Raw genomic sequence first — 144,179 nt, 5'->3', positions numbered from 1 at the left:
TTGCTCTCCCGTTGTATGTACCACGGGTCACTTTTACCCTCCCACTGTCCGTACGGGGGTTCTGTAACCTTCCCACTGTCAGTACGAGGAGACTGTTACCCTCCCACTGTCCGTACGGGGTCTCTGTTACCCTCCCACTGTCAGTACTCTGAATCTGTTACCCTCCCACTGTCCTTACGGGGAATCTGTTACCCTCCCACTGTCCGCAGAGGGACAATGTTACTATCCCACTGTCCGTACGGGGACTCTGTTACCCTCCCACTGTCCGTACAGGGATACTGTTACCCGCCCACTGTTTGTAAGGGGTCTCTGTTACCCTCCCACTGTCCGTACGGGGACTGTTGCCCTCCCACTGTCCGTACAGGGAGTCTGTTACCCTCCCACTGTCTGTACGAGGACTCTGTTACCCTCCCTCCGTCCTTACGGGTTCTCTGTAACCCTCCCACTCTCCGTTCGGGGAAGCTGTTGCCCTCCCACTGTCCGTTCGGGGAATCTGTTACCTTCCCCCTGTCCTTACAGGGACTCTGTTACCCTCCCACTGTCCGTACGGGGAGTCTGTTACACTCCCACTTTCGGTATGGGGACCCTGTTACCCTCATACTCTCCGTACAGGGACTCTGTTACCCTCCTACTGTCCGTATGGGGACCCTGTTACCCTCATACTCTCCGTACAGAGACTCTGTTACCCTCCCACTGTCCGTACGGGGTCTCTGTTACCCGCCCACTGTCCGTATGAGGACTCTGTTACCCTCCCACTGTCCTGTACAGGACTCTGTTACCCTCACACTGTCTGTACGAGGACTCTGTTACCCGCCCACTGTCCGTATGAGGACTCTGTTACCCTCCCACTGTCTCTACGGGGTCTCTGTAGCCCTCCCACTGTCCGTAAGGGGTCTCTGTTACCCTCCCACTGTCTGTACAGGGACACTGTTACCCTCCCACTGTATGTACGGGGTCTCTGTAACCCTCCCCACTGTCCGTACGGGGTCTCTGTTACCCGCCCACTGTCTGTACGGGGAATCTGTTACCCTCCCTCTGTCTGTACAGGGACACTGTTACTCTCCCACTGTCCGTAAGGGGGTCTCTGTTACCCTCCCACTGTCCGTACGGGGACTCTGTTACCCTCCCACTGTCTGTACAGGGACACTGTTACCATCCCACTGTCCGTACAGGGATACAGTTACCCTCCCCACTGTCAGTACGGGGAATCTGTTACCCTCCCACTGTCCGTACGAGGACTCTGATACCCTCCCACTGTCCGTACGGGGTCTCTGTTCCCTCCCACTGTCAGTACCGGGAATTTGTTACCCTCCCTCTGTCTTTACAGGGACACTGTTACTCTCCCACTGTCCGTAAGGGGTCTCTGTTACCCTCGCACTGTCAGTACAGGGACTCTGTTACCCTCACACTGTCCGTAAGGGGTCTCTGTTACCCTCGCACTGTCTGTAACAGGGACACTGTTATCTTCCCACTGTCCGTAAAGTGTCTCTGTTGCCCTCCCACTGTACGTACGGGGACTCTTTTACCCTACCACTCTCCATACGGGGGCTATGTTACCCTCCCACAGTCCGTACAGAGACTCTGTTACCCTCCCACTGTCCGTACGGGGGTCTCTGATACCCGCCCACTGTCCGTATGAGGACTCTGTTACCCTCCCACTGTCTGTACGAGGACTCTGTTACCCTCACACTGTCTGTACGAGGACTGTGTTACCATCCCACTGTCCGTACGAGGACTCTGTTACCCTCCCTCTGTATGTACGGGGTCTCTGTAACCCTCCCACTGTCCGTACGGGGTCTCTGTTGCCCTCCCACTGTCCGTAAAGGGTGTCTGTTGCTCTCCCGTTGTATGTACCGGGTCACTTTTACCCTCCCACTGTCCGTACGGGGGTTCTGTAACCTTCCCACTGTCAGTACGAGGAGACTGTTACCCTCCCACTGTCCGTACGGGGTCTCTGTTACCCTCCCACTGTCAGTACTCTGAATCTGTTACCCTCCCACTGTCCTTACGGGGAATCTGTTACCCTCCCACTGTCCGCAGAGGGACAATGTTACTATCCCCACTGTCCGTACGGGGACTCTGTTACCCTCCCACTGTCCGTACAGGGATACTGTTACCCGCCCACTGTTTGTAAGGGGTCTCTGTTACCCTCCCACTGTCCGTACGGGGTCTCTGTTACCCTCCCACTGTCCGTACGGGGACACTGTTACCCTCCCACTGTCCGTACGTGGTCTCTGTTGCCCTCCCACTGTCCGTACCGGGAATCTGTTACCCTCCCACTGTCCTTACAGGGAATCTGTTACCCTCCCACTGTCCTTACAGGGAATTTGTTACCATCCCACTGTCCGTACAGGGATACAGTTACCTTCCCAATGTCCGTAAGGGGTCTCTGTTGCCCTCCCACTGTCTGAACAGGGACACTGTTACCCTCCCACTGTCCATAAGGGGTCTCTGTTACCCTCCCACTGTCTGTACAGGGACACTGCTACCCTCCCACTGTCCGTACGGGGAATCTGTTACACTCCCACTGTCCATACGGGGAATCTGTTACCCTCCCACTGTCCGTACGAGGACTCTGATACCCTCCCACTGTCCGTACGGGGTCTCTGTTCCCTCCCACTGTCAGTACCGGGAATTTGTTACCATCCCTCTGTCTTTACAGGGACACTGTTACTCTCCCACTGTCCGTAAGGGGTCTCTGTTACCCTCGAACTGTCAGTACGGGGACTCTGTTACCCTCACACTGTCCGTAAGGGGTCTCTGTTACCCTCCCACTGTCTGTACAGGGACACTGTTATCTTCCCACTGTCCGTAAAGGGTCTCTGTTGCCCTCCCACTGTACGTACGGGGACTCTTTTACCCTACCACTCTCCATACGGGGGCTATGTTACCCTCCCACAGTCCGTACAGTGACTCTGTTACCCGCCAACTGTCCGTACGGGGTCTCTGTTACCCGCCCACTGTCCGTATGAGGACTCTGTTACCCTCCCACTGTCTGTACGGGGTCTCTGTAGCCCTCCCACTGTCCGTAAGGGGTCTCTGTTACCCTCCCACTGTCTGTACAGGGACACTGTTACACTCCCACTGTATGTACGGGGTCTCTGTAACCCTCCCACTGTCCGTACAGGGTCTCTGTTGCCCTCCCACTGTCCGTAAAGGGTGTCTGTTGCTTTCCCGCTGTATGTACCGGGACACTTTTACCCTCCCACTGTCCGTACGGGGGTTCTGTAACCTTCCCACTGTCAGTACGAGGAGACTGTTACCCTTCTACTGTCCGTACGGGGTCTCTGTTGCCCTCCCACTGTCCGTACAGGGATACTGTTACCCGCCCACTGTTTGTAAGGGGTCTCTGTTACCCTCCCACTGTCCGTACGGGGTCTCTGTTACCCTCCCACTGTCCGTACGGGGACACTGTTACCCTCCCACTGTCCGTACGTGGTCTCTGTTGCCCTCCCACTGTCCGTACCGGGAATCTGTTACCCTCCCACTGTCCTTACAGGGAATCTGTTACCCTCCCACTGTCCTTACAGGGAATTTGTTACCATCCCACTGTCCGTACAGGGATACAGTTACCTTCCCAATGTCCGTAAGGGGTCTCTGTTGCCCTCCCACCGTCTGAACAGGGACACTGTTACCCTCCCACTGTCCATAAGGGGTCTCTGTTACCCTCCCACTGTCTGTACAGGGACACTGCTACCCTCCCACTGTCCGTACGGGGAATCTGTTACACTCCCACTGTCCATACGGGGAATCTGTTACCCTCCCACTGTCCGTACGAGGACTCTGATACCCTCCCACTGTCCGTACGGGGTCTCTGTTCCCTCCCACTGTCAGTACCGGGAATTTGTTACCATCCCTCTGTCTTTACAGGGACACTGTTACTCTCCCACTGTCCGTAAGGGGTCTCTGTTACCCTCGAACTGTCAGTACGGGGACTCTGTTACCCTCACACTGTCCGTAAGGGGTCTCTGTTACCCTCCCACTGTCTGTACAGGGACACTGTTATCTTCCCACTGTCCGTAAAGGGTCTCTGTTGCCCTCCCACTGTACGTACGGGGACTCTTTTACCCTACCACTCTCCATACGGGGGCTATGTTACCCTCCCACAGTCCGTACAGAGACTCTGTTACCCTCCCACTGTCCGTACGGGGTCTCTGTTACCCGCCCACTGTCCGTATGAGGACTCTGTTACCCTCCCACTGTCTGTACAAGGACTCTGTTACCCTCACACTGTCTGTACGAGGACTCTGTTACCCGCCCACTGTCCGTATGAGGACTCTGTTACCCTCCCACTGTCTCTACGGGGTCTCTGTAGCCCTCCCACTGTCCGTAAGGGGTCTCTGTTACCCTCCCACTGTCTGTACAGGGACACTGTTACCCTCCCACTGTATGTACGGGGTCGCTGTAACCCTCCCACTGTCCGTACGGGGTCTCTGTTACCCGCCCACTGTCTGTACGGGGAATCTGTTACCCTCCCTCTGTCTGTACAGGGACATGTTACTCTCCCACTGTCCGTAAGGGGTCTCTGTTACCCTCCCACTGTCCGTACGGGGACTCTGTTACCCTCCCACTGTCCGTACCGGGAATCTGTTACCCTCCCACTGCCCTTACAGGGAATCTGTTACCCTCCCACTGTCTGTACAGGGACACTGTTACCCTCCCACTGTCCGTACCGGGAATCTGTTACCCTCCCACTGTCCTTACAGGGAATTTGTTACCCTCCCACTGTCCGCACAGGGACACTGTTACCATCCCACTGTCCGTACAGGGATACAGTTACCCTCCCACTGTCCGTAAGGGGTCTCTGTTGCCCTCCCACTGTCTGAACAGGGACACTGTTACCCTCCCACTGTCCATAAGGGGTCTCTGTTACCCTCCCACTGTCTGTACAGGGACACTGCTACCCTCCCACTGTCCGTACGGGGAATCTGTTACACTCCCACTGTCCGTACGGGGAATCTGTTACCCTCCCACTGTCCGTACGAGGACTCTGATACCCTCCCACTGTCCGTACGGGGTCTCTGTTCCCTCCCACTGTCAGTACCGGGAATTTGTTACCCTCCCTCTGTCTTTACAGGGACACTGTTACTCTCCCACTGTCCGTAAGGGGTCTCTGTTACCCTCGAACTGTCAGTACGGGGACTCTGTTACCCTCACACTGTCCGTAAGGGGTCTCTGTTACCCTCCCACTGTCTGTACAGGGACACTGTTATCTTCCCACTGTCCGTAAAGGGTCTCTGTTGCCCTCCCACTGTACGTACGGGGACTCTTTTACCCTACCACTCTCCATACGGGGGCTATGTTACCCTCCCACAGTCCGTACAGTGACTCTGTTACCCTCCAACTGTCCGTACGGGGTCTCTGTTACCCGCCCACTGTCCGTATGAGGACTCTGTTACCCTCCCACTGTCTGTACGGGGTCTCTGTAGCCCTCCCACTGTCCGTAAGGGGTCTCTGTTACCCTCCCACTGTCTGTACAGGGACACTGTTACCCTCCCACTGTATGTACGGGGTCTCTGTAACCCTCCCACTGTCCGTACGGGGTCTCTGTTGCCCTCCCACTGTCCGTAAAGGGTGTCTGTTGCTCTCCCGCTGTATGTACCGGGACACTTTTACCCTCCCACTGTCCGTACGGGGGTTCTGTAACCTTCCCACTGTCAGTACGAGGAGACTGTTACCCTCCCACTGTCCGTACGGGGTCTCTGTTGCCCTCCCACTGTCCGTACGCGGACGCTGTTACCCTCCCACTGTCCGTACAGGGTCTCTGTTGCCCTCCCACTGTCCGTACCGGGAATCTGTTACCCTCCCACTGCCCTTACGGGGAATCTGTTACCCTCCCACTGTCTGTACAGGGACACTGTTACCCTCCCACTGTCCGTAAGGGGTCTCTGTTACCCTCCCACTGTCCGTACGGGGTCTCTGTTACCCTCCCAATGTTTGTAAGGGGTCTCTGTTACCCGCCCACTGTCTGTACGGGGAATCTGTTACCCTCCCTCTGTCTGTACAGGGACACTGTTACTCTCCCACTGTCCGTAAGGGGTCTCTGTTACCCTCCCACTGTCCGTACGGGGACTCTGTTGCCCTCCCACTGTCCGTACAGGGAGTCTGTTACCCTCCCACTGTCTGTACGAGGACTCTGTTACCCTCCCTCCGTCCTTACGGGTTCTCTGTAACCCTCCCACTCTCCGTTCGGGGAAGCTGTTGCCCTCCCACTGTCCGTTCGGGGAATCTGTTACCTTCCCCCTGTCCTTACAGGGACTCTGTTACCCTCCCACTGTCCGTACGGGGAGTCTGTTACACTCCCACTTTCGGTATGGGGACCCTGTTACCCTCATACTCTCCGTACAGGGACTCTGTTACCCTCCTACTGTCCGTATGGGGACCCTGTTACCCTCATACTCTCCGTACAGAGACTCTGTTACCCTCCCACTGTCCGTACGGGGTCTCTGTTACCCGCCCACTGTCCGTATGAGGACTCTGTTACCCTCCCACTGTCTGTACAAGGACTCTGTTACCCTCACACTGTCTGTACGAGGACTCTGTTACCCGCCCACTGTCCGTATGAGGACTCTGTTACCCTCCCACTGTCTCTACGGGGTCTCTGTAGCCCTCCCACTGTCCGTAAGGGGTCTCTGTTACCCTCCCACTGTCTGTACAGGGACACTGTTACCCTCCCACTGTATGTACGGGGTCTCTGTAACCCTCCCACTGTCCGTACGGGGTCTCTGTTACCCGCCCACTGTCTGTACGGGGAATCTGTTACCCTCCCTCTGTCTGTACAGGGACACTGTTACTCTCCCACTGTCCGTAAGGGGTCTCTGTTACCCTCCCACTGTCCGTACGGGGACTCTGTTACCCTCCCACTGTCTGTACAGGGACACTGTTACCATCCCACTGTCCGTACAGGGATACAGTTACCCTCCCACTGTCTGTACAGGGACACTGTTACCCTCCCACTGTCCGTACCGGGAATCTGTTACCCTCCCACTGTCCTTACAGGGAATTTGTTACCCTCCCACTGTCCGCACAGGGACACTGTTACCATCCCACTGTCCGTACAGGGATACAGTTACCCTCCCACTGTCCGTAAGGGGTCTCTGTTGCCCTCCCACTGTCTGAACAGGGACACTGTTACCCTCCCACTGTCCATAAGGGGTCTCTGTTACCCTCCCACTGTCTGTACAGGGACACTGCTACCCTCCCACTGTCCGTACGGGGAATCTGTTACACTCCCACTGTCCGTACGGGGAATCTGTTACCCTCCCACTGTCCGTACGAGGACTCTGATACCCTCCCACTGTCCGTACGGGGTCTCTGTTCCCTCCCACTGTCAGTACCGGGAATTTGTTACCCTCCCTCTGTCTTTACAGGGACACTGTTACTCTCCCACTGTCCGTAAGGGGTCTCTGTTACCCTCGAACTGTCAGTACGGGGACTCTGTTACCCTCACACTGTCCGTAAGGGGTCTCTGTTACCCTCCCACTGTCTGTACAGGGACACTGTTATCTTCCCACTGTCCGTAAAGGGTCTCTGTTGCCCTCCCACTGTACGTACGGGGACTCTTTTACCCTACCACTCTCCATACGGGGGCTATGTTACCCTCCCACAGTCCGTACAGTGACTCTGTTACCCTCCAACTGTCCGTACGGGGTCTCTGTTACCCGCCCACTGTCCGTATGAGGACTCTGTTACCCTCCCACTGTCTGTACGGGGTCTCTGTAGCCCTCCCACTGTCCGTAAGGGGTCTCTGTTACCCTCCCACTGTCTGTACAGGGACACTGTTACCCTCCCACTGTATGTACGGGGTCTCTGTAACCCTCCCACTGTCCGTACGGGGTCTCTGTTGCCCTCCCACTGTCCGTAAAGGGTGTCTGTTGCTCTCCCGCTGTATGTACCGGGACACTTTTACCCTCCCACTGTCCGTACGGGGGTTCTGTAACCTTCCCACTGTCAGTACGAGGAGACTGTTACCCTCCCACTGTCCGTACGGGGTCTCTGTTGCCCTCCCACTGTCCGTACGCGGACGCTGTTACCCTCCCACTGTCCGTACAGGGTCTCTGTTGCCCTCCCACTGTCCGTACCGGGAATCTGTTACCCTCCCACTGCCCTTACGGGGAATCTGTTACCCTCCCACTGTCTGTACAGGGACACTGTTACCCTCCCACTGTCCGTAAGGGGTCTCTGTTACCCTCCCACTGTCCGTACGGGGTCTCTGTTACCCTCCCAATGTTTGTAAGGGGTCTCTGTTACCCGCCCACTGTCTGTACGGGGAATCTGTTACCCTCCCTCTGTCTGTACAGGGACACTGTTACTCTCCCACTGTCCGTAAGGGGTCTCTGTTACCCTCCCACTGTCCGTACGGGGACTCTGTTGCCCTCCCACTGTCCGTACAGGGAGTCTGTTACCCTCCCACTGTCTGTACGAGGACTCTGTTACCCTCCCTCCGTCCTTACGGGTTCTCTGTAACCCTCCCACTCTCCGTTCGGGGAAGCTGTTGCCCTCCCACTGTCCGTTCGGGGAATCTGTTACCTTCCCCCTGTCCTTACAGGGACTCTGTTACCCTCCCACTGTCCGTACGGGGAGTCTGTTACACTCCCACTTTCGGTATGGGGACCCTGTTACCCTCATACTCTCCGTACAGGGACTCTGTTACCCTCCTACTGTCCGTATGGGGACCCTGTTACCCTCATACTCTCCGTACAGGGTCTCTGTTACCCTCCTACTGTCCGTATGGGGTCTCTGTTACCCTCCCACTTTCCGTATGAGGACTCTGTTACCCTCCCACTGTCCGTACGAGGACTCTGTTACCATCCTACTGTCCGTATGAGGACTCTGTTACTCTTCCTCTGTCTGTACGGGGTCTCTGTTACCCTCCCACTGTCCGTATGGGGTCTCTGTTACCCAGCCACTGTCATTACGAGGTCTCTGTTACCCTCCCACTGTCTGTACGAGGGCTCTGTTACCCTCCCACTGTCCGTACGGTGTCTCTGTTGCCCTCCCACTGTCCGTACAGGGAGTCTGTTACCCTCCCACTGTCCGTACGGGGAGTCTGTTACCCTCCCACTCTCCGTACGGTGTCTCTGTTGCCCTCCCACTGTCCGTACGTGGACTCTGCTACCCTCTCACTCTCCGTACGGTGTCTCTGTTGCCCTCCCACTGTCCGTACGGGGAGTCTGTTACCCTCCCATTCTCCGTACGGTGTCTCTGTTGCCTTCCCACTGTCCGTACAGTCTACTCTGTTACCCTCCCACTGTCTGTACGGGTTCTCTGTTACCTTCCGACTGTCCGTACCGGGACTTTGTTACCCTCCCACTGTCTGTACGAGGACTCTGTTACCCTCCCACTGTCCGTACGAGGACTCTGTTACCCTCCCACTGTCCTTACTGGGACTCTGTTATGCTCCCACTGTCCGTACGTGGACTCTGCTACCCTCGCACTGTCCGTACGGGGACTCTGTTACCCTCCCACTGTCTGTACAGGGACTCTGTTTCCCTCCCACTGTCCGTACAGGGACTCTGTTACCTTCCCCCTGTCCGTACCGGGACTTTGTTACCCTCCCACTGTCCGTACGAGGACTCTGTTACCCTCCCACTGTCCTTACTGGGACTCTGTTATGCTCCCACTGTCCGTACGTGGACTCTGCTACCCTCGCACTGTCCGTACGGGGACTCTGTTACCCTCCCACTGTCTGTACAGGGACTCTGTTTCCCTCCCACTGTCCGTACAGGGACTCTGTTACTTTCCCCCTGTCCTTACTGGGACTCTGTTACCCTCCCACTGTCCGTACGGTGTCTCTGTTGCCCTCCCACTGTCCGTACAGGGACTCTGTTACCCTCCCACTGTCCGTACGGTGTCTCTGTTGCCCACCCACTGTCCGTACAAGGACTCTGTTACCCTCCCAATGTCCGTACAGTGTCTCTGTTACCCTCCCAATGTCCGTACGGTGTCTCTGTTGCCCTCCCACTGTCCGTACAGGGAGTCTGTTACCCTCCCACTGTCTGTACGAGGGCTCTGTTACCCTCCACTGTCCGTACGGTGTCTCTGTTGCCTTCCCACTGTCCGTACAGGGACTCTGTTACCCTCCCAATATCCGTATGGTGTCTCTGTTGCCCTCCCACTGTCCGTATAGGGAGTCTGTTACCCTCCCACTGTCCGTACGGGGAGTCTGTTACACTCCCACTTTCGGTATGGGGACCCTGTTACCCTCATACTCTCCGTACAGGGACTCTGTTACCCTCCCACTGTCCGTACGGGGTCTCTGTTACCCTCCCACTTTCCGTATGAGGACTCTGTTATTCTCCCACTGTCCTTACTGGGACTCTGTTATGCTCCCACTGTCCGTACGTGGACTCTGCTACCCTCTCACTCTCCGTACGGTGTCTCTGTTGCCCTCCCACTGTCCGTACGGGGAGTCTGTTACCCTCCCATTCTCCGTACGGGTCTCTGTTGCCTTCCCACTGTCCGTACAGTCTACTCTGTTACCCTCCCACTGTCTGTACGGGTTCTCTGTTACCTTCCGACTGTCCGTACCGGGACTTTGTTACCCTCCCACTGTCTGTACGAGGACTCTGTTACCCTCCCACTGTCCGTACGAGGACTCTGTTACCCTCCCACTGTCCTTACTGGGACTCTGTTATGCTCCCACTGTCCGTACGTGGACTCTGCTACCCTCGCACTGTCCGTACGGGGACTCTGTTACCCTCCCACTGTCTGTACAGGGACTCTGTTTCCCTCCCACTGTCCGTACAGGGACTCTGTTACCTTCCCCCTGTCCGTACCGGGACTTTGTTACCCTCCCACTGTCCGTACGAGGACTCTGTTACCCTCCCACTGTCCTTACTGGGACTCTGTTATGCTCCCACTGTCCGTACGTGGACTCTGCTACCCTCTCACTGTCCGTACGGGGACTCTGTTACCCTCCCACTGTCAGTACGGGGACTCTGCTACCCTCGCACTGTCCGTACGGGGACTCTGTTACCCTCCCACTGTCTGTACAGGGACTCTGTTTCCCTCCCACTGTCCGTACAGGGACTCTGTTACCTTCCCCCTGTCCTTACTGGGACTCTGTTACCCTCCCACTGTCCGTACGGTGTCTCTGTTGCCCTCCCACTGTCCGTACAGGGACTCTGTTACCCTCCCACTGTCCGTACGGTGTCTCTGTTGCCCACCCACTGTCCGTACAAGGACTCTGTTACCCTCCCAATGTCCGTACAGTGTCTCTGTTACCCTCCCAATGTCCGTACGGTGTCTCTGTTGCCCTCCCACTGTCCGTACAGGGAGTCTGTTACCCTCCCACTGTCTGTACGAGGGCTCTGTTACCCTCCACTGTCCGTACGGTGTCTCTGTTGCCTTCCCACTGTCCGTACAGGGACTCTGTTACCCTCCCAATATCCGTATGGTGTCTCTGTTGCCCTCCCACTGTCCGTATAGGGAGTCTGTTACCCTCCCACTGTCCGTACGGGGAGTCTGTTACACTCCCACTTTCGGTATGGGGACCCTGTTACCCTCATACTCTCCGTACAGGGACTCTGTTACCCTCCCACTGTCCGTACGGGGTCTCTGTTACCCTCCCACTTTCCGTATGAGGACTCTGTTATTCTCCCACTGTCCTTACTGGGACTCTGTTATGCTCCCACTGTCCGTACGTGGACTCTGCTACCCTCTCACTCTCCGTACGGTGTCTCTGTTGCCCTCCCACTGTCCGTACGGGGAGTCTGTTACCCTCCCATTCTCCGTACGGGTCTCTGTTGCCTTCCCACTGTCCGTACAGTCTACTCTGTTACCCTCCCACTGTCTGTACGGGTTCTCTGTTACCTTCCGACTGTCCGTACCGGGACTTTGTTACCCTCCCACTGTCTGTACGAGGACTCTGTTACCCTCCCACTGTCCGTACGAGGACTCTGTTACCCTCCCACTGTCCTTACTGGGACTCTGTTATGCTCCCACTGTCCGTACGTGGACTCTGCTACCCTCGCACTGTCCGTACGGGGACTCTGTTACCCTCCCACTGTCTGTACAGGGACTCTGTTTCCCTCCCACTGTCCGTACAGGGACTCTGTTACCTTCCCCCTGTCCGTACCGGGACTTTGTTACCCTCCCACTGTCCGTACGAGGACTCTGTTACCCTCCCACTGTCCTTACTGGGACTCTGTTATGCTCCCACTGTCCGTACGTGGACTCTGCTACCCTCTCACTGTCCGTACGGGGACTCTGTTACCCTCCCACTGTCAGTACGGGGACTCTGCTACCCTCGCACTGTCCGTACGGGGACTCTGTTACCCTCCCACTGTCTGTACAGGGACTCTGTTTCCCTCCCACTGTCCGTACAGGGACTCTGTTACCTTCCCCCTGTCCTTACTGGGACTCTGTTACCCTCCCACTGTCCGTACGGTGTCTCTGTTGCCCTCCCACTGTCCGTACAGGGACTCTGTTACCCTCCCACTGTCCGTACGGTGTCTCTGTTGCCCACCCACTGTCCGTACAAGGACTCTGTTACCCTCCCAATGTCCGTACAGTGTCTCTGTTACCCTCCCAATGTCCGTACGGTGTCTCTGTTGCCCTCCCACTGTCCGTACAGGGAGTCTGTTACCCTCCCACTGTCTGTACGAGGGCTCTGTTACCCTCCACTGTCCGTACGGTGTCTCTGTTGCCTTCCCACTGTCCGTACAGGGACTCTGTTACCCTCCCAATATCCGTATGGTGTCTCTGTTGCCCTCCCACTGTCCGTATAGGGAGTCTGTTACCCTCCCACTGTCCGTACGGGGAGTCTGTTACACTCCCACTTTCGGTATGGGGACCCTGTTACCCTCATACTCTCCGTACAGGGACTCTGTTACCCTCCCACTGTCCGTACGGGGTCTCTGTTACCCTCCCACTTTCCGTATGAGGACTCTGTTATTCTCCCACTGTCCTTACTGGGACTCTGTTATGCTCCCACTGTCCGTACGTGGACTCTGCTACCCTCTCACTGTCCGTACGGGGACTCTGTTACCCTCCCACTGTCCGTACAGGGACTCTGTTACCCTACCACTGTCCGTTCGGGGAATCTGTTACCCTCCCACTGTCCGTACGAGGACTCTGTTAACTTCCCCCTGTCCTTACTGGGACTCTGTTACCCTCCCACTGTCCGTACGGTGTCTCTGTTGCCCTCCCACTGTCCGTACAGGGAGTCTGTTACCCTCCCACTGTCTGTACGAGGACTCTGTTACCCTCCCTCTGTCCTTACGGGTTCTCTGTAACCCTCCCACTCTCCGTTCGGGGAAGCTGTTGCCCTCCCACTGTCCGTTCGGGGAATCTGTTACCTTCCCCCTGTCCTTACAGGGACTCTGTTACCCTCCCACTGTCCGTACGGGGAGTCTGTTACACTCCCACTTTCGGTATGGGGACCCTGTTACCCTCATACTCTCCGTACAGGGACTCTGTTACCCTCCCACTGTCCGTTCGGGGAATCTGTTACCCTCCCACTGTCCGTACGAGGACTCTGTTAACTTCCCCCTGTCCTTACTGGGACTCTGTTACCCTCCCACTGTCCGTACGGTGTCTCTGTTGCCCTCCCACTGTCCGTACGAGGACTCTGTTAACTTCCCCCTGTCCTTACTGGGACTCTGTTACCCTCCCACTGTCTGTACGAGGACTCTGTTACCCTCCCTCTGTCCTTACGGGTTCTCTGTAACCCTCCCACTCTCCGTTCGGGGAAGCTGTTGCCCTTCCTCTGTCCGTTCGGGGAATCTGTTACCTTCCCCCTGTCCTTACAGGGACTCTGTTACCCTCCCACTGTCCGTACGGGGAGTCTGTTACACTCCCACTTTCGGTATGGGGACCCTGTTACCCTCATACTCTCCGTACAGGGACTCTGTTACCCTCCTACTGTCCGTATGAGGACTCTGTTACCCTCACACTGTCTGTACGAGGACTCTGTTACCATCCTACTGTCCGTATGAGGACTCTGTTACTCTTCCTCTGTCTGTACGGGGTCTCTGTTACCCTCCCACTGTCCGTACAGGGACTCTGTTACCCTCCCAATGTCCGTACGGTGTCTCTGTTGCTTTCCCACTGTCCGTACAGGGAGTCTGTTACCCTCCCACTGTCTGTACGAGGGCTCTGTTACCCTCCACTGTCCGTATGGTGTCTCTGTTGCCCTCCCACTGTCCGTATAGGGAGTCTGTTACCCTCCCACTGTCCGTACGGGGAGTCTGTTACACTCCCACTTTCGGTATGGGGACCCTGTTACCCTCATACTCTCCGTACAGGGACTCTGTTACCCTCCCACTGTCCGTACGGGGTCTCTGTTACCCTCCCACTTTCCGTATGAGGACTCTGTTATTCTCCCACTGTCCTTACTGGGACTCTGCTACCCTCGCACTGTCCGTACGGGGACTCTGTTACCCTCCCACTGTCCGTACAGGGACTCTGTTACCCTCCCACTGTCCGTTCGGGGAATCTGTTACCCTCCCACTGTCCGTACGAGGACTCTGTTAACTTCCCCCTGTCCTTACTGGGACTCTGTTACCCTCCCACTGTCCGTACGGTGTCTCTGTTGCCCTCCCACTGTCCGTACAGGGAGTCTGTTACCCTCCCACTGTCTGTACGAGGACTCTGTTACCCTCCCTCCGTCCTTACGGGTTCTCTGTAACCCTCCCACTCTCCGTTCGGGGAAGCTGTTGCCCTCCCACTGTCCGTTCGGGGAATCTGTTACCTTCCCCCTGTCCTTACAGGGACTCTGTTACCCTCCCACTGTCCGTACGGGGAGTCTGTTACACTCCCACTTTCGGTATGGGGACCCTGTTACCCTCATACTCTCCGTACAGGGACTCTGTTACCCTCCTACTGTCCGTATGGGGACCCTGTTACCCTCATACTCTCCGTACAGGGTCTCTGTTACCCTCCTACTGTCCGTATGGGGTCTCTGTTACCCTCCCACTTTCCGTACGAGGACTCTGTTACCATCCTACTGTCCGTATGAGGACTCTGTTACTCTTCCTCTGTCTGTACGGGGTCTCTGTTACCCTCCCACTGTCCGTATGGGGTCTCTGTTACCCAGCCACTGTCATTACGAGGTCTCTGTTACGCTCCCACTGTCTGTACGAGGGCTCTGTTACCCTCCCACTGTCCGTACGGTGTCTCTGTTGCCCTCCCACTGTCCGTACAGGGAGTCTGTTACCCTCCCACTGTCCGTACGGGGAGTCTGTTACCCTCCCACTCTCCGTACGGTGTCTCTGTTGCCCTCCCACTGTCCGTACGGGGAGTCTGTTACCCTCCCACTCTCCGTATGGTGTCTCTGTTGCCCTCCCACTGTCCGTACGGGGAGTCTGTTACCCTCCCATTCTCCGTACGGTGTCTCTGTTGCCCTCCCACTGTCCGTACAGTCTACTCTGTTACCCTCCCACTGTCTGTACGGGTTCTCTGTTACCTTCCGACTGTCCGTACCGGGACTTTGTTACCCTCCCACTGTCTGTACGAGGACTCTGTTACCCTCCCACTGTCCGTACGAGGACTCTGTTACCCTCCCACTGTCCTTACTGGGACTCTGTTATGCTCCCACTGTCCGTACGTGGACTCTGCTACCCTCGCACTGTCCGTACGGGGACTCTGTTACCCTCCCACTGTCTGTACAGGGACTCTGTTTCCCTCCCACTGTCCGTACAGGGACTCTGTTACCTTCCCCCTGTCCGTACCGGGACTTTGTTACCCTCCCACTGTCCGTACGAGGACTCTGTTACCCTCCCACTGTCCTTACTGGGACTCTGTTATGCTCCCACTGTCCGTACGTGGACTCTGCTACCCTCGCACTGTCCGTACGGGGACTCTGTTACCCTCCCACTGTCTGTACAGGGACTCTGTTTCCCTCCCACTGTCCGTACAGGGACTCTGTTACCTTCCCCCTGTCCTTACTGGGACTCTGTTACCCTCCCACTGTCCGTACGGTGTCTCTGTTGCCCTCCCACTGTCCGTACAGGGACTCTGTTACCCTCCCACTGTCCGTACGGTGTCTCTGTTGCCCACCCACTGTCCGTACAAGGACTCTGTTACCCTCCCAATGTCCGTACAGTGTCTCTGTTACCCTCCCAATGTCCGTACGGTGTCTCTGTTGCCCTCCCACTGTCCGTACAGGGAGTCTGTTACCCTCCCACTGTCTGTACGAGGGCTCTGTTACCCTCCACTGTCCGTACGGTGTCTCTGTTGCCTTCCCACTGTCCGTACAGGGACTCTGTTACCCTCCCAATATCCGTATGGTGTCTCTGTTGCCCTCCCACTGTCCGTATAGGGAGTCTGTTACCCTCCCACTGTCCGTACGGGGAGTCTGTTACACTCCCACTTTCGGTATGGGGACCCTGTTACCCTCATACTCTCCGTACAGGGACTCTGTTACCCTCCCACTGTCCGTACGGGGTCTCTGTTACCCTCCCACTTTCCGTATGAGGACTCTGTTATTCTCCCACTGTCCTTACTGGGACTCTGTTATGCTCCCACTGTCCGTACGTGGACTCTGCTACCCTCTCACTGTCCGTACGGGGACTCTGTTACCTTCCCACTGTCCGTACAGGGACTCTGTTACCCTACCACTGTCCGTTCGGGGAATCTGTTACCCTCCCACTGTCCGTACGAGGACTCTGTTAACTTCCCCCTGTCCTTACTGGGACTCTGTTACCCTCCCACTGTCCGTACGGTGTCTCTGTTGCCCTCCCACTGTCCGTACAGGGAGTCTGTTACCCTCCCACTGTCTGTACGAGGACTCTGTTACCCTCCCTCTGTCCTTACGGGTTCTCTGTAACCCTCCCACTCTCCGTTCGGGGAAGCTGTTGCCCTCCCACTGTCCGTTCGGGGAATCTGTTACCTTCCCCCTGTCCTTACAGGGACTCTGTTACCCTCCCACTGTCCGTACGGGGAGTCTGTTACACTCCCACTTTCGGTATGGGGACCCTGTTACCCTCATACTCTCCGTACAGGGACTCTGTTACCCTCCCACTGTCCGTACGGGGTCTCTGTTACCCTCCCACTTTCCGTATGAGGACTCTGTTATTCTCCCACTGTCCTTACTGGGACTCTGTTATGCTCCCACTGTCCGTACGTGGACTCTGCTACCCTCTCACTGTCCGTACGGGGACTCTGTTACCTTCCCACTGTCCGTACAGGGACTCTGTTACCCTACCACTGTCCGTTCGGGGAATCTGTTACCCTCCCACTGTCCGTACGAGGACTCTGTTAACTTCCCCCTGTCCTTACTGGGACTCTGTTACCCTCCCACTGTCCGTACGGTGTCTCTGTTGCCCTCCCACTGTCCGTACAGGGAGTCTGTTACCCTCCCACTGTCTGTACGAGGACTCTGTTACCCTCCCTCTGTCCTTACGGGTTCTCTGTAACCCTCCCACTCTCCGTTCGGGGAAGCTGTTGCCCTCCCACTGTCCGTTCGGGGAATCTGTTACCTTCCCCCTGTCCTTACAGGGACTCTGTTACCCTCCCAATATCCGTATGGTGTCTCTGTTGCCCTCCCACTGTCCGTATAGGGAGTCTGTTACCCTCCCACTGTCCGTACGGGGAGTCTGTTACACTCCCACTTTCGGTATGGGGACCCTGTTACCCTCATACTCTCCGTACAGGGACTCTGTTACCCTCCTACTGTCCGTATGGGGACCCTGTTACCCTCATACTCTCCGTACAGGGTCTCTGTTACCCTCCTACTGTCCGTATGGGGTCTCTGTTACCCTCCCACTTTCCGTACGAGGACTCTGTTACCATCCTACTGTCCGTATGAGGACTCTGTTACTCTTCCTCTGTCTGTACGGGGTCTCTGTTACCCTCCCACTGTCCGTATGGGGTCTCTGTTACCCAGCCACTGTCATTACGAGGTCTCTGTTACGCTCCCACTGTCTGTACGAGGGCTCTGTTACCCTCCCACTGTCCGTACGGTGTCTCTGTTGCCCTCCCACTGTCCGTACAGGGAGTCTGTTACCCTCCCACTGTCCGTACGGGGAGTCTGTTACCCTCCCACTCTCCGTACGGTGTCTCTGTTGCCCTCCCACTGTCCGTACGGGGAGTCTGTTACCCTCCCACTCTCCGTATGGTGTCTCTGTTGCCCTCCCACTGTCCGTACGGGGAGTCTGTTACCCTCCCATTCTCCGTACGGTGTCTCTGTTGCCCTCCCACTGTCCGTACAGTCTACTCTGTTACCCTCCCACTGTCTGTACGGGTTCTCTGTTACCTTCCGACTGTCCGTACCGGGACTTTGTTACCCTCCCACTGTCTGTACGAGGACTCTGTTACCCTCCCACTGTCCGTACGAGGACTCTGTTACCCTCCCACTGTCCTTACTGGGACTCTGTTATGCTCCCACTGTCCGTACGTGGACTCTGCTACCCTCGCACTGTCCGTACGGGGACTCTGTTACCCTCCCACTGTCTGTACAGGGACTCTGTTTCCCTCCCACTGTCCGTACAGGGACTCTGTTACCTTCCCCACTGTCCGTACGGGGTCTCTGTTACCCTCCCACTTTCCGTATGAGGACTCTGTTATTCTCCCACTGTCCTTACTGGGACTCTGTTATGCTCCCACTGTCCGTACGTGGACTCTGCTACCCTCTCACTGTCCGTACGGGGACTCTGTTACCCTCCCACTGTCCGTACAGGGACTCTGTTACCCTACCACTGTCCGTTCGGGGAATCTGTTACCCTCCCACTGTCCGTACGAGGACTCTGTTAACTTCCCCCTGTCCTTACTGGGACTCTGTTACCCTCCCACTGTCCGTACGGTGTCTCTGTTGCCCTCCCACTGTCCGTACAGGGAGTCTGTTACCCTCCCACTGTCTGTACGAGGACTCTGTTACCCTCCCTCTGTCCTTACGGGTTCTCTGTAACCCTCCCACTCTCCGTTCGGGGAAGCTGTTGCCCTCCCACTGTCCGTTCGGGGAATCTGTTACCTTCCCCCTGTCCTTACAGGGACTCTGTTACCCTCCCACTGTCCGTACGGGGAGTCTGTTACACTCCCACTTTCGGTATGGGGACCCTGTTACCCTCATACTCTCCGTACAGGGACTCTGTTACCCTCCCACTGTCCGTTCGGGGAATCTGTTACCCTCCCACTGTCCGTACGAGGACTCTGTTAACTTCCCCCTGTCCTTACTGGGACTCTGTTACCCTCCCACTGTCCGTACGGTGTCTCTGTTGCCCTCCCACTGTCCGTACGAGGACTCTGTTAACTTCCCCCTGTCCTTACTGGGACTCTGTTACCCTCCCACTGTCTGTACGAGGACTCTGTTACCCTCCCTCTGTCCTTACGGGTTCTCTGTAACCCTCCCACTCTCCGTTCGGGGAAGCTGTTGCCCTTCCTCTGTCCGTTCGGGGAATCTGTTACCTTCCCCCTGTCCTTACAGGGACTCTGTTACCCTCCCACTGTCCGTACGGGGAGTCTGTTACACTCCCACTTTCGGTATGGGGACCCTGTTACCCTCATACTCTCCGTACAGGGACTCTGTTACCCTCCTACTGTCCGTATGAGGACTCTGTTACCCTCACACTGTCTGTACGAGGACTCTGTTACCATCCTACTGTCCGTATGAGGACTCTGTTACTCTTCCTCTGTCTGTACGGGGTCTCTGTTACCCTCCCACTGTCCGTACAGGGACTCTGTTACCCTCCCAATGTCCGTACGGTGTCTCTGTTGCTTTCCCACTGTCCGTACAGGGAGTCTGTTACCCTCCCACTGTCTGTACGAGGGCTCTGTTACCCTCCACTGTCCGTATGGTGTCTCTGTTGCCCTCCCACTGTCCGTATAGGGAGTCTGTTACCCTCCCACTGTCCGTACGGGGAGTCTGTTACACTCCCACTTTCGGTATGGGGACCCTGTTACCCTCATACTCTCCGTACAGGGACTCTGTTACCCTCCCACTGTCCGTACGGGGTCTCTGTTACCCTCCCACTTTCCGTATGAGGACTCTGTTATTCTCCCACTGTCCTTACTGGGACTCTGCTACCCTCGCACTGTCCGTACGGGGACTCTGTTACCCTCCCACTGTCCGTACAGGGACTCTGTTACCCTCCCACTGTCCGTTCGGGGAATCTGTTACCCTCCCACTGTCCGTACGAGGACTCTGTTAACTTCCCCCTGTCCTTACTGGGACTCTGTTACCCTCCCACTGTCCGTACGGTGTCTCTGTTGCCCTCCCACTGTCCGTACAGGGAGTCTGTTACCCTCCCACTGTCTGTACGAGGACTCTGTTACCCTCCCTCCGTCCTTACGGGTTCTCTGTAACCCTCCCACTCTCCGTTCGGGGAAGCTGTTGCCCTCCCACTGTCCGTTCGGGGAATCTGTTACCTTCCCCCTGTCCTTACAGGGACTCTGTTACCCTCCCACTGTCCGTACGGGGAGTCTGTTACACTCCCACTTTCGGTATGGGGACCCTGTTACCCTCATACTCTCCGTACAGGGACTCTGTTACCCTCCTACTGTCCGTATGGGGACCCTGTTACCCTCATACTCTCCGTACAGGGTCTCTGTTACCCTCCTACTGTCCGTATGGGGTCTCTGTTACCCTCCCACTTTCCGTACGAGGACTCTGTTACCATCCTACTGTCCGTATGAGGACTCTGTTACTCTTCCTCTGTCTGTACGGGGTCTCTGTTACCCTCCCACTGTCCGTATGGGGTCTCTGTTACCCAGCCACTGTCATTACGAGGTCTCTGTTACGCTCCCACTGTCTGTACGAGGGCTCTGTTACCCTCCCACTGTCCGTACGGTGTCTCTGTTGCCCTCCCACTGTCCGTACAGGGAGTCTGTTACCCTCCCACTGTCCGTACGGGGAGTCTGTTACCCTCCCACTCTCCGTACGGTGTCTCTGTTGCCCTCCCACTGTCCGTACGGGGAGTCTGTTACCCTCCCACTCTCCGTATGGTGTCTCTGTTGCCCTCCCACTGTCCGTACGGGGAGTCTGTTACCCTCCCATTCTCCGTACGGTGTCTCTGTTGCCCTCCCACTGTCCGTACAGTCTACTCTGTTACCCTCCCACTGTCTGTACGGGTTCTCTGTTACCTTCCGACTGTCCGTACCGGGACTTTGTTACCCTCCCACTGTCTGTACGAGGACTCTGTTACCCTCCCACTGTCCGTACGAGGACTCTGTTACCCTCCCACTGTCCTTACTGGGACTCTGTTATGCTCCCACTGTCCGTACGTGGACTCTGCTACCCTCGCACTGTCCGTACGGGGACTCTGTTACCCTCCCACTGTCTGTACAGGGACTCTGTTTCCCTCCCACTGTCCGTACAGGGACTCTGTTACCTTCCCCCTGTCCGTACCGGGACTTTGTTACCCTCCCACTGTCCGTACGAGGACTCTGTTACCCTCCCACTGTCCTTACTGGGACTCTGTTATGCTCCCACTGTCCGTACGTGGACTCTGCTACCCTCGCACTGTCCGTACGGGGACTCTGTTACCCTCCCACTGTCTGTACAGGGACTCTGTTTCCCTCCCACTGTCCGTACAGGGACTCTGTTACCTTCCCCCTGTCCTTACTGGGACTCTGTTACCCTCCCACTGTCCGTACGGTGTCTCTGTTGCCCTCCCACTGTCCGTACAGGGACTCTGTTACCCTCCCACTGTCCGTACGGTGTCTCTGTTGCCCACCCACTGTCCGTACAAGGACTCTGTTACCCTCCCAATGTCCGTACAGTGTCTCTGTTACCCTCCCAATGTCCGTACGGTGTCTCTGTTGCCCTCCCACTGTCCGTACAGGGAGTCTGTTACCCTCCCACTGTCTGTACGAGGGCTCTGTTACCCTCCACTGTCCGTACGGTGTCTCTGTTGCCTTCCCACTGTCCGTACAGGGACTCTGTTACCCTCCCAATATCCGTATGGTGTCTCTGTTGCCCTCCCACTGTCCGTATAGGGAGTCTGTTACCCTCCCACTGTCCGTACGGGGAGTCTGTTACACTCCCACTTTCGGTATGGGGACCCTGTTACCCTCATACTCTCCGTACAGGGACTCTGTTACCCTCCCACTGTCCGTACGGGGTCTCTGTTACCCTCCCACTTTCCGTATGAGGACTCTGTTATTCTCCCACTGTCCTTACTGGGACTCTGTTATGCTCCCACTGTCCGTACGTGGACTCTGCTACCCTCTCACTGTCCGTACGGGGACTCTGTTACCTTCCCACTGTCCGTACAGGGACTCTGTTACCCTACCACTGTCCGTTCGGGGAATCTGTTACCCTCCCACTGTCCGTACGAGGACTCTGTTAACTTCCCCCTGTCCTTACTGGGACTCTGTTACCCTCCCACTGTCCGTACGGTGTCTCTGTTGCCCTCCCACTGTCCGTACAGGGAGTCTGTTACCCTCCCACTGTCTGTACGAGGACTCTGTTACCCTCCCTCTGTCCTTACGGGTTCTCTGTAACCCTCCCACTCTCCGTTCGGGGAAGCTGTTGCCCTCCCACTGTCCGTTCGGGGAATCTGTTACCTTCCCCCTGTCCTTACAGGGACTCTGTTACCCTCCCACTGTCCGTACGGGGAGTCTGTTACACTCCCACTTTCGGTATGGGGACCCTGTTACCCTCATACTCTCCGTACAGGGACTCTGTTACCCTCCTACTGTCCGTATGGGGACCCTGTTACCCTCATACTCTCCGTACAGGGACTCTGTTACCCTCCTACTGTCCGTATGGGGTCTCTGTTACCCTCCCACTTTCCGTATGAGGACTCTGTTACCCTCCCACTGTCCGTACGAGGACTCTGTTACCATCCTACTGTCCGTATGAGGACTCTGTTACTCTTCCTCTGTCTGTACGGGGTCTCTGTTACCCTCCCACTGTCCGTATGGGGTCTCTGTTACCCAGCCACTGTCATTACGAGGTCTCTGTTACCCTCCCACTGTCTGTACGAGGGCTCTGTTACCCTCCCACTGTCCGTACGGTGTCTCTGTTGCCCTCCCACTGTCCGTACAGGGAGTCTGTTACCCTCCCACTGTCCGTACGGGGAGTCTGTTACCCTCCCACTCTCCGTACGGTGTCTCTGTTGCCCTCCCACTGTCCGTACGGGGAGTCTGTTACCCTCCCACTCTCCGTACGGTGTCTCTGTTGCCCTCCCACTGTCCGTACGGGGAGTCTGTTACCCTCCCATTCTCCGTACGGTGTCTCTGTTGCCCTCCCACTGTCCGTACAGTCTACTCTGTTACCCTCCCACTGTCTGTACGGGTTCTCTGTTACCTTCCGACTGTCCGTACCGGGACTTTGTTACCCTCCCACTGTCTGTACGAGGACTCTGTTACCCTCCCACTGTCCGTACGAGGACTCTGTTACCCTCCCACTGTCCTTACTGGGACTCTGTTATGCTCCCACTGTCCGTACGTGGACTCTGCTACCCTCGCACTGTCCGTACGGGGACTCTGTTACCCTCCCACTGTCTGTACAGGGACTCTGTTTCCCTCCCACTGTCCGTACAGGGACTCTGTTACCTTCCCCCTGTCCTTACTGGGACTCTGTTACCCTCCCACTGTCCGTACGGTGTCTCTGTTGCCCTCCCACTGTCCGTACAGGGACTCTGTTACCCTCCCACTGTCCGTACGGTGTCTCTGTTGCCCTCCCACTGTCCGTACAGGGACTCTGTTACCCTCCCAATGTCCGTACAGTGTCTCTGTTGCCCTCCCACTGTCCGTACAGGGAGTCTTTTACCCTCCCACTGTCCATACGAGGACTCTGTTACCCTCCCTCTGTCCGTACGGGGTGTCTGTTACCCTCCCACTGTCCGTACGGGGTCTCTGTTACCCTCCCACTTTCAGTACGTGATGTCTGTTACCGTCCCACTGTCCGCATATGCTCTCTGTTGCCCTCCCGGTGTCCATATGGGGACTCTGTAACCCTCCCACTGTCCGTATGGGACCCCGTTTCCCTCCCACTGTCTGTGTGGGGACCCTGTTACCCTCTCACTGTCCGTACGGCGTCTCTGTAACCCTCTCACTGTCTGTACGGGGTCTCTGTTACCTTCCCACTGTCCGCACAAGGAGTCTGTTACCCTCCCACTCTCCGTACGGGGTCTCTGTTACCCTCCCACTCTCCGTACAGGGTCTCTGTTACCCTCTCACTGTCCGTACTGGGTCTCTGTTACCCTGTCACTGTCTGTACGGGGTCTCTGTTACCTTCCCACTGTCCGCACAAGGAGTCTGTTACCCTCCCACTCTCCCTACGGGGTCTCTGTTACCCTCTCACTGACCGTACGAGGACTCTGTTACCCTCCTACTGTCCGTACGAGGACTCTGTTACCCTCCCTCTGTCCGTACGGGGAGTCTGTTACCCTCCCACTGTCCGTACGTGGACTCTGTTACCCTCCCACTCTCTATAGGTGTCTCTGTTACCCTCCTACCCTATGTATGGTTCTCTGTTCCCCTCGTACTGTATGTTCAGGGAGTCTGTTAACCGAGCATAGGTTTCGCTGTCAGCTAGTTGTAACTGTACATCACATGAGCCCTCATAAAGCGGAAATATAGGCAAGTGAAAGACTTATGGAATGCCCTGGTTAATATTTGTACTGTTTTCTTGTGTGTTATTCTATTTCAGCAGATAACTGTGGTAGTGGTCTGTCCTGCTGGTAGACTCTTTTGGTTTAGGGTCTGTCTAAGGAGCCATGTGCTTCAACTTAGGAGCATTGTGTCAGCTAATGAGGATGGTGGGGTGAAGAGAAGGTTTTAGAGAGAGGATTCTGATTGACTGTCGTCGGGTTCCTGATGCAGACGGGAGCAGATCAGCAAAGATGCCTGGAAGATCCGATTCGAAGGGGAGGCTCTCATGCAAGGAGTGCTTCCTGAGACGTGGGAGTGCGTGAAGGGCAAGTTCAACCTGTAACTTGTCAGGAGAGTCAGTGCCGTGAGAAAAGTGGTTCAGTGACCACCGCAGAAATGCGCTCCAATGTTTATGTGCATATTTACACTAGTTTAATTGGATTGGGGCCTTTTATTTATTTTTCTCTTTCTTTTCCTATTAACTGTTCTATAAAGCTGAAATTGGCAAATAAACGTTCTTTATAATTTTATCATGCAGTACGATCTGTTATGTCTTGGCGAGCGATAACTGTGTATGGGCAGTATTTACTCACCATTCCCTCAAATCCAGGTTCCTTTAATCGGATTGCCAGTGTTCCTGTTTGGTTGAACCCCAGATCATACTGACCCTAGACATATATTACTTAGAAACGTGGCCTGCTATTCTCTGAGCCACGTGGTTGTTAGCAGAGTTAGCTGAAGAGCCAAGCTGGCAAACGAGTTCAGGTGAGGGGGTTACACTTACACACACACACACACACACACACACACACACACACACACACACACACACACACACACACACACACACACACACACACACACACACACACACACACACACTCCTGCTACTATGACTGGGTGTTGTTTGATTGAGTCGGTTGTTGTGCAGGCAGGGTTGCCTATTGTCCAGTATACTTGCCAGTTGGGATAGGGAATTTCCATAGTCTATGTCTGAGTGTGTCCTTGTCTCCTACAACAGTCCAGGACAGCAGCATCCAATGATCTTTATGAGAAGAGGCACTGGATGTCACCGAGGAGCGTGAAGCATGTCATTGTACTCACCTTCGCGTGCAAAACCTTACCACAAAGGTTCATCACCTCAAATTATTTTGGATGCAGAGTCCTGGGATTAAGCCACTACATCAAGGCAAATTCACATTACCTGGGTAGGGTGTTCTCACACACAGACTACAGAGACATCAGGACAGGTATCTCACTGAGTATGGATTTCTCAGAAGAGGAAAAAACTGTACATTTTTATTACTCATCATTTTAGAAGCTCATGCAACCTCTTCACATTTCAGAGGTAGTCAATTTCCATTGCAAATTATGAATCATACAGAATAATTTAATGTCATTTCTAAAATTGCAAATATCTAATTTGCATATTGGCTTTTCTAAGCTATCTTTTATCATGTTGCCTCTGAGCTCACCTTTTCCATGGGAGCCATTAGCTGCTCTCATGTACTTCCAATCTTACTTAACACGTAAGAGGAAGCCATTCAGCCCATCATAATGCTGCAGAACAATCCTATTCTCCCACTGATTTTCCCTGTGATCTATTAGCTCCACTCTCTTCCAATTTCTTTTAAAACCACACATTAACTGAGACTGCAGTTGGTTAATATTAATATAAGCCTTTTCCTTGCTTCAGAGTGTGGTGCCCAGTGTGAAACAATAAAGAGAACACCTTCAATTTCCGTTTAGAAATGGAGGAAGATTTGGAGGGAATTGTTTTGATGGAATCTGTTCCTGCTGCAGCCAGTGTGGAGGGTTCATAAAAGAACACCTTCTGACCCAGGGTTCACCCTGTGGAGCAGGATGAGAGCCACTCACATTACTTCTTTCAAAAGTTTCACTTGGGGAGCTCCATGATCCATATCAGTCAGGAGGAGAACATCTCATAGCAGATCTGCAAATCCTTTAATGCCAGACCATACAACAGAAAGACCACAGACAGCAAGACCTCCTGGAATTCCCTGCCCTCTAGGTTGAAAATTTTACAATACAACTAGCGAGGAAGTTTGGACTAGCCAACGTTCATGGGGGAGTTGACAAGTTCCAGACCCTCCAGTGAGATGGCTTACTGGCCAAGCTGTAGGTGGCTAGACTCAGGTCAGACCTACTATAAATGTACAAGCTCGTGCTTTTACCTGGTGATGTCAGAATCTATGAGTGACAGCATCATTGCCCTCATTGTTAAGCAGGATGGGGAGGGGAGAGGGTATCAGAAGTTGGCAACTCAACTCACTGTTGAACGTACATTGCAAGACTCTGTCCAAGGTGAGATAGCTGCCAGCTGGGTCAAGTCTGTTCTGGGAAAGATGATCTACCAATGTGCCCACGTTCTTCATCAACTGGCCTGGTCAATCACTTGTTACCTTCATCATCAGAAGTTACTACCTGAAGATGCTGCCGACCTGGTTCGGATGTGACATGAAGGAGCTAAAGCAGATAGTCAAGGTGATAAGATGAAGGTCATTTTAATATACGTATTTATGATAGACATTTCAAATGCACAGGAGCATAGGAAGCTGCAGAGAGTGATGGATTCAGCCCAATATATCACAGGAATTCCCCTCTACACGATTGGTAGTAGCTATCTCAAGAAGACAACATCCATCATCAAAGATTTCCACTATCCAGCCCATACCATCTTCTTGCAGTTAATGCTGGGCAGAAGGCATAGAAACCTGAAGTCCTACACCACCAGATTTAACAACAGCTTCTTCCCTTTAGCCATTCACTGCTTCAACCAACTTGCAAAACACTGCCTTAGTACAGCAGCATTTTGAACATTCAGCACCACAGTGGACTTTGTTTCTGTTCTGATTGTGCTCTTTCTTGTAAAATTAATGTTAATGTTCTTCTTCTGTCTCTAATGCTACAGCGAATAGGTTTCACATTGCACCTGAGCATACATATACACGTGCGCATTGCAGTTCTGCAATGGAAGCTGGGACTGTGGCAGCAAGAAGGTAGTTAGCAGGTGCAAGGTGCTATCAGTGTTGCTATGAATGGCACAGATATGGCCTGCACCCTGCCCTCTGGCTGCCTCCTGAGCCATCTTCTGTTTTACCTGGAGATCCAAGGGTGGGTTGCATCTATTGGAATGTGATACATTGTTCTCTAGAGAAAGAGGGAAGAAATGTACCCAATATAGCCCTTATCTTGATAGCCACTTTTGGGTGTGGCTGCATCAGGCTGTGCTTAGAGCTGGAGTATGCAAAGACAAATTTTCACTCTATGCTGAACTTCTACCTATCCCCGCGTTGCCTCTCCTCAATGATTCCATTGACCCTTGCTGTCCTGCATGCAAAACGGCACCTTTTTCTCCATTGTCAGCACGGACTGTCCTGGAAGCTCTGAGGAAGAAGGAAATGGTGGATCTTATGGAATGGTTCCCCAAGAATAATCATTTGTGAGAATGACTCATCACCAGGATGTGAACTCTTTGGCTGTTGGTGAGAAGGGCCCTTTCCTGTCAAAGGCTTCATGTAGAGGTGTTGTGTCCGTCCCATTGTACACTGCCATCAAAGTCAGCATAGTGAAAGTTCATCCAAAGGAGTAGAGTTTGAGACATGATGCTGTGCTCTATGGGCTGCTCCCGTGAATCCTGACTCAGGCAGACATTGGCCTCTAGTGAAGTGGTCTGCTATGCAATTGGTCGTCTTTGGAGTAGTCCACAATAACACTCCCAACTGGTCTGAAAGAAAGAGAGCAGTCAAGCAAGTTCGAGGGAGGTCTCATTGGGATTTGCACTGGTCCACTTTTGGAGAACAGTCTTTTCCACTTGATCAAAAAGCGTTGCGCTCTTCACAGTGTGTGAGAGCAAGCTAAGTGCAAACTGCCAACTATACACGTAGATTTCAGCACTGAAGCAGTGATTACACTTGAGAAACGGTTATGAAGGGAGCTGGACCATCGTGAAAGCCACTATATAAATTGAAGTTTGGTCATTACTCTCTTCAGCTACTGGATTGTAAATTCCGGGGATCACACTTTTGAGGGAGTGGCTGGGTAGATAAGAGGGCTGAGGGGTAGAGTTGAGGGAACACAAACCCACAAAGAGGCCGTTGTAAGAGAGGCGTGACAGTGCTGAGGGAGCTGTTGCTCTAATTGGGATAAATGGTATATTTTATTAAGCAGCTCCTGCCAACTCCAGCTTGTGCTGGATAAACAATCTTATGCCACGTACAGGTTGTCAACTGAACAAAAGTAATCATAATTCAATTTACTAGCTATGTATTTAATAAAACCTGCCACGTACCAGTTACTGAGCCAGTTGGCATGGCTCTTGAAATATTAATGGAACATCTTCCTTTCTCACTTATCTCTCTGTCTGTAGGTTGCAAGGCTGTTTGTTTGTTGTATGTACCATTATTTCATGTATAAACAATGCTGCATTACACTTTTAATCCTGTTTAATGTATGTGCCTCCCAATAAGCAAAGCAAAGTTTCAGAAAAGTTTGTATTTTAATTAAAGTACCGTCCCTTTAAACAAACCTTCATAAGCTTTACGAGCTTCACAGCACGGACACTGGCACAGTCGTAAGGCAACGCCATGCTCCCCCGTTTTTCCAAAATTTAGTCGGAAAATTTAATTATGCTTTCAGAAGAAAATTAAAGCAGCTTTTAAACTTCTAAAAGTGGTTCAGAGAAAGGTTTGCCTATGTGATAAATTGATAATAAATGGTTCTTACCCAATTCAGAAGAGAGTGATTGGCCATGACTGTTCATAGCATGACCGGTTGTGACTGTAGCCTGCGTTACCAGGGACAGTTAAATGAGCAGACTACACCTGAAGAATCCGAGGCGCTTTTGTGTGACTTGCCCCAGTACAATGTATTCCAGGGCCACTCAGTATCAAGTCTACACTGGATTTCATTGCTAGGTTCCAACACCACATACTCATTTTGCAGCAATGAGTAATGTTTAGTAGAAGGAAGCCTGGATGGCAGTCATTTGGCAGGTTACTACTGTTGGTCATTGGCTGGTTAACTGGGAGTTATCTGGGAGTACAGTTAGACGAGAAGCTAGACTGGACTGCCAACACAGATGCCTTGTGCAGGAAGGCACAGAGTCGACTGTACTTCCTAAGAAGGTTGGCGTCATTCAATGTCTGTAGTGAGATGCTGAAGATGTTCTATAGGTCAGTTGTGGAGAGCGCCCTCTTCTTTGTGGTGGCGTGTTGGGGAGGAAGCATTAAGAAGAGGGACGCCTCACATCTTAATAGGCTGGTAAGGATGGCGGGCTCTGTCGTGGGCAAAGTACTGGAGAGTTTAACATCGGTAGCTGAGCGAAGGGCGCTGAGTAGGCTACGGTCAATTATGGAAAACTCTGAACATCCTCTACATAGCACCATCCAGAGACAGAGAAGCAGTTTCAGCGACAGGTTACTATCGATGCAATGCTCCTCAGACAGGATGAAGAGGTCAATACTCCCCAATGCCATTAGGCTTTACAACTCTACCGCCAGGACTTAAGAACTTTTTAAAAGCTATTATTAATGCTTTTTGAGATAGTGATTTAGATGTATATCATATTTTTTACTGAGTTAAGTATTGTATGTAATTAGTTTTGCTACAACAAGTGTATGAGACATTGGAAAAAAGTTGAATTTCCCCATGGGGATGAATAAAGTATCTATCTATCTATCTATCTATCTATCTATCTATCTATCTATCTATCTATCTAACTGGTTGATGAGTGGGAACCTTCCTTGACTGAAGGGAGAAATCCTTTGTGCTGCATGACAGGGGCAAGAGGAGGCCTGCGTCAATCTGAGAGTGAAGCAGAGACATGGAGGAGAGTTATACCCACTGTAATCTAATCATTCTAATGATAACAACGTCAGCAAACTTTAATGAAAATATTTCCATCGTTACTCAATGGAGCAGAGGTGCGTTGGAGGGAAGATTTACCGGACTTACAGTATGTCTGCTAGAACATGCCCACAGCTTACAAGCCTGGGGAATTGCATTTCTTACAAGTTTTTCTCACACAATAGCAAGTTCACTGCCCACATGGGAAAACTGATTGTTGTAGACATCATTCTAGCTCAGAATGCCTCAGTAAGATGCCCAGTCAGGGAATCTACCACGGCTGAGTACAGTCCTCTCCTGAAGGAATTTTACACACATTCCAACGTACAGTACATTGGAAAGGTCAGACACTTACAATCTTAACCAAATACATCATCAGAAAACTTGAAAATCATGCATTCTTTATGCAGGGGTTGGTGGGAGCAGTTTGGAATATTAAATTTCCAAAGAGCCCAGCTAATTGTCAATGGGTTTCATTGAAACTTATTAAATGAATGTGATGGGGAAGGCATTTGGAATATTGGGAGTTTACAGCAATTCCAAACACATTGGGCAGGAAAAGGTTACATGGTCTTTCTATGTCTTCATATACAGAACAGTGAAGAGCAAATCTAATCCAAAATCAAAAAAATGGAGCAGTTTTATCATTGCATGCTTATGGTGAATGTAGCTGGCTTATAAGGCACTAGGGTGGTCCCACTCCTCTTTTGCAGTATAATCTGGACCACAGCCAGTAACCAGCGGACACGAATGCAATGAATTGTCACTGACCATATATGTTTGCGACTTACCCCAGTGTAAAACTAAATTGCCTGGCACTTGTCCAATTTCTTCTCTTCCATGATTTCTTCTCATGATCCCTGCTCCATCACAAGGCATTAACAAGGAAAGAGATCAAACTGATCCCTAGGAACAACTACTGCTCAGTCTTTTCCCAATTGATCATCTGGTAGAAGGCTAAGTACAATGGCTGTAGTTGTACTGGAAAGAGTAGATGGTCTTTTGAGATAAGATTGGGCAGGCTAGACTTATATCCACCGGAGTTCAGAAGACAGACAGACATACTTTATTGATCCCGAAGGAAATTGGGTTTCGTTACAGCCGCACCAACCAAGAATAGTGTAGAAATATTGCAATATAAAACCATAAATGATTAAATAATAATAAGTAAATAATGCCAAGTGGAAGAAAGAGAAATGGATGGTAACATATATGATTCTAAGGGGTCTTAACTGGATGGATGTGACCAGTATGTTTCACCTTATCGTAGAATCAAGAGCTGTAATTATTGTTTAAAACTCATTTAAGATTGAATTGAATTTTTTTTCTCTAGGAGATTCACGATTCTTTGATACTGCATCATTGGAATCCTTGAATATTTTTAAGAAAGATGCAGGCAGATAAGCAAGATCAGCAAGAGGTGAAAGGTTACCAAGGTAAGCAGGAACCTAGAGTTAAGATACATTCAGGTCAAAGATCAAAGTTCAAAGTCCATTTATTATCAAAGTATGTATACATTATACAACCTTGAGATTCCTCTCCTTACAGGCAGCCACAAAACAAAGAAACGCAAAATAACCCATTTTTAAAAAGACTGTCAAACACCCAGTGTGCAGAGAGAGAAAAATCTAACTTTGCAAACAATAAACACAAGCAAATAGCATTCTGAACTGAAATCCAAAAAGAGGATCCATCCACAGACCCTCAGTTCAGGCACATTTTCAATCTCGTCCGGTACCTAAATCATCATCTGAACATTAGGTTCAGTTGCTTCAATACGCTCTGGGGACTGGACCCCACCACCTCGATTCAGTCTGTACTCGAACTTTCCAATTCGGGCCGGCGCTTAAAACGATAGAACCTCGGGTCTGTTGCCTCGCCTCACCTTGGTTCTGCTGCATTGAATACGTGCTGTTGTTTGCGATGATTGTTTAGCAGCAAAAGTGTGATTAATGAAGTGTTTAGTTGTTTTCTTTGTTTCAGTGGCCACCTGCCAGAAGTCACTGAGATTTGCCTCGTCTCAAACCCCAGCTACGATGTTGTTGAATGATGGAGCAGGTTTGTGGGGCTTTCTGCAGTTCCTGTTTGTCTGCATGAGAAACCCCGATGTATTTTCTATAGACATGGACAAGTAAAAGAGTGTTGCTGCATTTAAACAGCTCTCTATGTCACTTTTGTCTCATTACCACTGCTCTGAGATGAACATAATTAACACAAATTACAGTGATACCTCATTAGTTTAAAAATATATGAAATATGGTCTTAGCTACTCCCATTGTAGAAAATTTATACATTTACAAGGATTATGCAGAATAAAATAATCTTTAACCATTTCCATTTGTCATGAAACGTTGAGATCAGATCTTTCTATGTTGTTTATATAAAGTTTAGCCCTTGGGTTACCACGGTAACGATTTACCATTCCTGAAGCATGTTTTACCTGAGCTTAAAACGGAGGAATTTGCTTATACTGTGTCAGCTATGGTGGTAATTAACCCACAGCAAGAATGCTGGCCCATCTCCCCAAAGTGTGCTTTACAGATGGAATGAGCTTAGCTGCATGTAGAATCGGTTCTTGAGTTGTGTATCCTGGTTCCCCTCATCACAGATCAACTGACCAGACCTCGAGCTCTGGAATCCCTCCATTTTGCTTTATCTCTTTCTGCTCCTCTGAGGCACTTCTTTAAACATTAAGCCAGCAGTTTACTCACAGGCCAGGATCTCTCCTTTGCAGCTGGGATTTGTAAATCTGGCTGCAGCCCAGAGTAAACCCTTGTTTGCTTTATCATAATGAAGGCACTGCATAAATTCATTTTTTAGCGGTGACTGAAATGACAAACATTCTCCACGGTCAAATTATTGTTTTATTTTTGGAGAATGTTTAATCTGCTCCTACTTCCTAGCTGGTGAGCATGTGTGTGTCCCGGCTAACATTTGTCTAGATACAGTCCTAGTAATGTCCTGCAGTCACTGGGTGCCAGAGTTTCCATTGGTTGAAATCGGAAAACTCATTCTCCCTTCCCACCCCACACTTCCACTGCTCTCTTATCTATACAGCAAGGTCTGGAGAGGCAGGTTGTAGACAAATGGAAAGGATTAAAGACCAGCTTCATCATTTTTCTATACACATAAATAACAGTAACTATTTCTGGTGTCACTTTTCATAAGGTGGAAGTCACTCCAACAGTAGCCTCCAGGAATTCCAACTATCGATCGCAGTCCCTCCAACCACAAGCGTTCTTTCCAAACTTATAGACCAGTCTGCGGCCATCCACCCTCTCCAAGATCTCGCGTTTGTAATAATATCTGTCAATATAAAGAAATCCCATCAGTGGTTGCATGTGGCTCTATATCTGTCTCAGTTTAAGGAGAGAATGGACATGGTATCTTGTGGCAGCTGTGGCAAGGCTAGGGTTAACATAATGCTCAGGCAAGGATAGACTGCAGACAGCCCAAGCAAGAAAGGTCGTTAAAAAGCAAAGATTCCCTTTCACTTGTGGGAGATGAGATAAGAATATAAGGAAAGGATTTGAAACACACACACCAACTAAGGGACAATTACTTTACAAAGTATCATCGGATTTTAGCTTTTGTTCCTGTTGACTTTTAACACCTCTATTGTGATTAGCGATTGATCCTACAAATAAGGAACTCAAACATATGCGGTTTACCAAATCATCAATATCCATAACTGCCAGTCAACTGTACATAAAAATAACATTTTTTTGTTCTGACTTTTAAACCATGTGGTGACTGGGGCCATGCTGTTCTCCTTGTGCATATGTAAATTAAAATATGATTGACGAATGAGTGTGGGTTTTCAGAGTGCAGTTAATCAGCAATGACAATGTCACGTCGATAAAGATGGGATGCACACTCCCCACCTCCTTCACCTAAGACATGGTTGCAGCTTTACTGCTATTTAACACCTTTACAACATCAGCCAAGTATATTCACCGTGAGTAAGTAGTGAAGAAGGCAAATGCAATGTTAGTATTCATTTCTAGAGGACTAGAATATAAAAGCAAGGATGTGATGGGACGCGTCCACAGGTGGTTCACGAGAATGATCACTGGAATGAAAGGGTTAACATATGAGAAGTGTTTGATGATTCTGGGTCTGTACTTCCTGGAGTTTAGAAGAATTGGGGAAAGTTGGGGGGGGGGGGGGTGGGATTTCATTGAAACCTACGAAATATTGAAAAGCCCAGATAGTGTGGATGAGGAGGGGATGTTTCCAATTGTGGGAAAGTTTAGGACTAGAGGGCACAGCCTCAAAATAGAGGGAAATCCTTTAGAACAGAGATAAGGAGGAATTTCTTTAGCCAGAGGTTGGCAGATCTATGAAATTCATTGCCACAGGCAACAGTGGAGGCCAAGTCATTGGGTATATTTAAAGCATATTATTGATAGGTTCTTGATTAGTACCTATTAGTACCAGAAGACAGGTGAATAGGATTGAGTGTGATAACAAATCAGCCACGATCACATAGCAGCCTGAACTTGCTGGGCCAAATGGCTCCTGTGTTTTACGGTACAATCAATGTTCCCTCTAAGCTGTCCACTTATGTGTGCACACATAAGTGTTAATCGTGCACAAAGGAATTTAAACTGCGCACAAAATGTCGCCACCCTCTACCCCGTCGGCATGTTCAGTATATTTCACGATTGTACACAATCACATTTCCTTTTCTGGTTTCTGATGCATCCGGCATTGACAATGTGGAGTTTGTGATGATTTGTCTACAGATGTTAGAACTGGCTTATTTATTCTGCTTTTATTGAAGAAATTATTGATTCACTATGTCGAATTCCAAAGAAGCAAAGAGCAAGAAGCACAAGAGAACTGTGAGTTCCTTGAAAGCGGAAAGGCTGCATGAAACAGTGGAAACTGCTAAACTGAAAGCTCGTGAGAGGAGGAACATGCAGCTATGCGAAATATTCAGTTAGCATAAATATTTTCATTATCTTGTTCAACATTTCGTCTCTTATGTAATAAAGCCACAAAATTTGTGCTGTATGCAATGATTTCCAAATAAAATATCTATCTGGATATTTTGTCAACTAGCTTTGTAATTTTATAAGCTTTGATTGACCATTTCAAACATCTTTAATAACAGGTGAAAAGATTGATATTATTACACACTGTCATGTAGTAAATGAGAACTAAGACTCATTGATGGGTATTATTTTATTTATTTTAAACAGTGAACAATAAACTGGACTTGGTAGTTTATTATTCTTAGAATAGCTTCAGGTTTACTTCCACTTAAAAATTCAGGGCGCTCATATTGTTGTCACTGGGAAAAAATTTGCACAGCACAAAATGTTTGTGCACACTACAAATTAGAGGGAACACAGGGAAATCTGTTATCATACAGTGCAAAAACTAGCCCTTCTGTCTACTGAGTTTCCACTGACCATCAGCCACCCGGTTACACTATTCACACTTTATTCCAACCACAATTCCCCCAACACCTTCACACTTGGGATAAATTAGCCTTCACCCCTTTAAAATGTGGGAGGAAACCCAGGTGATCACTGGGAGATCATGCAAACTCCACGCAGACAGTGCCAGTGTTCAGAATTGAACTCAGGTCGCTGGAGCTGTGAGAGGGCAACGCCACAGTGCTGCCTCACTCAACTTTCACGTTGTAATTGAATAGATTTGGTATTGAGTACACAGCTGATTAGCTCGCCTGTCCCAATACTGCAGTCCTGTGCCACAGAATACTCTGAAATGTTGGAGGAAACTCTTTTCCAGATTGGTGATCAGAGTTAAGTATTACGTGGAGAATGATTCATCCCTGCCCTTTCTTTGTCTCCTACACCTCGTATGTGTTCACTCATTAGTCAGTCACACCCCAGGGTAGCGCATAAACTCCTTTGAATGCTGTCAAGTGTCGGCTCGTGTTATTTAATAAACCCACACATTTCCAGCTTCCAATATGTTAGGCAGAATGTGTAATCTAAACAAATATCTGTAAAATTATGGACAAAATCAGTAATTTAATATTTGTGTAATATGCTTGCTGAGCATGTTGTTAAATACTTCACTGGATTAGCATAACCTCCAAGTTGAAAACAAACTAAACATTGGAACACACTATCACTTACAATCAACAAAACAATCTAAATCCGGTTTAAGAACACTCTGGTAAGTTTACTTGCTATCCCCTGACTTCCTCCATTTAGATGGTGATGGATCTGTTGCCTGGAAATGTGACATCTTAACTTGGACTATTGCCTTATGGATGCTGGGAGAGAATCTAGAATCTTAATAGTCAAAGTGTCTTCACCACGTATATTACTGAGGCCCGAGAAGATTCAATAGCTTCTTTGGGATAGAGTCTGATTTGTTTCCACTGTGCTTTTGTGGGTACCAGGTTGGCTGATGACACCAAAATGGTTCTTGCATATTCTGCTTTAGAATAGGGGAAGCGGGCAAGGTGAGACGCCCCTGAGATGGTACAATCCTTCCACTACTTAGCAGAAGGTCCTTTGAATTCCTGATGCATCAACTGAATCTTCTCAATACATTTCCAATTGCTTCTTCACCACTTGACTGGTCCTGGGCTAGAGATTCCCAGGAATCAGCAGGAATGTTGCATTTCTTCAAGGAGACTTAGAGCACTTCTTGGAACCTTTCCCTCTGTCTGCCTGATCACCTCTTCCCACGCCAGCGCCCAGAACAGAGACTGGGCATGTGAATGACATATTCTGCCCGACAGAGCTGAGGGAGTGTAGCAAGGGCCCCCGTGCTGTGGATGTGGCAAAGGAGATCACGCTGACACTGATTTGCTGATCCCTCAATGTCCAAAGGCTGATTAATGAGAGGGCTGAGAGCTTCAAGTTCCTGGTCTAACCATGCTGCTGTCATGGTCAATGTCTCTACTTCCCAAGAGGCTTCAGAAATTCAGAGCATCCCTTTCAACTCAAATCAATTTCTATCGACGCATCACAGAAAGTATTCTGTCTGGATATATCACGGCTTGCTACGGCAACTGCTCTGCTCATGACCACAAATAACTGCACAGAGCTATGGGTACAGCCCAGCATATCACAGGAACCAGCCTCCCCTGTATGGACTCTGTCTGTACTTCTCCAGAAAATATAGTACATACTGGTACCAAGACATAGGTAGGAAAAGAGAGGAGGTCCTGAAGGAGACAATATAAGGAGTTAGGCAGAAAACTGAAAAGCAGGACCTGTGGGGTAGTAATCTCTAGATTTCTGCCTGTGCCACGTGCCAGTGAGGGGAAGAATAGGATGATTTAGCAGGTGAATGTGTGGCTGGGGAGTTGGTGCAGGGGGCAGGGATTCAGATTTCTGGATCATTGGGATCTCTTCTGGGGAAGGAATAACATGCACAACAAGAACTAATCACAGCTGAACCGAAGGAGGACCAATATGCTTTTGGGCAGGTTTTCTAGAGCTGTTGGGGTGGCGGGGGATGGGAACTGGGACGACAGGGCTGGGGATAGGGCAGTTGGTATACAAGTGGATGCAGTGTGTAGTGAGACTGTGAGGAAGGACAGGCAGGTCAGCGGGCAAAATTACAGTCAGTGGGATGTATTGAAGTATAATATGGAGGGGGGGGATTGAAAATAGTGGTGAATACAGAACTGAAGGTGTTATATTTGAATTCACACATATATGGAATAAGGCAGATGATCTTGTAGCACAATTAGAGATTGGCAGGTATGACATTGTGGTCATCACTGACTGTGGCTGACAGAAACCTAACATCCAAGGATACGCACACAAAATGCTGGTGGAACACAGCAGGCCAGACAGCATCTATAGGAAGCAGCACTGTCGACGTTTCGGGCCGAGACTCTTCGTCAGGACTAACTGAAAGGAAAGATAGTAAGAGATTTGAAAGTAGGAGGGGTAGGGGGAAATGCAAAATGATAGGAGAAGACCGGAGGGGTGAGGTGAAGCTGAGAACTGGAAAGGAGGACACATTTTTTAATTCCATGTCCCATTACCATTCTGATATGTCTATCCATGGCCTCCTCTACTGTCAAGATGAAGCCACACTCAGGTTGGAGGAACAACACCTTATATACCGTCTGGGTAGCCTCCAACCTGATGGCATGAACATTGACTTCTCTAACTTCCGTTAATGCCCCCCCTCCCCTTCTTACCCCATCCCTGATACAGTTAGTTTTTTCTCCCCCACTCCTTTTTCTCCTCTCTGCCCATCACTCTGCCTGTTCGCCATCTCCCTCTGGTTCTCCCCTCCCCCTTTCTTTCTCCCTAGGCCTCCCGTCCCATGATCCTTTCCCTTCTCCAGCTCTGTATCCCTTTTGCCAATCACCTTTCCAGCTCTCAGTTTCACCCCACCCCCTCCGGTCTTCTCCTATCATTTTGCATTTCCCCCTCCCCCTCCTACTTTCAAATCTCTTACTATCTTTCCTTTCAGTTAGTCCTGACGAAGGGCCTCGGCCTGAAACGTCGACAGTGCTTCTTCCTATAGATGCTGCCTGGGCTGCTGCGTTCCACCAGCATTTTGTGTGTGTTGCTTCAATTTCCAGTATCTGCAGGTTTCCTCGTGTTTGCTATCCAAGGATACACATTGTGACAAAAGGACAGGCAGGTAGGCAGAGGGGGTAGGGTGCCTCTGTTGGTAAAAAAAATGGAGTCAATTCCTTAGAAAGAGGTAGCATAGGATTGGAAGTTGTCAAATCTCTTTGTGGGTGAAGTTAAAAAACTGCATGTGTAAAAAGACCCAGGTGGGAGCAGAAGGCACAGGTTCAGACCGATGAGGAGGGATTTCTATACCTAGAGGGTAGTTCATAGTGAATTCATTGCCATACATCTCTGTGGAGGCCAAAACCTGGAGTATATTTAAAACGGATATTAATAGGTTCTTGAATAGTCATGATATCAAAGGTTTTAAGGAGAAAACAGGAGAATGGGATTGAGAGTGACAATAAATCAGCCATGATAGAAGGGCAGAGCAGACTTAATGGGCAAAATGTCTTAATTCTGCTCCTAGGTCTTATGGTGTTAAGGTCTTGTCTTCTCACTGCCTCAGTAAAGCAGACAACATAATCAAGGACTCACCACAGAAGTTCTTCTCCACTCCCTCTCCCATTGGGCAGAAGATACAACCAGGCTCAAGCACAGAATCCATCCTATTGTTATCAGACTCTTGCATGGACCTCTGGCTCTGAGCTCACTGGAGTTCAGTGCGATAGGTTGGACTCACCATCTACCTTGTTATGATCTTGTACTTCATTGCTTGCCTGCACTGCACTCTTTCATTAGCTGTTACACTTTATTCTGCATTGGTAATCTTTTACCTCTGCCTAGCCCAATAATTTGATCTGCACAAACAATACGGACAACAAGCTTCTCACTGCATCTTGGTACCTGTGACAGTAATAAACCAATTCCAATATGAATCCTCAACCCTAATGCCACCCAGGACCTTTTCAAGGACATAAACTGACGAGCAATGTCAATGGTGCCACCAATGATCCTTTACTCAAGAATGGATTTGCAGCTACTGATCCATGCCATACACGTCACTTGTGTCCAGTGTCAATAGAAGCACAGTAGCCAGTACTCTGGAATTTTTGGATTATTTTGGATCCTGAAAGACAGATCCATTAATAAATTACCTTAATCTTATAAAGAGCAGGAAATTAATCTTCTTATAAATTTCTGCTAAAATTGGGTCCATAATCAGTTAACAAACAATCAAGAGAATATTGGCATTTGGAGTTTTATTCTATGAGAACAGTGCCTAGGTGTTCCCACAACCTCTGGACTCAAGTTCAAGGACTCTTCATCTCAGGTTCTCAATATTTTTGTTTATTTATTTATTATTATTATTATTTCTTTAATTTTATTGAGTATGTCTACAAGAAAACGAATCTCAGGGTTGTATATGGTGATATATATGAACTTTGATAATAAATGTACCTTGAACTTTGGAGAGATACAATTTGTTTGTTGTAATGTTTACCATGTACTGAATCAACATGGGATAGTGTTACAACAGGTTGTTGTAATGGGTTGTAATCTCCTACAAAACACAAAAACTGAACTGGTACTGCTGGGTGAGCAAAATGTTGGATCTCATGAATCTCAGCCCTCACGGGGATGTGGTGCCCAATGGTTTCATTCGTTGTTTGCCTGTATCAGGTCTTGCTAAGTTGATGATGGAGCGGCAGTAGTCATGAACTTCGTCCCTCTGAGTAGTATGTGGAGATGGTTTGTAGACTGCTGGATGAGGCAGTGAGCTGAGCCTTGAGTTGGACTGGGTTACAGCCCTCAATCGGAGGCCTGGGGAGGAGATTGGCTCCATCTGTGAATTAAATGGGGATGAACAGATTGTCCCAGGAGCTCCTGCCTCATGAATGGGGCAAACAGCGTCCCAGGAACTCCTAAATCATGAATGGGGTAAACAGTTTCCCATGAACTCCTACCTCATGAATGGGGTAAACAGTGTCCCATGAACTCCTACCTCATGATTGGAGGTAAACAGACTGTCCCAGGAGCTTCCACCTTATGAATGGGGTAAACAATGTCCCAGGAACTCTTGCCTCATGAATGGGGTAAACAGTGTCCCATGAACTCCTACCTCATGAATGGGGTAAACAGTGTCCCATGAACTCCTACCTCATGAATGGGGTAAACAGTGTCCCACAAACTCCTACCTCATGAATGGGGTAAACAGTTTCCCATGAACTACCTCATGAATGGGGCAAACAGTGTCCCATGAACTCCTACCTCATGAATGGGGTAAACAGTTTCCCATGAACTCCTACCTCATGAATGGGGTAAACAGTGTCCCAGGAACTCTTGCTTCATGAATGGGGTAAACAGTGTCCCATGAACTCCTACCTCATGAATGGGGCAAACAGTGTCCCATGAACTCCTACCTCATGAATGGGGTAAACAGTTTCCCAGGAACTCCTACCTCATGAATGGGGTAAACAGTTTCCCAGGAACTCCTACCTCATGAATGGGGTAAACAGTGTCCGAGGAACTCCTTCCTCGTGATATGGGGTAAACAGGCTGTCCCCGGAGCTCCTACCTCATGAGTGGGGTAAACAGACTGCCCCAGGAACTCCTACCTCATGGCACGGCTCAGCTTCTCATAGGTCATGCTGCTGTTGTTTTTCTTCTTCCCCCAGAGCTGAGCCACAGCCTCGGACTTGAGGAAACGGAAAACCCCCTCGGATCGGTCTTCCCACTTGATCAGTCCAGGATTCTTCTCTGAGTCCAGGAGGATGTCACGAATAAACTCCCACAGATGTGTTCCCCTAGGGCCTGAGCAACGAAAGGTGAAAGAGGGTTTCAGCAGGACTTCTCACGACATTAATGCTCTGAAGCTCATGGAGAACATTGTAAACGGTGATTCTTGGGAACTGACAAACGCAACAAGCACAAGGAAACAACTGGCCAAATTCTGGTCTAGTCATTCTTAAGTGCTTGGAAAATGCAGCCATTCTGAGGGGCAGCTTGTGTGGACAAGCAATACATGCTTGATGCACTCAACCGGGCTGATTTGACTATTGATAGAGAGTGGGAGGGGAAGGCTGGGTGTGGGGTAACAGGGCAAGGCAGGATGTCAGTCAGTAGGCAGGCATATCTTCACAGGGTATCATTCTGACCCTTGGCATCTCTGAAATTATCCAAAGGTAATTGAAAAGTTAGTACTGGGGGGGGGGTGGTGAGGGTCAGGAATACATGCACAGAGGAAGTGTAGTGCAGGTAGAAAAGTCATGAGCAGGAACCATGGCGAGGTAGTCTGGGAGGTCAAGAGTTCATCTGTTAGCGTATGAGAGGTCTGCTCAGATCACTTCTATGCTTAAAGCAGGATAGAGGCTGACCTGGAGCAAGACGGTACTCATGCTTTCAAGCTTCTTTTTTTATCTCCTGAGGTGGAAGGAGGAGGAAGAAAGAATGATTGGGGAGGGAGTGTTGATTATATTTAATAGAGCAGGAAGTGTAGACAGTGTCACTGGGGGAAAGGGTGGTTTGTATTTTGAAACACTGGGCTGTGTTTATGCAATTTCTTGGGGTTTCAGGCAGAGCAGGTGCCATATCAGGTTGCGATATGTCCGAACAGGATACTCTTTAACTGAAAAAAATTGGTGCGGGTCAATGGAGACTTGTTAAATTTATTTAACTTCCTTAGGAGGTAGAAATGTTGGTGTGCTTTCTTGACCATGACTGGATCAAGACGGATTGTGGGTGATATTTCAATAGGAACTCAAAGCTGTCAACCATCTCCACCTCAGCACCACTGACACAGGCAAAGGTTGCCCAGCACCCTGCTTCATGATCAGCTCTTTGCTTCTGCTGACATTGGGGGAGATTGTTCTCCTGACAGTATGCCACTAGGTTCTCTATCTCCTTTCTCTGATCATGAGGGGTATGTTGTACACTAAGCAGACCCTCCTCGAGCTGGCTTCCAGTGCCCTATTCAACAGCTGAGCCTTTCCCAAGAAGCTAACAACTAAGCTGTGTTGAGGATTGAGATGAGAAATGGTTCTACTGAGGATGGGCTGTGCTCTCTACTGAGCACGTGACAGAGGGCCTGCCAGGTTGGCACATCAGTCACAGGGAGAGCACGGATGTCCCTGATACAGTGTTTGTGGTGGATCAGTCTGTAAACAGAGCTTCAGAATGAGTCATCTGTGCAAAGTTTTGGTAAGAAAGGGAATCCAAGACTAGAGGACAAAGGGTTAAGTTGAGAGGGGAAGGTTTCAAGGTGACCCAAGAGTAAGTTTTCAACACGTAGGGTGTGGGTACATAGAACAAGCTAAGTTCAGAGTAATTTAACATCAAAGTACATATATGTCACTATATATAACCCTGAGATTCATTTTCTTGCAGCCATACTCAATAAATCCATCATTGATTAACAACCACAATAGAATTAATAAAAAACTGCACCAATTTGGGCATTCAACCAGAGTAAGTGGTAATTAAAAGGTATTTGGACAGGTACAAGGATAGGAAATGTTTATTGGGATATAGGCCAAACATGGACAAGTAGGACTAGCTCAGACAGGCAATTTGGTGGAGTTGGGCCAAAGGGTGTTTCGCTCCTGTTTTGCTCTCTGTATCTATGACTCTATGTGTCATTGATATCCATACCAACCACTGTACATCTCTATTTTAGCCATTTAACCTTATGAGGTTCTTCCATGCTCTGACAATTCAATAATTGTCTACATGCTACTTAAATGACATTATAAACCTTTACCACTTCCACAGGCAGAGTTTTCTAGATTCCAACCAGCTTCCATGTGTAATCTCCTCTATTCCCTCTCATATTTACCTTAAACCTAAATCCTCTTGTTCTTGATAACCACATCATGAAAAAAAGATTTTTCTATCTAATCTATCAACCTCATAACTTCATAACTCTCTATCAAGTCACCCACCCCTCTCCCTCCTCCACTCCAGAGGGAGCAGATTAGGCTTATCCAGTCCCTCCTTATAACTTCAAACCAGGCAACATCCTGGTGAATCTCCTCTCCTTCCTATAGTGTGGTGAACAGAACTACACACAGCTGGTTTGGTGGGAAAGGGATCGTGTTCAGGAGATTGGCAGAACCCATCTCTAAGCCCTAGTTTTCATTAAAAAGAGAGTTTTTCTTTCAAGAAGTATGTAGTGTGCATAAGCATAGTGTCCTCAGAGAGAGAGCTTCCAAAGAACACATTTTCATTTTACATAAGGAATTGACACTGGTTGAACTTCTTTTGTAAAGTGAATGGTACAACACCTTAAATAGCCAACAAATGAATGGCAGAACATCGCTGGTTCATTGCTGGGATCTCAGACTGAATCATGCATCAAGGAGATGCTTCCCTTTACTCCCCAAGTGGCAACGAGGGACAACAAAGTAATTACAAATCTCCATGCAGAAAATGATCAGTTTTAAGCTGTAATAATGGGTTAAATATATTTCTTTTATTAAGCCATTGTGAAGAACACTCTGTAACACTTAACCACACAGAGTAACATTGACAAGAAGGAAGTATGCTCACAGAGAAATAGAACATAGAACCTTCAGCCTTCAGTCTGCATCAAACATCAACCGCTAATCCTACATGAATCTCCTCTTTAATCTTCTCATATTGTCATTACTGTTTCCCCAATTTCTACCACTCATCCACACATCAGGGGCAGTTTGCAGTGACTAATTAACCTACCAGCCTGCATGTCTTTGAGATGTGGGAGTAAACCAAAGCATCATGAGGAATGGATATGGTCACAGAACATGCAAACTTCACACAGACAACACCTGAGTTCGGGTCTCTGGCACTGTGAGGCTGTGGTTTTAGCAGCTGGGCCTCTGTGCTGCCCAGTAGTTAAGGGAAACATCAGCCAGTGGCTCACTGAACAGCCGGTGCAGTGGTGCAGCGGTTAAAGGTCAATCGTGACGTCTGGCGTTGTCTGAATGGAGTTTGCGTGCTTCCTCATAATCCCCATAACCATATGGAGTTTTTCCAGCTGCTCTGGTTTCTTCCGACATCCTGAAGATGTGCGGGTTGGCAGGTTAACTGGCCGCTGTGAATTGCATGGGGGCGTTAATGGGATAAAAGAAGGAAAGTGGTATTAGTGTAGATGAAGGTTGTTGGATGGTGCACACACAATGGGCTGAAGGGCCTCTTTCTATGCCGGATGATTCAGCCTAACCAGCAGAACCATCTTTCTATTTATTTAACAAAAGCTTCCAGCTAATATTGTGAAATATTGGTCAAATTCCTACTTGTAAATTTCAACCTCATAATATTACATTCTTGGTAAATTTCATGCCTGGCAAATCTACAATGCATGCCAAGCACTAAATAAGCTCCTCCAGATATGGTCTAAGCATCGCTTTGTACAACTGTAGCACGAATTTTGTGCACATCTGTCCTCATCCCTTCCATAAGTCCCTTCTGCTGCAACTGGGTGAATAGCTTTCTCCCATTCCAGGACATCAACCTTGCAAAGGAGTTTCCCTTGCTGGAGGAGAATGTCAGAGGGACATTACAAATGGATGAATGGAAAACAGATATGGAGTAACACAACAGTAGTTCAGTAGCAATGCTTAGCTCAGAATTTAAAATGATCAAGATAGATAGAGAGTGAGATACCTCAGTCATGGGATTAAGTAAAGAATAAATAGAATAGGGAAGTATGTTGAGTGTTTTGAATTCAAATCAAGAGAAATGGTAAAACTAGGAACTAAAAGGTGAAAATGGATGTTAACACAAAATGACTAAGCTATCTTCTTTAACCCATTTGCTGGGGTAGTGGAGCCTTCTCTGTGAAACATTGACCTAATTTCATTTCCGAGGCTGCTTACCAAATTTAAAATCAGGAAGTTCAGCATCTTGGATGAGGTGAGGGACTGGTCTTTGTGAATGTTTAAAGATCTCCTGGGCCGCTAACACATTGTGGGTCAGTCAGAGAAACTTGTTGTGTACAAGCCAGGTGAGCTGGTTTGTGCATTACAACAAACTAGGCTTTGAAAGCACGTCATTGACTCAGAAATGCTTTGAGACAACTTTAAGCTATGAAAGGTATCATAGAGTCAGAGAGTCATAGAAAACTACAGCACAGAAAAAGGCTTTCAGCCCATCCAGTTGCTGATGAACAATTTAAATGGCCTAGTCCCATCAACCTGCACCCAAACGTCCACACCCATAGACCCTCTAGTGGTAGTCCCACCCAAACCTCAGTGGAAGAAGCCTGCTCGCATTGACCCTATCTATACCCCTCAGTGCCCCACCATTCACTGTGTAAGACCTACCCTGGCTGGCCCGACTGAAGTGTAATACCTCACACTTGTCTGCGTTAAATTCTGTCTGCCATTCTTCAGCTCATGTGGGACCTTGTCAAATGCCTTGTCTTCATCAACGTTTCCTGGTAAACTTAACTTGCCTTCCTTGAAAAACTCTAAGATTGGTTAGATATGACCTACCACACCCAAAGCCATACTGACTATCCCTAATCAGTCCATATATATCCAAATATTCATATATCCAGTCCCTTAGAATACTTACCAGCTACTTTGCCACTACTGTTGGCAGGCTCACTGACATATAATTTCTTGGTTTATTTTTGGAGCTTTTCTTAAACAGCAGAACGACATTAGCCATCCTCCTACCCTCATCTGTTCTAAGGATGATTGAAATACCTCTGACTGAGCCCCTGCAATTGCCTTCCACAGGCCCTGGGGATTTATCCACCCTAATTTGCCTCAAGAAAGCAAACACTTCCTCCTCTGTAATCTGTAGTGTACAGGGTCTATAACCTCACTTCTGTGTCCATCTCCTGAGTAAGTAGAGATTTTAAAAATCCATTTAAGATCTCCTCATCTCTTTTGGGCTCCACATATGGATTTCCATTCTGATCTTCCAGAGTACTAATTTTGTCCCTTGCATTCCTTTTGCTGCTAACATACCTGTGGAACCCCTCAGGATTCTCCTTCACCTTGTCTGCTAGAGCAGCCTCATGCCTTCTTTTAACCCTCTTGATTTCTTTGAGTGTCCTCTTGCATCTCATTTGTTCCTACCTGCCTATACCTGTTATGCACCTTTTTTTTCTTAACCGGGGCCTCAATACCTCTTGAAAACTAAAGATTCCTGAACTGGTTATTTTTACCTTTTACTCTGACAGGCACATATAAGCTTTCTACTCTCAAAATTTCACTCTTGAAGATCTCCCACTTACATCTTTGCCAGAAAACAGCCTGCCCCAATCCACATTTGCTAGATTCTTTGGATACCATCAAAGTTATGTGAATCTAATTAAACACATTTTCCCACCTCAGAGTCTCCATTAATATCCTGGAGGTATTAATTTATCAGCTGCTCCAGCATCTAAAGTGACATGGTAGTGCCAAATATAGTGTATGATTAGAACAAAGTCACAGTACTTAATATCCCTTGGTTTCCAACTTCATACTTGGCATTTTTGAGTTGGGTATGAACTTGTTTAACCAGTTTTACTTTTTACTCTCTTACTTTGTGTAAAATGATGAGGGAAAGATAATATAATCTGTCCTATTTAAGCTGACAAACAGGAAGGGTTTTGAGACCAATTCCATTAGCAAATGCAAAGCAATTGCCATAAGCTCACAGATCCTGTCAACATCCTTCCGAACCTATTCGTCATATGAGGATAAGGGCCTTGAAAACTACCTAAAGATAAGATTAATATTTGATCAATTTAAGGTAGAATAAGTTTGTATTCCTCAGTGAGCAGTGGAGAAGGAGAAAGGAGTTGTTTAACAATCTTAACTAAACAATATGTAGAGGAATCTCACTACAAGTATACAGTATGTGCAGGGCAGAAATGGGAGAATTCAAGCCCCAACTCCAGTGACTTGCCAGAAGGAGTAGGCTAAATATCTGCCTGGGGTTATTAATCCTGTCAAGTTGTCTGGGATCCCCCAGGGTTAAAGATCCATTGTCCTCCGTGACTTTACCATATTACTAAATTGGATAGATTCAGAATAGAGTGGGCAGCTCAAAACTGGGTAAACATGGAAGGCCAGCAGTAGTAGATAAGTACATGTCCACACACTATAACCCTGTGGCCTGGCAGGAGACTCATGAGCTCTCTTCTGTCTACACCTAGGTAAAGCAGCCAATATAATCAAAGACCCAACCCACCCTGACGTCCCTCTCTTCTTGCCCCTCCCCTTGGGCAGAAGATACAAAAGCCTGAAAGCTTGTACCACCAGGCTGGGGAACAGCTATCGGACAGTCCCCTTGTACAATCAGATGGACTCTTAATCTCGCAATCTACCTCAGCGTGAAGTGCACTTTATTGTCTGCCTGCACTGCACTTTCTTTAATACTTTATTCTGTTATTACTTGTCCCTTGTACATCTTTTTTGACACATAGTTTAATAATCACAGAAAATCGTTCAGCCCAAGACAACTCTTTGACAAAGCTACCAATGAATCTGCTACCCTTTCACTACAGGCAAGGCCGAAGACATCTAACTCTCTTTGTAAAATTTATGTTAAACCTACCTCAGCCACCCTTTAACATGACATATTTCAAATTACAACTAGCTACTAAGTTACCGAGAGAGAGAAAAAAACACTTTCCAATTGGATTTTTTGCCCTTTATATTTAAACTGTGTCATTTGTCTCCCAACCCTTCAACCGGTAAAAAAGGTTTCAAGGAAATAAATTATGTCTTGAGGTAATGTTTGGAAAAAAAACATAATGAGCTACTTGATGATAATATTTGCAATGGAAAATTTTGGCTGAAGGTGTTTTGAATATTATATTTATGGGAAAGGCTCCAACCAGGAAGCAGTCTCTGAATTAAATCAGAAACATCAGAAGTTTAGTGCTCCTGTTTATGTCTAATGCTGGCCTTGATGCAGACTGATAGACTGCTGTTTATTGATGTTTTATTTGATATCTATTCATTAGATGCAATTACTGTTGCATTTCATGGACCGGACTACATGATCACAGTGTATAGAGTCATCTAGTTGGTCAGCACAGAAATGGATCCTTCAACCCACCATCTTCCTGCCAACCTTCTTTCTGAATTCTTACACAGCTGCAGAAGAAGAATATTCTGCATTTGATTATTACTGTTTCCAGCTCTGCTCTACTTAAATGATGATCAGGACACCACTGTGTTTGAATTGGATTAGAGATTTTGAGGGGTTCCCAGAAGAAGTTAAATGAAACAGAATGGGGAGAATGTTCTACAACCATAAATTTCACCCTAGTGGAAATGTTATCAGCCCCTATGCTATAGATTCTGTTGTTCTATGTAACCTATGTTTGATGCTTCTTGGGAAAGGTACATGCTATCTTTTACACACCCTTCAATTCCAAGTAGAGATTATAGAGGCTGCTTTGCACTTTCCCCCAGACTGTCAATAGGCTGAACCGTTGCACTATAACCCATTGGAATTATGGTGCTGGACAGTTTGAAATGTTTGGAACATCTCACAGCTTGCAAGGATAGTCTGGAAACTACAAACACACCCCATATTTATTGCTTTTAGGCTTCATTAACATTGCTTTTTATTGGTGTACTACATTTGAATAAATTTCTGTTCTGTTTGGCACAAGAGCCAACATAATCATATTGTGCAAACACGAGGAAATCCGCAGATGCTGGAAATTCAAACAACAACACACACAAAATGCTGGTGGAACACAGCAGGCCAGGCAGCATCTATAGGAAGAAGCGTTGTCGACGTTTCGGGCCGAGACCCTTTGTTGGGACTAACCGAAAGGAAAGATAGTAAGAGATTTGAAAGTAGTGGGAGGAGGGGGAAATGCGAAATGATAGGAGAAGACCGGAGGGGGTGGGATGAAGCTAAGAGCTGGAAAGGTGATTGGCGAAAGTGATACAGAGCTGGAGAAGGGAAAGGATCATGGGACGGGAGGCCTAGGGAGAAAGAAGGGGGGGGGGGAAGCACCAGAGGGAGATGGAGAACAGGCAAACAACTAAATATGTCAGGGATGGGGTAAGAAGGGGAGGAGGGGCATTAACGGAAGTTAGAGAAGTCAATGTTCATGCCATTAGGTTGGAGGCTACCCAGCTGGTATATAAGGTGTTGTTCCTCCAACCTGAGTTTGGATTCATTTTGACAGTAGAGGAGGCCATTGATAGACATATCAGAATGGAAATGGGACGTGGAATTAAAATGTGTGGCCACTGGGAGATCATGCTTTCTCTGGCGGACCGAGCGTAGGTGCTCAGCGAAATGGTCTCCCAGTCTGCGTCGGGTCATAGAACTGTATAGTGCAGTATGTGGCTCCCTAGCCTACAATGTCCACATTAGCTTCTTTCCCAATCTAAACTAATCCCATTTGACAGCAAACAGGTCCACGTGCTTCTAGATTTTGACTATTCAAGCACCTGTCGTAGGTGTGGTGATTACATATGGACCCACCACCTCCTTTGGTAGTGTGATCCAGATGACAGTCACTCTTTTTAAAAATCTTTGTGCTCAAATCCCCTTTTCTAAAACACTTTCTTCTCATCTTTGCCCTCTTCTTTTCAATACCCCTACCTGGTGAAGGCAGCTGGAAGAACTCTGGGGTTAGGCAGCACTGTGGAGCCAAAAGGTGTAAGCTGATGTCTGGTCGAGACCCTGCATCAGGCCTGAGCATGAACACCTCATTAATACCTCCTCGTGCAACTGAGGAGGTATTTTTGGGATGCAGAGGGGGTTCCAAACAACTGAGAACAAATGCAAGTCAATAACTATGGAGCTGAAATTTATGAATACCATGACACCAGCTGAACTGTAGGGTCTCGTTCATTGCCTCACTTACTCCAAAAAGCAAAAAGCAACCTGCCCACTCTAATATTCTGCAAGATACCTCTAGGACCCTCACTTGCACACCCCAGTCAGTTTGGACAGGCAATGATTTCTCATCCACAATCTCCATCTGCACAGGTGCACCACAAGGCTGTGTGTTTACCTCCCTGTTCTCCTCACTTTATGCATATGACTGTGAGGCCAAGTACTGCTCCAGTGCCATAGTGAAGCTTGCTGACAACACTACTGATGTAGGCCAAATTAAAGGTCGTGATGAATCAACCATATAGGAGGGAGATTGAAAATCTGGTTGAGTGGTGCCACAACAACAACCTCTCAGTCAACGTCAGCAAGACCAAAAAGCTTATTATTGACTATAGGAAGTCCTTCAGCCAGTCGTCATCAGGGTATCAGAGGTGGAGAGGGTCAGCAACTTCCTTAGAAATTTGCGGAGATTTGGCATGTCATCTCAATGACATTTTTGAGTGTATTAAAAGAAGAAACTAGAGTAAAGGTATATAAAAGATTGAGTAGGAAGTTCCAGGGCTCATGAGTCAATGCGACTGAAGACATGCCTATCAATAGCTCAACAATGAAAATAGGGATAGTCAAGTGGCTGGAGTTGGTGGATGCAGAAATCTTTTAGGGATGCAGACTGGAGAAGCTTACAGAGTTAGAGAGAGGCAAGGCTCCGGAGGGGGCTCCAAACAACTGAGAACAAATGCAAGTCAATAACTATGGAGCTGAAGTTTATGAATGCCATGATGCCGGTTGAACTGTAGGGTCTTGTTCATTGCCTCACTCACTCCAAAAAGCAACCTGCCCACTCCAGTATTCTGCGACATACCTCTAGGACCCTGAGAGTTGTTCCCGAGCCATTCACTGTCAGGATTCACCCATTTCCTCTGTGGACATCTGTTCCATCAGAGTCTGTTAAACCCTTTCAACAACAAAGCAATTTGAAACAGGCATGGTAATGGATCAAGTTTAAACATTACTTACTGTGCTTTTTCCCATTTGCTTTGTGACTCTGGTGTTCTTTACCTTGACAATCTACAAACACACAAATATTATTGGGAAGAGTTTTAACTTTTATTCATTTGTTTATCCACTAACTCAAACCTAATCACTGCCAATGTGAAGTCAATGAGCCAGATGTCATCTCGTCTATAGAGTCATACAGTAAGATAACACAGAAACAGGACCTTTAGACCTTTTGGAATCTCATGTGGTTAGGGTGGTGAAGAAAGCTTTTGGTCTGCTGGCCTTTATAAATCAGAGCATTGAGTATAGGAGTTGGGATGTAATGTTAAAATTGTACAAGGCATTGCTGAGGCCAAATTTGGAGTATTGTGTACAGTTCTGGTCAACAAATTATAGGAAAGATACCAACAAAATAGAGAGAGTACAGAGGAGATTTACTAGAGTGTTACCTGGGTTTCAGCACCTAAGTTACAGAGAAAGGTTGAACAAGTTAGGTCTTTATTCTTTGGAGCGTAGAAGGTTGAGGGGGGACTTGATCGAGGTATTTAAAATTCTGAGGGGGATAGATAGAGTTGACGTGGATAGGTTTTTTCCACTGAGAGTAGGGGAGATTCAAACAAGAGGACATGAGTTGAGAGTTAAGGGGCAAAAGTTTAGGGGTAACACGAGGGGGAACTTCTTTACTCAGAGAGTGGTAGCTGTGTGGAACGAGCTTCCAGTAGAAGTGGTAGAGGCAGGTTCATTTTTGTCATTAAAAAAAAAAAATTGGATAGGTATATGGACAGGAAAGGAAGGGAGGGTTACGGGCTGAGTGCAGGTCGGTGGGACTAGGTGAGAGTAAGTGCTCAGCATGGACTAGAAGGGCCGAGATGACCTGTTTCCGCGCTGTAATTGTTATACGGTTATATGGTTTAGCTCAACTGGCCCATGCCAACCAAATGTTCAACCAACCAAGTCCCATTTGCTTATATCCTTCTCATCCTTCCCTATCCATTGAATTGAATTGAATTGAATGATCTTTATTTTTTATTATACACAGGTACAATGAAACTCTGTTTGGCTTCCTCTCAGGCAATCAAACATAGCAGTAGATAAAAGCAAGATAACTCACTCTCGGTATCCATGTAGCCATTTAGGTACATCATAAATGTTGCTGAGTTACAGCATGAGCACGGCTGGAAATCTGGACTCAACTTTATGTATGCCATTGCTTAGCAACATCGGAACAAGGTCTGGGGGCAGGGCGAGGGCTGCTTGTTGTCAAACAATGGGGGAGCTTCACAGAGGTACTTTAAGTGGATATTCTTCAGAGGAACTTAAAATGATGACTCTTCACCATTTCTTTCCCCCATCACAACAGGTTCTTTGTGAGGTCAAAGTTCCACTCCTTCCCACCCACCACCCTACCACAAGGAACAACCCACCACTTGCCTTCTGTCAGGAAACAGATGATCTTCTTTGACCCCACTCGCTTCCCCACCCACACACCACCCTTTAGCTCTTTCTCACCAACTTCATGGCGGTCTATAATGCCAACTGGGCATGTCTGCCCATTAAGCCAAAACCAACCGACCTTGCCCACTTTGATTTAGAAGCCACGTCACCCTCCTGAAATGCCATTACCTGGAGTGTCCTGGGTGATAGACTTCAACGCATGCGCCGCTCCGCCCACCTCTCTCTCATCAGCAAGTTCTGAAGCAATGAGAATACCAGACTAGAGGTCAGGGCCTAGGCTTCCAGTATGGAGAGCTGGAGGTAAAATCCACTCTCCATTGTTACTTTCACACATCCACCTTCCTTCTTGCCATTTTAGCAGTGAGTTAATTCAACACAGACTTGACAAGTCATTGGGGCAAACTGAGATCCTGTTCTATTCTATATCTGCTTACAGACTTCTATAGAGACACAAAACACAGCAGATGCAGGAATCTAGAGCGAAACACAAAATGAAGGAGGAACTCAGCCAGTCTGGCAGTGGAGGGAACTTCACTATTGACATTTTAGATGGAAACCCCTCATCTGTTGCAAACCACTCCATTTTCTCCACAGATGCTGCCTGACCTGACTCACTGAAAACTGCCAGCATTTTGTTTGTTGCTATGGATTTCTGGTAAGACTTGGCAGCTTCTATGGGGTCAACCAAAGGTGTTATTGTCTTTATAACTGTTTTTTTTTATGAAACGGAAGGAGCTGGACTTGGTGCAGATCGTGCTGCTGCCTGCGACAAAGAGGCTTCAGCGAAGTCGCCACACGAAGACAGTTTGCAGTGTAACAGTGAAAGGTCATCTCAGTTGCTCTTGTAATCGCAAGACCCTGTTGGACATCGTTTATGTGAGATGCTGCAAGTCTGATTCACTGTTTATTGGCAGCTTGCAGGGGCCGACGGTGGGGGAACAGCGTGGACTGGGCCTCCAGCTGTGGTATCGCCCTGTGTACAGTCACCCAGGAGAGAGGCGTCAGAGTGAGTGCGCTCCACCAGAGGCGGTGTGGCGTGGCATCCGAGCTGGCAAGCTGGAGTCAGAGCTGCCCCAAGTGTTCGCTTGGCAGAGGACAAGCTTCATTGGTTTCGATTGCAGGTTATTTCAACATTCATGGACTCAGGGTCTTGTTTAATGTGGACTGTATTTTATTGATATATGTGCTTGCTGTCTCATATTTGTGACAGGTGCCTTGTGCTGTGTGACTGTTGGTGATGTGTTTTACACCTTGCCCCAGAGTAATACTGTTTCCTTTGGCTGTATTCATGGGTAATCTGGTGTGGTTCAATGACAATTAAACTTGAACTAGTTGGGCATAGTGTGGCAATGTCTGTAATCATTAATCATCTTCACTACAATTCAGCTGATCAGTCAAAGTGTGACTATTTCCTACAATATGGAAAAAGACTATTTGGCCCATCAGATGCATGGCTGCTCCCAGCAGTCTCGTTCCCCCACTGAATCTCCCTCTAGTCCTGAAGCTTTTTCTCTCCCTCACATGCCTATTAACTCTCCTTCAGCCAAATTACCTGCATTCAGGGTAGTTTAGAGTGGTGAATTGACCTATCAACCAGTGTATTTTTGGGAGCATCCAGGAGGAAATTGACGTGGTTGCAGGGAAAATGTGCAAACTCCACGTAGACAAAGCCTGGGGTTGGGATTAAAGCTAGATTCCTGGGAACTGTGAGACGGCTAAACTTCACACGGTGCTACCTAATGATACAATCACAGCAGAAAGTTTACAAGTAGGCAGACTCGAAGCGTAACCTATGCCAATTTACCTCTGAATACATGACGTCACTACGCAGCATAACACTGCTTTGTATTTTAAAAGCAAGCCATGATCAGGTTACGAGCTTGGGGAAGACGTAAAGAATTAAACAAGTTAAAGTGGCAGTATAATATAAAGTTGTGCAAGACTTTGGCTCAGCAATAACTTGAATATTTTGCCTATTTGGGGTGTTGACACATAATGGAGGCAGATCAAACCTAGGCTTGAACATTAGAGGCTCAGGGGTGACCCGATAGAAATTTATATAGTTATAAGAGATAAATTTTTTCCCAGGGTGGAAATGGCAAGTATGACAGTGCATAGCTTTAGAGTGAGAGGGGAGATTTCAGATGCGATTTAGACAAATTTTTCATATGGAAAGTGATGGGTGTCTGCCTGGAAAATGCCATCAGGAGTGGTAGTGAAAGCAGATAAGATAATTACATTTCAGAGGCTTCTTATTGACTACAGCTAAGCATTCAACACTACAATCCCCTCAAAACTAATCAATATACTCCAAGGTTTGTATGTAGAGATATATACAGTATGTACTTAGATAATAAATTTACTTTGAACTTTGAACAGTACACAGACAGGCAGGGAATGAAGGGATAGTGGCCACGGGCAGGCTGATTGCTTTAGTTTCGCATTACGATTGGCACAGACATCATGATGCAAAATCAAACCAGTCTGACTGACAAGGTGAGGGAACTGGAGATGGAGCTAGATGTGCTCAGGATCATCTGGGAGGCTGAAAACCTCATCGATGAGACTTTTACTGAGGAGGTCATACCCAGAGTGCAGGCTCCGGATAGTAGATGGGTGACCACCAGGAGACGAAAGGGGAGTGCAAGGTTCCTATGTGGTCATTCCACTCAGCAGCGAGTATACCCCTTTGGATACCGCTGGACGGAGGGTGAGGGGAGCCATTGAAATGACCTATCAGGTTACAGCCAGTCCGGTAGCACTATGGCCAACACAGAGCAATAATAATAGGAGACTCGATAATTTAGGAAGATAGTTGGGATACAAGTTGATGCACTGTGTAGTGAGACTGAGGAAGGACAGACAGATGATAGGGCAAAATTGCAGTCAGTGGGATGATTTCAAGTGTAACACGGGGGCAAAATCATAAACGGTGATGAATATAGGATTAAAGATGTTATATTTGAATGCACACAGTATATAGATTAAAGTAGATATAGCACAGTCGGAGATTTTTAGGTATGATGTTGTGGGCATTGCTGAGTTGTGGCTGAATGAAGATCATAATTGAGAGCTTAACATCCGGGAATACGCATTGTATCGAAAGGGCAGGCAGGAAGGCAGAAGGGATGGAGTGGCTCTGTTGGTAAAAAGTGAAATCAAATCCTTAGAAAGAAGTGACGTAGGATCAGGAGGTGTGGGTAGAATCCTTGTGGGAAGAGCAAAGAAGCTGCAAGGGTAAAAGACCCTGGTAGGAGTTATATATGGTCCTCGAACAGCACCTAGGATGTGGGATATAAATTACAATGGGAGATTAAAAAAGGCATGTAATAAGAGCAATGTTACAATTGTCATGGGGGATTTCCATATACAGGTAGATTGGGAAATCAGGTTGGTGCTGGAATCCAAGTGAGGCAATTTGTAGGATACCTACAAAGATAGCTTTTTAGAACATCTTGTGGTTGTGCTCACTAGGGGAAGGCAATTCTGGATTGAGGGTAGTATAATGAACCAAATTTGTTTAGATAGCTTAAAGTAATTGAATAGGAGATATTGATCATAATATGGTAGAATTCAACCTGTAGTTTGAGAGGGAGAAGATAAGTTCAGGTGTATGAGGGGAATAAAGGGAATTACCGAGGCATGAGAGAGGAGCTGGTAAAAGTACTTTGGAAGGAGACATTAGCAGGGATGATGCCAAAACAGCAATGGCTGGAGTTTCAGGGAGCAACTTGGAAGGTGCAGGATAGATACATCCCAAAGATGAAGAAGTATTCTAAAGGGATGATTAGTCAGCTATGGCTGACAAGGGAAGTCAAAGACAGGGCAAAAGGAAAGGAGAAGGCATAAAATATAACAAAAATTAGTGGGAAGTTCAAGGATTGGGAAGCTTTTAAAAACCAACAGAAGGCAACTAAGAAGCAATAAGAAGAGAAAGATGAAATATGAAGGTAAGCTAGCCAATAATACAAAATAAGATACCCAAAAGTTTTTCAGATGCTGTATATAGAGGTGAGAATGGATATTGGACTGCTAAAAAATGATGCTAGCAAGGTAGTAATGGAGGAACTAAGAAATCCAGATGAATTTAATAAATATTTTGCATCAGCCTTCATTGTGGAAGACACTAGCAGCAAAGCAGAAACTTGAGATTGTCAGGGGGCAGAAGTGAGTGTAGTTGCTGCTACAATGGAGAATGTGCTTGGGAAGCTGAAGATTTGTTTCTTAAAAATAATGTTGGAAAATGCATGGTCATGCACTTTGATAGTAGAAATAAATGTGCAGACTATTTTCTAAATGGGGAAAAAAATCCAAAAATCTGAGGTGCAAAGAGACTTGGGAATCCTTGTGCAGAACACCCTAAAGCTAACTTGCAGGTTGAGTCGGTGGTGAGGAAGGCAAATGTCATGTTAGCATTCATTTCAAGAGGACTAGAATACAAGAGCAGGGATGTGATGCTGTGACACTGGTGAGGTCTCACCTTGAGTATTGTGAAAGGTTTTGGATTCCTCATCTAAGAAAAGTTATGCTGGCATTGGAGAGGGTTCAGAGGAGGTTCACAAGGATGATTCCAGAAGTGAAAGGGTTATCATACGAGGAACATTTGATGGCTCTGGGTCTGTACTCACAGGAATTCAGAAGGATGAAGGGGGATCTCATTGAAACCTTTTGAATATTGAAAGGCCTAGACAGAGTAGATGTGGAAAGGGTGTTTCCCATGGTGGGGGTCTAGGACAAGAGGGCACAGCCTCAGGATAGAGGAACACCCATTTAAATCAGAGATGCAGAGAAATTTCTTTAGCCAGAGGGTGGTGAATTTGTGGAATTTGTTACCACAGGCAGCTCTGGAGGCCAGGTCTTTGGGAATATTTAAGGCAGAGTTTGATAGGTTCTTGATTGGCCACGGCATCAAAGGTTTATGGGGAGAAGGCCAGGGAGTGGGGCTGAAGAAGGGGTAAATAGGATCAGCCATGATTGAATGGTAGAGCAGACTCGATGGGCAAATGGGCTAATTCTGTTCCTATGTCATTTGGTCTTACAGTCTAAAGGTTAACTTGCAGGTTGAGCCAGTGGTAAGGAAGGCAAATACAATGTCAGCATTCATTTTGAGAGGACTAAAATATCAGAAAAAATGCAATGTTGAAGCATTTTCTAGGAATGGTCAGATGGTACTTAGAGTGCTGTGAGCAATTATGGGCCCCTCGTCTAAGAAAGGATATGATGATATTGGAGAGTGTCCCGAGGAAGTTCATGAGAATGATTCTGGGAATGAAAGGGTTAATGCACAATGCGTCTGGGCCTCTACTCACTGGAGTTTAGAAGAATAAGGGGGGATCTCATTGAAACCTATTGAATACTTGATAGAGTGGATGTGGAGAGCATGTTTTCTAAGAAGGTGAGTATCTGACCAGAGGACACAGCCTCAGAATAGAGGGATGTCCAATTAGGACAGAGATGAGGAGGAATTTCTTTAACCTGGGGGTGTTTAATCTGTAAAATTCATTGCCATGGACAGCTGTGGAGGTCAAATCATTGAGTATATTTAAAGCGCAGTTTGATGGGTTCTTGATCAGTCAGGATGTCAAAGGTTATGGGGAGAAGGCAGAAGAATGGGGTTGAGAGGGATAATAAATCAGCCATGATTGAATGGTGGAGCAGACTTGATGGGTCGAATCCTGTTCCTATGTGTTATGGGTTGATGATCCTTTTCTTGCGCTCTACTGTTTCGTGTTCTCTTTCCTATGTTCTACATTCTGTGTTGTTTGTTCGGTCCCTTATAACACCTGGTAGGATTAGCAGAAGCTGGATATTCTTCAGTTTTGATAGGAAGCCAATAAGAAAGGAACCATTGTTGGCCATGAGATAATTAACCACAGCCAACTGAATGGTTGTCAACAGCTCTGTAAAAGTGAACCGGGAAATATGGTTCATAAAAATAGTCCAGAGCAAATACAAGGCTATTTTCAAACATCCTTCAAAAGAAGGTGTGAATGACATGTCTCGTTGCTATCGAGGAGGGAATGGAAGTTTCTTGGTTCAATAAACTTACTGACGTTAGTTCCATGTATGATCTTTGAGTAAGCCTTATCAGCAAGTGTGTTAAGATCCCTGGTAGGCACTTAAGGGGATTTCTTTGGGGTATGGAGGAGATCAGTCAAGTGATAGAGGGGTTGTCGATTTCTGCAGTGTTGTTTAGGTCAGGGTATCAAAGGATATGGTGAGAAGACAGGTGTATGGGATTGAGCGGGTTCCAGGTTCACCCATGATGGAATGACAGAGAAGACTCGATGGGCTGAATGGCCTAATTCTGCTCCTATGTCATATGGTCGTATGGTTTTATAGTTAACAGGAACTGACTGCCTTATCAAGTTAAGAGCCCATGGTATAATAAGAAAATTCCTAATGTGGTTACAGCATTGGCTGATTGTAGGAGGTCGCGAGTGGGAATAAAAAGATCCTTTTCTGATTGGCTGCCAATGACTAGTGGTGTTCCACAGGGGCTGGTGTTGGGACCACTTCTTTTTATGCTGTATATCAATGATTTAGATGATGGAATAGATGGCTTTGTTGCGAAGTTTGCAGATGATATGAAGATTGGTGGAGGGGCAGGTAGTGTTGAGGAAACAGGTAGGCTGCAGAAGGACTGAGTCAGATTAGGAGAATGGGCAAGAAAGTGGCAAATGAAAAACAATGTTGGAAAATGCATGGTCATGCACTTTGGTACTAGAAATAAATGTGTGGGCTATTTTCTAAACGGGAAGAAAACCCAGGAATCTGAGATGCAGAGGGACTTGAGTGTTCTTGTGCTGAGCACCCTGAAAATTAACCTGCAGGTTGAGTTGGTGGTGAGGAAGGCAAATGCCATGTTAGCATTCATTTCGAGAGGTCTAGAATACAAGAGCTGGATGTGATGTTGAGGCTTTATAAGGCACTGGCGAGGCCTCACCTTGAGTATTGTGAATAGTTTTGGGCCCCTCATCTTAGAAAAGATGAACTGGCATTGGAGAGGGTCCAGAGGAGGTTCACAAGGATAATTCCAGGAATGAAAGGGTTACCATAAAAGGAACGTTTGATGGCTCTGGGTCTGTACTCACTGGAATTCAGAAGGATGAGGAGCTATCTCATTGAAAACTTTCGAATGTTGAAAGGCCTAGACAGAGTAGATGTGGGGAAAATGTTTCCCATGGTGGGAGAGTCCAGGACAAGAGGGCACAGCCTCAGGATAGAGGAGGGCCCTTTCAAAATAGATGCCGAGAAATTTCTTTAGCCAAAGAGTGGTGAATTTGTTGCCACGTGCAGCCGTGGAGGCTGGGTCATTGGGTGTATTTAAGGCCGAGATTGATAGGTTCTTGATTGGACATGGCATTAAAGGTTACGGGGAGAAGGCTGGGAACTGGGGTTGAGGAGGAGGAAAAAAAAAGGGATCAGCCATGACTGAATGGCAGAGCAGACTCGATAGGCCAGATGGCCTAATTTTGCCCTTATGTCTTATGGTCTTATGGGTCTCAGCATGAAGGATCCGAGTACTGTGAATATTCACCCAAAAACAAAACTCTGCATAAAATTAATTGCTGGAGCATTTCAGTGAATCAGACACCATCTGTGGAGGCAAAGCGATAGCAGTTTTTCAGTTGAGATCCTGAATCAAGACTGAGAGTGCAAAGAAGGGAGGGAGGGATGAGGTTGCATGTGGAACCGGGGTGGGGGGGGGTGGGCGGAATGGGCCGGTGGATCCAGAGGACTCAGCACTGGTTCTATATACATTGAGGAGGCACCTGGGATTGTGCAGATTATTTTTGTTAATGAAGCAATAGTTGGGTGTAGGTGGGGAGGGGGATTGTGTGGGTGGTGTGGAGGGTTTGAGTGGGGAAGGACACTGGGCATGGAGAGGGATGAATGTGGGTGAGGAAGAGGGTACATGTGTAGAAGGATATGTGTTGGGGGAAGAGATCAGTCTGTTGGGATTGAAAGTTTGTCTTATGCATTCTGGATTTATATGGCTACGGTGTAGAATTAGGAGACACTTGTCTTTTGATTGATAGGTTTTTGTGGTTTAATAAAGCTGTGAAATTTACTATTGTAATGAGACTCCATTACGCTATCAATTGAATGAATGGGCAAGTACTTACCAAATGATTGTGATTTAACTATGTCATTCACTGGGAACACCATATCAGTGATAAAGGAACCTAAGCGTAAAGGTACAAAATTATTCACCAAGGCTGACGACGCATACTGTCATCTTCAAGTTTTCATGATGTCTATAAAAATGATCGTTTGGTCTTCTAACATGATTAAAATCTTCAATTAATTTCTACAATATTCCAGGCAGAAAGTATAACTACACTATAGAAATCCATCATCTCTCCTGAGTATGATACATCATGACTGAAATATAAAGGGAATATTATTATTCAGTTGGATTGGGTTGGTATTAATCCCATTTCAGCTGCAGCCTAGTTTAGAATTACTGACAAGCAAACTCATGCCAAATATTTCACTTTCTGAGTCACTCTATATACTTTGAGCAACACACACAAAAGGCAGGAGGAACTCAGCGGGCCAGACCATATCTATGGAAATGAACAAACAGTCAGTGTTTTGGGCTGAGACCCTTCCTCAGGACTGAAAAGGAAGGGGGAAGATGAAGGAGGACTAGCTCAAAGTTGATTGGTGTACCAAGGTGGGTGGAAAGGAGAATAAGGAATCTGATAAGAGAGGAGAGTAGGCTATGGGAGAAAGGGAAGATGGAGGTACATGCAGGGGGGTTGATAGGTTGGTGAGAAGACATAGGAGGTCAGAGTGGGGAATGGAAGAAGAGGGAAGGGGAAGGGGAAAAAAAGTGGAAGAAGAAATTGATATTCATGCCATCAGGTTGGAGGCCACCCATTGGAAAATGAGGTATTGCTCCTTCAATCTGAGAGTGGCTTCATCATGGCAAAAGAGTAGGCCAAGGGCCAAAACGTCAAAATGGGAAAGGGAGTGGAATTATGTTTACCCTCTGGAAAATCTGGCTTTTGGCTGATGGAGCGGAGGTGCTCGACAAAGCGATACCCCAATTAACGTTGGGTCTCACCAATGTATAGGAAACCGCATTGGGAGCACCAGACATAATAGAGAACCCAACAGATTCTCAGGTGATGTGTTGTCTCACCTGGATGGAGGTGAGAGAGGAGGTGAATGGGCAGGTGTAGCATTTCTGTCATATGCAGATGTGGGCTAGGAGGGACATTAACGGAGAGGGACAAATGAACAAGAGAATCATGGAAGGAGTGATACCTGTGGAAAGTAGAGAGCAGGGTGAGGTAAAGATGCGTTTGGTGGCAGCATTCCATTGAAAATGCAGAAATTATGGAGAACGATGTGTTGGATGTGGAGTTTCATGGGTTGATAAGTGAGGACATGAGGAACCTTATCCCTGTTAGGGCATCGGGAAGATGGGGTGAGCGCGGATGTCTGAGAAACAGAGGAGATGCGGGTGAGGGCAGCATCAATGGTGGAGGAAGGAAAACCCCATTCTTTGAGGAAGAAAGACCTCTCTGATGCCCTGGAAAGGAAAGCCTCACCTTGGGAACAGATGCAGCGGAGATGAAGGAACTGGCTTTGTTGAGTGTTAACTTATTGTTGAAAAGAGCAAAAGAATAAGGTTCTGATTTTCTTACCCTGCTTGTAGAGGTCTAGTCTGCCAGAGAGTTTCCAACACTGAGCAACTTATTACACAGACCAGGAAGCTTAATGTGCTCGTAGCTACTCTCAATAAGAGTCATTTAGCCTCGCCCTGTTGTAGATAGAACCTCCTGTACAACCTTTGGCTGCCTTTACCCCTACTGGAAACTAACTGGCATCTCTCTAGTTCCCATTTCTGATAATGATCGGAGACTTGAAACATTGGCTGTTTTATTTTCCACAGATGATCTCTGACCTGTTGACTCCTTTCCAGCCTATAGTTTTGTTTTTCTGATTTTCATAAGAATTGTATCACTTAGGCACTTTATCCTGACTAGGAGCTGAGGTCATTCACTTTTTTCCTATTCCTGAATGACCGGAGACCTCTCAGGCTCAATTTGGAGGCAGCACATCTCAGGCACCCTCGATTTCCAGTGTAAAATCCTTTACTTTCCTACCTAGAGCAAAATACTGCAACCAGCTACCAGAATCAGTTCCATGAAATGGCTGCTGTCTCAGAGACCCTACACACTGCTCAGCTGAAGATACCCAACTGGAAAGTGACCTTGAACAGGTGGTGCTTTCTGCAGGAGGAAGATTCAGCTGATCTGTGGTTGTATGGAAGGGGACCAACTCAACAAAGTTACTAATACAGAATGGACAAAGGCAGCCCTGATATCGGTGAGAAACAGGCAATAACCTTTACTGACATTATTTATTTCAGAAAATAAATCACTCAGTCAATCATCAACAAAATCAACCATTGAAAAGATGTGCAGGTCAGTAAATTGTAGAAACGCTACATTGGCGATACCTGAGGGCTACCCCCACGTACATCTTTGGAACGTATATGCCATTGACACAAATGATGCATTTCACTATACGGTATGATATTTTGATGTGCGTGTAACAAATAAAGCTAATCTTTAATCTTCTTAATAACTAAAGAACCCACCCACTGAAGAGTTCTCTCTTCTTGCCCCTCCCATTGGGCAAGTCCTGGTCCTGGACTCTTCCATGTTACTATTGTACAAAACATTGCAGAAGATATAAAGGGCTCAAGAACCACTGTTATAAGACTATTGAAGGGTTCCTTAATATGATAAACTGGACTCTTAATCTCATAATCTTCCTCGTATGGCCTTGCACCTTATTGCTAACCTGCTCTGGACTTTCCCTGTTCTGTAATTGTTTTTCTCTTGTTTGACCTCAATGTACTGATGTGATGAATTGATCTGTATGGATATCATGCCAAACAGTTTTTCACTCTACCTCAGTACATGTGACAAGAATAAACCAATTCACCAGTTTACTCCCTCCCCACTGATGAGCTGAAAGCTCTCACTGCTGAAAGTAGCTGGGGGCTGGTAATTATGGAAAGTTTGCAGAATATCCAAGCCCCGTCACCCTTACAGCAGCAGTCTCCAGGACCAGTCTGACATGAGAGCTGTTGGATGGAGGTTCATTTATCGCATGCTGGCATAGATGAGTGGCTGTATTCTCTCTACAGTGGATCCTGCGTATAAGAGGATGAGACTGTGATACTTGCCTCTCTGTTCTACCATTAATGGCTGCCCCATTGGTTGCAGGAACTTATTGCTCCACTTGAGGCTCTCGAGGCTGCTGAAGAGAAGTGGACCCAGAGGTCCAGTCACGTGGTTGAAGATCTCAAAGGACATGGAGCACAGCTGCTCTCCGGTAATGTCAAAGTCGTGAAAGCGAATGCAGTTGGCATCCAGCTGGTTGGCGTCCAAGGTATGCTGGAGCCATTCCCACACATGGTACTTGGTCCATAGGTGGGGAGGTGTCTGCAGCCAGGAGCCTCCGGGATAGCCACCTGGAGCTGGAGGACACAAGAGGAATGAAGATGTTAGGTCAGATTTCAGAATACGTGAAGCACATGTCCTCAGCTTCTGATTCCCTGCCATTTTAATTCCCCATCCCACTTCCACTCTGTCCTCTCTATTGGTGGCCTCCTGCACTGTTACAGTGCAGTCTCGAGGAACAGCCCCTCCACCGTTTGTGCACGTTCCAGCCTGTAGAACTCAGTACTGAGACACACAGACCGCTTCGAGTCATAGAGTCGTGTAGCACTGAAAGAGACCGTTCGGCCCAACTGATACATACTGTAAAAGATTCCCTTCTAAGCTTTGACCATTTGCCTATATTTGGCCCATGTCCCTCTAACCCAGGGGTTCCTAAAATGGTGGGTGGGGTGGGGGGGGGGGGTGGTCACGGACTCCTTGGTTAATGGTAGGGATCCCTGGCATTAAAAAGATTGGGAACCTATCCTATCCATGTACCTGTCCAAGTACTTTTCAATTGCTGTTAATGTACCGACCTTAACCACTCTCTTGTGGTGATGGTGGTGACCTCTTGCTGCCCTTCTGCAGTGCTCCTCAGGGGAGGGAGTGCAGGACTGAGGTCCAGTGATGACGAAGGAATACTGGAGCAGAGTGCAGCTTGCCGAGTACTTGCAGGTAGTGGAGTTCCCTAGCACCCCGGCCCTTGACCCTCTTGGTAGAGGACAATGGGTTCGGAGGTACTGTCAACACTACACCTTGCAGTGCAGCTGTTGGAGTAAATGAATGCGCCAGGTGATGGAATGGCTGACAACCCTCTGGGTTGTTTTGCCCTGCACATAGACTTCTCATCTTTCTTTATCATGAAGAAGGAAGCCATTCAGCCTATTGAATTTATGCCAGCCCTCAGAACAATCACATGACTCTCATTTCACACCCCCCCCCATCCTTCCTTCCTTGCGCCTATCCTCTCCCACATGCCCATTGGCTACGTATTGATTCTCCTTCCACCCAGCTACGCATAAAGGCCAATGATCTTCACAGCCCACATGTCTCTGCGATGCGCGAGGAAGTCCCAGCACCCAGGGGAAACGTGTAAGGGCGCAAGGTGAACTTGCAAACTCCGCATAGTTCTGGATAGTGTCAAGCTTCCCTGACATAGTTAGTGTGGCTCTGATGCTGGGACTGGTGTCTTCAGAAGCCAATATACTTGCTGCTGAATACCCAGCCTCTGAACACATGGGCGTCTCTTTGTCAGGTGTGCTTGATGCTGTTTCAGGAACTCCTTTCCTTGACTTAATAATAGTGATAATATGCTGAGTCAAGAGCTGTTCTCCTGTGGAACACCATTGCCATTGCTGAGTGATGTTTAGGATTTCTTTCTTCACAAGGCTATTGATCAAAGCCGAAATGAGAGCCACTGAATCAGAACTGGTTTGACTGAGATGCTGTATGAGGAAAAGCTTACGAGGCGGACAGTATTAATGAGATGGTTCTCACAGAAGCCTACTGGATACCGAAAGGCCTGGACAGAGTGAATGTGGACAGTTTGGTTCTATTGGTTGGAGTACCTGGACCCAAGCCTCAGAATCAAGGGGAATCTCTTTAACACAGAGATCAAGGGGGATTTCTTCAGCCAGGGGACTGTGAATCCATTGAATTCTTTGTCACAGAAGGCTGTGGAGGCCAAGTCATTGGCTGTTTTTAAGGCAGAGATTGATAGGGTCTTGATTGGTAATAGGGGTTGAGGATTAAGAGGAAAAGGCAGGAGAATGAAGCTTTAAAAACTTGGCTATGATTGAATGGTCGAGTAGACTCAATGGCCTGAATGGCCTAACTCTGCTCCTATATCATGTGGTCTTATGGTCTAAGTGAGTTGACCAGAGAAGTGTATGTGTGTTGGCAGATGGGAGAGTGGACATAATAGCTGTTTCCCATTGCCAGCTCTCCCCTGAGTCAGAGCTTGATGCTGTGTGATGGGGCGGTGTATAAGTACCCAGCCAGTGTGCTCCCGCCATCAATCCCAAATTTCATTTCCAATAAAGTCAAGAGAAATAACATTTTGGAGACATCCAAACTGAGCTTTCAATTTGCTTTCAAATTCCCAATGACCCAGGCAGACATATGAGTCTCATCTTCAGTCACAGTCAATTTTTTTTGTAAGCACACAAAATGTCTGGATAAGCTAACCATTAAGTGATGTAATGAGAATTATCAAAAGCACGTAACTGATAAGAAAGAACAATTACTAAAAGTGAAGGGGAGGGGGAGGAAGAGAGAGAGAGAGAGAGAGAGAGAGAGAGAGTGAGAGAGAGAGAGAGAGAGAGAGAGAGAGAGAGAGAGAGAGAGAGAGAGAGAGAACAAGTTACAAGTTCTGTTGTTTGTAGGACCATGTAAATGTAGGTTGGATTTTTGGATTTAATAATAATTTGGGAGCTCGTTCATAGGGTGTTCATATCTTGGGCTTTTGTAATCCAAAGATGACCTGTATCATATGTCTGCCACACTCACACTCAAATCTGCAATGGGTGCTTTAATTTTTATCATTTTATTTTGTGTCATTAAAAATGTGTCATCCTACCGTTGCTTTCGAGGTCAAAATTACTCCAAGCTGATGGTATTTGCTGTGGTACTGGGTGATTTCTGAACTGACCATTCATAATGCTTCTGTCTGCACAATCATGATCTGGAATCACATAGAAAGAATTGATTTAGCAATGAACTCCTGTCAGTGACCTCTCTGTAAAGATGTTTAAGATTACTGCAACAAAAAAAGAGAGATTGACAAAGGTTTTGAAACAAGAAACCACCCAGGTCAGGTCAAGGTTCTGCCATTCCCATTAAACCTGCTGCCGATTCTTTCTTTGCCCCAATGCCAGTCCTCTGACCTTGTAGCATCATCGTTGCTACCATTTCACCTCTCTGCTCTTTCAGAGAATTTCCTTTCCATTTCTGAAAGAAACACAAAACGGCAGGGAACACTCATGAGGTCAGGCATTATGTGAGGAAAGAGGAACAAGACTTCCAGCGGTTCCTCGCTCTACATTTGCCACCTGACTTGTTGAGTGTCCCCAGCATTTTCTTTTTCAGATTTCCAGCATCTGCTGTTTTTATATTGGCTCTTTGCTCCATTCTCTGGCCACCCTGCCTCACCAAAACTGTTCAACACGACCCCTTGATGGGCTGTCAATCAGCTCTCAAGTAGTAAACTGGATCTAAAAAGAAATGAAAAACCCAATATTTTCTTACTTGGGGGACAGCTGACAACAGGAACCAGCCGTTATTCCTTTCTCTCATCAGCCATCACATATTCACTTCTTTGTTCAGTCCATAAGACAGCAGACCATAAGATAGGAGCAGAATTAGGCCATTCAAACAGAGGTAAGTTTTAAAAACTTCATTCTCCTGCTTATTCCTCTAATCCTTAATCCGTTACCAGTCAAGAATTTATCAATCTCTGCCATAAATGCACTCAATGACTGGGTCTCTGCAGGTCTCTGTGACAAAGAATTCAACAGATTCACCACCCTCTGGCTGAAGAAGCTCCAGATTCCGAGAGGCTTTTGGACCACATTAAGGTCACTGAGATGTGTGTCTCTTTCTATGGAAGTCACCTGATGTGTTGAGTATTTACAACATTCTTTGTTTTGGGTATCGCAGTTGATTTATCAGCCTGTTTTGATGATGGATTCCAACAGGGTTAGTGAAGCAACAATAAACTTCCTGGTTCTTCTGAATGTTGCTGCTGTTGCTGCACGTTGATGGATCATGCCTGGTATTTGTTAATTTTAACCACACCTGCTAAACTTCTTACTTAAAGCCATAGAGACATGGAGTTGTGCAGAACCAGAATGGCCACTTCAGTCTTTTGCATTCATCTGACTTTCCTTACAACCTACAAAGACCAGAGAGGACAACAGCACTCCCCACCTCAGGTCAGCGAGACACCTGAGGGATCATGGGTAAGAGGCACGAAGGCTGAAGACACCTCTCCCCCGGTACACGAGACAGGAATTCGAGAGTTGGAGTTCGGGGTCCCAGCATCGGTGAATCCAGTCTGGTGTTCGAGGTCCCATCATCAGTGAGACCTGGGGTCAATACCAAAGATTGAACCCTGAAGGTCAATCGGAAGTTCGGAAGTCGAGGCCCAATGGCCCTGGGTCTGCGAGTTTGTGAGTCTACCGGGGAAGTTGGAGGCCTGATCTCAGTGAGTCAGAGTGTCCAATGGAGGCAGTGCGTCCTGGGGATGGAGGACTGTCTCTATGTGTGAGGGGTGAGTGGATGGGTGGATAGGAAGGAGGAAAGAGGTTTGTTCTGCTGTTGTAGTTTCGTTCCTGTTGTTCTGCTGAACATTGTAGGCATTCTACGTTGGTGCCAGGATGTATGATGACACTTGTGACTGATTCCAGTTTATTCTTAGGTTGTGATGATTGTGAACACAAACAATGCATTTCACTGTATGTACATATGATATATGAATCTGAACACAGTACTCCAAATGTGGTCTAACCAGTTGAACCTTACCTGGTAACTTAATAACTTACTTATCTACTACTGCATTGAAGGAGGCAATTTGATTCATCAGGCTTTTGTTGACTTTCAGCAGACAATTAGTCTCAACTTCTCCCACACCTTTCTTTATTTCACGTTGCCCCGTAATTTATTCTCTCCGCTGATCTATCTAAGTGTGAATGTACAGTGGCCAATTAAAACCATCAGTGCGTGATTGGGATGTGGGATAAAACCAAGCACCTGGATGAAACCCATGTGGTCACAGTGAGAATGTACAAACTCCACATAGAGAGCACCGGAGGTCAGGATCGAACACGGGTCTCTATTCTAGTCTAACTTGTGTATCACTGTGCCACTCCTGTTCTATAGAAACTGACCCCACTTTTACTCTGTCATCCCCAAGGAGATTGGCTTCAAAGTTCAGTGTAAACTTAAAGTCAAAGTCCATATATGTCACCATATACAATCCTGAGATTCCTTTTCTTGTGGGCATTCACAGTAAATACAAGAAACACAATAGAATCAATGAGCATCCAACAAGACAGACAAACAACCAATGTGGATAAGACAACAAACTGTGCAAATACAAGAGATGAATTAATAATAATATTATACATAAATAATAAATATCAAGAACAAAAGATGAAGAGTCTGTGAAAGTAAGTTAGTGAAGAGAATGGTTCAATGATAGGGTGAGTGAAGTTGAGTGAAGTTATCCTCTCTGGTTCAAGAAATGATGGTTGAGAGATAATAACTGTTCCTGAACCTGGTGGTGTGGGGTCCTGCGGCTCCTGTACTTTCTTTCTGATGCAGCGAGAAGAGAGCATGGCCTGGATGGTGGGGGTCCCTGATAATGGATGCTGCTTTCCTGTGTAGACATGTTCAATGCTGGGGAGGGCTTTATCTGCAATGGACTGAATGGAATCTACCACTTTTTGGAGGCTTTTCCATTCTAGGGTATTGGTGTTTCCATACCAGGCTGTGATGCAACCAGTCAATATACTCTGTACCATATATCAACAGAAGTTCCTCAAAGTTTTAGATGACGTGTCGAATCTCCTCAAACTTCTAAGAAAGTAGAGGCACTGCCATGCTTTCTTCATAATGGCACTTTGCACTGTATCTAGAACAGATCCTCTGAAATGATCTGTCAAAAAACTGTAGATGCTGGAAATCTGAATTAAAACTCAGAAAATGCAGAACCTCTTTGTAGGTCAGGTAGTATTTGTGAAGAGAGAAATGAGAGTTAACACGTCTAGTTGAAGATCCTCCATTCAATCTGGGAAAGAGAAATAAAGCTTTTCTCATCTGCCTTCCCCAGTTCAGAGTCTTAGACCTGAAACAGTAAGTCTTGTTTAATTCTCCACAGATACAGTCTGGTCTGATAAATATTTCCAGAAACCTGTGTTTGATTTAAATTTTCTGAAGAACACCGTACCACCAGGCTCAAGGACAGCTTCTACTCCACTGTTACCAGACTTTTGAGAAGGATATGATGAAGATCAATTCTCAGTTTCCCAATCCACTGTGTCATGAGCCTTGAACCTTATTTGCCGACCTGCACCACATTTCCTCTGTAACTGTAACATTCTGTTTCTCTTCGGTGGTACCTCGATGTACTGATGACATGTGAGCACAGCTTTTCACCATTATTAAGCCAATTTCCAGTTACTATCCTTATTAATATACAACACTAAGTTACACCTTATCATTAAAACATAAGCGATTTTGAGGATTCTGGATCAACACACACAAAGTTCTGAAGGAACTCAGCTGGTCAGGCAGCATCTATGGAGGGAAATGAACAGTCGACATATCGGGCCAAGATCATTCATCAGAACTGGAAAGGAAGGAGACAGAAGTTAGAATAGGAAGGTGAGGGAAGGGAGCATGAAAAGGAATGATGTGAGTAGCTGGGCGATGATAGGTGGAGGAGGCAAAGGGCTGAAGGAAGATTCTGATAGGAGAGCACTGTACACCATGGAATCTTATAAGGTGAGGGGGTAGCCAGCCACAGAGAGAGATGATGCACAGCATGTGAGGGCTTTCTTTAAAATGTTTTATTCTTGCTTTTGCTGTTCATTTCCCTCAGTAGGTGCTGCCTGATCTGCTGAGTTCCTCCAGCATCTTGTGTGTGTTGATACATCCAGTCAGTGCCTGGTCCACAACAGGTTTTGAAAAGCCTGAAATAGACTTGTGCGTGAGGAAAGCCTCTACTCTTTCTTTTGGCAGTTGTTTCTCAGAGTGTTTTTGGCAAAAAAAATTTCACTTGCAACATCAATAATCCAGTTCTTGTTTTATTGAGTAATAAGATGTTAAGTGACCTTGTTGAGTAACGTCAGCACTGACACTTCGAAAGGGAGCGGTAATAGACAATAAGACATTCATCTTCTAGTTCATATCCGCACTGTTCTTGCGGAATACATAGCAGAAAAAGCTTATGTTGTGTATTTAATATTTCAGTAATATTGAAAATATATTGTTTGGTTAAACATTCTTTGTTTACAGAATTCATTAAGGGTAATAAGTAAATGTTTGTGAATGGCATATGTCATAATGCCACCGTGTCATATGTGAGCACCTCACTAAGGGTAAAACAACACTGAGACATGTTACTCCCAGCTCCATGTTTTTCTTTTGATTAGTTTTATATTTTGGAATTACAAAACATAACAGCTTATGTCACACTAGGTCTGAGTCTGGGAGCCAGCACTGGGACACAACAGAAAGCTGCAGGAGTGCGTGGTGTTACGGCAAGGATGGGTGAAGTTTCAAGTCTGTGGACTATTGGACAGAGATTGGTGTGGTGGCAACGTGTGGCTCCTGAGGATCGTTGTGTTAAGGCAGGGGCAAGTTTGGTGAACTCGGCTCAAAGGAAGTGTCTGAGAACTAGGAGCAGGGGCAGAACAGTCAGCTCTTTAATGGCTGAATCACCTTTCCATAATCTCCCCCACTCTCCCTTTCACCTTGTTTAAATGTCTGTCAATCACAACCATCCCAATTTTTTCACTTGTTCCAGATAAGACTACCCCTCCATTCCAGGAATCAGCTTAAATTATCACTGAGCTGACTTCTGTGTGATTATTGATACTTAACGAAGCAGATTGAAATGGCATGCAATATTCCGGGGGGATGGGGGGCTGGCGGGAGACACAGTTGTACAGGCAGTAAAGTCATTGCTTCACACCCCCAATGACTGAGGTTCGATCCTGGTCTTTGGTCTTGTCTGTGTGCGGCTTGCTACCATTCCCTGTGGCCATCTAGGTTTTCTCTGTCACCAAAGCCCTACCCCATCATACCTCCAAGTTCCTCGACCACCAAACTCCTACCCCATCATACCTCCCAGTTCCTCTACCACCAATCCCCTATCCATCACACCTCCGGTTTTCTTTAACACCAATCCCCTATCCATCACACCTCCAATTTCCTTTATCACCAATCCGCTATCCATCACACCTCCGATTTCCTCCACCAACAATCCCCTATCCATCACACCTCCGATTTCCTCCACCACCAATCCCCTATCCATCACACCTCCGATTTCCTCCACCAACAATCCCCTATCCATCACACCTCCGATTTCCTTTACCACCAATCCCCTATCCATCACACCTCCAATTTCCTTTACCACCAATCCCCTATCCATCACACCTCCGATTTCCTCCACCACCAATCCCCTATCCATCACACCTCCGGTTTCCTCCACCAACAATCCCCTATCCATCACACCTCCGATTTCCTTTACCACCAATCCCCGATCCATCACACCTCCGATTTCCTTTACCACCAATCCCCTATCCATCACACCTCCGATTTCCTCCACCACCAATCCCCTATCCATCACACCTCTGATTTCCTTAACCACCAATCCCCGATCCATCACACCTCCGATTTCCTTTACCACCAATCCCCTATCCATCACACCTCCGATTTCCTCCACCACCAATCCCCTATCCATCACACCTCCGGTTTCCTCCACCACCAATCCCCTATCCATCACACCTCCGATTTCCTCCACCACCAATCCTCTATCCCATCTTACAATATCCTTGATTTCATCTGCCACCAAACCCTTTCCCAACACACCTCCAGTTTCCTCTACCACCAACCCTCTTTCCCGTCATACCCCCAATTTCCTCCCATGTATTAAAGACATGTATGGTAGGTAAATTGCTGTCCTTGAGAATGAAGATTTGAATAAATGGACGGCAAATGGCAGCACAGATTAATTTTGCGGAATGGTCTTTTTCTGCTATGTGTGTCTCTCTGTGACCTCTATGTGTCATACTATACAGCTGCTTTGGACCAGTGAATCTGAGCTGACCAATATTAATCCTATGTTTGTGCAGACCATCGAGCCTACCTGAACTAGTCACACTCAACTGCATTGATTCCATATGCTGCTATGCCTGTCCAGTAGCAGCAGAGCCCTACATGGTGTTCCTTTCCCACCGAGCAGCTCATTCTGACTCTGCTGAGTCACGCATTGGGAGAGGGTCCAGGAAATCCAAATATATATATATATAAAATAGTTATGTAAATTCGTAGTGCTAAAAAAAAGTGTTGAGGTACGGTCTGCGGGTTGAATGTCCATTCGGAAATCAGAAGGCAGAGGGGGAAGAAGCTGTTCCTGAATCGTTGAGTGTGTGCCTTCAGGCTACTGTACCTTTTTCCTAATGGTAGCAATGAGAAGAGGGCTGATGGGGGTCCTTAATGATGGAGACCACCTTTTTGAAGGTGTTCTGGATACTATGGAGGCTAGTGCCCATGATGGAGCTGACTAATTTTACTTACTTCGATCCTGTGCAGTAGCCCTCACATTTCAGACGGCGATGCAGCCAGTCAGGATGCTCTCCATGGTACATTTGTAGAAATTTGTGAGTGTTTTTGGTGACATACCAAATCTCCTCAAACTCCTACTGAAGTATAGCTGCTCTCTAGCCTTCTTTATAGCTGTGTTGATACGTTGGATCTAGGTTAGGTCCTCAGAGATATTGACCAGGGACTTGAAGTTGTTCATTCTCCCCGCTTCTGATTCCCCTATGAGGACTGGAGTGTGCTCCCTTGTCTTACCCTTTCTGAGGTCCACAATCAGTTCTTTGGTCTTACTGACATTGAGTGCAAGGATGTTGCTGTGACACCACTCAACTCGCTGGGATATCTCAATCTGCATACAATGGCTGTATTGCCAGCAAATTTATAGTTGGCATTTGAGTTGTGCCTAGCCACACAGTCATGGGTATAGAGGGAGTAGAGCAGTGGGCTAAGCACACATCCCTGAGGTGTGCCAGTGTTGATTGTCGGCAAGCTGGAGATGTTATTTCCAGTCCACACAGATTATGGTTTTCCAGTTAGGAATTCAAAGATCCAGTTACAGAGGGAGATACAGGGAACAATGTTCTGGAGCTTTTCAATCAGAACTGTAGGAACGATGGTGTTAAATGCTGAGCTGTATCCTGACAGAGGTATTTGTATTGTCCAGGTGATCCAAGCCCATGTGGAGAGCCAATGAGTTCATGTCCGTGATAGACTATTGTGGTGATAGGCAAATTGCAGTGTGTCCAGGTCCTTGCTGAGGCAGGAGTTGATTCCAGCCATAATCTGGCGGTGAATCAGCCTAATGTGAAGGTGGGTGGGAGTAGGGGATTGTAGACCAATGCATTATGTCTCATGGGACTGGTCTGAAGACCTTCTTGTCACCTGGGTTAAGTCTAAGCATCCGGGCATGTCCAGGTCTGAAATGTTGCCCTGGGCACCATGGTTCTCCTCATCACATCACAAAGACATGCTGTAAGGTAATTGGATGCAGGAAATTACATCTTTGTGTGAGTGAATGGTAAAAGAAAGTGCAGAGAACTTATGGGTGTGTGAGGGAGAAAACGTTGGGACACTGCGTTTAGAGTATCATGTGCAGCTCTAATCAGCAACAATAGGAAGGGTGTCATTTAACTGGAAAGGTTGCAGCAACAATTCACTTTGATGTCACCCAGACTGGCAGGAGAGATTGGGACTGTTTTCCCTAGAGCAAAGGAGGTGGAAAGGTGACCTAATAGATGTTCATAAAATCATGAGGGGTGTAGATAAGGTGGATGGTCAGCCTTTTCCCAGGGAGGGGGAGTTTAAAACTGGAGGTCATAGGTTTAAGGTGAGATGGGAAAGATTTAAAAGGGATGTGAAGGGAAACCCTTTCACATAGATGTTGGGTGGTGGAAGGAACAAGTTGATGGAAAGAGCTGTAAAGGCAGGTATGGTTACAAAGCTTATGCTTAAAAAAGATTTTGACAAGTACGTGGATAGGAAAAGTTTAGAGGGATATGATGCCATGGGACTTGCTCAGGGAGGCAACATAGTCAGCGTGGACAAGTTGGGTTGAAGCGAAGCATCAGTTTCTGTGCTGAGTGACTCCAATCTCCATGACCAAGTTCTGGGAGGACAGGGGACTATAAAGATGAAAAAGGACCATTGAGATTGCTCTATTGAGAACTATCATGGATTCAATGGGCTGATTGTCCTCCTGAATAAATAATTCACCTTGATAATGAATAATTTCACATCTTGTTCTGACCAATACAGCTAGAGATTACTTAAAGGATACACCTCAATAAATTACCTTACTTCCAGGGCCACAATAAAAATCATTTACAAGAATACACCATGCATTGCCTTTTTCATTCTTACATTCGTAGACAATATGCTTAAATTACATTGTTTAAAATCAATCAGACTGTTGTTACTGGCTTGGCCCCCATGGGGCAGTACATGATCACAATAATTGAGGGGCTTCCTGACCGAACCCAGATCCTCCCTAACCAGTAGTGGAAGAGCCCTATACTATCGTCCTTCTCCACTGAGGCTGCACCAACTGTCAACGCATTTCTCAGAATGTACTCCTGCAACTTTAAATGTGCTTCTCTACATCTCGACGTGCTGGCAGACCAACAAACTCTGGGCAGACCAATCTTACTGAACTGTTAATGTGTGTGTGTGTGTGTGTGTGTGAGTGTGTGTGAGTGTGTGTGTGTGTGTGTGTGTGTGTGTGTGTGTGTGTGTGTGTGTGTGTGTGTGTGTGTGTGTGTGTGTGTGTGTGTGTGTGTGTGTGTGTGTGTCCGTCCCTGGGAGCAGCCTGTAGATCAGAGGGTCCTCTGTTATGCCATTCTACAGATTGCAAGTATCTCCAGTATCTGGCCTGAGAGTAGATCTGAACTAAGTGAGACAGACCTGGAGGTAATATTGCACACCATGGTTCTTATGAATGTCATAGACAAGAGTCCCTGATAAACTTTGTACACTGCTCTTGCATCTTTGGAAGGAAAGGCACAGTATGGCCTTCAGCTAGAGGACAGCAGGACCCCCAGTAGCAATGAGATACACTATCAAGTAATTGGCATTTTATTATTGGGTAGGCACTGCCCTCGAGAGCCAGGAGACCCCTTTGTTCTTCTTAAGTCTCGTGTTGGGGTGGGGAGGGAGCTTCAGTTCCCCTGAACCAATGCGCTGGGCCACAGGTTAACCTCCTGTCAGATGAAGGCCAGTGAAGTTCAGCTATCAGGGAAATATATTAAATCAAATTGATAAACTCTTTTATTATTGTCACTCGTACTGAGGTACAGAGAAAAACTCTGCCTTGCATGCCAACCGGACAGATAATTTCATTACATCATTGAGGAGGGATGAGGTAAAGTGATAAAGTGCAGGTCGAAGGGATGATGGTTTACTGTCGCAGAGAAAGTTCCGTGCGGCAGGCAATAAGGTGTAAGGCCATAACAAGAAGATTGAAAGGTCAAGAGTCAATCTTATCGTATAAAGGAACCATTCAATAATCTTATTAAGAGCAGGGTAGAAGCTACTCTTGAGCCTGGTTGTGCACGCTCTCAAGCTTTTGTACCTTCTGCCTGACAGTGCGTGGGGCTGGCGGAGACAACAGGCAATGTCTGGGGTGGTGGGGTCGTTCATTATGTTGGCTGCTGTAGTGAGGCAGTGAGAAATATAGACAGAGTCCATGTAGGGAGGCTGGTTCCTGTGATCTATCGAGCTGTGTCCACAACTCTCTGCAGTTCCTTGCCGTTACCAGCAGAGCAGTTGGTATACAAATCATGATGCATCCAGAGAGGTGCTTTCTCTGGCGCATTATGACAATTGTTGAGAGTCAAAGGAGACATGTCAAATTTCATTATCCTCTTGAGGAAGGAGAGACGCTGGTTGGAGTTGAACACTTCGGCTTTCAATTTAGAGATGAACATGAAACTAACTCAGCCGTAATTGTCCCATAAGGGATGGTGGTGAGGTGAGTTTGTGGAGGAGCAGAATACTGAGCATGCCAGCCGCCCTTAAAGGAGTAAAGCTGGCCGATTTCCAAATGCCTTGTTGCCGAGAAAGGAAATGGGTAAGAGAGCTGCCGTGTAGGTAAATGCAAATGGTAGTAAGCAAAAATGGAATGAACTCACTTTGTTCGGCTTACCTCACCCCTGCATCCCAAACGGCCTTTTGCAACCAGCGCATTGGCAGGGGTAGTAGAGGGGGCAGCGAGAGGGTCCAGTCCTTACTCTACCAGACACCAGGAAGTAGGACCCTGAACCCTGTTATTCACTAGTCAACAAAGTCAGATTTTATTTTTACTTTAATTACCACTTCTTTATCACCCTCTTGAATTGTGTGAGACAACCAGCATGGCAGAAGTACTATTTGCAACCACAAAACAGCATTTACATTTATATATCAGGAACTACAAACCACAAAGACCAACAATTTTCCTAACCTAAAAGTGCGCCAATAGCACTCTGTTAAGGGAATCCAGACTGGAGGCTTGCTTATTTTTAAAAGTAGTGAATGCTTTCAAGCAGGGCACAGACACACACACACACACACACACACACACACACACACACACACACACACACACACACACACACACACACACACACACACACACACACACACACACACACACACACACACACACACACACACACACACACACACACACACACACATCTTCGGACCGGTGTCTGTGGGCAATGATACCTCTCTGCAGGTATCCTCACTCCCTGGGCCCTGTCCCTGCTGTGCTGATCACTGGTTCTGGGTTAAACCATAGGGAACTCCTTTAGGTAATGTATCTGTGGAAGAGATGGTTGAGAATTCAGCCCCACCAAGAGTTCGCAGCTTTCTATGGTTCCAGCTGACACAGTTACTAGGGCAAGGGGTCGGGTATGTAAGGTGGGGCTACTAGTCTACAGTTAGGAGGTCTGTGACGATATTAACTGAAAAAAGTAGTCAGCTATAGGACGTGCTGCCCCCTAGACAGCTGTTCTTCCATAGCCCACATTCAGTGATAGGAACATGGGAATTAAGACTAAACTTTAATTCTGCTCCACCTGAGGCTATGGTTGACTTCTGGACTCTGTCCATGTAACTGCCTTTGACAATTTTCTGAAATATCTTTTATCATAGAAACTTATCAATTTCACTTTCAATCAAGCTATCGATTGTCACTTCCAGAAGACAGTTTAAGACCTCCACTGCCTTCTGCATACAGAAAAGTTTCCAACCTCGGCTCTAATATTTGAGACTATAACCCTAGTCCTAGAATCACCAAATAGGAGAAGCATTTGTTTTGTTCACCACATCAGTTGCTCATTGTCTGTGCTGGAAAATCACAGCTTAGACTTTAAATTCCTGGGAAATGTAATCTCTTGTTTCCACAAGTGACTAGACGCTGGAATCTAGAATAACAAACAATCTGCTGGAGGAATTTAGGAGCAGAATCTGTGGGATAAAAGGAATTGCTGTCCTTTCCTGGTGCCTAGTTACAATTGCAGTGTTTCAACCAGAAAAGTCGACAATTCTTTCCCCATTTCCATGCTGTATAGCCACATGACTATCACAAATGCTGCTCGACCTCCTGAGTTCTACCAGAAAATTGTTTGTTGCCAGAGTTTCTATAATCGCTTTTTAAAAAAATCTTTTGAAATCTGGGCGGCATTCCAGTAAACTGTCCCTTTCTTGGACCAGATCAAATTAACTCTCTGAAGATGTGAAGCCCAGATTACTTTGGGCTTGATCAAACCATACCTCCATATAGTGGTAGTAAAGTTTCTACTGCCACAGCAGTTGCCCTGAATAAAGTTTGCAATTCCCTGCTTTTTATGAACATTTTATTCACCATTCCTAATTTAGTAATGATTTACATTCAAAGATGTTCCTTCTCTTTCTCACTCTCCGTCTCACCTTACCTACACACTTTCACCTTTCACTTTTTAGAAAATACTTTTCCATTCTGTTGAAGGATATGCCTATGCTGACATCCATTTGCTAGATTTACCCCTGTTTATATTGCTTTCTTCCATGCTGTATATAACACTTGGCTTTGTGTGACTAGAAGCACAAGCCTTTCAGTCAAGTTGTTCATCATGAACCCAGCAGACCTCCTTGTTTGGCTGTGTGAGTTGCACCCCTTAGATGTGAACAGTTGTCCGTTTCCCTACCCTCTGTCACTGGTCACTTCCACAGAAGCCTACAGTCTCTTTATGAAGTGCCCGCTGAAAACACCTTCACGTAACATCACCTTGTCCACTACTCTCATCGCCTAACCAAACAGTACGTCAAGCTGCATCGCTGGGAAGAGAAACAAAACTAAACATTGCTGTTCAAAGACCTTCAGGTCAAAGAGGTTCCTAGCTGCCAGGCCATCGGAAACAAGAATGGAATTAACAAATTTTGGGAATAGTTACACCAACAGAACCTTTCTCAGCAGAGAAAAAACGCCTCTCACTGACGTGTTTTAGATCAAATTCACTTTCTAGAGTGAGCTAAGAATGGCAGAAAGGAAAATTTTAACTGTGGAGGCAAGTTCATCTCCTTTGAACCCACCAGCTACCACGCACCTCCCCTCACAATGGGAGCCCAGGGCCATCTATTTAATTATCCACATTGTTTCTTCATCCTTCTTGCCGAGTGCAGTCAGCAAACTCTTTCAACCATGACTGACCTAGCAATCCTGCCCGATGAGACATGTACATCTTGGAGCCAGCAGGCAAGGATGCAACCAACGAGAAGCCCAACAGAATTATCTCTATCTGCACTGACTGACAAAGCTCTTAGTCACTTCCCCTCCCAGATATCCAGCCAGCGTTTAGCAGATCAAGATTTCAAATGTTCCTTTAACTGTCGAACAGAAGCAGGATATTAATGGACTATCTGTGAACTGTGGGTCAGAACAGGGGAAGCTGAAAGGATTCAGCAATTGAAGAGCACAGAGCTTACCTGAAACAGGTCCAGTAGTGGCATCAGGGCAATGAACAAGCCAATAGATGTAGAATGTTCCGTATTACTGACAAAGCAGCCAGTTTAATTAATTGAATTATCCCGTATATCACTGTAACTGAATAAAAATTGGGCCAGATGTAATTTAAATAATTCAGAGGCCTCTTAAGGACTTTGCCTCCCATGGGGAGTTCCCCAGCCTTTACTTCCTTTAATTTGATTGGCCACAGTTATGAACTAAATAAAAAAGAGCTAGCTAATTTACATCTTTTGTACTTTACATAGATTGCTAGTTAACCTGATCGCTGCAGATGCTGCGCACAGCGGTGGACGGCTGTAAACAAGGCACTGAATCTCTTCTGATCAGTTACCGAGCTTCATTGGAGCAAAGTATTTTTTCAACAAGTACAGTTCCTGTCCAGGAAATAGATGAGTGAAGTGAAAGGGATGTGCCTGACTCTGCCTGAGATATACGTGCAGCGTCTTAACTATTTTAATCTTAACAGTGCTAATATAACAAATGGTTAATTGTTAACCAACCCCTTGTATCAATAGTAAAACCAGTCCTACTGGTTGTCCTGACTCATGTTTATTGCAGAGGGTGCAAAAATTGGTGTCAGTTTTCTGATTAAAACCGCAGTTCCTTCTCTGATACGGAACCTCACATCAGGGGTTCTTAAAGTCATTGGGTGACTGACCTTCTGTGTTATCACGCCCACCCCACCCCCATCTCGCTCTGTGTGGAGGGAATGACGCGGCAAATAGGATCTACACACATACTTGGTTAAACAGTTGGGTCCTCCTCTTTTCCAGCATTCTTCCTGCTCCTTCTTCCCCTGATATTGGAGCAGGCCTTGATGAAGCAAAGAGACCTCTCCCAACCTGAATTCTGGCTCCACTGCCCACACTCCACCCCCCACCACCCCCATAGTACCATGTGTTCATGGTCCTTATCAGCAACTGCATCTTCCTCTCCCCACCACTTTCAAAGAAGGAAGCTGTAGGGTGTGATCTGGCAGTTATCTCCTGCACCATCGCCAACTCATCAACGTTGGAGACCTTCCATCCACTGCCACTAACCTCATAGTTCCCTTGAGCCACACTGCTTGTTTCTGCCTCGAATCGAGATGAGCAAACTGGATGCCTGGGTAGGTGCATTGTTTCTGCCCGATTCGACCCACTCAGCTCATGTTTGTTTTGTTCCCCTTGGCTCAGTCCCTTCCTACTTATGTACATCCATAACACTTCACACGCTCTCAATCTCTTCGATCCCTGGCCCTGATCACTACATGTCCAGTCTCTACACACGTCTATCCCTCACCAGGAAGGCCTCAAAGCTCTCTGCTTCTTTCTGGAAAACAGACCTAACCAGTTCCCCTCCACCACCGCCCTCCTCCATCTGCCAGAACTGGGTTTCACTTTTGGTTGCCCCCACTTTACAAACCCAAAGTGTATCACAGGATCCTGTTCTGCCTGCCTGTTTGTTGACTATATGGAACATTCCAGGCCCAGGCCTACACTGGAAATGCTACCCAACTCTTTCTTTGCTACATCGATGACTGCATCCTGCTCCCATGCCTCCAATTTACATGCTGCCATCAAACTTACATGGTCCATCTCTGACGCCTCTCTCCCTTTTCTCGATCTTGCTGTCTCCATCTTGGGAGAGAGACTGCCTATTGATAACTTTTATAAGCCTGCTGACTCTCGCAGGCATCTTAACCAAACCTCTTCCCATCCTGTCATTTATAAAAATGCACTTCCCTTTTCTCAGTTCCTCTGTCTCTGCTGCATCTGTTCTCAGGATGAGGCTTTTCACTCTCGAACATCTGAGATGCTCTCCATTTCCAAAGAATGGAGTCTCCCTTCCACCACTGTCGATGTTGCCCTCACCCGCATCACCTCCATTTTCCACACATCTGCCCTCACTCAGGCGTCCTGCCTCCGAAACAGGAATAGGGTTCCCATACCTACCACCCCACAAGCTACCTTATCAAGTACATAACTCTCCATAACTTCTACCACGTACAACAAGATCCACAACTGGGCACGTCTTTCTCTCCTCCATGGCCCCCACTCACTCTCCATCTTCCGTTGGGTTTGCTCTCTGCTTGGTTTGCTTATCCCTTTGTCCCTCCCCACTGATCTCCCACCTGGCACTTACTCATGCAAGTTTCCCCTACTCCTCCTTCCTCTAAACCATTTGAGACCCAGAAAGTCCATCCAGGTGAGACGACACTACTCCTGCGAGTCTGTCAGGGTTGTCCACCCTATCCAGTGCCCCCGGTGAGGACTGGGTCCACTTCATCAAGCACTTTCACTAAACCGCAAAGGGCAGGATTTCCCAGTGACCACCTACTTCAAATTGGGGGCAGCCTGATAGCACAGAGGCATAATATGATTTGTCAAAGGGAAGTCGTGCCTTATGAGTCTGATGGATTTTTTTTGAGGATGTGCCTAAACACATTGATGAAGGAAGAGCAGTAGATGTAGTGTATATGGATTTCAGCAAGGCATTTGATAAGGTACCCCATGCAAGGCTTATTGAGAAAGTGAGGAGGCATGGGATCCAAGGGGACATTGCTTTGTGGATCCAGAACTGGCTTGCTCACAGAAGGCAAATAGTGGTTGTAGATGGGTCATATTCTGCATGGAGGTCGGTGACCAGTGGTGTGCCTCAGGGATCTGTTCTGGGACCCTTACTCTTTGTGATTTTTATAAATGACCTGGATGAGGAAGTGGAGAGATGGGTTAGTAAGTTTGCTGATGACATAAATGTTGGTGGTGTTGTGGATAATGTGGAGGGCTGTCAAAAGCTACAGTGGGACATTGATAGGATGCAAAACTGGGCTAAGAAATGTCAGATGGAGTTCAACCCAAATAAGTGTGAAGTGGTTCATTTTGGTAGGTCAAATATGATGGCAGAATATAGTATTAATGGTAAGACTCTTGGCGGTGTGGAGGATCAGAGGGATCTTGGGGACAGAGTCCATAAGATAGTCAAAGCTGCTATGCAAGTTGACTCTGTGGTTAAGAAGGCATTGATCTTCATCAACCATGGGGTTGAGTTTAGGAGCTGAGAGATAATGTTGCAGCTATATAGGACCCTGGTCAGACCCCACTTGGTGTACTGTGCTCAATTCTGGTCGCCTCACTACAGGAAGGATGTGAAAGCCATAGAAAGGGTGCAGAAGAGATTTACAAGGATGTTGCCTGGATTAGGGAGCATGCCTTATGAGAATAGGTTGAGTGAACTCGGCTTTTTCTCCTTGGAGCAACAGAGGTTGAGAGGTGACCTGATAGAGGTGTATAAGATAATGAGAGGCATTGATCATGTGGATAGCCAGAGGCTTTTTCCCAGGGCTGAAATAGCTAGCACAAGAGGGCACAGTTTTAAGGTTCTTGGAAGTAGGTACAGGGGAGATGTCAGGGATAAGTTTTTACTCAGAGAGTGATGAGTGTTTGGAATGGGCTGCCGGCGACGATGGTGGAGGCGGATACGATAGGGTCTTTTAAGAGACTCCTGGAGAGGTACATGGAGCTCAGAAAAATAGAGGGCTGTAGGTAACCCTTAGTAATTTCTATGGTAAGGATATATTCAGCACAACTTTGTGGACCGAAGGGCCTGTATTGTGCTGTAGGTTTTCGATGTTTCTATGAAATTTGTCATTTTGTGACAGCAGTACAGAGTACAGCTTAAAATTATAAATTACAAATATAAATCGTGCGAACAAAGATATAATGAAATAATGAGGTAGTGTCATGCATGGGTCGTGGACAGTTCTGAAATGTGTATCATCACCTGAAGGCTCCTGGGTGTCAATGGAAGATGACCCTGCCCATTGAAAAGCCGTTGGTGATAGATGACCTTTTCAGGGTGGACATTAGAAGAAGTTATGCTGCACCTGGAAGGAAACTGTAAAAATAGTGACAGCAGTCAGAAGCAGATAGAAATGAACTTCCTGAATCCTGCTTCAGGGTCTCTCTTGCCTACGAACTCTATGATTCTATGACAGATGCACGACATCGTGAGGGGCACAGCCAGGGCAGGTAGTGGGAAACATTTCCACACAGCAGAGTTTTCTGGAACTAGGAGGCATGCATTTTGAGTAAGGGGTGAGAGATTTAGAGGGGCCGTGAGGGAATTGGGAACGCACTGTCTGAGGGTGTGGGGGAGTTGGGTAATGAAACATTTAGGAAATGTGTAAATGAGCACTTGAGTTTGTATGTGTGTGAGAGAAAGAGAGAGAGAGAGAGAGAAAGAAAGGGAGTGTGCGTGTGAGAGTGTATGAGTGTGTGTGAATTTTTGTGTGTGTGCGAATGTGTGTGTACATATGTGAGAGTATTTGTCAGAGTGTTTATGTGAATGTGTATGTGCTTGTGACTTTTCAGTGTGTGTGTGTAAAACTCCTGAAGAGTTAGTTACTATGGAAATTCTGTTAATCTACACTTAGGCCATGTGTGTAAACCTGAGGGCCCTTGAATTAAAACAAGGGTGTGTTACTGGGCTTCTTGAACAGAGGCACGGACCATGATAGCCGGGAGCTGGGAGCTTGCATCAGCCTGTGTACAAGGCAGCTGAGGCTCTGAATCAGAATCAGAATCAGGATTAATATCACCAGTACAGGTCATGAAATCTGTTGTCTTTATGGCAACAGTACGATGCAATACATTTTATATATATAGATATATAATGTATATAAAATAGTTAAATAAGTAGTGCAAAAATAGAAATAAAAAGTTTTGAGTTAGTGTTCATGGGTTTAATGTCCACTTAGAAATTGGATGTCAGAGGGGAAGAAGCTGTTCCTGAATTGTTGAGGGTGTGCCGTCAGGCTTCTGTACCTCCTTCCTGATGGTTACGATGAGATGAAGGCATGACCTGGGTGATGTGGGTCCTTAATGATGGATGCTGCTATTCTGAGGCACCTCTCCTTGCAGATGTCCTGGATATCAGAAAGGCTAGTGCCCATGATGGAGCTGACTAATTTTACAACTCTCTACAGCTTACTTCCATCCTGTGTATTAGCCCAGCAGCCAGCAGCCAGTCAGAATACTATCCACGGGACATCTGTAGAAATTTACGAGTATCATCTTTGGAGACATACCAAATCTCAACTTCCTAATGAAATATAGCTGCTGTCATGTCTTCTTTATAGCTGCATTGTGTGTGGATGGAGTATTTGCTCACAGGGTGTGTGTGAAGCGTCTAGTGTAGTAGTGCTTGTAGTTAGTGCATGTTGTATGCTGTATGCTGCATAGTGCTCTCTGCTTGCAGCTATTGCCGCTGGCTAGCCCTCTCAACAGAGGGTGAAAAGAGGAGACGAGTGTGTAAGCCTCCTCCTGTCAGTACAGAGCCTCTCCACCACCAAGACTCCTGCAGTGCCTCCTCGGGCCCACACGCGGAAACTGGGTGTCTTACAGTCCCAGGCTAAACTACAGGGTTTCTCGGAGCAGCAGTGGGCCCCAGAGACGTGTGCAGGCCCACCACTGTGTGGATGCACCCTGGCACCCATCAACCACCATCCCAGCTATGGGCAAATAGCCCCACTGCCTTGTGGTAAGTCTGTTGAGACAAGGCTAAGGGAGCACTCCCTGACTGAAAAGCAATGCGCTGGCAGCGTGCAATAGGTGGGCCTTAACAGACCAAGGATCCGGCAGCCTCCTGCAGCCAAAATGTGGGACCGGTTGTCCTGGGTTCACCCTTGCCACCGTGATTTACCTCATCATGGTGAAGGTAGTGCTACTGGGGATGGTGCGCCCCCTGTAGCACTTTAATATCTTCCTTGCGCAGATCTCCCCCTCTGACCATGGTGAACAATACATGGACCTTACATATGGTTGAAGTCTGACGGCGATGGGGCGTCTGGCAACGGGAGCAGGTACAAAGGGACTGGGAGGTCCTAGTCAGAACCCTGCATGGCAGCGGCACAGGGTATTTGGTCGCTAGCGGCTGGGACTGAGTGGCAGCTGTTTTTTGGCAGACCCCTGTGCCACTGAGCAACCCTATTTAGGGACCGCACTACTCACCCCAATTGGGGAAGGGCTAGAAATGGTGGCTTAAAAATTGCCCATTCAGTCACTCACCAGGATAGGTTACCGCGCCTATCGGGCTATTCCACTACTGCGGTCGAAATAAGAAACAATACAAACTAAAACTGGCAACATGGAATGTAAGGACTCTTCTGGACTCGTATGGCATCTCTGACAGACCTCACTGGAGAACAGCCTTGATCGCTGCTGAGCTGAGCTGCTACAACATTGACATTGCTGCCCTGAGGGAGACCAGGCTCCTGGATGAAGGCTCTTTAACAGAGGAAGGGATGGGTTACACCTTCTTCTGGAAAGGTTCCCCTCAGGTAACTTTACATCTCCACGGAGTAGGATTGGCCATCGAGAACACCGTTCTACCAAGTCTCACAGAAACACCTGTTGGCATTAGTGAAAGACTAATGACCCTCCGTATCCCCCGGCAAAGAAACATTATGCCACGCTTCTCAGTGCCTATGCACCAACTTTGCCATCTGAGAATGAGGCCAAGGAATGCTTTTATCAGACATTGGATGAAGCTTTTTGCCAGATCCCTAAGAATGATAAGATCCTTTTGCTTGGGGACTTCAGCGCTAGGGTGGGACAGAACAATAGGATATGGAGTGGATTGCTAGGTAGGCATGGAATTGGCAAGGTTAATGCAAATGGCATGAGGTTACTTACACTTTGCTCTGAGCATAACCTTACCGTAACCAATGCCATCTTCCAGCAGAAGGCAAAATATAAGACCTCATGGATGCACCCTCACTCTAAACATTGGCACATGATCGACTTCATCATTGTGAGACGTAGTGACATCAAGGATGTTGTCATCACCCGTGCCATGAGAGGTGCAGAGTGCCGGACTGACCACCGTATGATTGTGGCCAAGCTCCATATGAAAGTGCGTCCCCCCTTGCGGCTGCAAAAACCCAATAAAAAGCAGCTAAATTGCAACCGCCTGAGAAACACAGAAGCAAGAAATGAGATTCGATGCATCCTAGCTGAGAAGCTAAGGGAGCTGGAACCTTGTCTGAGTTCAGAAGATACCATGGAACAACAGTGGACCTATATCAGCTCTGCGTTCTGTGAGGCAGCAGCCCAATCCATGGGCCATAAGAGCAGAAACCACCAAGACTGGTTTGACGATAACTCAGATACCATCCACAACTTGCTTAAGGACATGCAGAAAACACACCGGGCAACTTTAGACAACCCATCATCCATCAGCATCAGACAGCATTGGCAGGCAGCTCGGAGGAAAGTGCAAAAGGCAATACGGGCCATACAAAATGAGTGGTGGACTGAAAAGGCACATGAAATCCAGTCCTTTGCTGATAATAATGACATGTATAATTTTTACAATGCTGTCAAAACCATCTTCGGCCCAATAAATTGATGCATCACTCCCCTGAAAACAGCAGTTGGTCTAACGCTTCTGAAGAATCAGAATACCATTCTGCTGAGGTGGGCTGAGCATTTTAACACCCTGCTTATTCAGGATTCTGACGCAGACCCCACCATCCTGGACGAACTGCCTGAACTTCCTCCTATCCATGACCTCAGTCTACCACCAACCTTCCAGAAGGTTCTATCAGCTGTCCATTCCCTTAAGAACAACAAGTCCCCTGGCACTGACAGTATCCCTGCTGAGTTACTGAAGAACGGAGGGTACATGTGTATGCGCACCCTCTACCAGTACATCACCAAGGCCTGGACTGACGAGAACATCCAGCAGCAATGGAGAAATGCAAACATCATTGTCATTTATAAAAACAAGGGTGACAAGGCCATCTGTGGCAATAGTAGGGGCATATCACTCCTTTCTGTTGCTGGAAAGGTCCTGGCTAAGGTGATGCTTTAGAGGCTCATCACCAACATCACCGAGTCAGTGCTGCCTGAATCGCAGTGTGGATTTAGGAAGAACAGGAGCACGATCTACATGATCTTCACGGTTCGGCAGCTTCAGGAAAAGTGCCGGGAGCAACATCAGGACCTGTTTATGGCCTTTGTCGACCTCTCCAAAGCGTTCGACACTGCAAAGAGAGCTCTTATGGGATGTCCTCCTCAGGTTTGGCTGTCCCAGTAAATTTGTTAACATCCTCTGCCAGTTCCACGATGGGATGACTGCTCGGGTGACAATAGGAGGACAAGAGTCCGAGCCCTTCCTTGTACGCACAGGGGTGAGGCGGGGTGTGTGCTAGCACCAGTGCTCTTTAACATCTTCCTCCTGTGTGTTACCAAGCTCCTCCACAACGAGATTGAGGACAGCAGCGGTGTGGCAGTGGATGTCAGATTAGATGGCAACCTCTTTAACATCAGGAGGCTCCACGCAACCACTAAACTCCATAGAGAGCGGGTCCTGGAGCTGCAGTATGCAGATGACTGTGCTTTCATGGCCCATACTCCGGAGGATCTTCAGACTGTCCTTGCTGTGGTGGTGAGAGCGTACAGCAGGGTGGGGCTGACCGTCAATACCACCAAGACAGAGGTGGTTTGCCAATGGAGTACCAGAGTCCCACCCACCCGACCTGCCTTCACTGTTGGTGATGAAAAGCTGTCAGTAGTGCCATCTTTCAAATATCTGGGGAACATTCTCTCTGAGGATAGCGGCATTGACAACGACATCCAGAGCCGCATTAAACAGGCATCAGCTGCCTTTGGGAGACTCCAGCGTAGAGTCTTTCAGAACAGGAGCCTTCGTCCCTCCACAAAGGTTGCCGTATACCAAGCGGTCTGTGTCACCACCCTCCTTTATGGCTGTGAAGCTTGGGTAACCTACAGCCGTCACATCAAGTCCTTGGAGCGCTTCCACATAAGCTGCCTTCAGCACATCCTGGGAATTACCTGGCGTGAGCGGGTGCCTCACACTTAAATACTTGTAAAGACCAACTGCAGAAGTATTGAGGCCATGATCACCCAGCGTCAGCTGCTGTGGCTGGGGCACATGATAAGGATGTCCCCACGTCGGCTACCCCGCAGAGAGTTATACGGCCAGCTACATCATGGCCGGCGCTCAGCTGGAGGGCCGTAGAAATGCTAGAAGGATCAGATGAAGAATGCTTTAAGGAAGTGCAAGATCAGACCTGAGGATCTGGAGGATGTTGCTGCTGACCATAACACTTGGCGACAGCTGTGTAGGGATGTGGTTCATATTCTGGAGATGGAAAGAACAACCAGAAGACAGCAGAAGAGAGCCAGGAGAAATGCAGCCGTGGTTACCATCTCTACCACCACTACTACATATACATGTCCCACCTGCAATAGAACTTGTGGGTCCAGGATAGGACTGTATAGTCATCAAAGATCTCACCGTTAAAGGAGTGGACGTCGTCATCGGATTCCGATGGACAACGAAAGAAGAAGATAGCTGCATTAATATGTTGGGTCCTCAGAGATACTGACACCCTGGAACTTGAAATTCCAATGCTCTTGAAGTCCTCAGAGCAGCTACAGAAACTGTTCACTGAGGTGGACAAGAATGGATTGTTCCCATAGAGAAGATGCAGAGGTGCCTTGCTGTGGTGAAGAGAAGAGGGCTGTCTCAATTTGCAAAGACCAGGAGGCACAGACAAAAAGCTACGGGTAAATGATACAGGCTGATGTTGGTCAGCATCTTTTAAAGTTGAGAAGTGTTATGCTTTGTAAATTACATAAACAAAGAATGTTTAATCAAACAATATATTTACAATATTACTGAAATATTAAATACAAAACACTTCTCCCTGCTTAGCTATAAATTCCAAGTCAATTTAGAATGCATCTCCTCAAATATGTAACGTATTGCTTTCTAGTCGTGTATATGTACACAGTATACTATATAATACAACTACAGGTCCACAATCCCTTATCCGAAATTCTGAAATCCGAAAAGCTCTGAAAACCAAAGTTTTTTTTCGCCAACAGCTGACGTCACTCAGGTGTGATGTGGCAGCACTAGCAGAGGCTGCCAGGCATCAGATGTGGCTCAACGCTCATACTGGTTACACATGCAGTTGCTGTTTGCTGTGTTACGTACCCCGTAACTGGGTCACTTACCAGCAAAGATAGAGAGGTCCGTTGAAATCTGATGGTACTATTTTTAAAAGTCTTTATTTATAAAGGGGCACAAAAATAAGATTAATACAAACATTCAGATAATATACATCGTCAATACTCAATCTAAAAGCGCGGGTATAACCACAATCCTCAATAAGAAATAACTCTATTGTTTGTCTAGGGGATACTGTATGGTCCGTTGAACAAATAAAAGTCAATTGTCATTAAAGATGCAGCTTTGTGGGTTGTAGAGAGAGACAGTCTCAAACTCGCCCGTGTCTTTCATGAGGCGAATCTGTTGAGTCGGGGGAGTTGGTTCCCCGTTGTTAGTTCAAAAATCGCTTTCCGTGGTACCAACCACCGGCTCCCAGGCAAGGGAACCGAACGCACGTGGCTTCCTTCAAATGGCTTCCTGCTATTATGGGATCGCTAGTGTTTCTTCTGGTGCGTCTGAAGGGGCTGTTCATACAGCCCCTCTTTTATCCTGACTTTCAGGGTTGTAGATGTCAATCAGGTTGGTGGATGATGAAATCTCTCCCCGTCACCCAGCCCACTTTGCCCGAAGGCTGTCACGTAGCATAGGATCGCAATCCACAAACGTGTCTCCAAGAAACAATGGACATGTCCCGTGATTTTACATCATCGGGGAACAAGGCAGTTTGCATGTCTCTCTCTGATTTCCTGGGTCCCCTGACCCAACCCAAGAGTGCTCTTGCAATTCTCACAAAGGAGGGGGCTGCGAGCATAACACCTCCCCTCTTCAAAGCGTTTTTACCAGCGGTTAAAACGAAGTAGTACAGAGTCTTACAGGATTGGGGAAGGTAACACAATACCAAAGTTTTTCTTTTCTACAGAGTAATACAGTGATACATTCAATTCAATATCCAAATAGTCAACGATTACAGTGTCACTTCCTTTAATATTTTAACATCTTGTGCCTTACTAAAGTCTTGTAGCATCAGACTTCAACTTTAATAACCACCTTTTTTTTCCAGCAACAAAACTAAGGAGGTGTGATCTTAGCTTACGTGCATTTACAAAAGTTTATGTAAATACTAATCTTTCGGCCGTCTTCAAACTTAACAGGCAGGCTTCCAAGGGGGTTGTCTTTATTATTCACATGCTTTGTCGAAATCTCATACAACCGGCTGGGCTATTTAAAAAAAAGGCGCCCCCCCCCCCCCCCCATTAACCGTCGTCCCTTTTCTGGTGCATTCCTACGTGGGGAACTTGGGTAATTTGGTGAGGTAAACTCCCGCCTGCCTCTTTCATAGAGGTTATTCTCTCAACACCGTGTTCCGAACTTAGACCATCTTGTGAATTTCCACCCAATTCTTTAATGTTACACAGGTGGCTAGCCCACTCGTCAGGACCCTTCAGGCTAATGGTTTTCAGTTCGAACCTTTTGCTCAGGCAGCATTTCAAATTCTGCCTCTTCACACCACATTCTGGAATAACAATAGCATGGGGGGCTCCGCTATCTCCCGGCTTAATCTGTAAGCGATCTGCCGGGTTTTAAATTTCTTCATTCGATTTGGGAACTACAGATTTTTTTTTTCCTTCAATAATAATATTTATCTCCCCATTTTTGAGCTCCGCATTAAGTTTCACCACACCTTCGAGCACAAACACCGGGGAACTCTCACTTCCCCCTATTACCAAGGTTAACCCTTTCTTCACTGAACCCAGTCTATCTGACCCAAAAGGACGGCCGTCTCGTTCAGCTGAATCAGATACCTCAGACTTTTTCTGAGCTCCGTTACTAGGTTCAGCACCACGTGCATCCCCATCTTGGACACACTCAAACGGGACATGTGCCTCTTCCAGGCCTTCAATGCCCGTACCCTTTTCAAATTCTAAATTCCCCTGATCCTCCCAGTTACTCTCTGGGCAACTCCTTTCCGGAGTAAACTCAGCCCCACGGGCTGAAACAACCTCATCTGCCAACCCAGCAGACTTCTTCAAGGCAAGGGCACCCTTTTCATCTAGGACTGCCCTCATTTCATTGTTGGGAACACCTTTAGAATTTTCAACTTCGTCAAACAGGTCTGCCACACCAGACAGATCATCCATGTCCTACTCTGGACCTCTTAACCGCTCTAACGGTTCCTCATCTTTATTTTCTGCCCCTAGAACCTTGCTCCTCGCTAAGGAAAGATCTACCTCCTCTCCCTTACCCTCTTTCACTTTACTACTCTTCGTTTTACCACCCTCTAAACCCTCGAGGCACAGGGTCGGTAACAACATCTTGGCCAAATCGAAACTGGCCAGATTTAAACTGCTCTCTGTCTCAGCTGCCTCTCTCGACAGGCTGTGAGCGACCGTGCATGCGGGATAGCTCTTGGAAGCTAGGGGCGGAGCCTCAACACTCACAGGCTGGTTTATCAGCGTCATGGCTGCCCAAACCTTACCACCGGCTAAATCGTTACCAAGAAGGACGTCCGCGTCAGTTCTCGGGAATTCTGATGGCACCCCTATTTCAACTGGTCCAGACACCAGCTCACAATCCATAATGACCTTATGTAAGGGCACCATTTCTATCCTTTTATTTATTCCCTTCACCGCTACCATACCCGTTTTTCGACCAAACTCTAGTACCTTACTGCTGATCAACGACAGCTCAGCCCCCGTGTCTCTCCAGATTCGTACGGGAATTGGTGGGTCCCCCTTCCTCAAAGACATGGTCCCGCGGGACAGACAAGTCTCAGACCCTTCTCGTACTCTGTCTACCCAGGGCTCTCTTGTCGATTTACTGATTACCAATGCACATCCGATAGGGACTGCTGCTTTCCCTTTTCCCGTCTCCCCCCTCGGAGCAAAGCACCGAGATACAACATGCCCGCTCTTCCCACAATTAAAACAGGTCAAGCCCGGAAATCTCTGTCCATCTGGCCTTTCCCCCTCAACCTTACCACTAGCTCCCGGCGGGACCTCTGCCTCAGCCGGCGGACTTTCTTGATCGTTCCCACGGTCTCTCGGGGAACTTTTATTCAAGGAAAACTTTGCCTTGTGGGTTAGGGCATATTCATCTGCAAATCTAGCAAATTCTGAGATGGACTTATTTGGCTTCTCATTCAAATACATCCGGATCTCCTCCGGAACACAGCCTTTAAATTCCTCAATCAAAATTAACTCCCTGAGATGCCCATAATCCTTGTCCACTATTTCTGCTGTACACCAACGGTCCAAGAGCACACCCTTCTCATGGGCAAACTTGGTATACGTCTGATTCCACCCTTTCCGTAAATTTCTGAACTTTTGTCTATACGCTTCAGGTACTAGCTCATAACCCCGGAGAATGGCCGCCTTTACTTTGTCATAACTCTCCTCCTCTTCCTCCTCCATGGACAACGCCGTATATGCCTGCTGTGCCTTCCCTTTTAACACACTTTGTAACAACGCCACCCACTGTGCTCTGGGCCACTTCTGATTCACTGCCACCTTTTCAAAAAGCAAGAAATAACTATCAACATCCGTCTCCTCAAACGGGGGTACTAACCTCAACGCCCGACTAACATCAAACCGCTCCTCTCGGTCCGACCCCTGACCTCATTGCACTTGCTTTAACTTCTCCATCTTCAAGTCATGTTTCCCCTGTCTCTCTGCCTCCCTCTCCTTCTCGGCCCTTTCCTTCTCCTTCTCAGCTGCTTCTAGCTCTTTTAACTGAAGTTCATGCTCTCTTTGCTTCTCAGCTCTTTCCTGCTCCCTTTTCACCTCTAACGCCTTTAGCTGGATCTCATGATCCCGTTTCACCTCTAACTCCTTTAGCTGGAGTGCATGCTCCCTTTGTTTGTCGGCCCTTTCTCTCTCTCTCTCTTTCTCTTTCTCGGCTCTTTCTCTCTCTCTCTCGGCTGCTTCCAGCTGCTTTAACTTAATTTCATGTTCCAACCTTAATTTCTCCAACTCTAACTGAGCCGTCCCACTAGCTGGTACCTTTTCAGGGATATTTTCCAATACCTCAGCTGCAAACACATTCTTCTCAATGTAATACTGAGTTATGGCCCTTTGCACCTCCCACTTTTTCATTGACGACCTCACCTCTGCGAGGTTTAACCCCTTCACCAAATTTACCAAGTCTGATTTGGTGGCCGCCTTTAGCGCCCCCAGAGTTGGGTTTCCTATAAATTCATCCATGTCCATCTTTGCTGGTTTCCCATCTGGCTACCCGCGTACCAGATCCAAGTTTGGACTTACAAGCCTGATCCACTGGCCCTCCAATTTGGTATCAAATCTCGAGACGAGATCCCCAAGTTGTTACGTACCCCGTAACTGGGTCACTTACCAGCAAAGATAGAGAGGTCCATTGAAGTCTGATGGTACTATTTTTAAAAGTCTTTATTTATAAAGGGGCACAAAAATAAGATTAATACAAACATTCAGATAATATACGTCATCATTACTCAATCTAAAAGCGCGGGTATAACCACAATCCTCAATAAGAAATAACGCTATTGTTTGTCTAGGGGATACTGTATGGTCCGTTGAACAAATAAAAGTCAATTGTCATTAAAGATGCAGCTTTGTGGGTTGTAGAGAGAGACAGTCTCAAACTTGCCCGTGTCTTTCATGAGGCCAATCCGTTGAGTCAGGGGAGTTGGTTCCCCGTTGTTAGTTCAAAAATCGCTTTCCGTGGTACCAGCCACCGGCTTCCAGGCAAGGGAACTGAACGCACGTGGCTTCCTTCAAATGGCTTCCCGCTATTATGGGATTGCTAGCGTTTCTTCTGGTGTGTCTGAGGGGGCTCTTCCTACAGCCCCTCTTTTATCCTGACTTTCAGGGTTGTAGATGTCAATCAGGTTGGTGGATGATGCAATCTCTCCCCGTCACCCATCCCACTTTGCCTGAAGGCTGTCACGTAGCATAGGATCGCAATCCACAAACGTGTCTCCAAGAAACAATGGACATGTCCCGTGATTTTACATCGCCGGGGAACGAGGCAGTTTGCATGTCTCTTTCTCATTTCCTGGGTCCCCTGACCCAACCCAAGAGTGCTCTTGCAATTCTCACAAAGGAGGGGGCTGCGGGCATAACAGCTGATATTTTGTGTTTACTGTTGACTTTGTGTTTAATTTCACTGTGAAAATGTCAAAAAGAGCTGCAGATACCCCTATGGGTAACAATGAGAAAAAGAGAAGGAAGCATCTATCATTATCAATAACGCAGAAAGTGGAGTTATTGCAGAAGCCTGATTGTGGTGTGTCTGTGCGGCATCTTACTGAAGAATATCATGCTGGAACTACCACTGTATGTGATTTAAAGAAACAGAAAGACAAGTTACTGAAGTTTTATAGTGGCAGTGACGTTCTACATTTATTCCAATAAGTCATTTACCATGTGTTTGATTCGATTTGTTTGAAGCTGTATATTTTTATGTTTTATTGAATGTTTTTGTTGGAAATAAAAGTTTTTTCTTGTCATTATTCCATAAACAATACAGTATAGCAACTATTTACATAGCATTTACATTGTATTAGGTAGTATAAATAATCTAGAGATGATTTAAAGTATACGGGAGGATGTGCGTAGGTCCGGAGCTCCGCCGGGTCCTAAAGTCCACTCGCACAGAGACAGGTTAAATAAGGGATTTGCGCATATGTGCTTTTTGGTATCCATGGGGGTGGGGGGGGGGGGGGGGGGGAGGTCCCGGAACCAATAGGGAGGGACTCTGAAATCTGAAAAATTCTGAATTCCAAAATGCAACTGGCCCCAAGGATTTCAGATAAGGGATTGTGCACCTGTACTACATAAATATCCACAGCACAGATTAATTGCTGTGAAGGATTTCTTATTCTTGTGAGATAACGTCTTTCTGACAATAGGGGGGTCACTCTGCTTGGCAGGTGAGACTTGTGGCTGTGAAACAATCTCAGGGTCAGGGGCCTCCTCCGTGGTGATTGTAGGAGTTGACTCTGGGACTGCAGGAAGAGTTTCTGACAGCTCTAGGCACCTTTCTTTTCTAACAATGGACTCTGCTATCCTCAACTGATCAATGTGTTGTCTCTAGATGCCAGGCACAATATCCACTGTGCAGGAGAGTGGTTCAGTTCATCCCTTAAACTTTCCAGGTTCCTGCTTATGATCAGCTCTGTAGTCCCTTGCTATGACAGCTTGTCCAGGAATGAAACATTGAACCTCCTTCTTTGAGGAGCCCTTAGTTTGTCTCAGCTGTTTGCCCTGAATACTCCTTCTGAGGTTGGGCTTGAGGAGATCCAAGCATGAATTTAAGGGACAGCCCAGGACCAGCGTAGCTGCAGAGTGTGCTCATTGCAATATTGAAGGACGAAATAGCTGAGCTTCTGTTTGAGTGTCAGTGTAGTGACATCACTCACAGTGCGTTCTTAACACTGGACAAACCTTTCTGCCAAGGCATTTGTAGCAGGGTGGTACGGTGCTGATGTAATATGTCTTATTCCATTTGTTTTCAGGAATGACTGAAACTGTTCCATAACAAACTGTGTCCTTCAAGAAACAGGGCCCATCTCTACATTTACACTTCTGCTGTTGGTGGAACAGCCTTCTGTGGACTGAAATTGGACACCAGTGGTTGATGATCAGTATTGAGGGTAAACTCTCTCCCATACAGGTACTGCCTGAAACTTTTTACACCCCGAACTAGAGCTAAGGTCTCTTTGACAATCTGTGTATAACTTTTCTCTGCAGTCATAAAGGAATGTGATGAAAGGGTGTTCACTTCCATCACTCATAACATGTGACATGACTGCACCTAAATCATAAAATGAGACAATGCAGGCAAGGCCAGCCTCAGTGGACGATGTGCATCATAATGTGTGATTACAGTGTCTGTCATCACCATCTCCTTTGCCTTTTGGAAAGGCATCTCACACTGCTTTGCCCATTGCCACTTCTTTCCGATCTGTAGCAATGAGTTCGAGGGGAGGAGCACAGTTGCCAGAAATCTGGCATGGTAACTGATGAATCCTAAAGCAGACAGCAACGGCGACAAGGTTTTTGGCTTTGGGCATCCATTCCTGCTTGAATTTTCTCAGCACACTTGTGTAATCCTCGTGCGTCAATTGTATAACCACAATAAGTGATGCTTGGTTCAAAGAATTCACACTTGTTGCATCATGCTCTGAGTTCATAATCTTTTAATCTTTTAAAAACTGTCTTGGGATTTTGGAGATGTTCCTTGTCATCCTCATCAGTAACAATGATGTCATCCAGATAACACTGAGTGCCTGGCCAGCCTTGCAGCACCTGGTCCATAGCTTTCTGCCAGAGAGCAGATTCAGATGTTACAATAGTGATAAAGCCCATTGTGGGAATTTATGGTGAGAAATGCTTTGGACTCTTCCTCCATCTCCATCCATAGGTAGGCCTCAGATAAGTCCACTTTGCTGAAGTGTTTTGCTCTAGATAGGTTTGCAAAGATATCCTCTATCCTGGGCAAAGGATATTGGTCTACTTTCAGTACTGGGTTGATGGTGGCCTTAAAATCACCACGGATCCTGACAGACACATCTTTCTTGGCTATTTGAACCACTGGCATTGCGCATGGACTCCATTCAACCTCAAAAAGAATTCTTTCAGCCACCATGCAACCTAGCTCACTGTATACTTTATCATGACTGGTATAAGGAACCAGACGAGCTTTGTAAAACTTGGATGTGGCATTTTCATCTAACACTATTTTACCCTTGATATGTTTGAGTTTTCCACTGCCATCATGAACACTGCTGTGGCATCACCCAGGACTTTATGAAGTTCTTCAGTCAGCCACAAGAGTTGCAAATCAGGGAGGACAGGTAAAATTTCTATGGGTTCCAGCTCATGTAGGCGTGAAGGGGAATGAGAGGATGGATGAGTTGGCAAAGAGGGTGTTAAAGAAAGAAAAAATAGAAATGCACATTAACATCAGTAAAGCAGAGGCTAAGTGTGTAATCTGGGAAAAAGTCATCCAAATGTGGCAAGAAAGATGGGACAGGGAGGGGAAAGGGAGGCATTTATATCAAATACAAAAAAGTGTTGCAGGTACTCGGGTAGGCAGTAGATACAGAAGAGAAGAAACTGTGTGGACTAGGTTAAGGACTAGGTTAAGCACTGTGCACTAAACAAAACATTGAAAATGATAGGGAAACACCAGACAGGTTTGTGTGAGGAATGTCAGGAAGAGGAGTCAGTAGGACGTGTAGTTCTGAGTTGCAGGAAGTATAGGATACAGAGAGAGATGATGATAATTAATCTAAGGGAATTGGGGGTGCAGGAATTCACATTAAAAGGTTTACTGGGCATGGGTGAGAGAGCATAGGTCAGGGTACTTTTAGTTTTCTTAAGGGATACAAGGGTTTTTTTTATAGGATATGATGGATAAACAGGAATAGGGTACTAGGATGGCCAATGAAGGAAGGATAAAGTGTAGATTAGAGAGAGAGTGTGTGTGTGTGTGTGTGTGTGTGTGTGTGTGTGTGTGTGTGTGTGTGTGTGTGTGTGTGTGTGTGTGTGTGTGTGTGAGAGAGAGAGAGAGAATGGGTGAAGGGATTTAGAACGTAAGTCTATCATCTGATCCACACTCTGAAGCAGAAGGTGGTGGTAGTGCACCATTAAGCTGGGTGCCAACTGCTGTAAAACAAGAAGAAGAAGAAGAAGAAGAAGAAGATCTCCCGGTGCCTTTCTTTATTCACTTTCCATTGACTCTGTAGCAGGGGATGTGGTATGCTAATGGTGGATGGATCTCCAATCATGTTTTAGTTCTTTTAGCCAATCACGTCCCCACAATCTGGTCAGCCGGTTTTTACCAAAAAAAAGCTCAATGTGGTTTGATGGTTGTTGTAATTCTCTGGTACGAATGTCATTCCCACAGGAGTTATATTTCCTCCAGTATAATTTCTTAGTTGGATATCTGCAGTCTTCAGTTCAATATCTTTGAAATGCTATTCAAACTTATTTTGTGGAATGTTTGAAACAGACAAGCCAGTCCAATTCCATTCTAATTAATTTGCTGTTCATTTCTGGTGTAAGCCATATCGCTTCACTATTGTTAGTTTTCACATTGTAAATCTTAAGGCCACTCAGTCCTATGTCACTGTCTTCATTATCAGATTTTTCATCAACAGCATACAGATTAGTGCTCTCCTTCAAACTGCAACTTGACTTTTTATCTTCTTCTCTTTCCTGTGTAGTCTATTTACATTTGTTTGCCCAGCATGCTCTTTGTATGTGATCATTTTTTTGTGTTTTCTGCAAGTTCCGCCTTTAAACCTATGTTTGTTTGGTGAATGTGAGCCACTGCCACAAAGGCAACACAATTTTTTTTCAGTCAGGTTATTTTCTGTTTAGATGTTGCAGTTTTGTTCACACTCACTTTCATTCCTGACTGCAACTCAATTCCATCTCCGGTTGCTGTTTCCATTGCTACAGTTATTCCAACTGCTCTTTTAAATGTAAGTTGTGTTTTAGTTAGGAGCTGTTTTTGAATGCTTTCTTGTAAGATTTCACAAACTAAACAATCTTTCAGTGTGCCATTAAGCCCATCACTGAACTGGCAATGCCTGGACAATTTCTTCAATTTAGCCATGTAAACTGAAATGGTCAACCTTTCCGTTTGATTCTTCTTCTGAAACCTAAAGCATTCTGCTATCAGCAATGGTTTTGGTTCTAAATGTTTCTGCATTACATTCACAATATCAGCAAAGCTCATTTCAGCTGGTTTGGTTGAAGCAGTTAAATTTCTAAGTGAACTGTATGCTTTTTCACTTACTGCACTCAGTGACACTGGCACTTATTTCTTATCAGCTATTTTATTTACTTTAAAATACTGTTCAATTCATTCAGTATACGTCATCAGGTTGGTTTCAAGCTTGTCAAGCTGAGGTGTGGTAGTGGGGACAAGCTCCCACTACTGAAAAGTGCTCCTCACGGCATGCTCCTCAAATAGCCTCTGACAACCAAGTCCAACTCCTGGCCTCCTCGTGTAGCTTAGCCTCTAAGCCCAGCGGAACTGTTTCTACTGACAGGAGAAGGGGCGAAGGTGGGTCCTGGCACCTTAAAACCAGTGCTTCGGGTAGATGGAGCTCATCAGCCTGGGAAGGCAGTCCATCGAAGAGAGGGAAAACTCTGATTTCAAACCTCCGCTGCCTTGCGGCCATACCCACTCATGGGAAAGGCTTCAGGAGTAAACCCTGAGGACAAATCTGGAGCTGGAGTCCCTAAGGCAGTCCGGCGTTGCCTTCAACCTCGTTCTGGCAACTCCTGTGACGACACTGGTGCCAAGCTGAATCGGCCCTTGCCCTTCCCTTGAACAACATCAGTGGCATGTGTTATGAATGTGGAGCAACTCTGATGGGCCGAAGGGTGCAAAGTCGTCCCCTCCTTTTTGAGAATCACAAAATCGCTATTATTTCAGGTCTGATACCCAGGAAATGAGAGAGATAAACAGCATGTCAGTAAATGAGAGAGAAGAGCTTAAGGGGCCCACAGGTGGAATGTCTCATCCTAACAAAAGCGGAACGGAACCACTGATTACTGCTATTGTCTCTTGGAGAAGGAATTGTGTATTGAGTACTGTACTATTCATTGAAACCCCTTGGGGACAACCAGAGTGGTCTGGTTGAGGGATTGCATCATCCCAACCTGATTGACATCTGAGACCCCGTGAGTAAGGATAAAAGAGGGGTCTGGGGGAACACCCCTCAGACGCACCAGGAGAAATGCTAGAAATCCAGTGACAGCGTTTTATAGCGAAAGCCGGTGAGAGCTCGTGTGTGTCCTCCCTTGCCTGGGTGGTGGGCTCATCACGGAAGAACGGTTTAGCTAAAGGAGAGGTCATACTTGAACGGCCACAACAACGAGACACCGACGGATTGAAATCATAAAGGAAGGGTGGCAAAAACAATAGTGGTAACTGTTCCCATTCTTCTATCTCTCTCTCTCTCCAACAATTGCAACACAGCGACAAACCAACACCGCAGCCTGTGTGAACTGAAACGAACTTTATATTTCCATCGGACAATTCATTATCCCCTAGACAACGATAGAGCTTATTTCTTATTGATTATTATTATACCCGCACTTTTAGGTCTAGTATTGACGACGTATATTATCTGTATATTTGCATTGATATTATTTTTGTGTATTTTTACTAATAAATACTGTTAAAAATAGTATCACCAGACTCCAACGGATGTCTCTATCTTTGCTGGTAAGTAACCCAGTTACGGGGTTCGTAACAACTTGGGGCCTCATCTCGAGATTTGATACCAAATTGGAGGGCCAGTAAATCAGGCTTTTAAGTCCAAACTTGGATCTGGTTGCGTGGATAGCCAGATGGGAAACCAGCAAAGATGGACGTAGACGAATTTATAAAAAACCCGACTCTGGAGGCGCTAGAGGCTGCCACAAAATCGGACTTGATAAATATTGCGAAAGGACTAAATCTCGCAGAGGTGAGGTTGTCAATGAAAAATTGGGAGATGCGGAGGGCCATAACTCAGTATTATATTGAGAAGAATGTGTTTTCGGCTGAGGTAGTGGAACAGATCCCTGAAAAGGTACCAGCTAGTGGGATGGCTCAGTTAGAGTTGGAAAAATTAAGGTTGGAACAGCTGAAAAGGAGAAGGAAAGAGCTGAAAACCAGAGGGAGAAGGAGAAACAGAGGCAGCATGAGCTGGACATGGAGAAGTTAAGGCAAGAGCAAAGAGCTCAAGGGGTCGGACCGAGATGAGAGATTTAATGTTAGTAGGGAGTTTAGGTTAGTACCTCCGTTTGAGGAGACAGTTGTTGATAGTTATTTCTTGCATTTTGAAAAGGTGGCAGTGAGTCAGAAGTGGCCCAGAGATCAGTGGGTGGCATTGTTACAAAGTGTGTTAAAAGGGAAGGCACAACGGGCATATGCGGCGTTGTCTGTGGAGGAGGAGGAGTCTGAGAATTATGAGAAAGTAAAAGAGGCCATTCTTCGGGCCTATGAATTGGTACCTGAGGCCTATAGAAAAGTTCAGAAATTTAAAGAAAGTGTGGAATCAGACGTATGCCGAGTTTGCCTAAGAGAAGGGTATGCTCTTGGATTGTTGGTGTGTGGCAGAAATGGTGGAAGAAGATTTTTGGCATCTCAGGGAGTTAATTCTGATTGAGGAATTTAAAGGTTGTGTTTCGGATGATATCCGGATGTATTTGAACGAGAAGCCGAATAAGTCCATATCTAAATTTGCCAGGTTCGCAGATGAATATGCCCTAACCCACAAGACAAAGTTTTCCTCGAATAAGAGTTACCAGAAAGACCATGGGAACGGTAGAGAAAGCCCGCCGGCTGAGGCAGAGATTCAGCCGGGAGCTAGTGGTAAAAATAAGGAGGAGGAAAGGCAAGACAGCAGGAGAGGTCCTGGCTTGACCTGTTTTAATTGTGGAAAGGTGGGTCATATTGCATCTAAGTGCTTTGCTCCGAGGAAGGAGACAGGAAAAGGGAAAGCAGCAGTCCTTACAGGATGTATTGTGGTGATCAGTAAATCGACGAGAAAGCCCCAGGTAGATAGAATACGAGAGGGGCCTGAGAAATTTATTTCAGAAGGGACCGTGTCTGTGAAAGAGGGAGAAACCCCAGTTCCAGTGAGGATCTGGAGAGATACTGGAGCTGAGCAGTCATTGATTCGCAGTAAGGTACTAGATTTTGGTCCTGAGACTGGAGAGGTAGCTTTGAGAGGCATAGGAAAAGGGACAGAAGCTGTGCCTTTGCATAGGATCATTATAAATTGTGAGCTGGTATCTGGACCAGTTGAAATAGGGGTGTGATCAGAATTTCTGAGAGCTGACGTGGACATCCTTCTTGGTAACGATTTAACTGGTGGTGAGGTTTGGTCAGCCATGGAGCTGACGAGCCAGCCTGTAAGTGTTGAGGACCCGCCCCTAGATTCCAAGATCTATCCCGCATACGCGATCATTCACAGCATGTCGAGAAAGGCAGCTGAGAAAGAGAGCAGTTTAAATCCGGCCAGTATCGATTTGGCTGAGACGTTTTTACTGACCCTGTACCAAGAGGGGTTAGAGGGTGGTAAACCGGAGAATAGGGAGGTGAAAGAGAGTAAAGGAGAGGAGGTAGACCTACCCTTAGTCAGGAGGAAATTTATAGCGGCACAGAGTAAAAATGAGAAACAGATCAGGCAGTTAGAAGGTCCAGGGTTGGACATGGATGATCTGTCTGGCTTGACAGAACTGTTTGAAGAAGTTGAAAATTTTAAATGTGTTCCTGATAATAAAATAAGGGCAGTCCTAGATGAAAAGGATGCCGTTACGTTGAAGGAGTCTGCTGAGTTGGCAGATGAGGTTGTTTCAGCCCGTGGGGTTGAGTTTACTCCGGAAGGAAGTTGTCCAGAGAGTAACTGGGAGGATCAGGAGAACTTAGAATTTGAAAAGGGGATGGGTATTGAAAGCCTGGAAGAGGCAGATGTCCCATTTGAGTGTGTTCAAGATGTGGATGCACGTGGTACTGAACCTAGTAATGAAACTCAGGAAAGGTCTGAGGTATCTGATTCAGTTAAAAAGGAATGCAGTCCTTGTGGGTCAGATGGACTTGGTTCAGTGAAGAAAGGGTTAATCTTGGTAATAGTGGGAAGTGAGAATTCCCAGTTGTTTGTGTTCGAAGGTGTGTTAAAAGTTAGTGAGGAGATAAAAGGTGGTGATGTGGATATTATTATTGAAGGAGAAGGGAAAAGTGTAGTTCCTAAATTGAATGAAGAACATTTAAAGTCTGGAATGGTGTCAGAAGCAGTAACCAGGCTGAAGGAACAATGGCTTGTTACCAAGGTGCCTGCGAATCAATTACAGGTTGATTTGGAATGTAAAGGTGCCCCACTTGCTAATGTTATTCAAGAATGTGCTGTGAAGAGGCAGAATTTGAAATGCTGTTTGGACAAAGAGGGATCGCTTGCAGATTTTAAACTGAAAACTAATAGAATGAAGGGTCCTGAAGATAAAACTATCGACTTGCTTAAAAATAAAGAATTGTGTGGAAGTTCAGAAAATGGGCTAAGTTTGGAAAACATTGTTGATAAAATAACTCCTATGAAAGGAGCATGCAAAAGCCTATTCCACACTGGTGAGCAAGCTAACCACGTGAGAGTTAACTGGAAAAGGGGCGAGGGTTGACGGGATGCCACTTTAAATAACAGGATCTGGTTTTAAGGGTTTTCGACAAAGCATGTAAATAATAAAGACAACACCATGGAAGATTGACTGTTAAGTTTGAAAGTAAAATAAAGATTAGTATTTGCATAAACTTTTGTAATATACATGTAAGCTAAGATCACAACTCTAGTTTTGTTTTGCTGAAGAACAGGAATAAAAAAAAGTGGTTATTAAATTGGAGTCTGATGCTGCAGGAATTTATTAAGGTACAAGATGTTAAGATATTAAAGGAAGTGACAATGTAATCGCTAACTGTTTAGATGCTGAATTGAATGTATAACTGTATTACTCTGTAGTGAAAAAAAACTCTTTTGTATTGTGTTAGATTCTGAAATTCTGTCAGATTCTGTATTAGTTAATTTTTCCCTGTGGTAAAGATCCTTAGAAGGATGGGGGTGTTATGAATGTGGAGCAACTCTGATGGGCCGAAGGGTGCAAAGTCGCCCCCTCCTTTTTTGAATCGCAAAATCGCTATTATTTCGGGTCTGATACCCAGGAAATGAGAGAGATACACAGCATGTCAGTTAACGAGAGAGAAGAGCTTAAGGGGCCCACAGGTGGAATGTCTCCTTCTAACAAAAGCGGAACGGAACCACTGATTACTGCTATTGTCTCTTGGAGAAGGAATTGTGTATTGAGTACTGTACTATTCATTGAAACCCCTCGGGGACAACCAGAGTGGTCTGGTTGAGGGATTGCATCATCCCAACCTGATTGACATCTGAGACCCCGTGAGTAAGGATAAAAGTCGGGTCTGGGGGACACCCCTCAGACGCACCGGGAGAAATGCTAGAAATCCAGTGACAGCTTTTTATAGCGAAAGCCGGTGAGAGCTCGTGTGCGTCCTCCCTTGCCTGGGTGGTGGGCTCATCACGGAAGAACGGTTTAGCTAAAGGAGAGGTCACACTTGAACGGCCACACCAACAAGACACCGACGGATTGAAATCATAAAGGAAGGGTGGCAAAAACAATAGCGGTAACTGTTCCCATTCTTCTATCTCTCTCTCTCTCCAACAATTGCAACACAGCAACAAACCAACACCGCAGCCTGTGTGAACTGAAACGAACTTTATATTTCCATCGGACAATTCATTATCCCCTAGACAACGATAGAGCTTATTTCTTATTGATTATTATTATACCGGCACTTTTAGGTCTAGTATTGACGACGTATATTATCTGTATATTTGCATTGATATTATTTTTGTGTATTTTTACTAATAAATACTGTTAAAAATAGTATCATCAGACTCCAACGGACATCTCTATCTTTGCTGGTAAGTAACCCAATTACGGGGTTCGTAACACATGGAGGGGGAGACTAGCAGCATGGGCAACTACCAGTCTCCCATACAACATTGCCCAGGCCTGCGCCTTGGAGAGGACACTCTGCAAGACTTTCCAGCCAGAGATTCATGGTCTCGCCAGACTAACAGATGCCACACACGTCATCAGGTTATTAGTTGTCCAATCAACCGTGCCTATCTTTCTGAAGTAGCCAGCCATTTCTGCTATTTTAAAATTTATTATTATCACCCAGAACTCACTATTTATGAACTCATGAGTTTTGTCTGCTTCCTACTTTTTTTTATTTAACTAGAACGTCCCTCTTCCACTTGCAAAAAAATAAAGTGTTGTGCTTTAACAGGTAAGTCGATATTTTGGGTTAATTTTAAAACTTCCTCATTGTCACTGTTTTAAAACTCCAGTAAATGGTCAAAGAAAAACACAACTGGAAAATGGGTCTACTTTCTTTTACTTTCCTTTTCTGTAGTGAGACGCTCACATATCTGGTGGCACAATGACATATGCCATTCACAAACTTTTATATATAATCTGTAATTAATTATGTATACAAAACAAAGAATGCTTAATCAAACAATATATTAAATCTACTACAGGAAGGAGTGATGCTTTGGAGTAGAAAACAAACTGCTGGAAGAACTCGATCAGTTAGACAGCATTGGTGGAGACAGAGGAATGGCTGATTGTTGCAGGTTCTTGACCTGAAACACTGACCACGCCTGTGGCTGTAACGATGATGCCTGATCTGCTCAGTTCCTTCAGCAGTTTTTGTTTTGCTCCAGAGTCTCCTGCGTCTTCTGTAATGACCTGGGTCTGGAGTTGTTTTGATGACTTCAGTAGAGGGATAAGTGTTGGCATGGTTACAGAGGACATCTCCCGTAAGCTCAACACATGCTGCAGGATATTTCTACATCTCGTACAAGATGACTGTGAGGGCCATAGTCTACATCCAGCAAGGTGGATCTCCTTCAACCTACAAGATACCATAGCTATAGGAACTGAATTAGACTATTCAGTCAATTGAGTCTGCTCCACCATTTAAACATGGATGTTTTTGTTAAATCTTTTTCTCTCACCTTCTCCCATTACTCTTTACTCCCTTACTAATCAAAAATCTCTGTTGTAAATACACCCAATGAAGAAATTGCTCCTCATCTCAGTACCAAAAAAGACATCCCTTTATTCTGAGGCTGTGCCCTCAGATCCTAGACTACCCTATTGTCTCCTACTGGAAACATCTTCTCCATTCATCCAGGTCTTTCTATATTATGATAGACTTCAATGAGATCCCATTCCCCCCACCCCCATTATCCTTCTGAGATTCATTGTGTACAGACCCAGAGACATCAAATGGTCTTTGTTTCATTCCTAGAATTGTTCATATGAATCTCCTCTGGACTCTGAACTTCCCTTGGATATGGGCCCAAAATTATTCACAATATTCGAAATGTGATCTGATCAACACATCATGAACCCATAACACCATATGAGCAGAATTAGGCCACTTGGCCCATTGAGTCTGCTCTGCTATTTGATCTTGGGTTTTTCATTTTTCCTCTCAATCCCATTCTCCTGACTTCTCCCCATAACCTTGGAGGCCCTTACTAATCAAGAATTTATCAGGAGCCTATCAACTGCATTGACCATTCCCAATTCTCTTTCTCCCTCTCTGCCTCTCTCTGTCTGTCTGTCTCCCTCTCGCTCTCTCTCTCATTGATTTTTAAAATTGGTTCTGTTGTTTTTGTAAAAGCTTTCCAGTCCTCTAACGTCCCATGACTTTTTACTATATCATATGCCCTCTCTTTTGCTTTAATGCTGTCTTTGACTTCCCTTGTCAGCCACAGTTCCCTCGTCCTCCATTTAGAATGTTTCCTCTTCTTTAGGATAAACTGATCCTGCACCTCCTGAATTGTTCCTAGAAACTCCAGCCATTGCAGTTCTGCCATCATCCCTTCTTGTGTTCGCTTCCAATCAACTTTGTCCATCTCCTTACTCTTGCCTCGGTAGTTGCTTTTACTCCAGTGTAATACCAATAGTTGATCTTAACTTCTCCCTCTCAAACTGCAGGATGAATTCTATCAAATTATGATCACTGCTTCCTTTACCTTAAATTCTCAAATCTGGTTGAATGCACAACTCCCAATCCAGAATTGCCTTTTCCCTAGTGGGCTCAACCACAAGCTGCTCCAAAAAGCATTCTACAAATTGTAGGCGTTCTACAAATTACTTCTCTTGGGATCTGGCACCTAATTTTCCTAGTTTACCTGCATATTGAAATCCCCATGGCCATTGTAGCATTGCCCTTTTATACATGCCTTTTCTATCTCCCTTTGTAAATTATGCCCCACATCCTGTTATTGTTTGGAGGCCTGGATATACCTCACATTTGAATCTTTTTTACCCTTGTAGTTTCTTAACTCTACCCACAAGGAATCTATATCTTCTGGTCCTATGTCACCTCTTTCTAATGATTTGATTTCATTTTTAACCAGCAAAGCCACCCTACTCCCTCTGCCTACCTGTCTGTCTTTTCGATATGATGTTAAGCTCCCAATCTCAGTGATACCCCTGACGTGGACGTGGTGGATTGTGTTGCTGCCTGAATCAGAGAGACATCGGTGTGCATTCCAGCAGCCGGTGATCATCTTGCTTTTCTTGTGATTGCAAGACCCTGTTGGACATTGCTGATGTGGAATGCTGCAAGTCCAGTTCACTGATTTATTGGCGTACGGCGGTGGAAATGCGCGGCCTCAGATGTAGCGAGCACTTGGCCTCGAGCCACGGTGTGGCCTGTTTACAGCCTCTCTCCCTGGAAAGAGGCGTCAGTCGATGCGCTGCACCAGAGGCATCCAGGCTGGAGCCAGTGCCGCCCCCAGTGCTCGCTCAGCAGAAGGCAAGCTGTATTGTGTTCGACTATTTTTTATTTGTGACTGTATTTTACTGATATCTTATATATGCTTGCTACCTTGTATGTGCTCTAGGTGCCTTGATCTGTATGTGACTCTCGGTACCGTGTTTTGCACCTTGGCCCCAGGGTAATGGTGTTTTGTTTTGCTGTATTCCTGGGCATTTATATATGGTTGAATGACGATTAGACTTGAATTTGAACATCATACCTACCAATTCCTGACTGTGTGCAAGATTGTCTACCTTATCTCATATACAATATCCAATCAAATATAACACCTTCAGTACTGTATTCAATACCCCTTTTTCCATTTTCTCTGCATGTTATTGAAAGTTAAATTCTTATCCATTTCTAAACGTTTTGTCATCTTTTTTATTCTAGTGATTTCCATAACCTCTCCTGCACTCTCCTTCCCTTCTACTTTACCCTCACATTTCCAAGCGGTTAAAGGCAGTACTTTCTTGTCCTCTCGAAACAAAATCTAACATTGCAGTTGTCTTCTTTGTTACTAACCCTAACGTTAATAAGTGAATTCTGGTTTAGGACTCCTAATTCCCTTTGCAGCCTGATCTCTGAATTCCATTTAGAAAACCGTCGACACATTATTCTTCCTACCAATGCAGAAAACCCCATGCTTCCAGTGACACCAATCTCAACCTTGGAGTGGCAAAGGAGCCCTCAATCCTCATCAGGTAGCCACCTGATTGACAATGAACCACTCGAATTCTCGTGGCATTCCAGAAAATACAGACAAATTGTGCACGTGGAACAGTTTGTCATGCTATGATTGACAGCAGGTGAATGTCTTGAAGTTCTAGACTTTGGAGAAATAAAAGCCTCACGTTGGGTATTGCTGGCCACAGCACACACCAGTTGTAATCGAGAGATCAGAAGTGGAAAGGGTGAGCAGCTTCAAGTTCATGGATGTCAATATCCCTGAGGATCTATCCTGGGCCCAACATAACAAGGCAAATACAAAGACTACACAACAGAAGCTATACTTCATTAGGAGTTTGAGGAGAACTGGTATGTTACCAAGGATACTTACAAATTTCCACAGACGTGCCATGGAGAGCATTCTAACTGGCTGCATCAGCATCTGGTATGGAGGGGCCACTGCACAGCATTGGAAAATGCAGCAGAATTGTAAACTCTGTCAGCTCCATCATGGGTACCAGCCTCCCCCGAATCCAGGGCACCTTCAAAAGGTGATGCCTCTAAAAGTTGCCATCCATCATTAAGGACCCCTATCACCCAGGACATGCCCTCCTCTCATTGCTATCATCAAGGTACAGAAGCCTGAAGCCACATGCTTAAAGTTTCAAGAACAGCTTCTTCCCCTTTGCCATCAGATTTCTGAATGGACACTGAACCCATGAACAAGGTCTCAGTACTTTCCCCTCTCTTTTTGGTGTGTGTGTGTGTGTGTGTGTGTGTGTGTGTGTGTGTGTGTGTGTGTGTGTGTGTGTGTGTGTGTGTGTGTGTGTGTGTGTGTGTGTGTGTGTGTGTGTGTGTGTGTGTGTGTGTGTGTGTGTGTGTGTGTGTGTGTATATATAGTTCTAACTGTAATTTTTACTTTTTATTGTTATGTATTGCTGACAACAAATTTCATGACATATGTCAGTGATATCTGATTCGGATTCTGCGAAGGTGCCCTCTATAAAACGGAAGTTCTGTATAAGTTGTTGTTCTGGAGGCAAGAGAAAAACGTGTCCCTTTACACAGCCTGTGCTGATATGTGTGGCATTTGACATGCTGTGATAATCTGCAGGCTGACACATTCCCCCACTGTGGGATGTGCAAAGCTGACTTATAACGAGGACGTAATCAGGCTACAGAATAAGAACAAGATGTTCAGGAACTCAAATTCTAACTATTTATTAAGAACATTGCATGTTACATAAATGAAATTTAATAATAATAATTGTATGCTAGTACACAATGAATAATAATAACTCTCTGCTACAGTGATGAAACAAGAAAAGATAAAGAATACTAATTAGCTAAATTGAAAGTGATTATTTTAACCTGGACAAATCATAGTCTCTGAAACTACGGAGGAGGTCACATCAATCAAAGGTGATCTTAACTGTGGAAGTCAAAGGTTTATGCATGGTCTGAGTTTGTCAGTGAGGAATCATGAAAAGCAAATGAACTATAGAGGCTGAAAATCTGAGATAAAAGTATGTAAAGTCTCAGCAGGTCAGGCAGCAACTATGGAGAGAGAAACAGAGTTAGCACTTCAGGTTGAAGAGCCCTCGTTGATTCTGGACTGTTGAACTCTTCTTTACCTGAAATGTTAACACCGTTCTTTTTCCATAGACGCTGGATGACCTGTCAACTATCTCTAGTATTTTCTGTTCTTTGTCGACAAAAAATTGACGTTTATGAGTGCAAGTGCAGCAGGTGGTGGCAGAGTTTGCATCTTAAAGGAGGGAGGAAGTGGCTGGTGCTTAAATCGGATGGGTTTGAAAGGCTGTAAGATTTCAGACCACAACTCTCTGTCTGAACTGGCCACCCCGAGTTCCCAGTTGCACATCATTTGAGCTCGCTTTCGAATTCCCACACCAAACTATCCACCTCGGCCTCCTCCTCTGCCCAATGTAACCTAGAGGACCAACGCCCGCTCTTTAACCCGATGATATGGACACTTTCAGGTAATCGATCTCTCTCCCTCCTCTCACCTACTGATCAACCTTAGATCCACCTATCACATACCCCTCCTCCTGCCCCTTCCCCATTACCCATTTTGACCCCCCATCCTTGTTCCATCCACCTACTGACTTCCCACACCCCACTCCATCAGCTTCTTGTTCCATCCACCTACTGACTTCCCACACCCCACTCCATCAGCTTCTTGTTCCATCCACCTACTGACTTCCCATACCCCACTCCATCAGCTTCTTGTTCCATCCACCTACTGACTTCCCACACCCCACTCCATCAGCTTCTTGTTCCATCCGCCATAATAGCTCCCATTATCACTATCATCCACCCCAACTAATTATCAGATTTCAGCACTTGTGGCCTTTGTGTCTCTTTTAACACCCTTTGAGCTGTCTCTGCCAGTATCCACCCCTCTCCCCACCTGGTTCCAACTGCCCCAAGTTCTTGCCCATCTATCTATCACCCACTCTTCACTGTCTCCCAACTTCACAACTCTCTCTCCCTTCCCTGGCTCCATCTGTCCATCAACCTTCTTCCATTTTCCATCTAACAAACAGCTACTGGCCCCTCTCCCCCTCCTCTTTATGCTGGTTGTCTTCCCCTTCCATTTTCAGGGTCCTGACCAGATTCCTTCCTACCCACAGATGCTACTCCATCCCTGAGCTCCCCCAGAAGACTATTTGCCCCTCTAGGTTCCAGCATCTGCAGCTTCTTGTGTCTCCCCCATTAACGTATATCTGATGTGATTGTTCTACTCTTGGCCCGAACAGGGCAACAGCCTGATGCTGATGGAGAAAAACTGAGAAACTCCTCAGTACAAGAAGTCCTGGCAAATTCCCTCCTCACAAATCCCAGGTCACATCGTATGCTTCAGGAAATGGGTGTGGATTCAATGAAAAAGAAAAACGTGAACAACAGGAGGCAGATAACACTTTTGAAAGGCTCTGAGTTAATGACACATCAATTACATTTGAATATTTCATTTCATATTTGGATTTATTAATCTCATATTTAGGGTATGTTCAGGTAGCTTGCTATTCCAGGAATCTTGAGGCCAATTAGAAATAGTTCCTGCTTGCCATTTAGATTTAGAACTGAGATTACTTCTCACTGCCTTGGTAACGCAGCCAACAAAACCGAAGACCCCCTAACTTGGGAATTCTCTCTTCTCCACCTTCCCATCAGGTAGAAATACAAAGTTCAAAGTAAATTTACTATCTAAGTACATATACTGTATGTCACCATGTACAGTACAACCATCAGAATCACTTTCTTATGGGCATTCACAGTAAATGCAAAGAAACACAAGAGAATCAACGAAAGACCAACATAATGAGATGGACAAACAACCAGCATGCAAAAATCAACAAACGGTGCAAATAAAATAAAGTAATAAATATCAAGAACATTGGACAGAGAGTCCTTAGCTTATGGGAACAGTTCAGAGTTGGGGTGCGTGAAGGTATCCTGTCTGGTTCATGACCCTGATAGTTGAGTGGTAATAACTTCCTGAACTTGATGGTGTGGATCGTGAGGCTCCTATGCCTGCTTCCTGATGGCAGGAGCTAGAAGAGAGCATGATCTGGATGGTGGGGGTCCTCGATGATGGATGCTGCTTTCCTGTGACAACGTTCCATGTTGATGTCATCAGTGGTGGAGGGGGGTTTATCCATGATGGACTGGGCTGTATCCAATACTTTTTACAGACTTTTCCATTTAAGGCCTTTGGTGTTTCCGTCCAAGCTATGATGCAACCAGTCAATATATTCTCCACCGCACTTCAGTCGAAGTTTGTCAAAGTTTTAGATGACTTGTCAAATCTTCACAAACTGCTAAGAAAGTTGAGGAGCTGCTGTGCTTTCTTTGTAATGGCATTTACGTGCCAGACCCATTACAGATCCTCTAAAATGCTAACATAAGGATTTAAATTTGCTGTCCCTCTTCACCTCTGATAAGGACTGGCATATGGTCCTCTAGTTTCCTCCTCCCACAGTCAACAATCAACCCCTGGTCTTCACTTCACTTTCTCTGCAACAATATATTCTGAATTCTGTTATTGTTTTCTTTTTACCACATTAATGCAGTTTTGTAATGAAATTATTTGTCACATAACTAGGACTTGTGATTTGCACTGGCTGCTCATTCAACCATCGACCAGCTGCTCCCGTGACTTCACGTGGTCCTGATCGGGGGAGGGGGTGCTACACCTTGCCCAAGGGTGATCTGCAGGTTAGTGGAGGGAAGGAGAGTCTTACACCTCCTTTGCTAGAGAGATAACTCCACCCTGTCGCCACTACTGTGCAGATGAGTGGGAAAACTAGTGGGAGGTGAGGACAGGGAGAATATCTCACAGAGAAAGTTTTGGGGAAATTAGATTGTTTTGTCATCCAAACCCCATTACATACACTCCCTTTAAACTCATCCTTACCCCATTTCTCCTGGTCCCATCAAACCCATCCACACCCCATTTCTCCTGGTCCATTTAACTTCACTGGGCCTTATTTTCCATGCTCACTTAAAACTCACCTCGGCCCTGTTTTCCATGTTCCCTTTAGAACTCCCTGGGGCCCTGTTTCATGTGCCTCCTTTAAACCTCCCGGGCATCCTAGAAAATTTATCTTTCTGCTGTTGAATGTCTTGGGTTCAGCCCAGTAAGGGTTTCACTAATAAAAGGGTGCAGGGTTATGATGAAGGGAAGGATTTAAAGGAGAGATGAAAGGAAAAATTTTCACACAGAACTGAAGTGCAATGCCAGTGGGAGTGGCAGAGTCAGGTTTCATCATTATACCTTGGTTGGCATTTGAATCAGCAAGGCGCTAAAGACTGTGGTAGGCTGTTTGTCTACAATAAAACTGTGAATTGTAGTGTGTTAGGTATTCGGAATAATATCCAGCAATCTCAGAAATGCACCAGTGCAGTGCATTGAAACCCCAAGGATGTCCTCTGATCAGAGGTATATTGTACTTGTCACTTGTGCCTACAAATGGTCAAGAGAGGATGCCTCACTGAACAGCAGTGTGAAAACACCAAAGTATTGCATCAGCACAGAATTAAAAGACAAACAGGTGGCTACTTCCAATGTCATGTTTGGGCCTTGTTGTCGGTCGGATTCTATTAACTTGATGGAAAGAGGCTGAACTCTATCTTGTCTTCCCTGCACTTTTTGTTACCACTGTATTATAGAAGCTTCCTAAACCTCAGGATGCTTCATTGCTGTATTGGACAGCTGAACACTTGCACCAGCAGACAAGTCATAGATGTACTGACAATCTCCATTAAGCAACACGAGTTACATTTCCAAATCAGAAAAGGACATAAACTCCCCACTGATGTTTCACATTCAAAACTGTCCTATCAATGTAATGGAAGAGTACTCTTTTCGATTGAGTAGTCATTCTGTATAGGATGTAACCAGAACTTATTCGAGTTTTTGTTTTCGTTTCGCTTGGGGATGTTTCATTAGTTGTTAGCGTTGCCCAACAAAGTCAGATAATATTGGTTATTAAATGGAAACTCTGGGCAAGAGTATTAACTTCTGGCTTGATAACTAAATTAACAATGTATAATTTATAATATTTATGATTGATACATAATCTTATGTTAGTTTCAGTTTGTCATGTTTTCTGCTGTTGCAGAAAGTTGATTTTAATGTCATTTATTACCTAGATATGTTTGCGTCCAACAACAATGATCTTGGACTCAAAAGCACATGAACATTCAGAGTTTCCTATTGCCATCCTGCTTTAGCTGCTTCAGATGGTGCACAGACACCCCCAGCCCTTCCCAGTCTGCCCCGAGGAATCCGTTCACATCAAACACTTCACTGTGGAAGACACCAGCAGTGTGCCAGAGGTCTGTGAGTGTCAGGGAGCAGAGGTGAGTGCCATTGTTATTACGAAGGAAAAAGCGCTAGGCAAACTCAAAGATCTTAAGGTGGATAAGTCACCTGGGCCAGATGGAATACACTCCAGAGTCTTGAGAGAGGTTGCTGAAGAGATAACAGATGCATTTGTCATGATCTTTCAAGAATCACTTGATTCTGGCATGGTCCCGGAGGACTGGAAATTTGCAAATGTCACTACACTCTTTAAGAAGAGAGGAAGGCAAAAGAAAGGAAATGGTAGGCCAGTTAGCCTGACCTTGGTGGTTGGGGAAGTGCTGGAGTCTATTATTATTTTGAGGTTTTGGAGACCGATGATACGATAAGTCAAAGCTGTTAGAGCTCTTTGAGGAAGTAACAGGCAGGGTTACTATAACAAATAATAACAAACCTGTTAGAGCTCTACGAGGAAGTAACAAGCTGGATGGACAAAGGAGAGGCAGTGGATGTCACTTACTTGGATTTTCAGAAGGTGCTTGATAAGGTGCCGCACATGAGGTGGCTTAACAAGATAAAATCCTAAGGTATTACAGGAAAGATACTGGCATGGACAGAGGAATGGCTGACAGGCAGGAGGCAGTGAGTGGGAATAAAGGGGACCTTTTCTGGTTGGCTGCCAGTGACTAATGGTGTTCCTCAGGGGTCAGCAATAAGACCACTACTTCTCATATTGTTTATCAATGATTTGATAATGGCATTGATGACTTTGTGGTAAAGTTTGTTGGATGATATGGAGATAGGTGGAGGGGTAGATAGTGCTGAGGAAGCAATGTGATTGCAGCAGGACTTGGACAAATTGGAAGAATAGGCAAAAAGGTGGCAGATGGAATACAGTGTTGGGAAATGTATGATAATTCATTTTGGTAAAAGGAACAATAGTGTAGACTATTGTCTAAATGGGGAGAAGATTCAAACATCAGAGGTGCAGAAGGACTTAGGTCCTCGTGCAAGAAGGTTAATTTACAGGTTGAGTGTGATAAAGAAGGCAAATGCAATGTTGGCATTTATTTCAAGGGGAATAGAATATAAAAGCAAGGAGATAATGCTGAGGCTTTATAGGACACTGGTCAGACCACACTTGGAGTATTGCCAACAGTTTTGAGCTCCATACCTCAGAAAGGATGTGTTGTCATTGGAGAGAGTCCGGAGGAGGTTCACAAGGATGATTCTGGGAATGAAGGGGTTAACGTATCAGGAGCTCTTGGCAGCTTTGAGCCTGTACTCACTGGAATTTAGAAGAATGTGGGGTGGCGGTGGATCTCATTGAAACCTACTGAATGTTGAAAGGACTAGATAAGTTGGTTGTGGAGAGGATGTTTCCTCTGGTGTGGTTATCCAGCACTAGAAAGCACAGCTTCAAAATTGAGGGGTAACTGTTTAGAATAGAGGTAAGGAGGAATTTTATTAACCAGTGAGTAGTGAATCTGTGGAATGCTCTGCCACAGACTGCGGTGGAGGCCAAGTCCGTGGGTATATTTAAAGCAGAAGTTGATAGTTATCTGATTAGTCTAGGCATCAAGGGTTATGTGAGAAGGCAGGTGTATGGGGTTGAGTGGGATCTGCGATCAGCCATGATGGAATGGTGGAGCAGACTCGATGGGCTGAATGGCCTAATTCTGCTCCTATGTCTTTTGACTGGTAGTATCACATGCAAATTTTGTAACTGGCATCCTTTGAAAGAAGATACAAAAATACCATAGTACATAATAAAAGGTGAATTTTCTAAATGCTTTTTCTTTTGAATTAATATCTGTTTTAAAGCCATAAAGGTTCAGGCCCTAAGAACAAATAATGGAGTACTTGTACCAATGCAAAGTTCTTCAACATTCACAGAAAGTCCAAAGGAAAGTGCAAAACAAAATCCTGTAATTTTTGTTGAATTTTCTCACCTTCCTCTGACCAGTGAACACCCTGAAGTTTATGCTGTACCTGTTTTTCACAGTCTTCAGCTGCCAGGTTGATTCTCAATGGAGCTAGCTAGAAGGGCGGGTGCATTTTGTAGATGGTACACGTTGCATCGAAGGGTGAAATGAATGTTTCCGTGCTAGGTGGCTTGCCCTTGTTGTTGGAGGTGCTGTCAGTCAAACTTGCGGAGTGTATTCCATTATGCTCCTGACTTGTGACAAGGAGCTGGTGGAAAGACTCTAGTGAGCTACTCCCTGCAGCTCTTGCTGCTAACATATTAATGTAGCTGCTCCATTTGAGTTTCTAGTCAATGATAACCCCAAGGATGTAGTTACTGGGTCCCAATAATACTATTGCCAAAAGGTAAATGGTTATAGAGGTTCATTCAGCAAGGAAAGGACCCCCTTGGACCACTTTGTCCATGACCATCTCTCAGCTAGATTCACTTGTACGCAGTTGGCCCATAACCCTCTAAACCAGGGGTTCCCAACCTTTTTTATGCCATGGACCAAAACCATTAAGCAAGGTGTCCATGGACCCCTGCTCTAAACATTTCCTATCCCCGTACCTGTCTTTTAACTGTTGTTCATGTACCAGCTTTGAACACTTCCTTTGACAGCTCATTCTGTAAATGCACCATACTATGCATGAATAAGTTGACCCCCCCAAGTCCCAATTAAATCTTTCCCCCTCACCTTAAAACAGTGTCCTTTCATTATTGAACCCCTTTCCCTGGGAAAAGGCTGTGTGTATTCACTCTAGCAATGTCCACAGACTCTCTCTTGCTGGAGATGGTCATGGCCTGGCACAAATGCTACTTATCAGCCCAGGCCTGAGTGTACCTGGGTCATGCAGTATGTTAGCATGTTCTTCGCTTATGAGAAAGGAATAGAATGCCGTCCAATCATCCAGGAATATCATTTTGTCTGAAGCTATGATCAACATGGGGACATTGATGAAGGTGATTGACCTCCATTAATCACATTTATCTCCCCATGTGTGGAATGTGTGTAAAGCCAATGGAAGGAATGAGAAGGGTTATTAGAATGAGGTGTGTTGCATGACTGAGTGATGAAGAGGAAGGGTGGCCTTGTCAGTCTCGGGCATGGCAGAACTTCTCAAGGGAATGTGTTCACAGATATCTGGGAGAGGGGAGAAAAATGAAGGAGCAAGAGCAGGAAGTAGAAAATGGACGAGGGAGGGGCAAGGATGGTCTGTTGTTCAAGCAGAAATCAGGAAAGCAAAAAAGGGTTCTGCCGTGATGGAGCTGATTGAGTCTGCAAACCCCTACAGCCACTTTCAATCCTGAGCATTGGAGCTTCCATGCCAAGCGGTGATGAAATCAGTGAGGATGCTCTCCACTGTCCTGTAGAAATGTGTTAGAAATATAGAAATTGTAGAAATGGCAATAAGGATCCATAGAGTTGTCACCCATTCTCTCTCTCTCTCGCTCTCTCATTTATCCTGTTCTTTATGTACCATTTCTCATTGATTTGTTTTTCTATCAAAATCAGCATTCACCACTCCTTTCAAAAAATCCTCTATATTTTACTTATTACTTGCCTTGTTTCCCTTTTAGTAAACAGGGCTGTTTCATATTGTAGCAACACACACAAAACACTTCCTGCACCTATGCTGAACTCATCGATTTCATTCACTTTGCTTCCAACTTCCACAAGGTGATAGGTGAAACCAGAAGTTGGAGGCAAAGTGGATGAAGTCGATGAGTTTCGGATGGGTGCAGGAAGCAGCACCAATGCAGTCGTTAATGTAGCATAGGAAAAGTGTGGGATGGTCACCAGTGTAGGCTTGGAACAACTTCCACCCTGCCCTCAAATTCACCTGGTTCATTTCCAACACCTACCTCCTCTTTCTCAATCTCACTGTCTCTATCTCTGGAGAGAGCTTATCCACTGATGTGCATTATAAACCAACGAACTCTCACAGCTTCCTGGACTATACCTCTCAGAACCATAGAACACTACAGCACAGTACAGGCCCTTCAGCCCTCCATGTTGTGCCAACCCATATAATCCTTAAAAAAATGTACTAAACCCACACTATTCCACAACCATCTGTTTTTCTTTCATCCATGTGCCTGTCCAAGAGGCTTTTAAATACCCCTAATGTTTTAGCCTCCACCACCATCCCTGGCAAGTCATTTCAGGCACTCACAACCCTCTGTGTAAAAAACTTACCCCTGATGTCTCCCCTAAACTTCCCTCCATTAATTTTGTACATATGCCCTCTGGTGTTTGCTATTGGTGCCCTGGGAAACAGGTACTGACTATCCACCCTATCTATGCCTCTCATAATCTTGTAGACCTCTATCAAGTCCCTTCTCATTCTTCTACGCTCCAAAGAGAAAAGTCCTAGCTCTGCTAACCTTGCTTCATATGACTTGTTCTCCAATCCAGGCAACATCCTGGTAAATCTCCTCTGCACCCTCTCCATTGCTTCCACATCCTTCCTATAATGAGGTGACCAGAATCTGATCCAGCTTGTTTCAAGTTCTCTTCTTTTTAACATGTTGCTGGAGTTTCTTAGTCAATAGACAATAGACAATAGACAGCAGGTGCAGGAGTAGGCCATTCGGCCCTTCTAGCCAGCACCACCATTCACTGTGATCATGGCTGATCAGACACAATCACTACCCTGTTCCTGACCTCTCCCCATATCCCTTGACCCCGCTATCTATAAGAGCTCTATCTAACTCTCTCTTGAATGCATCCAGAGACTTGGCCTCCACTGCCTTCTGGGGCAGAGCATTCCACATATCCACCACTCCCTGGGTGAAAAAGTTTTTCCGCATCTCTGTTCTAAATGGCCTACCCCTTATTCTTAAACTGTGGCCTCTAGTTCTGGACTCACCCATCAGAGGGAACATGCTTCCTGCCTCCAGTGTGTCCAATCCCTTAATAATCTTATATGTTTCAATCAGCTCCCCTCTCATCCTTCTAAATTTCAGTGTATACAAGCCCAGTCGCTCCAATCTTTCAACATATGACAGTCCCGCCATTCTGGGAATTAACCTTGTGAACCTACGCTGCACTCCCTCAATAGCAAGAATGTCCTTCCTCAAATTTGGAGACCGAAACTGCACACAATACTCCAGGTGGGGTCTCAACAGGGCCCTGTACAGCTGCAGAAGGACCTCTTTACTCCTATACTCAATTCCTCTTGTTATAAAGGCCAGCATGCCATTAGCTTTCTTCACTGCCTGCTGTACCTGCATGCTTGCTTTCATTGACTGATGTACAAGAACACCTAGATCTCGTTGTACTTCCCTTTTTCCTAACTTGACTCCATTTAGATAGTAATCTGCCTTCCTGTTCTTGCCACCAAAGTGGATAACCTCACATTTATCCACATTAAACTGCATCTGCCATACATTTGCCCACTCACCCAACCTGTCCAAGTCACCCTGCATTCTCATAACATCCTCCTGACATTTCACACTGCCACCCAGCTTTGTGTCATCAGCAAATTTGCTGATGTTACTTTTAATCCCTTCATCTAAATCATTAATGTATATTGTAAACAGCTGCGGTCCCAGCACTGAACCTTGCAGTACCCCACTAGTCACAGCCTGCCATTCCGAAAGGGACCCGTTAATCACAACTCTTTGTTTCCTGTCAGCCAGCCAATTTTCAATCCATGTCAGTATTCTGCCCCCAATACCATGTGCCCTAATTTTGCCCACTAATCTCCTATGTGGGACTTTATCAAAAGCTTTCAGGAAGTCCAGGTACACTACATCCACTGGCTCTCCCTTGTCCATTTTCATAGTTACATCCTCAAAAAACTCCAGAAGATTAGTCAAGCATGATTTTCCTTTCATAAATCCATGCTGACTCGGACTGATCCTTCTACTGCTATCCAAATGTGTCATAATTTCCTCTTTTATAATTGACTCCAGCATCTTTCCCACCACTGACGTCAGGCTAACCGGTCTGTAATTCCCTGTTTTCTCTCTCCCTCCTTTCTTGAAAAGTGGGACAACATTAGTCACCATCCAATCAGCAGGAACTGTTCCTGAATCTATAGAACATTGGAAAATGATTACCAATGCGTCCACGATTTCTAGAGCCACCTCTTTAAGTACCCTGGGATGCAGACCATCAGGTCCAGGGGTCTTATCAGTCTTCAGACTCAACAGTCTATCCAACACCGTTTCTTGCCTAATATAAATTTCCTTCAGTTCATCCTTTACCCTAGTTCCTTTGGCCACTATTACATCTGGGAGATTGTTTGTGTCCTCTCTAGTGAAGACAGATCCAAAGTACCTGTTCAACTCGTCTGCCATTTCCTTGTTCCCCGTAATAAATTCACCTGTTTCTGTCTTCAATGGCCCAATTTTGGTCTTAACTATTTTTTTGCTATTCACATACCTAAGGAAGCTTTTACTATCCTCCTTTATATTCTTGGCTAGTTTACCTTCGTACCTCATTTTTTCTTGGCGTATTGCCTTTTTTGTTATCTTCTGTTGCTCTTTAAAAGTTTCCCAGTCCTCCGGTTTCCCGCTCATCTTTGCTATGTTATACTTCTTCTCTTTTATTTTTATACTGCCCTTTACTTCCCTCGTCAGCCAAGGCCACCCCTTATTCCCCTTAGGATCTTTTTTACTCTTTGGAATGAACCGATCCTGCACCTTCTGCATTATTCCCAGAAATAACTGCCATTGTTGTTCCACTGTCTTCCCTGCTAGGGTATTGTTCCATTGAACTTTGGCCAGCTCCTCCCTCATAGCTCCATAGCTCCCTTTGTTCAACTGTAATACTGACACATCCGATTTTCCCTTCTCCTTCTCAAATTGTAGGTTAAAACATATCATATTATGGTCACTACCTCCTAATGGCTCCTTTACCTCGAGGTCCCTGATCAAATCTGGTTCATTGCACAACACTAAATCTAGAATTGCCTTCTCCCTGGTAGACTCCAGTACAAGCTGTTCTAAGAATCCATCTCGGAGGCACTCCACAAACTCCCTTTCTTGAGGTCCAGTACCATTCCGATTCTCCCAGTCTACCTGCATGACAACTGTATCATTACCTTTGCGACATGCTAGTTTTAACTCTTCATTCAACTTACACCCTACATCCAGACTGCTGTTTGGGGGCCTGTAGATTACTCCCATTAGGGTCTTTCTACCCTTAGAATTTCTCAATTCTATCCATACTGACTCTCCATCCCCTGATTCTATGCCCCCCCTCGCAAGGGACTGAATATCATTCCTCACCAACAGAGCCACCCTACCCCCTCTGCCAGTCAGTCTGGCCTTTCGGTAAGATGTACATCCTTGAATATTCATTTCCCAGGCCCTGTCTGCTTGAAGCCATGTCTCTGTTATTCCCACAACATCGTACTTGCCAATTTCCAACTGAGTCTCAAGCTCATCTACTTTATTCCTTATACTTCGTGCATTCATATATAATACTTTTAATTCGTTACTCCCCTCTCCTTTCATATCAATTCCTATTTCACTTGGCCGTACTGTATGATCTCTTCTTGAGCTTTCTACTCCATTGATTCTGTTGTCCTTTTTAACTTTCCTTATTTTCACTTTCCCTTTAACTCCATCCTTATATTTCCAGTTCATCCCCTCCCCCCCCCACTACTTAGTTTAAACACATCTGTGTTGCAGTGGCAAACCTGTCTGCCAGAATGCTGGTCCCCCATCTATTGTGTCTGCTTCTAGCTTAACACCATAGCCCCAGAGCCCAAGTTAATGCTTTGGCTTTCACAGGCTGCAAGTTTTGATCTCAATCATGTTCCAACACATTCTTTGCAGCTAGTGTTATTTCTGACTTAATTAACCATCATGCTAACCCTACTCCATTTAATAAAGTTAATATATATTTTATTTTGCTTTAACGATCTTTGCGATACTATTAAGAAACATTTTAAAATAAACTTACACATTGAAAGAGCTTTGCACTTTGTTGAAACATCCTCTTACAGTTGCCAAAGCGTAACAAGGAGGCATCGATCCGCAACGTTTTGCGAAACTGCAGAACAATGTGATTTTCCACAACAGCTGGCACCCCTGCTGGGATACAAATTGAGAGCAGATTGAACATGACCAATTTCAGATAAACCAAATCTTGAGAGAGGAATGCAAAAGAAAGTAGTTGAAACAAAAACCAATTGTGACATGGTTCATGGTGAGGGTAAGTGCAAACAACATGGTGGGAGATAGGACATTAGCAAAACCTAACACCTAGAGCCAAAAGCAAGAGGCTGCAGGAGCTCGGTCGGTCAGACAGCATCAATAGAAGGAAATGGTCCGTTGATATTTTGAGCAGAGAATATTCATTCAGGCTGGAAGTTCGAGGTGTGATGGCCAGTATAAAGAGGGGACGGGAAGAGGTAGAGTAGTAGATGAGGAGAGTGATTTTAGGTGGAGAAGGGAGGAGTGGAAATAGCGACCGAGACCAGGAGGTGATAGATGGAGGATAGAGCGGCTGGTGGAATCTGATAGAGAGGAAAGTGGAAAATGGAATCTGGGAGGGAGGTGGGTAAGGTAGATGGGAACAGTGAGGAGAGGTGACCCAGGAGGAGAAATTGTTTTGGAAGGGGGGTGTTCAAGGGAGTAGGAAAAACGGCACTGACCAGCAGGAAAGAGAAAAGAGGCAGAGGGGGAGCAGTTACCAGGGGTTGGTGAATTCACTGTTCATGTCTTTGAGTTGTAGTCTATCCAGGTGAAACATGAGGTGCTGTTCCTGCAGTTTGTGCTCAGCCTCATCCTGGCAGTGGAGGAGGCTGAAGAAAGACACAACGCTGTGGGAATGGGGGTGGGGGGGGGGGAGAATTAAAATGGCTAGCCACTGGGAGCTCCAGAAGACCACGTTAGACCAAGCACAGGTGATCAGAAAGAGTCTGCACCTCATCTCACTGATGTAAGGGAGGCCACCATTGGGATCCCAGATGCAGTGAACAAGGCTGGCAGCATCTCCTCCAGCATCTACAACCTCTTGTGGCTCCATTGGACATATCTGGAGCTTGGAAATTGGATGTTGGGTGAGTAATGCATGGCAAAGAAAATCTTGTGAAAACAGGAGATAAGATTTACAAAATAAACAGACAATGCTGCAAGCATTCAACTGTTTAGGCTATATTCTGTGAGAGAAGAACAGCTACTATTTCAGGATGAACAGTCGTGTTTTCAGCTCCTTCTGTTTTTACTGGAGACTTCTGACATCTGCAGCTTTTTCTGATTGTCAGGTAAAATCGAAGTCTGAGTCAATTATAATCCAGTGAGAATGTCAGCAATGGAGACAGCAAAAAAAAAAATGACAGAAGATTCTGTTGAACTGAGTCAAAAGATCATTGAGTTCAGGAAGTGGCATTGCATGTGCTCCTGTTCACATCAATGGTGCTGAGATTGAGAGGCTGGGAATTTCAAATTCCTGGGAGTGAACATCACAAAATGCCTATCCTGGCTCAAGCATGTAGATGCCATTGACAAAACAAAAGTTCTCCAGTACCTCCCCCTCCTCAGGACGCTAAAGAAATTCACCTTATCGCCTTTGGCTCTCATTAGTTTTATTGAGGCACCACAGAAAGCATCCTATCGAGATGCTCCTCAACTTGGTGTGGCAACTGAGGTGCCCGTGACCACAAGAAAGCGCACAGAATTGTGGACACAACTCAACACATCACAGAAACCAGCCTCTACGGACTCTGTCTATACTTCAGTTAAGCAGCAAACATAATCAAAGACCCCACACACGCATTTTCTCACCCCTCCTCTCCCATTGGGGAGAAGGTACAAAAGCCTGAAAGGACCTACAAAAAAGCTGGATGAACTCAGCAGGTCGGGCCGCATCCGTTGAAAGGAGCAGTCAACATTTCGGGTCGAGACCCTTCGTCAGGACTCACCACTTTCAAGGACAGCTTCTATCCTGCTGTTATAAGACTAATGGACAGTTCCCTAATATGATAAGACCTCACAATTTACCTCGTTGTGACCTTGCACCTCACTCTCCACCTGCCCTGCACTTTCTCTGTAACTGATACACTTGGTTCCGCATTCTGCATTGTTTACCTTCAACGACCTCAATGCACCATGATATTGAATATATCTGTATGGACAGTACATAAGACAAGCTTTTCACTGTATCTTGGTACACATGACAATAATAAGCCAATTTACCAATTCATCATGTGAGATCTTCTTCGAGTCAAGAAATAGATACAGGACCAACAACACAAGTTCCATTCAGAAGAGTAGAGTGACTCAGAAAACCTGTCAATAGGTCAAATTTGCAACAACATGTTTATGTGAGTCACTTGTTTCTCAATGAGGGTAGTGGAGTATTTGTATAAAATGTGTGATGTAGAAGCTGCAATTCTTGGGTATATGTACAAATGCTCAATTTTCTAAGACAGTTGAATCAACTAATTGCATATGTACCAGGAGCTCCTTGTATCTGTACGACTGTATGTCTGTATTAGTATCAAAGTAGAGAAAGCACGGACACGGGCGCACACGATAATCCTAACTCAAATGTCTATGCCTTGGTTAAGTTAGCTGCAGTTTAATAAAAAGCTGGGCAGAAGCCGGGTGCAGTGTGAAGTGTGGCACTGTTAGAGAAGCTGATTTTCATTTTAAAAGTCTTTATTGGACTTCTCTTATACATGTGAAAGATACCATGACATAATTCCAGAGAAAAAGATGGAATCAGTCTCTGCTGCGTTGATCACAGTTAGCTCCACAATCAGTATCAGAAAATCAGATATTTTTATATGTCCAAAATAGAGTTTATTCATTATAAAATATATATATCATAGGAAGAAACAGTGAAAACTATTTACATTTGTGATCAGTACGTTCAGTAGGGCAAACTTTAAAAGAGAAAAAAATTTGTACCCTCACATGGGTCCGGTCCTTGAGGTGATACATCCTTTGGTTGTTCAAGGGGATTCCCCACCTAGTTCTGCCCCTCCACGGGCATAGCAGAAGGAGCCCAAACTGTGCTCCTACCCCGCAGAGCCTTGGCATTGGCTGCACCGAGCTTCGATGCAAACCTCACAACGTACTCTGAACCAGTCTGCTGCATTCCCTCACTGTGCTAGAATACCACAGAGCAAAGGGTGTCCTTCACAAGTCAACGGGCTTCCAGCAGCACTTGACGTCTGCCTTGCTGTGTAATCCTGGGAAACATCAGACGTCAGAGATAATAAAACCTCATTTTGATTCTGATCGGACGATTTGATCACATTTTTCACCATCTCAAATGAAGCAATAGAGACTAACACTGAGGAAAACGAGAGGTGCTTACATTTAACAAGAAGACAATGCTTTTCCAATCCTTGTACTGAACCACAGAACTGATTCCATTTCTGCTGAATGACGGCTAGGCAGGAGCGTTATAGGATCACTGGATTGGCCTTCGTTCATATCTCTGGGGAGTGTGGAGGAGAAGCAGGGCAAACAGAAAACACTAGTTTTGGGTGCCTGCTTTGTGCAAATTGCTGGTCACATTTCCTACAATGAAGCAGTGACTAAACTTCCAAGGAACTTTACAGGTTGTGAAATATGATGGGATGACTTATGATAGGAGAGATATGTAAAAATGCAAGCATTTGCTTATCAACACACACAAAATGCTGAAGCTACTCAGTGAGTCAGGCAGCATCTTTGGAAAGGAATAAACAGGTGATATTTTGGGCTGAGACCCTTCATCCAGACTGGAAATGAAGGGGGAAGAGGCCAGGATAAGAAGGAAGGGGGAGGGGAAGGAGGACAAGCCGGAGGGTGATAGGTAAAGCCAGGTGAGGGGTAGGGGTAGATGGGTGGGGGAGGGGTGAAGTGAGAAGCTGGGAAATAATAGGTGGAAAAGATAAAGGTGTGAAGGAAGAATCTGATAGGAGAGGAGAGTGGACCATGGGAGAAAGGGAGGAGGTGCGGTACCAGGAGAAGGTGGTTGGCAGGTGAGTGGAAGAGAAGAGGTAAGAAGGGAACCAGAATGGGGAAAGGAAGAAAACAGAAGGGAAAGGGGAAAATTACCAGAAGTTAGAGAAATTGATGTTCATGCCATCAGGTTGGAGGCTACCCAGATGGAATATGAGGTGTTGCTTCTCCAGCCTGAGACATAAACCCTTTTCTTGTAACAACAGAAGCCTTGGCTCGAGCTGAGGACACACCTGGACTGGTAGTTCAGATACACGTGGAGTAAATAACCTTTCTGTAAGTTTTTTTGTATCAGTAATGGTGATTGTTGTGATCCAGCTTGCTATACTGTTCCCACAAAAGAGGATGAGAAGTTTGAGCTGAATAAAGTGAGGGACAACAGTTGGATTCAGCCTGAAGTACATCAGTATCTGGTGAGCTTTATGGCCTGGGCTAAAGGCAGGTCGAGTAGCTGCCCCACAGCTCCAGCAGTCCCGGTTCGATCCTGATCTCCGGAGTTGGTACTCACTCATTGAGACCATGTAGGCGTCCCTGGTTCTTCCTGTCTGCAGATTGTCAAACTAAATTTATTATCAAATTATGCCAATGTCCCCATATATGAGCTTGAGATTCATTTTCTTACAGAAAATAAAGAAATAGAGTAGAATTTATGAAAAAATTATATATGACAATGTCTGACAAACAACCAACATGCAAACTAAGACAAATCATGCAAAAATAATAAATAATAAATAAATATTGCAGAGAATGCGAGTTGTTGAGATCTTGACAGCGAGTCTATAGGTTGTGGGGTCAGTTCAGTGTCGAGGTGAGTGAAGTTATCCATGCTGGTTCGGGAGCCTGGTAGTTGCTCAGTAATGACTGTTCCTGATCCTGGTGGTGTGGAACCGGAGACTCCTGTACCTCCTGCCTGTTGAGAAGAGAGCATGGCCCGGATGATGGAGATTCTTGATGATGGATACTGCTTACTTGTGCCATTGCTCCTTGTAAATGTACTTGATGAATGGGGAGATCTTTACCTGTGACAGTCTAGGCTGTATCCATCACTGGGCATTGGTGTTTCTCTACCGGGCCACAATGTCTGCTATCATCGGTAGGCTCCTCGTGTGGTTGTGGGCAGGGTGGCGGGAGGACACGAAATGAATGTGGGGAGAATGAAATGGGATCAGCGTATAATTAATGTAAATGGCTGTTTGCTGGTCAGTGCCTGTGCTTCTGTGCTGAATGACTACTACACTGGAGTGTGACTGTCCATACATCGATCATAGAACAGTACAGAACAGGAGCAGACCACAACATCTGTGCTGACTTGCATGCCAAATTAAACTATTCCCTTCTGTCTGTATGTGAGCACATTCATATGTTTGTCTAAAACCCTTGAAATGCCACCATCACCCCATGCAGCCCATTCCAGGCACCCACTAATCCCTGTGCACAAACTCTTGCCCACACACCACCTGAAAGTTTTTCCCCTCGCGTCTTAAATGCATGCCCTCTAGTATCTGACATTTTATCCTGGGAGAAAAATTCAAACCGTCTCTCATCACTTTGTAAACTTCGATCAGGTACCCCTTCAGCCTCTGAGCACTCGGAGAAAACAACCTCTCCTTATTCACTCTAAGCCAGGCAGTATCCTGGTACACTTCTTCTGCACCCTCCCATTCTTCCTGAAATGGGGCAACCAGAATTGCACACAATACTCCAGGTGTGGCCTAATCAAAGTTTTATACAGCTCCAACATAACCTCTCTACTGTTATACAGAATGCTTCCACCAATAAAGGCAAGCATGCCATGCAATTTCTTTTTCACCTCATCTACTTGCGTGGCCACTTTCAGGGAGCTATGGTCTTGGATCCCAAGATAAACTTTGAACAGTAAAACATCCTAAGTAGAGTTAATGAGCATCTCCCTCCTCCAAGTTTACCCCCAGTGGGAGTGTGGGAAGCACCCTCCCACCTCACTAATGCTTGGTAGAAAGTGGCTTTCTCATTCTGCGTCATGCTTCAGCATTTTGGGTTATTTTTATAACTCTTCAATTGAAAGCAAAGCAAGTTTACCTGGGCTTAGAGAGAAATGCCAGAGACTGATGGGTTTACAGATTATGTATTAAAGCCAGATTACCCAGTGTTACAGAATCACGGTGTTGCTACGGCAAAGAAGGATCCCAGCTCATCAGCTCTATTCTACCTCCCTGTCCCTGTTGTTCTCAAACACATATCTAAAAGGCATTGATACTGTTTCCACCACTTGATACAATGGCACTGTTGGCAGAGTTGATGTTTCATAGCGCCAGAGATCCAGGTTCGACCCGGAACTTGGTTGCTCTCTGTGTGACACTTGCATGTGACCATATGGGTTTCCTGCAAAGACATGCCATCTCATAGATTAATTGGACACTCAAAGTTATCCCTAGTGTTTTAGGCTTGCACAGACGGGCACCTCCCAGCTGAAAGGAGTCACCTGCCACTCATTTCCAACTCATCACCTGCAGCCTATTTAAACCCAGCTCTCATTTACAGTCCTTGTTCTCCCATTGAACCAGCTGGCTCAGCCAGTTGCTCTTAACCTTCAGTTACTTTGTTGCCCGTGATAGTATCAGTTCTCTTTTGTTTTGTACCCCTTGTGGTCCATTATTTTGCAGTTTATTAATAGTCATTGCTCACCACTAAATCAGCTCTGCGGCTCTGTTTTTGAATCAAGCCTCGTCTACAGCTCCTGACAGGATGAGTGAACCAATGATTGACCCAGCAGAATCTGCTTGCCTAACGAAACTCATCTGTCGACAGGAGCACAGAAGCAGCAACAAACTGACCATCTGCTCGCCACTCTCACCCGACTCTCCATCTCGATACAGCAACCCCACACCTGTCAACCTCCTCCCTTGGAGCCCAGTGCCTGGACACTTCGACGGACTCCAACCCAATACCGTAACTTCCATTCCCAGTGCGTCTTGCACTTCGAGCTCCAGCTCGAGCCATCTCTGTATTTAATGGACCGAGCCAAGATAGTCTTCGGCATCTCTCCCTTCACTGGGCAAGATCGGACCTGTGCTGCTGCTAACTAGAACAATAAGATCCCCATTGGCAACAGATATGACTATTTCACTACTGAGATGTGCCATGTGTTTGATCTTCTAGGAAGCGGAAGGGAGACAGCGAATCAGATACCTCACCCGTGTCAAGGGTCACACCCTGTGCTGGATTACACTGTGGCATTCAGGACCCTCGAGGTGGAGTCTGGCTGGAATGCAGAACTGCTGCTGGGCCCAAACCATCATGCTAATGGGCCACAGTGCTCACTCATTCCAGCTGCCCTCTCAGAGCACTTGAAAAATGATCTGCCTACCCAGGAGATGCCCACCAACCTCGAAAGCCTCAACACTCTGGTATGCCGTATTAACAACCCTCCAGATCACCCAATTCTGTCCATAGAACCTGTATGTGCACAGGCTGCCCTGAAAGATTCGGGTACAGCAGGCAGCTTTATGGACTGAACCCTGCGTGTGCAGCCTGGACTCCCTACTGAGCCCATCTCTCACCCCTTCTGGCCACTGATTTTTTAATAAATTTTATTTTAGGTGTTTAGTTTTTGTCTTCTGCATTAGTGTATCAGTAGAAAAGAGCATACTTTTATTTCCAAACATACGTTTTCCAAAAAATTAACTGTTACAGGATAATTCTTGCATTTTGTTAAAAAAAGTAATATGTAAAGTAATGGACACTTTTCAAATAAAACCTTGATTACTTTGTAGGTACACTATATAGCCCAGTGCATAAATAAAGATAACAAGTGAGTTCTAATGATCAATGACAATGAGTTGAATGAACTAAACTGATTAACTAGAACAGAAACGGGTGTAGAATGTCATGGGGGGGGCATTGTGAGCAGACACAAATGCAAGACACAGACACTGAACTACCAGGAATAGGGCTAAGTGAGAGAAGGAAGCAAGGAAAGTGGGGAAGAAAGGATGCTGGACAAGACTAGGATACAGGACCCTGGACGAGACAAGGATTCCGGGCCAGGGCTAGGACTTGACTGGGACAGCGGAACCAGGACATGGAACTGGGAACAAGGAACCTGGGCTTGGACTCCGAGTCAGAGACTGGGCAGACAGCCAGACGTACCTAGTGAAGGCATGGACACAGACAGTTCCCAACACTAGGTAGCGGCAAACAGCCAGACCTACCTAGTGAAGGCATGGACACAGACAGTTCCCAACACTAGGTAGCGGCAAACAGCCAGACCTACCTAGTGAAGGCATGGACACAGACAGTTCCCAACACTAGGTAGCGGCATTCCGCACACAATCCTGTCTGGTGTTTCCCTATTTCAATGTTTGGTTTAGTGCACAGTGCCCCAGCCTTAACCTAGTCTACACAATTTCCTCTCTTCTGTATCTACTTCCTACCCTAGTACCTGCAACACTTTTTTGTATTTGATATAAATGCCTCCCTTTCCCCTCCCTGTCTCATCTTTCTTGCCACATTTGGTTAATTTTTTCCCCAGATTACACACTTAACCTCTACTTTACTGATACTAATGTGCATTTCTATATTTTCTTTCTTTATTGCCCTCTTTGCCAACTCATCCACCCTTTCATTGCCCTTCACCCCTAGCTGGAACCCATAGAAATTTAACCTGACCTCCCTGATTTGCAACTCTTGTGACTGATTGAAGGACTTCATAAAGTACATCTTGCCGGCTGTTTGAGTGAGAAGACCTTAAACTTGCTAGTACTGAAGATGAATCTGAGCAGATCAATGCTTTGACTAGTCTAGCTTTCTCCACCCAACGCAACGCAACCAACACTGCCATCATCTCCACTGTATACACCACTAACTTATCAGATGTTCTTCTGCTGATTGCAATTGCTTTTGCTGGTATAGCCACCCCAAACCCTGTCACTCCTGTCTCAGGTTCCTTAGCACCATCTGTATAGACCTGAGTATAATCACTATACTTTTCCATCACATGACAGTTAAATGCACTTACCAAATCAGTTTTATACTTTCCTTTCCTTTTTACCTCTAACAAATGCCAGTCTACGTCAGGCCATACCAGCTTCCATGGAGCTACAACCAGATAAACTACTGAAGGGCTTATCCTTAGATCAAACACTCCACATGATCTAGCAATATCATTCCCTACCCAACTAAAGTTTTCCCTCTGAAACCTCCCATTTTCCCAGGACTCCTGCAACACTCCTTTAGCAGGGTGAGAATCATTGTGTCCCTGCGCAGGCAGAGGCTGAATCCTGAAGCTATTTATGAAGCCAGCCCAAACGAGAATCAGCTGCCTCAACAGAAACTGGGGAAAACCAGAAAACCTGGAATAAGGAGCATGGACCAGACCGTGAACCGGAATGTGGATTTCACGGACCGGACCATGATATAGAAGGAATCAAACAGGGTGAAGGACAGCCAAACTAAAAGGTGAGGGTATGGCAGATGTGATAAGTTGAATGGCCCTGACTGCGTTCTCTCAAACAGCTATGGCATGTCGTGGTCTCCTCTAACTCCTACTGCTGTTTCATGTGAACTTCAGCCAAGTTGTCAATGATCTCCCCTCCTTCACCAAATCACTGACCTCACAGATAACCTGGTCCGCTGCAATGGACCACTTTGTTGAAAACCTCCAGAGGTGCTTCACCACCACTCCCATTCTCCAGCATCGGAATCCTCCCAGACCTTTTATTGTAGAAGCAGATGTATCTGATGTGGGCACCCAGGCCATCCTCTCTCAGCGAAGATTGGACAAGAAGATACACCCATGTGTTGCCTTCTCATGCAAGTTCAGCTCAACACAATGGAGACAGGGAGCTATTTGCCATAAATGGCCCCTGAAGGTATGGAGACATTGGCTGAGGGGAACACTGAGCACTTCCTGATCTGGACTGACCATCAGAACCTCATATCCATACAACAGACCTGCCAGCTCAAGCTACATCAGGCTCGCTGGCATTCTTCTTCAAACAATTGAACTTCACCATCTCATACTGACTGGCTCCAAGAAGACTAAGGTGGACACCCTGTCACAGCAATTCATCCCAGATGAAATGGATTGGCCCTCAGCCCATCATTCCATCCTCCCAAATCCTCGCCACGATTATCTGGGACCTTGAGAAGCAGATATATCAGGCCTTCCAGCAGGATCCTGCTCCGAACAACATCCGAACAACTGCACGTACCTGCCAGTGGCCACACACTCTGAGGCATATCAGTGGACCCACTTACCACCCCTCCCTGGCCATCCAGTGCACAATGGACCCTGGAGTTCGATGGTTGTAGATGCACGTCAGTTCGCCACTGCCTGCCGTCAATGTGTCCAGTCCAGTTCTTCCAAACAGCTTCACTCTGGGCTCCTGTGATCTCTGCTGGTCCCCTGACACCCGTGGTCCCACATCGCCATGGATTTCATCACAGGGTTGCCACCTTCTGATGGGGCCAGGATGATGACGACAGTGGTGGTCTAGTTCTCCAAGATGGCTCACTTCATTGCCCTCCCCAAGGCTCCCCAGAAGCTGAGATGGTGGACCTGATTCGACCACATGTAGTTCACCTCTATGGCTTGTCTCTGGATGCGATGTCAGACTGGGGCCCACAATTCATCTCTTTCTGTCCCTCCTCCGCATCTCAGTGAGTTTGTCCTCTAGCTGTCATCCACAGACCAACAGACAATCAGCAAGTGAATAGCGATGCTTCACTGCCTCTAACCCTTGCTCTCAGCTATCTCACAATTTACACACCTCCTCCCAACAGGTATGTCATTCTTTTAAGTGTTTCCTGTCTACTAACCCCTGTTCCTCCCTCCGGAGGAGCCAATGTCGTAGTCCTGTCCACCAGGACCCTGGCTCACTGCTGCTGGAATGCTTGGAAGATGGCACAGAGGGCCAGCCACACCTACTGCCACCAGGCCAACCATTGGCAGCACACAGCTAGACCACTCCAGCCTGGGGACTGTGTTCATGTGAGATCTGCCCCTGCACAGTGACTTCCACAAATGTTCGCCTCAGTTCAATGGTGTCTTCAATATTGCGCATCGTATCAACCCAGTCACTAATGTCTCCAGCAGCCAAGCTCCCTCAGGCTCACACCTACCTTCCACACCTCCTGCCTCAAGCCCATTGTCCACGGACCTCTCAACTCACATAAGCTTGCACCTCCAGAACCCAGGATGTTGGAAGGTGGCCAAATGCTGTTGGATGGATTCATGTTTTCATGACGAGGTGTGCAGTGCCTGGTTGACTGGAAAGGGTACAGTCTGGAAGAGATGTCTTGTGTGCTGTCCTATTTCATTCTGAATCCAGTACTCACTGATGAGTTCCACCAGACCAATCCAGACCACCCTGGGCCATTGGGTGCTAGATGTAGAGAAGGTCCTGTCAAGTCTGCACAGTCTCCACCCAGCTAAAAGGAGTCACCTGCCACTTATTTCCAACTCATCATCTGCAGCTTATTTAACCCCAGCTTGCTTCCACAATCCTTCTTCACTTATCGAACCAGCCAGCCTCAACCAGTTGCTCCTCGTCTTCAGCTACCTTGTACCTGTTCTCCCTTGTTTCATGGTACTCCCTACCCCCGTGGAGTATTATTTTGCAGTTTATTATTAAAGTTATTGCTCACCGCTAAATCATCTGCTTTTGGGTCAAGCCTCCTTTACAAGTCTCGATGTAGGTGAATCCGGGGGTAGCCACAGGAAAATGAGAAGTATAAAATAGGTTAGTGAAGATTAGTTCAAAACTTGGTGGTTAATGATTAGTACTGATGATGATCTGTGCGTTACCTACCTACAGTTGTCAACGGCATTCTTGTAGGACAGTAAAGTCCAGACCATGACTACTCCCCAATTAAAGAAAATGCCTTCCTATGTGCCTCATGTCTTCTATAAAACCTTACATCTGTGTCCCCAGAACCTCCTGCTTATGGGACCAGCTTGAAGCTCTGAAGCACTCAAGTTGGTGTGTGTTGCTCACGTGGTAAACCTCGATAATGCCTCAGTCTGTCTTGCATCATAAAGGAGAGCTAGCCCTTGCCCTTATGTAGCCCATCTATCATTCTTCAAATCTCTCTAATCAATCTCTTCTGTACCCTCCTTTGAATCTTCACATCTCTCCAAATGTTCTGAGCAGAACTGATCACTTGTAGCCTAACGAATCTTTGCTCAAAATTTACACATAATATCCCTGCGCTGGAATTAAAGGTCGGGATTGCATATCTGTTGCTGACCTCAATGTGCCCTGTCAGATTTAAGTGATTTATGCATGTGAACCTCTGAATGCCAGCCCACCCTTTAGTACTCTGCTAAGCCTATATTGTCATAATTGTAGAGCTGTACAGTAAAGAAACAGGCCCTTTGGCCCATCAAGTCCATGCCAAGCTTTTTGCTCATCAACTTGCTTGCATTAGAACCATATTCTTTAATGCCATGTCTATTCAGGTGTCTTCCCACACACAATTGAGCTGAATGTGAAGGAACCTACATGGCAGGAAATCCAGGACATCATCCGGAAAGCTAAAGCATCAGCTGTCCCAGGCCCAGGTGCATACCTTATAAGGTGTATAAGAAATGCCCAAAACTTCTTCGGAGGCTGTGGAAGGTCATGAGAAAGATCTGGGCCAAAGGTACTATTCCTTCAAGTTGGAAATTGGCAGAGGGATGCTTTATTCCAAAGGAAGAGGATTCTTCCACAATTGCCCAGTTTAGGACAATTTCTCTCCTGGATATGGATTGTAAGGTTTTCTTTTCTGTGCTTGCAAGAAGGCTGACTTCTTACATGACGCAGAACCACTAAATCAACACATCAATCCAGAAAGGCAGCATTCCAAACTTTTCAGGGTGTCTGGAACACACCTCAATGATCAGCCATTTGATTCATGGGGCTAAGCAGAAAAAAAAGGGACCTAACAGTTGTCTGGTTAGACCTTGCGAACGTCTACGGGTCTATTCCACATGACCTCATCCTAGAGGACTTGACCACTACTACACCCTAGTGGCTATTCGAGACATGATCACCAGTTACCCAGGAGGATTCAAACTCAGTTTTACATCAGCCCATTTCACAACTAGCTGGCAGGACCTCCAGAAGGGGATTCCAACAGGGTGCACCATCTCCCCCACCCTATTTATTATGGGAATGAACCTCCTAATATCAGCAGCAGAAGACGTAACCCGTTGCCCAACACTGGAGTCGGGGATTGCCCAGCTGGCTCTATGAGGGCTCATGGACAACATCACTATAACAACTGTGTCACATGATTGAGCAAGAAGGGTATTGGAAACCCTGGACAATGTAGCCACTTGGGCGAGGATGTCCTTCAAGGCCAAGAAGTCCAGGTGAATGGTGATCAGAAAGGGCAAAATAACTAGAAGGTTTAGCCTCCAAGTTCAGGGTGAGGTCATCCCTTCCATCGAAGATAACCTGATAAAATGCTTGGGGAAGTGGTTTAATGCGTCACTGACAGGTGGGGCCAATGTCACCAATGCTGTGAAGCAGACAGACAAATGGCTGAAGAAGATCGACAAATCCGGACTTTCCGGTAAATTCAAGACCTGGCTGTACCGATATGGCCTTCTGCCCAGGCTTCTCTGGCTCTTCACACTTTACGAGTTCCCCATGACTGCCGTAGAGGGCATCGAGAGGAAAACCAACAAGCACCTGTGGAGATGGTTAGGAGCTCCCCCAAGCTTCTCTTCAGTGGGCCTCTATATTCGATCCGGGCAGCTGCAGCTTCCCCTGTCATCTGTTGTGGAGGAATTCAAGGTGGCTAAATGCAGAGCCTTATTAAGCTTGAGAGATTCCAATGACAATAGACAATAGACAATAGGTGCAGAAGTAGACCATTCAGCCCTTCGAGCCTGCACCACCATTTTGAGATCATGGCTGATTATCTACTATCAATACCCGGCTCCTGCCTTGTCCCCATATCCCTTGATTCCCCTATCCATAAGATACCTATCTAGCTCCTTCTTGAAAGCATCCAGAGAATTGGCCTCCACTGCCTTCCGAGGCAGTGCATTCCAGACCCCCACAACTCTCTGGGAGAATAAGTTTTTCCTTAACTCTGTCTTAAATGACCTACCCCTTATTCTCAAACCATGCCCTCTGGTACTGGACTCTCCCAGCATCTGGAACATATTTTCTGCCTCTATCTTGTCCAATCCCTTAATAATCTTATATGTTTCAATCAGATCCCCTCTCAATCTCCTTAATTCCAGTGTGTACAAGCCCAGTCTCTCTAACCTCTCTGCGTAAGACAGTCCAGACATCCCAGGAATTAACCTCGTGAATCTTCGCTGCACTTCCTCTACAGCCAGGATGTCCTTCCTTAACCCTGGAGACCAAAACTGTACACAATACTCCAGGTGTGGTCTCACCAGGGCACTGTACAAATGCAAGAGGATTTCCTTGCTCTTGTACTCAATTCCCTTTGTAATAAAGGCCAACATTCCATTAGCCTTCTTCACTGCCTGCTGCACTTGCTCATTCACCTTCAGTGACTGATGAACAAGGACTCCTAGATCTCTTTGTATTTCTCCCTTACCTAACTCTACACCGTTCAGATAATAATCTGCCTTCCTGTTCTTACTCCCAAAGTGGATAACCTCACACTTATTCACATTAAACGTCATCTGCCAAGTATCTGCCCACTCACCCAGCCTATCCAAGTCACCCTGAATTCTCCTAACATCCTCATCACCTGGTAAAGCAAGCAGGCGTTACAACCAGATCTGGGCGCAAGCGGGCAGCCAACGCAGCAGTAGAGCAGGCAGTGTGTTCTCTGAAGCTGCGAGACATCATCAGCAACCCCTGCGTCGGGCGGCAAGGCCTCGGCTCAGCTCACTTCCAGCAGTGGGGAAACGCAAGCATAAGGAACAGGGGAGACATGGTACAGATCCACGAGGAAGAGAAGCGGATGTCAAAGGCAGTGGAACAAGTGTCCCAGGGTGCTGGACAAAATGGGATCTGCCCAAGTGCAAGATCTCATGGGCAGAGTTATGGAGACTGGAGCCATTCCATATTTCCTTCCTCGTGCAATTCATGTATGACACCCTTCCTTCGCCATTACATCTGTACACATGGGGGATGAGAGAGGACCCGAACTCTAAGCTCTGTGGTCAGAAGGGGACACTGGCTCATATACTGTCCGGGTGTAAAACAGCTCTAATTCAAGGATGGTGTAGGTGGCGCCGTGATAAGGTGCTGCTGGCTCTTGCTGACACACTACAGCGAGAGAGATGCAAGAAGAGGACGGCTGGCACAGATCTGAGGAAGGCCATCACCTTCATCAAAGAGGGAGCTAGGCCTTTCGTAACCAAACAACCAAAGGCAAATCTGCTGCTAACGGCCAGGTCCTGGGAGATGAGGGTCGATGTGGCAAGGAGGCTGCAGTTCCCAGAGGTGGTGCACACAACGCTCCACCCGGACATTGTATTGTGGTCAACTGAATACCGGAAAATAATTCTGGAGGAGGGATGGGAAGAGGCCCATGAGAGAAAGGCCTTGAAGAACCAACCCTTGGTGCAGGAGTGCAAAGACAAGGGATTGCAGGCATGTTTGTTCCCTGTGGAGATTGACTGCAGAGGTTCCCCAGCCAAATCAGCATGGCGGTTGTTGTCAGCTCTGGGCCTGGACAAAAGGAGCAAAGAACAAGCAGCTCGTAGGATGGGGGAAGAGGCAGAACGAGCCTCTTGTTGGATTTGGAGTAGGCGAGAGGAGGGAAGCTGGAAGCCAGGAGCAGATGGGCAGTGATTTGTCCACCACTGTCAGCCCACCAACTGGAGAGTGTCGTGGCTAAGGGTCGAAACACTCTGTGAAGGTTGGGAACCACCTGATGACATCTGCTCCTGGCTGAAGGCTACGGTTACCTCATAAGGTATCTGAAGAATGGACCCTAACAGGTGTATGTAACAAGCAAGGATCATAGCTACTTGTCTATTTAAGTGTCTGTCTGAGTGCCTCTTAAATGTAATGATTACATTTAATTCCGTTCCTTCTTCTGGCAGGAAATTCAGGTATCAACCACTCTCCGTGTAAAAGAACTTACTGTCAGATTCTGACTGCTGGCACCACTGGCTGGTACGGAGGATTCACCGCACGGGATTGTACCCTCAGCCAGCTCCATCACATGCACAACCCTTCACACCATCGAGGGTATGTTCAACAAGTAGAGCCTCAAGAAGGTAGTATCCATCATTAAAGACCACCACACTTCGGGCCATGCCCTCTTAATGGTGCTACCTTCGACGAGGAGGTACAGGAGCCTGGACCCACCCTCAATGATTCAAGATCACCTTCTTCCCCTTTGTCATCAGGTTTATGAATGGTCCATGATCACCACGTCATTATTTTGTTTTCTTTTGCACTTTTGAAAAGTAATTTAGAGCAATTTTATGCCTTGAACTGTACTGCTGCTGAAAAACAATAACTTTCACATGATACAAATCTGTAACAATAAAGCAGATTCTGATTTCCTTTCAACACACACAGAGTGCTGGAGGAACTCAGCAGGCCAGGCAGCATCTCTGGAAATGAGTAAACAGTCCTGATGAAGACATTCTCAACAGATGGACTGAATACTGTTCAGACCCAAAAGGACCCCAGCGTACTCGCAAGCCAGTTCTCACCAAACGACGATGACTTTCCCATTCTGCGGGAAGAAGTGGAACCAGCCCTAAGATTGCTAAAGAATGGGAAAGCTGCAGGAATAGACAACGTCCCGGCTGAGCTGATAAAATATACAGGAGGGACAGTGATATCTGGCAGACTGGGTAATGGCCACCACCCTGGACAAAATCTCTCATCACTCTCCCCAAGAAAGGCAACTTATAGCCATGGCAGGATTTTAGAACCACAAGTCTTGTCAGCCATGCAAGCAAAGTGATGTTTAAAGTCATCTTGAACAGAATGAAACCACAGGCAGAAGAAATAATCACCAAAGAGCAGGCTGGATTCAGAAGTGGTAAAAGTACAACAGAACAGATATTCAACGTCTGAGTACTGTGTGAAAAATACAACCGACATCTACAGGACAGTTTCCACGTGTTCATAGTCTTCAATAAGGTATTCAATAGGGTGTAGTGTGATGCCCACTGGCCACAATGAGGAGATACAACATGGGCCAGAGCTGATCCAAACCATCAAGCGGCTCTACACCAAACTTAGCAGTGTGGTATTTGTTCAATGCACAGTGGATAGTGGCTCCACACATCAGTTGGAGTCCAACAAGGCTGTCTCCTTTCACCCACGCTGTTCAATATTTTCCTGGAACAAATAATGGCAGATGCCCTGGAAGATCATACCGGCACAGTCAGTATCGGAGGACAGATCATAACCAGCCTTAGGTTCACCAATGACATTGGTGGGCTGGCAGGAAGTGAGGATGAACTGGCCTGCCTTGTGAACCGTCTGGATGATACATCTACCAGATATGGCATGGAGATGAGCGCAGAGAAAACCAGGCTGATGAGATACAGTGAGGATCCAGCCACAACAAAAATCACAGTCAGTGGACAAGAACTAGAGACTGTCACACGCTTCAAATATCTTGGTGCCATCATCCACCAAGAAGGACCAAAGCCTGAAGCCCTTGCAAGGACAGCTCAAACAACAGCAACACTGGCTAAACGAAAACCAATCTGGAGAAACAATCACATCACTCTCAGGGGCAGACAGAGGAAGAAATGGACAGACAACATTGCAGAGTGGACTGGAGAGAGATTTGCTACAACCCTGGCACTTGTCCACAACCATGAGAGATAGCGGTAATAGGTGCAAAGCTTATCTGTACAGCACCCCTATGACCCAGGCGGGTTGCGGGACCCATAATTGTAACCGTAAACAGTCCTGACGAAGGGTCTTGGCCCGAAACGTCAACTGTTTACTATTCTCCATAGATGCTGCCTGGTCTGCTGAGTTCCTCCAGCATTTTGTGAGTGTTGCTTGGATTTCCAGCATCCGCAGATTTTCTATTGTTTCTGATCCCCTTTACAATTCCTTGCTCTTACCTTAAACCTATGCCCTCTTGATTTTGAAACCTCTTTGATAGATCTTATCTATGTATCCTATGTGTGATTTGCACAATCTGATGTACTTCTGCTGATTACACCTCAGCCTCCTTTATCCAATCTATCTACTCAGCCTACCCAATCTCCCCAGAACAAAAGTTCTCCAGTCCAGGAAACATCCTCCTGAAACTCATCTGCAGTGCAACCACATCGTTCACTCTGTGTGGCCACCTTGTTTCTTGTTGTTTCTGTAGGTGTAGCATTTCAAAGCTCCCTGTACTAAATCTCACTTCCCTTTCGCCTGACCATTCAGCCAGACAGCCTACCTCCACTCTTCTCCCCACTTTACCGCTAACCATCTCACCACTTACCCCACAACCAAACCTTGTACATTAACTTCATCTGCCATAGAACCAGCACTGTGACTGGCTCTGGCACACAGGAGTCCTGGCCCTATCTCAAGTGATGATCTGGGTCAGGTAGAAAGCAGAGGGAAGTCCTGCTCAAAGAGGTGCTCGATTGAAAGGTGAGGTAATGCTCCCTGAGTGTGCCTTGTCCAACTGGTGCAGGAAACACAATACTGCTGAGTGTCAATGATCAGATGTTACCAACACAATCGTAGGCTCACGTGTGACTTTACAAATGAGAAGTTGGAATTGGAATTGGTTTTTACTGTCACTGAGATAGAGTGGAAGTCTTTACTACCAGGCAGATCATGTCATACAGAAGTACACTAAGGAAAAGTGAAATCAGAATGCAGAATATAGTGCAGTGCAGGCAGACAAGGGCCATGACAGGGTAGACTGGGAAGTCTTCTTAAGCATAGAAGAGCAATGTGGCTATTAGTTATTCAATAAACTCCTGTGACTTTGAACATTCACCAGATGGAGGGTTGGTCACGCTCGGGGAATACTGACAATTCTGTCGGCGGAGGCAATAATTCTTCTGAAATGATATGGAGATGGTGGGATCAAATTGAGCTCTTTGTGTGTCTGATGTGTTGCTAATGCTGGGGACGTGCTCAGCAAGCCAGACTAGACAAGCAAAGGAAGAGAAAGGAACAGAAATGCTGTTTCTTATCGCAAACAGAAAGAAAGAGCACAATATGCCCGAGGAACTGAGCAAGTCAGACTGCATCTATGGAGAGAAATAAACAGGACTCCTGATAAAGGGTCTTGGCCCAAAACTTCACCCATTCATTTCCTATAGATGCTGTCTGACCTACTGATTTCCTCTAACATTTTGTGTTGTGCACACAGAAAGTGTAGGTTATCTGAAATCAGTGAATTCCATATTGAGTCTGGAAGGTAGCAAATTGTCCAGATGCAAGGGAAGTGGCTGTTCTTTGGGTTTGTGTTGGGCCTCGTTGGAACAGTGCAGGAGACTATGGACAGAGGAGTCACAGAGTGCGAGTGGAATTTAAAAAGGTAGGCTTAGGGTTGCACCTTTGTTTGTGTACTCTACATTCTTGTGTGATCTTCATTCCCCTTAGTTCACATGGGTTACGTATTTTGGCCTTGAACACTGTGTGAATTGTTGCTTCTGGTTAGTACATCACCTCTGGAATAAACAGTCAGTTCATTCCAATGAGTCTGCTGGAGAAACTCCATACTATACACTACTGCATGTGCTCAGACAGCAGAGGGCAGCAGTAGAGAGGAACCCAGGCCAGACTCGGCAGAGCTGGATAATGTGTTCTGTATTCTGAGCACCCTTCTGACAGAAAGAGGCCACTTCAGCCTACTGAGTCAATTTTGGCTCACAGAGCAATCCCATTCCCCTGCTAATGTTCCCTGCAACTTAATCTCCCCTCATTCACATCAGCTTCCCCTCAGATTCTGATTCTGATTGATTGATTTATCACATTGAAATACACACCTGCAAGTGTCACCACACATTCTGGCACAAACATAGCATGCCCACCGTGCTTGGCAGAACAATACAGAACACTAAAAGTAACAAAACAGCAGCAGCAAATGAAGTCCAGTTACTCCCTCCCACACCCACAGACTGTCCTCCAGTGGACTCCTGGAGTGATTTCCCCAGTGGACTCGCAGCCTCAACTTCCTGACTTCAATCTTCGGCATCAACCCGGGAACTTGCCAATGCCACTCACCCCCCAACGCCCATTTTACAGCGGCCGATGAACTTGCCAACAGCACGTCTTTGGGATGTGGGAGCTCGCAGGAATCCAGGGGAAGCCCCACAGGGAGAATGTGCAAACTCCACAGAGACAGACAGCACCAGAGGTCAGGATCGAACCCGGGACTCTAGAGTTGTGAGTCAGTAGCTCTACCGGCTGTGCCACTGTGTCACCCAAGCAATTCAGGGCAACATTGATACCATAAATAAGAACACGGTAGTGCAGGAACCTGTAGTACAACAGTGGGGAAGGCAATGGACAGCAGGGAGCAGTGTTGGGCAGCACAGGACGACATGGGAGTCAATGTCAAAGTCATTTCCATATGCACAACTACATGTATGCACAGGTGCAAAGAAAAACTTACTTTCTACAGCATCACGAGCACCTTGCATCAGATAAGCAGCATTCACAAGGGAAACAACCATAAATCATACATAAATTTTATAAGAATTAACAACTAGAACAAAAAGAAGATTCTGCAGATACTGGAAATCTTGAGCAACACACACAAAATGCTGGAAGAACTCAGCAAGTCAGGCTGCATCTGTGGAGGGGAATAAACAGACCAAAACCCTTCATCAGGACTGGATATGAAGGGTCAAAATTGAATTGAATTAAATTGACTTTATTACTTACATCCTTCAAATACACGATTACGTTACATCTCCATTCAAATGTGTAATGTACAATTATAGTAATTTATAATAAATATTACGTACAACAAGATAGTCAATATAACATAGAAGTACAGTTGTGTCAGCATGAATTAAGCAGACTGATGGCCCGGTGGAAGAAGCTGTCCCGGAGCTTTTACGCTGTGGTACCGTTTCCCAGATGGTATCAGCTGGAACAGTTTGTGGTTGGGGTGACTCAGGTCCCCAATGATCCTTCAGGCCCTTTTTACACAACTGTCTTTGTAAATATCCTGAATAGTGGGA

General features: G+C 46.4%; 1 protein-coding gene across 5 annotated transcripts; it reads right to left on the bottom strand.

Annotated features, from left to right (window-relative positions):
* Positions 1-31,847: 31,847 nt before the first annotated feature.
* Positions 31,848-80,717, bottom strand: ehf (ets homologous factor). 5 transcript variants are annotated; one of them, XM_073049125.1, is made up of 8 exons: positions 80,309-80,717; positions 67,116-67,220; positions 64,282-64,575; positions 61,196-61,255; positions 53,235-53,303; positions 51,630-51,680; positions 41,441-41,636; positions 31,849-33,654 (listed from the first exon to the last, which is right to left on the bottom strand). In XM_073049125.1, the coding sequence occupies exons 2-8, from the start codon at positions 67,192-67,194 to the stop codon at positions 33,555-33,557; spliced, it is 849 nt and encodes a 282-aa protein (XP_072905226.1). In that variant the 5' UTR covers positions 67,195-67,220; positions 80,309-80,717; the 3' UTR covers positions 31,849-33,554. The 5 variants fall into 5 exon arrangements, with proteins under 5 accessions (XP_072905230.1, XP_072905226.1, XP_072905228.1 ...); XM_073049129.1 differs by lacking the exon at positions 41,441-41,636 and having other exon boundaries at positions 31,848-33,654; XM_073049127.1 differs by lacking the exon at positions 53,235-53,303.
* Between the last annotated feature and the right edge of the window lie 63,462 nt (positions 80,718-144,179).

This window comes from Hemitrygon akajei, chromosome 6 (genome assembly GCF_048418815.1).
Source record: "Hemitrygon akajei chromosome 6, sHemAka1.3, whole genome shotgun sequence".
Classification (NCBI taxonomy): domain Eukaryota; kingdom Metazoa; phylum Chordata; class Chondrichthyes; order Myliobatiformes; family Dasyatidae; genus Hemitrygon; species Hemitrygon akajei.
Note: the sequence above shows the minus strand (reverse complement) of the source record. Positions and strands in the feature narration are given on the sequence as shown.

Coding starts and splice junctions, on each gene's coding strand:
- ehf (XM_073049125.1), bottom strand. CDS start 67,194: ATGAATGGTCAGTTCAGAAATCACCCAGTACCACAGCAAATACCATCA. Junction 51,681..53,234: donor TATCACCCAGGACACTCCAG/GTAATGGCATTT, acceptor GTGTGTTTGTAG/ATTGTCAAGGTAAAGAACAC. Junction 41,637..51,629: donor AGCAAATGGGAAAAAGCACA/GTAAGTAATGTT, acceptor TTCGTTGCTCAG/GCCCTAGGGGAACACATCTG.